Raw genomic sequence first — 144,179 nt, 5'->3', positions numbered from 1 at the left:
GCTCTATACCTTTCTATAATCCCTGCTTCTTAGAGGCTAAGGCTGGTAGACCATTAGAGCTGGGGCTTTTTCAGATGCAGAAGATGGTTGATGTCTACACTAAATAAAGTGTGCCCTTGGAAGAAAGGGAACAGTTAGATGACTGAGGGGATAGAGCAGTAGACCTGGAATCAGGAAGACCTGAGTTCAAATCTGATTTCTGGCTAAATCTGTTTGACCCCGGCTAAAACCTGTTTACCTCAGTATTTTCAACTGTAAAATGAAGTGGTTAAAAAAAACCAAACTATTCTAGTATCTTTGTCCCCCTCCAAAAAAAAAAGAAATCTACATGGACAGTATTGCCCATGGGGTCCCCAAAAGTCTGACTCAATGGAACAACAGCTGGAAATGAGGAGTCATCATGTACTTAACAGCCCACGTTGGAAATATAGAGGGTCAAAGCTGGAGCAATCAAGGGTGGGACTGGGATTGTCAGTGGCTTCTGTACTTCCAGCCTAGATGAGATAGGAAGACCTTCTCTCAAAACAAATTCATACATTCATATGTAAAGTATCTATATAACTTTGTGACATTGTTAGAAAATTTATTTTTACAAATTTTGAAGAACTGAAATTTCTGTGTCAAATTCACATAAAGGCTATATTTGGAATAATTGCACTGATTCTATGGAAAAATCCTTTACAGGTGGCTAGAGAATAGGAAATTAAATGCTTTTTTTTCCCAATTAACTATTAGCAAATTACTCAGGTTTTATTTTTATTAATTTTTTTAAACAGAAATCCAAAATATTTCTCTTTAGCCATGACTATGGTATTGCTATTATTTCTTTTTTTTTTTTCAGAGAAAGGACTTGGAATCAATACTACTTTTTTTGTATCACTGAAGATTTGAAGAACAATTTTTTTTTTCAGTTTCTTTGGGGCAAAAGTCCTTAGGGTATGTTTTGGGAACCTGAGATCTTTTTAGGGGATCTACAAGGTCAAAACTATTTTCATTACAATACCAAGATGTTCTTTACCTAATAAAATGCATCTTCCCCTTTCAATTAAACAACTGTGTGAAGTTGGATTTTTTCATATATTTCAATCAAAACAATATCATAACAATGAATTCAGGAGGATATATGAGAATCCAGCTGTCTTCTGTTAAGCCAAATGTTAAGAGATTGGCAAAAATATTTTAAACAATGTCACTCTACTCACTAAAATTTTTCGAGAAAATAGTATTATTTTATATAAAATGCTATTTGTGTTTATAGTGTTATTTTAGGTGAATAAACAAATACATTTAAAAATTTTAAATCAATTTTAATATGCAATATGGTGAATATTTATAGGTATAACTCACTCAAAATCTCTTTAGGGTTCTCAATAATTTTTGAGACTACAGAGTTAGGTCCTCAATAATTCTTGAGTGTAAAAAAGTACTGAGACCAACAAGTTTTAGAACTGCTTCTTTAGGGACAGGAGTGGGAATGAGGTGGGTGGGGGTGGTGAAAAATCATGTGAAGACAGACCTTTGATGTGTTTATTTTTGCTGGCAGTGGGAGCTACTATAATTGACAGGCAGAATCACTTGCTTTGCAGATGGTGCATGCAGAAGAGTTGGTGAACACACACAGGCACATATATATCCTCTTGCCTCATACTAACACGTTTGTACATACAAACTCCCATGCATTATTCATGTGTAAAATCTTTCTTATATGTTTATGCATATCATAATCCTGGCAGTCCTGTCCTTTGTGTTTGAAGATGATACCACATATGTTGAGTATTACTCATATCTGTCAGTCTGATTGAAAAGACCCTTCCCCCCAAACCACGTTCATATCCTACCTCCTTAACTACTGCATTGCATTATATTTAAACCAAATGGCAGAACCCATTATTTATAAAGACCACATTATATCTGGAAGACCATTTTCCATTTGTTATCTTTCAGTAAATGAATTGTTTAATATATTCACTGAAGGGGACCTTGGGGTGATTTAGACTAACCAATAATTGAATCAGAATAAGCACTACAATGTCACTGACAAATGGTCATGAAATCAATGCTCAGTGAGAGGGATGAAAATATCTACTAAAGAAGATTATTCTACTGATAATGAGCTAACTGTGATTTTCATGAACTTTCCCCTTTATATTCAGTCTTTATATGTTTCTATATATAGCTTATATTTATTGTTTCTCTCTCTGCTCTTTGAGACTAAGCAGAAAAATATCTAGTCCCACTTCTACATGATGGTCCTTAAATACTTGAAGACAGCTATCATGCTCCCCTGAAGTCTTCTGTTCTTCATTTCCTTCTTTTAATCCTCTTTTAATCCTTCATCATACTGGACTTTCCTCCTCTTGAGATTCTTCAGATTGCCAATATAATTTTCAAAATGCGTCATCCATAATTGACAATATTTTAGATATAACATGACTAGGTAGAGTACAAAGATATGCTCGTTTGCATTTTTCCACACAATATAGCTCTCTTAATGTACCCTAATATTGGGTGAGTTTTTCTTGGTTTTCACATTATACTATTGGACTCATTTTGATCTTCAAGATCAATGTAACTCAGATTATTTTCTATATGAAGCTATAGCAGTTTAAAAGAAGCTAATAAGACCCCAGACTATATTTAGAATAGGGTAATGCACATATTAAGGGACATAATAGTTCTACTGCTCTTTCCCTTTATCATATCACATTGAATACCATGTTCAGTTTATGATGTCACATTTTTAGAAGGGCATTACTAAGCTCAAAGGAGGTTGATCAGTGTGCAGGTCCTAGAGATCATGTCTTACAAATATAAATTGAAAAACATGGGATGTTTTGGGGGATGCTTAGTTCTTTGTCTTCTTAAATGTGTGAGGAGGAATGGATTTATTTTATGGATAGGGGTTAAGTTGTAAAGAGGCTGAGTTTGACTTGATGTTGCTTCAAACTTCCTAACAATTAGGCCTAGAGAAAAATAGAATAGCCTGCCTCAGAAAAGGATGGGTTTTACTTCACTGGAGGTCTTAACCAAAGCTTAGCTGATTCAGCTAGTTGCTGGGAATGTTCTTTTCTGTACTAATTAGGTGGTTCAGTGGCTATAGTGCTGGGTTTTGATTTAAGAAGACCTGAGTTTGATCTCAAACACTTACCAGCTAAATGGGTAAATTATTTATCCTCTGTTTGTCTTAATTCACTAGAAAAGGAAATGACAAACCACTCTAGTACTTTGTCAAGAAAACTTTGTGCACAGTATTGAAGCTTTATGGTTGATGGGGTCATAAAGAATCAAAATACAACTAAATAACAACAACAATTACCAGCTGCTGTGTTAATTGCTGAGGATACAAAAGAACCCCCCCCCCCAATACTTGCTCTCAAGGAACTTACAGTCTAAGGCAGAAGGATTCTTGTTTTGTTTAGGTACAGATTGGAATAGATGGTATATGTGATTTTTTGCTGTTCAGTCATACTTCTCCTGCCCTGTACTTGAAATCTTGATTTTTTTTCAAATCTCCTTCTAGAACTTTACTTGCAACCCTTTATATTTCATCATATTAGGTAAGTCCCAGCATTCAAGATGACAAGTCAGTCATATAACATATTAGTTATTCATTCCAGTTATGGCTTCTTTAAATTTGATAAGTATTCTATGTATGCTTTTGTTCAAGTGACTGATAAAAATATTGAATAGCACAAGGTCAATGACAGAATCCCATAGTATGGCCACTACAGACCCCCCTCCAATCTGACAATCCGTCAATAACATATCATTAGGCCTAATCATTTTTACCATTACTAAGTCTACATGATGGAATTATCATTGAATATAGAAGTCTCTGACCTATGAATATTGGTCTTCTGGGGACCTCATCTATAGAATTTTTTTAGAAAGATTTTATTTAGTTTGCATTTTACAATTTCCTCCCCATTCTTGCTGCCCCCCCCAGAAGGCATTCTGTTAGTCTTTACGTTGTTTCCATGGTTTACATTGATCTCAGTTGAATGTGATGAGAGAGAAATCATATCCTTAAGGAAGAAAAATAAAATATAAGAGATGGCAAAATTACATAACAAGATAACTCTTTTTTTTCTAAATTGAAGGTAATAGTCTTTGGTCTTTGTTCAAACCCCACAATTCTTTCTCAGGATACAGATGGTATTCTCCATTACAGATAGTCCAAAATTGTCCTTGGTTGTGGCATTGATGGAATGAGCCAGTCCATCAAGGTAGATCATCACCCCCGTATTGCTGTTAGGTGTACAAGGTTTTTCTGGTTCTGCTCATCTCACTCAGCATCAGTTCATGTCATCCATAGACTTTTGCAAAAAATTAATGTATTTTATCAATTTTCAGATATAAATAATATAAATAGTTATGTGTGGATTCTTTAAAATTTTTTAATATTAGAAATAGATCATTGCTTAAATTGAAAAGTTAGGAGTCACTGATTTAGACTACATTTCTCTGACTTGTTCATAAGCAATGTGAGAGTGTTCAGATGAATAATTAATGGAGTGAATAGGGTCTTGCCCCAGAGTGTCTAAATCCAAACCCTGGGAAAAGGTGAATTTATTCCTCATGATATTCTTTCCAGTCTAAAGATTATTCTTCTCATAAAAGAAAAGAGAAACAAAATAAAATTTTAATGGCAAGAATTTAAGACTGATGACATAAACTTGAATTTTCTTCATAGGGGTCATAAATGGAAATTGTGGAGTAGATATATACCAAAGATGTATAGAGATAATAGTAGAAGACTAAGGATAAAGTCTTTGAGAATTTCAACTAAGCAAAATTGGTAAGGGCACTATGAAGAAATACAAGCCAGTAAAACAAAACAGAGGTGCTTTAGACACATTAGCTATGTTATTTCTGTGTAAGTAGCTTTTTAAGATTCATTAGCTATCAGTATCCTCATTTGCAAAGTGGAGATAATTATAGTTATTAACTCACAGACTTTTTAGGAAAATGATATAGGATAATATATATAAAACTGTTACATAAATATTATTACTACTTGTATTATTTTTATGTTTCTGAATCATATTTTTGCAACACCATTTCTTAAGAATTGGTGGTAACATTGGGTACATTGTAACAAGACTGAAAAAGTAAATGCATTGAAGGATTAAATGCAATTCAATTAGAATTTAATATAATAATTATATCGTGTTGAAGTTAACTAAATGAGTATAATGATTTAAAAAAGGTGGTCAAACCAGGCTGAACTGATCCTCAGATGGGGTAGTAGTGTATAGAAGTCAGGATTTAAAGTCAGGAAGACACCAAGTTTGAATACTTCTTCACTCTTCCTATCTCTGTTACTCTAGGCAAATCATATAATCTCTTTGAGTTATACTTTCATCAGATGTAAAATGATGATTATCACAGTACCAACCTCACAGGGTTGCTATGACTGTTAAATCTTAAACCTTAACTTGCTCCATTACTTATCCCTCATAGAATGGACGACCCTTAAAGGCAAGGTCTATGTGCTTTTTGTGTTTGTACTATTGTAATAAATGTCTTTTCACCTTTACTTCATTTTAACACAATCAATTCTTATTGAATTGAATTCATCATACTATTGTAATACTTATTGAATTAAGTTACATTGAAGATTCTTTTTTTATTTTTTATTTTTTGGCAGGGCAATGGGATTAAGTGACTTGCACACAGCCAGGCAATTATTAAGTGCCTGAGGCTGGATTTGAACTCAGGTACTCCTGACTCCAGGGCTGGGCTCTATCCACTGAACTACCTAGCTGCCCCCCACCCCGAGAATTTTTTGCCTTTTTTTAGAGTTAACTTTATAGTTACTTTATGGTCTACAAGCTCAATATAAATCTACATGTATACATATGATTATTATAGAATACAGTTGACTGAATTCTTTTAAATGGACATCTAATAAATATAATAGTTTCCTCCCACATTGGATTCTTTTTTCTTTTTTTTAATAGGTCTAAAATGAAAAATGAATAGGATTGTTCATTTACATTGAAAATTCCTTTGTTGAATGTCCCACTGAGGAGGATGCACAAATATAAATACATGTGGTTTACAGGGCATAAAGAACAATGAAGGGAGGCTTTTACACAATCATTTCCCTCTCTCCACCCAGGCCTCCCTTCTCACACTGACCTTCCTTCCTTCAACTTGTCCCCAGGATCAGTTGCTGATAATGATATTTCTACAAGTGGTCTGAAAATATCTGTGGAATGGGAGTGCCTGCCATTGATCAAAGCTACATTATACAGGCCACAGTTCAAAGATTTCTGACTTCCTCTCTTATCTTTTGAATCCTTTCCTTGCTCTTTCTATATATTCCTTTCTCTCAGCCCCCTTTTTAGTAGTAATCCCATTTCTTTTCTGATTACGTGATGTGAGACTCTCTAACTGTGATGACATATTGGAAGTCTTTGACACCCCCCCCCCCCCAAGAACTCCTAAGATCATTGCTTCTCTCTCAATCTCATTTTGATCATGAGCACACTTTGCATTTTTTGGCAGCACTTTCTACTCTTGCTTACCCTTGCCCTTTCATGTGCATTTGTGTGTATCTTCTTTCATAACTATATTGCAAGCTATTGTACTCTTGTTTTGGCTGAGAACAATAAAGGGCTTCAAATTGAAAAGGGTAGAACAAATTTAATAAAGAGGGAACTGGAGTTCAAAAATAGGATTTCAAGTAATATCCTTGTTGACACATTGGAGAAACATAGGCTATGTATCATTGAATGATAAATAGGTGAATTCCTAGACCAGGGAGTTTTGATTCAATGTCAACTAACTTCTTACAAGGGAGCTGGGAAGAGAGAAGTCTTCTGATGTGTCCAAAGGGATTTTTTCCTCTCAGCTTTAGCCAACATTTTCATCACTGACTTGGATAAAGACAAAATAAGGCAAAACATATTTGCCTTAAACACAAAATTGGGAAGATATTTAATATTTTGGATAAGAGAATCGAAATCTAGAAAGACCTTGAGAAACTGGAACGATGGACAGAATCTTATGGTCTATAAGTGTTAAATAGTAATGTCTACAATCTAGTATTTTTTACTAAAGAAATTGTTAATTTTATTGGAAAAGAAATGGTGAACAGAGATTCTACCTTAATTTTAGCAATGATAGTAACTTGTTTTGAGTCTGAACAACAAATTTATCAATACCTGTTCAGCCTTGTAGTGTATCAGTCAAAGGGGAACTCTTTTATCTGTAATAACTGCCTACAGATGTTTAGGTTGTGCACCCAAGGACAGCATTAATAAAAATGTGATTCTAATTGACTGCATTAAAGCTTCCATTATGATCAAGGCAGTGCTGCTGGAAAGTTCCTGTAACCTGGAGTTCTTTACCAAAGCTTCTCTCTGTTGCAGTAAACAAGAGTTTATCCCCATTCAGTTAAATTTCTTTTTGCTTTCAGATTATGCTTTTTGCTGCTCTGGTACTCTTATGATTCAAAGTCAGATCTTCTGAAGTCTATTACTCCCCAATTTTCATAAAATAAAACAAATATTGTAACTTATCTTGTATTTTACTTAAGCAAGATTAAGTATTAATTATACTTTTATAGCTCACAGATCTTAGTCATATAATAAACAATACCAATTCTATTTATTCATAATTTTCATATTTATAACTTATAAAGCAAAACTATAATAACAATTCTTACTTCTTACATCCGACTTCCTGACATATAATCTTTGATCCAATCTTATTGAACTCCTGATTGTTTCATGAACAAGATACTCTATTGCTTTGCACCAGACATTTTCTTTGGCTGCTTCCCATTCTGGAATGCTCTCCTCCCTCATCTCTTACTACTGACTTTTCTGGCCTACATTAAGTACCAACTAAAAACCTGTCTTCTACAGGCAGCCTTCCCCAATTCCTACTAATTCCAGTGCCTTCCTGCTATTTATCATTTCCTACTTATCCTGTATATTTGTCTATCTATCTCAAGGAGGTGATGCCATGACAAACACATGAATTGGATTGAGTGAGGGGGAATATTGACTTTGGAGTCAGGAGGACAGGAGTTTGAATGTGATTTCAGACATTTGATTCTTACTAGCTGTGTGACATTGGGCAAGTCACTTAACCTTGATTGCCTCCCATCCAGGGCCAACTCCATTTGTCCTGATTCATATCCAGTTGATTCTAGAGGAGAAAGTGAGGCTGATGACTTAGTATAGCACCCCCCCACTCAAAACCACTTCATATGCTTGTCACAGTATCACCTCACTGATGTCATGGTCTTCTTCAAAAATGAAAGACAAGCATTATTATTTATCTGTCTGTCTGCCTGTCTCTTACTACCACCTCTCTCTCTCTCTCTCTCCCCCCATCTATGTCTCTATCTATTTCTCTGTCTCTCTTAACGATCTGTCTGTAAGTCTGCCTGCCTACATACTAATCCATCCATCCATCTATCTATCTATCTATCTATCTATCTATCTATCTACATGTTGTCTCCCTCATTTTCCTGAAAACTCCTTGAGAACAGGATTGTAATTTGCCTCTTTTTGTACCACCAATGCATAGTGGCTGGCATATACATAAATTTTTATTGATTAACTGATTGAATGATAACAATGTTATGATAGTGATAGACAGGCTTGATTTTGGGTGCAAAATTTCTCAAAATTTGGCATTGTTGATGATCTTGCTATTTAATTATTATTTTTTATTTAAGGCAATGGGGTTAAGTGACTTGCCCAAGGTCATACAGCTAGGCAATTATTAAGTGTCTGAAGCTAGATTTTAACTCAGGTACTCCTGACTTCAGGGTTGGTGCTCTATCCACTGTGCCACCTAGCTGGCCCTCTATTTAATTATTTTTAATTACGATTTGAGATTGATATTTTGCCTTATAAATGTTACAATGTTAAACTTTATTTCAAACAAATAAGAAATTGTGAATAATAATATAATTTGAATTGCCTTATTTAATAGATACCAAGGGTAGCTGTGTCTTCATTCCTCTCTACTTTGTACTACTGAGTCTCCTCGATTTTTGCTACAGTGCTCCAGAAACCTCTTAACTATGGAAGCTGATTCCACCATTTGATTTCACATACTAGAAGTACTCTTGAATTCTTCTACTTTTCCATTTCATTGATTGTTTCCTCCCAGAACCTCCATTTTAGGGTTGATGCCTAGGTGAGTCATATCATTATTCCTTTCCAGGCCACACTGATGATTACTTTGGACTTTGTCTACAATGCCCCAAGTTTGCATCTTTACTTTTCATTTAAGCTTTTCAGTTTCCTTTATGTTTTATCTTTGTGTTTTTTAGAATGAAAGATCCTTGACGTCTTATGTTTGCATTCCCAGAATAGAGCATTTTTCCCAGGACATATCATGTAATTAATAAATGATTTTTGACTTAAACCAGAGAACTCTGCAATCAAAAGTGAACAAGATCTTTGTTTCCATATACTATCACAAGATAACTTTTAACTATTATTGCTCAGATGGAATGAGACCAAATAGATCCTATTTGCCCATAGCAAATGGGTTCCTAACCCATTAACATTTAGAAATATGGAGTTTAAAATTAAACAGTCATTACTTCTATAGACCAGAAAATGTTTAATAAGTAAGTCTTTACTTTTTTAATTTCAGATGCATGGCAGGTATTTTTCATATTAAGAAACATATAAATGTTATTTTAAGAACTTTATTATTCATAACTTTATGTTTTATATCACTAAGTATTTAGATGATGTATTGGATAGTGCATAGGACTAAGTTAGGTGGACTGAGTTTAAATCCAGTTTCAGATTCTTTGTGATCTCAGGCAAGTTAACTTAACCTCTGGAAGTCTCAGTTTCTTCAACTGTAAAATGGGGATAATAGCATTTACTTTTTTGTGTAGTTATCCAGATAAAATGAGGTAATAATTATAAAGATACAATAGCAGGTATATAGTAAACAATATAATTGCTTATTAATGATGATGATGATGATAAAAATATCTAATTTTATCTGGAAAAATTACTTTTGTCTTACCAATAGAATCTGAATATTCACTTTCAAAATATTTTATTAGGTTTCATGCTATTGACAGACAAAAACATTTGTATAAAATATATATCAAAGTCTTTTCTTCAAAAACAATAATTGTGAATGCCAATGCTAAATATAATGGATGTTATTTTCTGGATTTGGACTTTGACTTTGTTTCTCTATACATTTGTTATTAAACTAGTTTCAGTGATACAGTGAAATTTAAAGTAACTTTCACTTAAAAATGTCCTTTCATTACTAACTTATTTATCTTGAAAAAAGGAAAGAAGGGAATTAACTCTTCCCCAGCAAAGAGGTGGGGCTTGCCTTTGCTTGGCAAAAATTTAACTTGAGGACTGAGGAGGAGTCCAGCTTCCTCCAGGACAGTCCTCTGAGAGAAGTTTGTTTGAGAGGAAGTTCTGGTGATTGGAGGCAATAGATTGGGTTCCATCTGGGTTGCCAAATGTCTCAATAAAAATCTGCCATGAAGAGAAACTGATTGCCAGTAAGTGAAATCCTGAGCCCCTCAGTGGCCAGGGATGCATTAGAGCAGACAAGAGGAGTCTTTTATACATTTGGTAAAGGTATAGGGTATATTTACATTTGGCCTAATTTACAGGAGGGGGATTTCTAGGACCCATGATAGAAGGAAAAATTCAAAGTTAATCATCATTCTCTGGAAAGTCCAGTGTTAAGCAACTCATGACTTATGGCCAGGCAGACCATCTTATGACTTCAGCTATTCACTCCCATTTGGGGTGAGTCCAAACTGTAGCCCAGAAAAATAGGGGAGTTACTCTTAAAAAGAAATCAGACCTTCTAATTTTAAGTAGTCAGATTATCTTTTAAATCAGTCTGATTTCAGGGTTAACAAATTATACAGAATAAAGAGGTGTCTCAATTTTCAATTTCACAATACTAGTGTGTTGTGTCTTCAAAATGGTTTTGTATTTATTCATTATAAAGATGTACTTAAAAAATTTAGAGACAGTTACAACTTGCCATTTAAATTTAATTGTTGAAAATTTCAAACTGATACTTATAAACATTCTCAAGTTATTTCTACTCTTAAAAAGTTTTTTTGAAACAGCTTCCTATAGTGTACTTTACAAATTAAATACTTAGAAATATATCAGATACTTTGGTACTTTAAAGATTATTTTACTTTGGGTTTATATATTTCACACACAAATGTGAATGCCTCAGGCAGTGTCATAAGACAACTCATCTGGTTTATGAACCTAAGCCAAGAATCCTTCTTTGATGTGTTTATTGATATTTTAGTAACAATAAGAGTTCATATGTGTGGTGCTTTAAAGTTTGCAAGCTGTTTTATAGGTTATTTCATTTGATACTCTTGACCATTCTGTGACACACACACACCACACACACACACACACACAGACAAACACACACACACACACACACACACACACACACACATATATGTATTTATATATTGCTATTATTACCCCCAAACTAAGGGTGAGAAAGTCACCCAACTAGTAATTGTGGCAGAATTTTAATTCAGATCCTGCCTTCACATTCACCATCCATGGGTAGGGTAACATGAATTCATCAAAAGTTAATACATATTCTCTTTCAATAAGTGTTTCTATTATCAGATCTTCTCTGTGATAGTCATAATAAAACTTCCCTTTTGAAGGATAAAATTATCATTAATCTAATTCAAGAGGTTATTTGTCATTCTGCTTGGAAGAGAAAATTTCAGCTGATATTTGCATAATTGAAGTCCCCCATCACCAAATATATTATATCTCTATTTCAGGTTGTGATCTGTTTTCCAGTCTATCTCTTTTTTTTTGACCAGGTAGTTCATAGTACACTCTGATACAAAGCTGTTTCTATTTGTTGCTCTACTGATTACCACCCCAAAGCTCTCCACTCTTCTTCCCATCTAGTTTTTGTATTTTTTCACATGACTATACCTTTTTAATATATAATACTGCCTTATATTTGTGAAAAGACATTTGAGGTTGCTTCAGTTATGATTCTAAGCTGTCTAGCTAGGTGTGTGTGTGTGTGTGTGTGTGTGTGTGTGTGTGTGTGTGTAAGATCCTATTTGGAATACTAATAATAAGCAACAACACTTTCAAGCTTTGCAAAACCCTTTACTTGATATGAGTATCAAGTGGGATAGTATCTAAAGTACTTTGCAAATCTTAAATCATCATATAAATGTTACTCAACCCCCCCAACCACTCTCTGAAGTAGGCACTGTTGTTATCTTCATTTTATATATGAGGCTGAGAAAAGTTAAGTGACCTACCAGGGTCATGCAGCTAATAAGTGTCTGTGGAAGACTTTATACTCAGATGTTCTTGATTCCATGTCCAACATTCTCTGTACAGTGAGCAATTAACAGAGGCTTATTGAATTAACTATTTTCCAAGTTTGCTCTTCCAGTTGATACAGAACAAAACTATAAAAGTGTAGCAGCTTCCTGGTCACCTCTTGGTGTTTTCATAGATTTCTTTTGAGTGAATACATAAGGGTGCCAGAAACCAATGGAGATGTTTTGAAATGGTTTTTATGATTCATAAAATCTTTCATTATCTGAACTCTTTGAAGGTGAATTATTTTCATTTGATTCCTTTTCAAGAAATTATCAGCTCATTTTTTTGGGATTTCTGATTTTCCAATGAGGAGTGAGAGAATAATGCTATATCTGTCAGTATTCAAGTTTTGGGTCTGTGGCCCCTGAGATTATCTTCTTTGTCCACATTCTAAGTTCTCAATCTTTCATTTGTCTCATTCTCTTCCTTCCCAGAGGAATAATTTTGTTCTAGAAAGAGATTAGGGGCCAAGTTGTCAAGTTTCAAATAATTATAAAATTCTTGGGTGGATCCACTTAGCATAGATCTCTATTGCCTCTGCCTCCGAACTTACTGTGGGGTCACAAAGAAGAGATAATGGAAAGAAGTCAATGAGGAATGAAAAGACTGAATTTGGATACAATTTATGACTGTGGTTGGCTCCTTTCCCTGACCAAGCTGCTCTTCCACAAATCAGTGAACCAATCACTCTGTGAAAGGGTCTCACACAATAGACCCTCTTAATTTGAAATAGTTGGGAGATGAATCATTAATTGTTGGTAGGAAGGGTGTTGGTCAAGTACAGAGATACTTAAGTCTGGTAAGAAGAGTTGGATTTTCATGTCAAGCCAAATATCAGGAGAGATTATAAATGAAACATTGACTATAAAATTCCATGAAGCTGATGACCCCATCACAGAAACAAGGACGGGACAAAGAGGGGATTGCTAATTAAACTTCTGCTGTCTTTATCCAAGGAACTCTATTGAGAGATAATTCTAGGGAAAATATATAATTGTCACTGCCCAGGAGGTAGATTGGGGCAGATACTTTCTGCCTCTGACCAGTTTCTTTCAGATTCTCCATTAACTGCTCTAAAGCTCAAGTAAGTATGTCCAATATGGAACATTCCAATCAAAGAATAGACCCTTTCCATTTTCCTCTCCAACCCAGGAAAGGTCATTTTCCATTAATTTAATTCAGCTATATTTTCTCAGTTTACCACTCCATGTACTTGTGTGGATAGAAGGATAACCCCCCCCCCCCCCCCCCCGAGAGAAGTAAAGGTCTAATAGAAAGTGCTGACTTTGGAAATTGGAAGATCACTCAGAGGTCCCCTGGTCCACCCCTCCTCTGAAGTCCAAGGGAGTCTAACTGACTTACGCAAAGACGTATAACTACTAAGCATAAAAAGAAGGATTTGAACTCAAGTTACAAGGATTATGGAACTATAGGTGAAGGAATCTTAAAGGTCACTTATTCCAGGAGTTCTTAATATTTTTTTCTTTCGTGAATCCATTTGATAGTTTGGAAAAGACCTTAGACCACTTATCAAGATGACATTTTTAAAGAAAAAGGGAAATTCTAAATTTCAGCTAGAGGTTAGTGAAAACAAAGATGATTTTTTTCCCCTTCCAAGTTCATGGACCACTTGAAATCATTCCATTGATATAGGTTAAGAAAATTTGATTTACTCTAATCTCATTTTAAGCTTGAAGAAATTGGGGCTTAGAGAATTTAAATGACATCTCCAAAGTGACAAAAGGTAGTACATAATCAGAGGAAGGATTTGAACCCAGGATCTCTGACTCCACTTCTTGTTGAATTTTGAATTCACTTCTTTTACTTAATTCTCCATATGATCTTAGGTACATGATTTCATAAAAAGGCTATGCTGGATAATTGAGGCAAACGTTTTGATCTGTAAATCCTATGAATCTGTGGTTGTGGGGCCAAACTTCCTCCTACATCATTGGGAGATTTGCCTAGTAATTTATGGGTTCACTCATGCTTTATGTGCTTTTCCAAAAGAAGAAGAAGGGAAAATGCCAGTGGTTGTCCTGCCATCCATTCAGTGGGAGCATATATGGTATAATATGGATGGTCTGGTGAAGAAATTTCAAATTCCTTTGTTTGTCATTCAAAGACCTCTATATCTAACCATACCTTCCCACATACCTCCCTCAGTTCATGTTATAAACTACAACCCAACTGGGTGCTTTCACATTTCCTCTTATTTCATGTCTGGAATGCATTCCCTCCCACTCTTTAGCCATTTTTAGGATATCCAGGGAAGTACTAGAGTCAACTCCAAGAATAGTTGATTGTTAAATTGTCAATGTGAGCATTTAAACCTCAGAAAACTGCAAATGCTACAAATCAGAGAGCCAGTTGTTAAACATCTAACAAAGCCATCTAACAAAGCAATCCCTGGATTTATAAGTAGAAGAGGCCAAAGAAATCAATTAGTCTAATTCCTTCATTTTATAGAAGAAACTAAGACTCAGAGAGATCAATTACATTTCCTAATATCACACAGCTGGTTAATAGTAGATCTGAGATTTTCAGTGAAGGTCAACCTCCTTCCAGGGAGGAATGCTTCTTGTATGTTGCTGACATTTTTATTATGGGCAAGTTGGGTGATGGTGGACAGGCAGTACAGCTTGAGTTCAAATTCTTCCTCACACACTCCCTGTGTGTCCCTGGACAAATCATGAGACCTTCCTGGGCCTCAGTTTCTTCATTTGTAAAATGGGGATTATAATAAAAACTTAAGCCTAGGCTTATGAGAATTACATGAGAAAAATACAAATAAAACTATATATATATATATATATATATATATATGAATGCTAACTCATATAGATACAGATATCAAAGAAAGATTCCTTAATCAAAACTTTGAATGAATCCCACCTTGAGGTCTGATCATTTATTCTCACCACCAATCTTCTTGATTGCTGGTGTGTTCTGAATAAAGCACCACCAGGGTGTATGATTTTCATTCCAGAGAGTCCAATTAAGGATAAAAAGTCTAGGACTGGTTCATTAAAGGTGACATCTCTGTTGGAATGATTGCATGGTGCTATACCAAGAAATGAATTGAAAAAAAGGCTTGCACCTCTTCCAACAATAATCAAATAACTCTGGAGAGAGCTGTTATTTCTCACTTTTTATAACAAGCAATCATTTAGTAGTGATTGCTTTCAGGTCCAACCCAGTTATTTCAGTAGAGACATTTTCATTTTCCACTGTCTCTCTGATTCATTTAATTGTCTTTGGATTGGAAAAGATATTTGAACAAAAGAATTGTAGTCCAATCCTCATTCTGATAGCACCCAGACAAGAATGCCATATAAAGAATGACCTCAATGGAGGAAGGATAAAGAACTGAGCCCAAAGTGGAATGGGTACCATTGAGAAGCAGGAACTGGGTTAAAGGTATTTGTCCTTAACTGAAATATTTCTTGGTTATTTAGTGTATGGCATAGGATGTGGCACATGATATGTTTTTAATAAATATTTGTTGATTAAAAGTATTAAAATATGAATGAAAATATGAAATTTCTCCAGTTAAACAGATTGAAGATGCCAGCTGATTATTAAATTTTCATTGTAATCAGTTACTCCACAGAAATCATCAAATGCTCCAAAGCAATATTTGATTTGTTGTTTTTTTTTATGTCTAGACTTAAGAAAGTGATGGAGATCAATTGGGGAGTGGCTGAACAAATGAATGTTATGGAATACTATTGTTCTATAAGAATCCATTAGTGGTTGGATATTATAGAAGCATGAAAAGAGCTTCATGAACTAATGCAGATCAAAGGGAGCAGAACCAAGAAAATATTGCACACATTAACAACAACATTGTGAGATGATCAAATATGATGGATGAAGCTCCTCTCAGCAGTTCAGAGATCAAGGACAACCCTGAGAAACCAGCTATGGACAACACCTTTAAATATCCAGAGGAAAAAAATACCAGAATCTGAATAAATACTGTGTTCACTTTTTTTTTTTTTAGGTTTTTGCAAGGCAAATGGGGTTAAGTGGCTTGCCCAAGGTCACACAGCTAGGTAATTATTAAGTATCTGACACCGGATTTGAACCCAAGTACTCCTGACTCCAGGGCCGGTGCTTTATCCACTGCGCCACCTAGCCGCCCCTACTGTGTTCACTTTTTAAAAACTTCAGCTATATTTTTCCTTCCTATCTCATTTTTTTCCTTTCCTTTGGTTTAATTTCTCTTAAAGAAAACAACTAATATACAATTATGTTAAATACAAATGTACATGTACAACTTTTATCAGCCTCATCACTGCCATGGAGAGTGAGGAGGGAAGGGAAGGTGGTAGAAAATTGTGTAATGCATAAATCTGCAAAAGGATGAATGTTGCAAAATTACCATTTCATGTAATTGGAAAAATAAATTAAAATTTAGATAAAAAAGAAAGTGAAGGAAAAAAATTAATAATATGAAACTTAAAAATATATTCTGTATACATTTTCCCCCAAGGGATTTGATTATTAAACATTTACCAGTCCACCCCAGTGTGAACTCTACAAGAACTTGTGGCATTGGAGTCACAGACTTTTCAATACTTGTCCCATGAAACCTCAGGTTGTGACAGATTACAGAAACAAAAAAGAACTAGTATCATTGTCATTTCTGGAAAGGTTTGTTTTTCCAGTTAATTACAAACCATACTTAATTCTAAGTGAACCTCTGGCAAGTGACAAAGAATGATCCTTAGCTTCATAGTAGGCAGTAGGAGAATTAAGTGGGTGGGAATTGACTCTTTAGATTCACAAGGAAAAATAGAAAACTTTATTCTCTAGAAATTTCTTATCAGATGCAGAGACAAATGGTGTGTTGGAGGTATCCTGATAAAGCAAATAAAAGTTAAACATCCGCTAAATTATATACTCCCATGGGAAAAATACCCTTGAGAACTAAGCCTTTTTATTTGCTTTGAGAACCTGAATAGTCAAATTATACAATTCCTGGAAACATTTTGACAGCAAGAATTGATTATGAAGACTGAGTAAGTAGTAGTCAAGTTCCGGTGAATTAGGTCATCTTAATTTTGCTTTCTTAAAAAAATGTAATTGGTTTATTTGCTAAAAAGATGGCAGTATGAAAGAAACATCATTTCCTTCCCAGTTCTGCTGTAATGAGTTGCACTCATTATATTCAAACATTTTGCAGAAGATGGCAAAACATATGTCCCCAAGTCACAATGGAATTTAGCCTTCAGAGTATTCACATGGTTTTGGCACCTTTATGAGCTTACAAATACATTCATACATACATATATCTATGTATATATCTAGCATATGATCATGAACATGAGGATCCTGGGAATAATTGTTATGGAGAAATGGAAAGAATATGAAATAGCAACTAGGATTGGGTTTTTATTTCCTTAACCACTTACTAGGTGTTTTCTCATTAATATCAAAGATAGGTGGTACATTGAATAGAACAGTTGTATTTAGAGTAAGAAAGACCTAAGGTTTTCATTTGGCTTCAGATTCTAGCCTGGGCAAATTGCTTAGCCTTTGTCTGCCTCAGTTTCCTCAACTATAAAATGGGGTGAATTGCAATATCTACTTTGGTAAATATAGGGTTGTTATGAGGATAAATGAGATCATATTTGTGTAAAGTGCTTAGCATAGTGCCTAATAAGTGCTTATTTCATTCCTTCCAATAAAATAGGAACTTAAAAGGTTGTTGTAGGATCCCAGGAGACTATATGTGTGATAGTTCTTGGAAAAATGTAATGTGTTTTTTGAAGTAGAATATGTTATCATTAAGAAAAATAGTAAGTCAGCAACATATACAGATGGTTCCATGTGCAGTTCTATGTCTTAGGGACAGTGGGAAGAAGTTGTGAAAAGAGGAGTAAAAAAAAAAAAAAGGAATTTTCCCCCTGAACTACAAAGCAACAAATATATGGCAGAGAACTGTGTTAAGCTCTGGAGGACATGTAAAATTTAGATGAAATATAGTCACTGCCCTCAAGGGCTTTACAATCTAATAAGATGCTTATAATCTGGGAACCAGCTGTTTTACCACATGGAGTTCAGAGTCTAGTGTAAAAATAGAGAACCCACACAAATACATAAAATGACCAAATACACAGGAAAATTTAACTATGCATATACAGGCATACATACACACATTTTCTTTTTCTTTCTTTCTTTCTTTCTTTCTCTCTCTTTCTTTTTTCTTTTTCTTTCTCTCTCTCTCTTTCTTTTTTCTTTCTCTTTCTCTCTTTCTTTCTTTTTTCTTTCTCTTTCTTTCTCTCTTTCTTTTTTCTTTCTCTTTCTTTCTCTCTTTCTTTCTTTCTTTCTCTCTTTCTCTCTTTCTCTTTCTTTCTCTCTTTCTCTCTCTCTCTTTCTTTCTCTCTTTTTCTTTCTTTCTCTCTTTTTCTCTTTCTCTTTCTTTCTCTCTCTTTTTCTTTCTCTCTTTCTTTCTCTCTTTCTCTCTTTCTCTCTCTCTTTCTCTCTCTCTCTCTCTCTCCCTCCCTCCCTCCCTTCCTTCCTTCCTTCCTTCCTTCCTTCCTTCCTTCCTTCCTTCCTTCCTTCCTTCCTTCCATTCTATTATCTATCTGTCGATCTAATCAAATTAGACCTGAATCAGGGCTATGTATGTTCATTAATGGTCATTAAAATAATAATGATGATGATGATGATGATAGGAAGCATTAATATACTGTAGTACTTTATTGTTTGCAAAGTGCTTTACACCTATTATTCCATTTGAGCCTCACAACTACCCTGAAAGTTATACTCTTATTATTATTGTCCCCAATTTACATATGAGGAAATGTAGGCAAAAAGAGGTTAAATGACTTGCCTGGAATCATATAACCAGTATTGGGGGGCAGGATTTTAACTCCAAGCTCAATGCTCTATATATTGTGTCACCTAGCTGCCTTCTTTATGGAGATATTCAAATAAGCTGATTTCCTATATACAGTGAGGTCTTTCAGAAGGTCCTGTTTCTGGATGCTATATTTATCATATCAAGCCTTTGAACCTTGAAGATCCTGTTAATCAAAAAAAAATTTGACCTATCTAGGAAAAATAGAAATAAATGAAAATTGTCTTATTGTTCAGAATATCATATGCAGCCATTGAGTTGGTCCGTCAGTATATACATCTTTGACATATGTACTGAAGATAGATGCTGACCTACTTTCAGAGTTGACAGAAGAGTGACCTGATTAGGAGCACACAGTCATCAAGTATCAACATTCTGAGGCCAGATTTGAACTCAGTGTGTCTTGACTCTAGGACTGGTACTGAATCCACTGACTGCCCCTTTTTCTTTTCTAATGACAATATTCTCCTGGTGATGATGCATGACCATGAGTCTTAGATTAATGTTCTTCAAGGAACTGAGCTTGGGGATCACCCAAGGACAACAAAAAGTCTTCAAAATATATCAAATGGAGAATTGTGTAGGAATGGAGAGGAACATAATAGTCAAAGATCTTAAAGGATTTTTATAAGTTGTCTAATCTCTTTTTATAAATGAGGAAACTAAGGCACAATGAGTTTCCCAAAGTCACAAAGGAATCTAGTGGCAAAGCTCCATGTGAATCCAGATCCTTAGACCATAGATTCAAGATTCTAATAACATCATGATTGTCATCATAGAGGCATATTTGAAAGAAATAAACCAGGGGACTGGTCATGTAGACAGAGTGAAGTATAACCAGTGGAGAGTCAGCCTACATATCACATAATGTCAATGGGATTTAAAGTAAAGATCCTTAGCAGGTTTAGCACATTTCCTGTGAATGATTTGTGGGAGAACATTGCACAGAATGGACAGTAGTAGGTAAGTGTGATCTGTACACAGATAAGACTACCCACAATGATGAGATCAGGGACCTAACAAAGAATTAAAATGTATGAGCATGTATGTGTGTACGTGTGTGAGTGTGTTTGTGTTTGCCCACCGGAGTTAACACCCCGGATAAAGGTCTCTAATTCGTTAGTCTCAGAATATAGTAAGACTAGGTAAGACTAGTTTCTTTCCTTCTACCCCCAATATAGGCAACCTCTATGTAAAAGAAGATAAGCCTCCTTATCATTTAAGACTATAATAAATTCCAGCATTTGGAGTCTTTTCCCCTTGGACTTGGTGAATTTCTGAGAACCACTTGGATTACCATGTCCTCCACTTTGATGACCAGACAAGCTTCCATATGGCCTTGCAGGGGCCCTTGTTCAGAGGAGCTAATTGATACTATATACTTCTTACATATCTCTGCTGGGTTAGGGCAAATTATATCATTTCTCCCCAACCTGGAATGTGGACCAAAGTGTTAGCTGCCTTTGCTACAATGAGTCACCTGAATTCTATCAATGACCTGGAAGTCAGATGTCAATCATTAGGGAATAAGAGTGAGAAAAGTGGGGGTTGGGGGTAGGGTGTGTGTGTGTGTGTGTGTAAATTCTTGCTGATAATAATATGGGGATACTCTCATGGTTCCAGACTTCAGAGTCTCTAGATCAAAGAGGATCTAGATATTAGACTAAGGTCATAGATGATGGTAGCAACTTCACCATAAAAGGGAGATTCATCTATTGCCACAAGATGAAGTTATTATTTTAGGTGAACCAACCAGGATTTGTCCTGTATGAGAGTATGAGTCAAGTATGAGAGAATTTCTGGGACTCCAGAGAGATTTTTCTCTTTTTTCAGGGTTGCATGCATCAAATACTGCTTCCCTTGGTTCCTGCCAAATGAACTTTTGTGAGGGAATCAATCATTAGTTCTTGGTTGGTCTAAAGCCCAGAAGAAAGATTCATCTTGAATTTGGTGTTGCACATGGAGAAAGGGGGCACTTCCTTTAAGGGCTGGGCTCACCGAATGGGCGCTAAACGATAGAGGAGGCAAATAGGAAAGACATATCCCTATCATGCTGGACTTCATTGGCTAGAAATATAGAACTGATCTAACTGACTAATCAAAGCTGGATTAGCGAACTTCGAAGGCAAGACTTGGAATAAGAGACTGAGTCAGAGGAGAAACAGAGGATGGACAGTTGAGCATTATAGCCACAATTGACTGATAAGTCCTCAACAAATTTCCTTCCTTTGTTGAGATAAATTTCCCTGTAGAACCTAATATGAAATCTTCAAACTGTCTCTAAAAGAATTATAAGTTTTCCCCCCTAGGGAGTAGGGCATGAAATAAAAGAAAATGCTGAGTAGAGCTCACTGGAAATCATTCCTCTGACTTGGGTCAAAATTCTTGCTCTAGCAATTAATACATTTGAGGTCTCAAGTGAGCTATGATCCCTCTTGGCCCAAACTATTTGACAGGGTGGGTAGAGCACTGAGTCAGAAAGACCTGAGTTCACATCTAGCCTTAGCTACTTACTAATGTTGGGATTCTGGACAAGTCATATCTAACTTGTCAGCTTCATTTTCTTCAACTGCAAAATGAGGATGATAATCGCATTTATTTCTAAGGGCTGTTGTGAGAACTGTATGAGATAATATTTGCAAAGTATTTAATATAGTTTCTGACACATGGTCAGCATATTTTATAAATTCTTCCTTTTCCCCTCCTTTTCTCTCTTCCCTCTTTTTTCTTCCTTTCCTTGCCTCCCTTCCTCCCTTCCTTCTTTCCTTCCTTCCTTCCTTCCTTCCTTCCTTCCTTCCTTCCTTCCTTCCTTCCTTCCTTCATCTATGAATTTATCCTCCTCTAGTTTAGATTAATTTTGATAAAATTAAAATTTAATAAAAACTCAATCCCTAGAGTGGAATTACTGACAGAGAGAAAAGGGTAAGAGGCACAAATCAGCCAAGTCTTGAGGGGTTTGCTAATAGGGGGAAAAATGCAGTTTTAGTGACCAGTAGATCTTGGTATTACACAGGAAATTTTACATTTTAATAGAGTTCAAAGTCTTAAGTTAAAGGAATGAAATTCTAAGGGTGAAATGTTAAGCAACAACCAGTCAATGGGAAAGGTAATGGGTGGTGGAGGATTCATATAGCCTATCAGTGCCCCAGAAGTCACACTATGTCCTTCCTGCTAGTTTCACCTAGGTAAAATCTGCCTTGTTATGAAACTGGTCAAGGCTTCCCCCTTCCTCCATTTTTCTCCTTGCTTTAGATGCCCTAATTATAGGCTTCAATGATTCAATTTCTACTTTTTTGTATGACTTTTCCATTAGGGCTTTGTATGCTTCCTAATGGGCCAAATTGGCCTCATCATTTTCCCCCAGTCCTTCTACCATTCTAGTCTATCCAGTCATGGCTTTAACAATCTTCTGGTTTGAAGGGCGTTCTGTTCTCTGGGAGTCCTTTGTCTCTGCTATGATCTGCCTTATGGGACAATAATGATATTGGAAAAATCCAGTTCTTTTCATTTTATTTTTTTCCAAAATAGGAAATGATCTAATTTTGGTTGGGCTGTGGGTTACCTGTTAAAATATTTCCACATTTCTTGGGTGACAGTGGAGGGCAGAAAAAGAATTCAAAATGACCCAAGAGGGAAAGTTGTCAGCACTTAACTTGGCTATTATCACCTCTCAATGCACAAAGCCTCAGGCCAAAATGAGAGAAAGTGGCCCTCTAAGTAAATGGAACAAATAAAGGAGAGAAGGAAAAAAATGAGATCAGTGAAAATGAATACAGCCTACAGCTCCAAGTGATACAACTCTCTGAAAAGGAGAGTGATGATAGGTACAGGCAGTGCTGTGGTTGCTGTGATTTTCTGAACCCCAAACAAGGGATTTGGAAAGCTCAAAGGGAAATCTGTCTCTTAAGCTTTCTGAGGGAAGTGGTGCCAAGTGGGCTCCTATCTGCAGCTATTTTGGGAAGGTCACCTTTTAAAAATGAACCTTGTGGGCTGATTTCATAAGGAGCTTGCATGCAAGGTCAGTGATGATTATGAGTCAAAGGCAGTGAGCTTCCAAAATGGAGAGTGACTACAGCCAGTTGGACCCTGGTTGAATTTCTTCAGGAATCTAAAAAGGTCCTTTATCCTTCCAACTTTAGTAGATATAAGCAAACCCTCCAAAGGATCTCTCTGACCTACAAACAACTGATTTTAAAATGAGCCATAAAGCCAATTTGTCTGTGCTGGTTGGGGCAGGACTGCCCTGTAATGGAGGGTGGGGCAGGGAAGAGGAGAAGGAAGGGAACAAGCATTTATTATTTATTGTGCCAGGCAATGTGTAAATAGCTTTCCAAATATTTTCTCATTTTATCCTTACAACTATCTTGAGAAATTTACAGTTAAGGAAACTGTGGCAAGAAGAGGTAGGGTCATACAGCTAGCCTGGATAGGGAATGAATTTGGCTTTTCCTGTCTGCAGGTCTAGTGTTTTGTCCATTGGACTATCTAGATGGCTTTATCCAAAGTTCCACATGCACACCTCCAAGCCTAGGTCTCTAGTAACTTCAGTTCCTAAATACCTTCCCTTACCTCTTCAGAACTTTCAACTCTTCGGACCCTTTAATGCTTTCATTGGGTAAGCAGGAGAGGGGTTAGAGAAAGTAGCAAGGGTCTGTTACTGGATTTTCATTTCTTTATTGCCACACACCAAAGATGATCCTTTCTCATAGGAACAATATTGTAAATATTGGTTAGCTTCCCAGGCTAGCCCAACAAAACCTCTTAGTCCATACTTTAATTTCATACTTCGAGGAATCATGATTGCATCATTTCTATGATCTCTTGGGCAAATTGGATGAGTGTAATAGTGGGATTTCAGATGATGTGACAAATTGGAGGAGAACCTAGTTCAGTGCAAGTGAATCTGCGGGAATCACTCAGGCTGGAGGGAAGAGGAAGGTGGGGGAAAAGAGAGGGGAAAAGTAAAGGGAGATGAGAAAAAAGACAAATGCAAATACTAATGCTAGATGGACTTGGACTTCCAAATAAGAAGAGGCATGGCATAGATGTGCTGAATAAGAAACAACGATAAGCAGAGTGAACTTAGCTTTCAGGTTGCCAAACCAGTTCTTTTTAAGTGATAGCTCAGTAGTATTCAATTCAATAGACACTTCTTAAATGCCTAGATGGCACAGTGGCTGGAGTGCCAGGTCTGGAGTGAAGAAGACTTACCTTTCTGAGTCTTGGCCTAAGGCATTTACTAGTTGGGTGACCCTGGGCTAGTTAGTTAATTCTATTTGTCTCAGTTTCCTCATCTATAAAATGAACTGGAAAAGGAAATGGCAAACATCTTTGCCAAGAAAACCCCAAATGGGGTCATGAAATATCAGATACAACTGAAAGAACAATAGTTTTGAAAACAGAATGAAAAACAATCTCTACCCTCAAAGAACTTAAGAATTGCTTTCTTTGTTTAAAAAAATCCACCACCTAGCTATTAATACTTTTTTTATTGACTAATTCAGTCTACTAATTGAATACAAACTGATAAGTAAATAATTTTTCTGCCATACAAAGACTTGTGCCACCCCTTTTTAGGAATAACGGAAATCAATAAATCAATCACCAAACATTTATTATTAAGTGTTTATGATGTGCCAGATACCGGGCTTAATCCTGGAGCATACAGAAAAATATTGAAAACACTCCCTGCCCTCAAGGACTATGAGGAAAGAAAAGGAACATAATAGGCATAGACAATATACATATAGAGTAGATACAGGGAAATGAGTACTCTAACAGCTGGGGGGCTAGAAGAGGCATTGTGCAGAAGGTGGCATCTGGGCAAGCTTGAAGGATGCCAGATATTTGAACAGATGGAGTTGAGGAGGGCAATTTCCCCAAAGAAGATTTCCTTTGTATCCTATAGGGTAAGCTCTGCTTTATGAACTTTTCCAGTGAAAGAAGAGGCAGTGGATCAACCATTCAGATATACCTAGCACCTGTATGGTGTCCTATTGCCCAATTAGTCATTGTGAAAGTACAGAGATGGGAGATGGAGGGCTGTGTGGGAAGGATGGTAAGTTATAGAGTATGGTGGGATCCTACAGTTACAGAAGAAGAAGAATAGGGTATAAGAAGACAAGAAAGACAGAAGGACTAGGAAAGGAAGGGTTGTGGAGATTAGATAGTAAACAAAACTTCCTTTTTATCATTTAAAGGAACCCAAAATGTTGATAGGGTTTCCCCCCCGCCTCCAATCTTGATTCAGGTAGATTTTGTTTTAATGAGGAAAATTCTAATACCCTTGATAGAAAGTAGGTAGTGTCTGAGTATATTTCAGTGTGACAGTCTTGGAATGTAGCTCAGGTTTTTTTTTTTTTTAAATAAGACTTTTAGTTATTGCTGTCTTCATTGTTGTTCAGTTATGTTTGACTCTTCATGGTCCCTTTTGGTGGTTTTCTAGGCCAAAGATACTGGAGTCTACCATTTCCTTTTTCAGTTCATTTTACAGATAAGAAAACTGGGGAAACAGAGTGAAGTGACTTGCTCAAGTTAACACAGCAGTTAAAAAGCATCTGAGATCACCTGATTCCAGGTCCCACATTCTATCCTTCAAGTCCTTGTTCCTATGATAAGGGAAAATCAATCCTTTTTTTTAAAGGTTTTTGCAAGGCAAATGGGGTTAAGTGGCTTGCCCAAGCCCACACAGCTAGGTAATTATTAAGTGTCTGAGACCGGATTTGAACCCAGGTACTCCTGACTCCAGGGCCGGTGCTCTATTCACTGCGCCACCTGCACCACCTACACCACCTATTCTTTCACAAACATGGAAACATCCTCAAACTATTGAGCATGTCTTTTGTATAGGAGACGTTTTATGGTGATTTGAACTACAGAGAAGACTAGAGGCTTCCGGAAGGCAGGGAAATATTTCTTTCTCTCCCAGTGGTCCAACACAAAAGACACACAGTGGATGTTTTTTGAATTGAATGGAATTGAGCTGTGCTTAGTTTTCAAAATTGATTTTGTTTTCAGTCAGACTTAAGAAGCAGGCTCACTAATAGCTTGCAGAGGTCTCCAGTGTTGCTGAAAGCTGCAAGTGGATGGCTACAAGCTTTCTGGAGGTGCATGGAATATAGAATATCCTTTCCCCCTCCTCTTCAATCACTTTTTAAAAATTTATCTTTTGTGTCCTGCATACTATGAATACCTCAAGTCATACTTAACTTGCTTAACAGTAATTTGGGAAAGTCTGGCATTATTTTCTTTAATTATTCTACACAACAATTCAGTGCACTTGAGTAAGAGTATTAAGCAGACATGCTTACAGTTTTACCCTTTCTATATTGTCTCATTTGATCAAATGAGATAATAGATTCTGCAAATCTTAAAGAACTTTATGTAAAATAATTTCATAGAATGATTATTTAACATTTTCCAGGCATTTATCTGTTATTAAAATCCTTGTCTGTCGTGTATTTTTTGAAAATTTAAATATTTGTTTTTTAGGATGGGTAGGAGAGTACTTCTAGATCTTTGGAAGGCTATGGAGGGTGTTAACTCCTTCTACTTATATAATCTAGAGTCTTAGAAAATTGCTGGGGCCATTAAGAGGTTAAGTGACTCACTTGTCTATGGCCACACAGCTAATATATGCCAAGGCATGACTTGAATCCAATTTTTTCCTGGCTTTTCAAGGCCAACCCCCCCCCCCCCATCTACTATGCCAAGGTCCCTCCCTAAGTATTCCTTGCTGGGTGGGACTCTAACAGTCAAAGAGAAATCATAGGCAATTTAAGAAAGAAAATTCAAGAAAGAAGTTTAATGTACTTAGAGATACTCATGATATCACTCTCATTTTTGAGAACAGTATTATGGATCATAATCCTCATTTGCATACTGACTCTTGGTAATTCCATCAGAGACAGAATATTAGTTAGAATGGATCATTGATTTACCTCAGCTAGGCACTTCTTGTATTCTTAAATTAAGCTGAATTGAAATTACTGTTTTGGTTTATTAGTGTCATTGCTCCTACTCTAGGTAAATGCCTAATGACAACATCTTGTGCATATAATTTCTCGTTGTTATTTCTTTTAGACTTTCCCAAGATCACCCAGGGTCTATGGACATCTGGATATGAGCTGTAGAATGACCACTCAGGCAGCAAGAAACAATAATGGTATTGGAAAAGACCTTTTGCTCTTAGACCATTCTCTAGTAGCACAGGCCTTCTTCCTTTTAAGCCCCTAATTAGAGTCAGGATGGCCTGTCGGGTCTTATAAATATTCCTCCCCTGGGAGTGTGGAAACATGAATTGCTGAGTATCGTTCGACTGTGGGGGTTCCTCCTTACCTCCTGCAGTGAGAGGGCAGCAGTGGCTGCCCACTCCATGGGAGGCTTGATTAAATTACAGCCTTATTTCCAGAGGCCTTCCTTCCTTCCTTCCCCACAGCAGTACTTGGCAGGACAGCCACATGCAACTGCTAAACTGGTCCGCTCTTTTCAGCCAACTCAACAGCTTACAGCCACCAGAGTACTTTTCAGGGGGAAAAAACACTTTAAAGAGTTATCAGTTGGACTTCCTTCTTCACTTCTTCACCTGCTCAGAGTTTTGAGTCTTCCCCAGTGTACTGGAAGTGATGATTAGGAATTGAATGATAGTGCTAGATCCTGTAGCTTTAGCTCTCTTCAGGTTTAACATTTCCATTCCATCAGCAGACTTCATTGGGCGTGTCTATAATGTCAGTATAAGCACCAATTAGGAATGATGTGGTCAATCACATCAGGAGATACTTTCCCTAATTTCCTTACACAAAATGACACAAATAATCATTATTGGAAGACTTTGTTAGGTATGTATATATTTCAAAGAGTTTCAAATAATACTATAGTATAACTAATGATAAATATAGCATCAATAACAATAGCTAGCAGTCATAGAAATGATTTAAGATTTGTGAAGTTCTTGGCACATGTCAGCTCATTTAATTTTTATTAACCACTCTATGAGGTATATCCTATTATTATTGCTATTTTATAAATGAGGAAACTGAGGCAAAGAGAGGTTAAGTGACTTGACTAAGGTCACACATTTAATAAGCATAATTTTCTTTATATTTTTAAAAAATAACACATGGATTAAAAGTTAGACAGCATTATTAATAATTATACCTTTTAGGTCTGTCCCTTTTTGAGGAGCATTATCTAATGAAAATACTTTGGAAAATGGATTTATACAAGTTCTTTATCTTAATTCTGGGAGGGAACTTTGAGATCATTTACTTTAGAGCCCTATTTTACAGATAACGAAGAGATCTGAGATCAAGTGAACTGGAAATGATTTATCCAAAGTCACATATGAAGTAATGAAGCAGAGGAGAGATTTAAACCTAAGCCTGCCTCTAATTCTGCTGATTCTCTTATTCCACTCCTATACTTCCTCCTTGATATTTGATCACACATAATTACTTATTTTAATATTTTCCCTCTACCTGGAAGATTTCAGACAGTTTTACCAGGTTTATTTTTCTTGCCATTCCAGAACTGTTGTTCAGTCATTCAGTTATGTCAGAGTCTTGTGACTTCATGTACCATAATAGCATGTCAATACTATCTGTGGGGTTTCCTGGCAAAGATACTGGAGTAGTTTGCCATTTCTTTCTCTGGTGAATTAAGGCAAAAAAAGATTGTTATTCCCAGGATCACTCAACTAATAAGTGTCAGAGGGCCAATTTGAACTCAGGTTTTCCTGATTCTAGAACCAGAGTTTTATCACGGAGCTGCCTGTCTCTGTCCAGAGGTTTATTCTGTTCACCACCACCTCACCAATAATCTAAGACTGTCTAAAAGGTATATTATCAATTCTATCTTCTAACAAAGGTAGGCACTTCACCACTACATGATTCAGGGTTGGAAATAAAGAGGCTTCACTATCACCTGGAGAAGAGGTGACTGATACCCATATGACAAGTACTGATTGCTATGGAAATGCAGTGATAGAACAGCTCCCCAGAGTTACCTGAAACTGTCTTCTAAATAATGGTTCCCTTCTCTCTTTCTCTCTCACAAAATAATTATCTAACATCTATTTGTAATCTATCAGGCATCTTTTTCTTCATCTATCTATTTAAGCTATCAATTATCTATCTCTACTATCATGAGCAATTTTTTGCTACTTTATTAGCTATCATCCCTTTCAGCTATTAATTGTCTATCCTCTGCTGATAACCTTTCAATGATCCTCTATGTATATCTTATCTCATCTATCTATATATCTACCTATCTATCCATATCTATCTATCCAACTAACTAATTTTCAGCTCTGGAAACAGTTCCACCAGATTGACTTTCCAAACCATACTTGTTGGGCAGTCCTTAGAAGAATGAATGGGGTTAGAGAAGAACTTAGAGATGTTCTTCTCTTTCCCAGAGAATTCTAGAATGTCCCTAACTGGTGATGATAAAATGAGGGAAGATTTCTTCTGCAATGAACTAGAACTGATAGAAGAAGTCAGTTTCAAAGTTACCTCCAAATTAAATTTCTTTGACCTTTTAGGTCAAATAGCCATCAAATTAAACTTCATTGCCCCAAGAAATTCTTAGAGCAAAATCTCAAGTGAATTTTTTGAGATTTGTGCAATGGGGCTGCCCAGAGTCATCAACTTATAGATAGGGCAATATTTAGCTGAGTTCTTTTGTAATTGGTCAGTACTTTTATGATGGTCACTAGCTTCTCCATGGGCATGTGAGGGCCTGAAGTGTGTAAGACTTAACTCCTGGACACATTTGCTCTGTTTTCAGGATAGGCTTCAGAATCAAAGAGTTTGTTCTGGCATTCTCAACTACCCCTTTCTCTCGCTCTTTTTCTCTCTTTTTAAAACCCACATCAAAAGCATTCCTAGCATTTTCCCTAAGAGGTTACAACTATTTCAATCATAACTTGAACCAAAAATGTTGGCAATTGTCAGTGCATTTATAAAATCTTCACCTGGAATCTCTCTGTTCTTGCTAATGAAAAACACCTGACTTTGAGAGCATTAATTGCCATAAAAAAGTCTTGGCAGCAAAAAGCCCAATAGACTATTGGATACTTACAATGCAATTTACAAGGTTGCCATACTTTACTTTCTTGATATTTATCATTTTAAATGCTAGGGCTTTTGCTTTGTCATGAGAAGCAGCATGTTTTAGTGGAAAGAGCTCTGAAATGGGAGCCAGGAGACCTGAGTTGGAATCCCTGTATGATCCTGGGCAAACCACCAAATCTCTCTGAGCCTCAGTTTTTTTATCAGTATAATAGAGTTAAAAAAATAACAAACTACCTACCTTACAGGGTTGCTAAAATCCTAAGCTTCTCTACATACCTTATGGGGGAGGGAGGCACCTATATCCATGATTTAACATTGTTGGGAACTCTTTGATAAGGAAACTCCTACCACTCTATATCTATAACTGGTCTACAACTTACAGTTGTAGACCAGGGGTTATTAATCGTTTATTTTTATGAAATTGATCCTTTTGTTAATGATGAATCCTACTAATCCTTTATTAAGAATTATATTTTTAAATACTCCATCCTTTCTCTTTTCTAGTTGATGTTACATATTTGATTTGATTGATTAGTTTGATCAAAAGTCATAACCAGAGCCTACTGGTTCTAATACAGGAAGTGAAGATAAAGTCAAAATTACTCTCTGAATCACAAAATCAGAATATTGGAGCTGGAGTGGGGTGTAAAAAAATTTCATCTTATACCCCATTTCATTTATGAAAATAGTGACACTGAGAGAAATGAATTGACTTTCCTCAGGCCAAATGCACGCACTAGTAGTAGGCTTTGGTAAATCATTAGATACTTAGTAGAATGTAAGCTCATTTGAGGACAAATACTAGTTCACCTTTGTTTCTATTCCCTTGGTACTTAGCATAGTGTCTTCAGTAGATAATATTTAATAAGACATGTTGAATCAAACTGATGACACATGAACTCTTTAAGATTACTGGGGAGTCACTTGGGAATATTGGAGGGAGTGTGGTAAAGTCAAGAAGTTCAGTCATTTTTAGTCATATTCAACTCTTTGTGACCCCATTTCAGATTTTTTTGTTTATTCATTTTATTTTTGTTTACTTATTTTATATTATTACAATAATCTTGTTGTGAGAGAGATCACAAGCCCCCCACCCCCAAGAAAGATGAGAAACCTCAAGAATAGTGAGAGAGAAAAAAATGTACTTTAGTCTGTGCTCAGGTTCCAATGGCTCTGTCTCTGGGATGAGTTGCCTTCCCTATCATAGCCACCAGAGAAGTTATTTCAGTATTTTTCCCACAGTTGCTATCACTAGCTTTATTTTCCTCCACTCTATTCCTCCCCACTCTCGTCTATTCCATTCTCTATCTCTCTCTCTTCTTTCATCCTGTCCCTGTTCAGAAGTGTGTTGTATCTGAGTACTCTCTCCCAAGATCTTCCCTCTCTTCTATCACCTATTCCCCTTTTCCTCCCCCCATTCCCCTTTTTATACCTTATTAAGAGTGTATGTTATTTCCTCTCTGAGCCATTTCTGACGAGAATTAAGGTTCACTTATTCCCCCTTACCTTCCCCTATTCCACTCCATTGTAAAAGCTTTTTCTTGAATCTTATGTGAAATATCTTAACCCCTTCTTCCTCTCCTTTCCCTTCCTCCCAGTACTTTCCTTTATCATTCATTGACTCCATCTTTTTATTATATTATACCATTATATTCAGTTCCCTCTTGTGCCTTGTGTCTACATATGCTCCTTCTAACTGCTCTTATAAATGAGAAAGTTCATATGGGTTATTATTATCTTCATCCCAGGCAGGCAAACAAATAATTTAACATCATTAAGTTCCTCATAATTAGTCCTTGCTCACCCATCTATGGTTCACCTGAGTCCTGTACTTGGAGATCAAACTTTCTGTTCATCTATGGTTGTTTCAATAGGACAATTTGAAAGTCCCCTGTTTCATTGAAAGCCCATCTTTTCCCTCGAAAGAGGATGTTAATTTGTGCTGGGTAGTTGATTCTTAGTTGTAAACCAAATTCTTTTGCATTCTGGAATATCATATTCTAATCCCTATGAGCCCTTAGTGTAGATGCTGTCAGATCCTGTGTAATCCTGACTATAGAGCCATGGTAGTTGAATTGCTTGTTTCTGGCAGCTTTTAGTATTTTCTCTTTGCTTGGGAGTTTTGGAATTTGGCTATAATATGCCTGGAAGTTTTTCTTTTGGGATCTCTTTCAGGAGGTGATCGGTGAATTCCCTCAATTTCTATTTTTACCCTCTGCTTCTAGAATCTCAGGGCAATTTTCCTGTATTATTTCTTGAAAAATGAAGTCTAGGCTCTTTTCCCAGTCATGAGTTTCAGATAACCCAATAATTTTTAAATTATCTCTTCTGGATCTATTTTCAAGGTAAGTTATTTTTACAATGAGATATTTCACATTTTCTTCTAATTTTTTTTGTTATAGTTTCATTTATTCCTGAGTTCTTGCAAAGTCATCAGTTTCCTTTATTTCTATTCTGCATTTGAAGGGATCTTTTCTGACTCCAGGGCCAGTGCTTTATCCACTACGTCACATAGCTGCCCCCTGAAGGGATCATTTTCTTCAGAGAACTTGTTTATCTCCTTTTCCAACGGGCCAATTCTGCTTTTTAAGGCATTCTTCTCCTCATTTGCCTTTTGTGTTGCTTTTCTCATTTGTCCTAAGCTGGTTTTATTTTTTTTAATTTTTTACTTTTTAGGTATTTTTGTAGGGCAATGTGGTTAAGTGGCTTGCCCAAGGCCACACAGCTAGGTAATTATTAAGTGTCTGAGGCCAGATTTAAACTCAGGTACTCCTGACTCCAGGGATGGTGCTCTATCCTAGTGCCTATCCTGTGCCACCTAGCTGCTGCCCCTAAACTTGCTTTTAATATGTTATTTTCTTCAATATTTTTTGTGTTTCTTTCACCAAGTTGCTGACTTGGTTTTCACGTTTTATCTGTATCGCTCTCATTTCTCCTCCCATTTTTCCTCTACCTCCCTTAATTTCTTTTCAAAGTCTTTTTTGAGCTCATCCATAGCCTAAGCCCATTTTCTATTTCTCTTTGAGGTTTTGGATATAGAAGCTTTGACTATGTCATCTTCTGAGTATGTATTTTGATCTTTCATGGGACCAAAGTAATTTTCTATGGATGGATTCTTCTTTTTCTGTTGTTTGCTCATTTCCTCAGTCTATGACTGATTTACTGAACTTCCAAGGCTTTGGGAAATTTTTGGGACAACCCACAGGGACCTTAATTCCAACAAGGTCTTATGAGAGGCTCTTACTGCTCTCTTGCCTGTGTTCAGGCCCTCCCCTCTGCCCTGGAGCTGTGAGGAGGATCTCTGCTCAACTATGGCAGTGTTTTGGGGGGCCCAGACTGCAACCTAGATTTGAGTGTGGGCAAACAGCTGAGTCCTGCCCCAGGGAGAGCAGAGAGACCTCTGCCATCTCCCCTGCCCCCTTTACCATCTATGGACTAAGAGCTCTGAACATGCTGGGTGACTCTGCTGTCTCCTGCTACAGGTTCTCACCTTAGGGCTGCTCTGAGGCTGGAGCTCTGCTTCTCACTCTCTCTCTCTCTCTCTCTGGTGCATCAGAGTATTCTCACCACTGCTTCTGGCTGTCCTGGATGATCCCTGGGTCAAGAGGTCTGGAAACTGCCCCCTCTGCCACAGACTCAGGGACCTGACCTGGCTGTGCTGCTCAGTGGCTGTGACTGCAGCTTTTTCCAACCCCTGGTCCTGGTGGAATAGACCTTTCCTGCAGAACTTCCAAGTTGTTTTGGACTGGGAAATTGTATCACTCAGTCTTTCTGTGAGTTCTGCCCCTCTAAATTTTGACTAGAGTCACAATTTGACGGCTTTTGGAGTTCTTTGGGGAATGAGTTTCTGGAAATTCCTGCCTTCACGCTGCCATCTTGGCTCACCAGCCCACCCCCCCCCCCCCTTTGGATTTCTTTTTCAATGATACTGGAGTGGTTTGCAGTTTATTTTTTCTAGGTCATTTTACAGATGAGAAAACTGGGGCAAAAAAGGGTTGCATGACTTGCCCAGAGTCACACAGCTAATAAGTGTGAGAGGCTTGATTTGAACCGTCCCGACTCCACATTGACTCTTTGTCATCTGGGCCCTCTATCTGTCCAGAATCAAGAAGATTTGATTTCAAGTCTTCCCTGAGACACCTAGGAGCTGATCTTGAATAAGTCACTTTCATCCTTTCGAGATTAGGCTCCTCATTTGTAAAAAAGGAGATAACAATGGCACTGACCTTGTAAATTTATTGTGAGGATCAAATGATTAGATAATATGTTTAAGCATTTTGTAACCCCTAAATAATAAATCCTATAGTTATTTCATATTATATCTTAAGTATATTTTAAAAATTTGTATTTTTTCATTGTTGATTTCTTAATGCTCACATTTTGAGAATGATATCAGTATTATTTTATATACTTATAGGTCCCTGTTCAATCATTTATCACTTGTATACTGGTTGTTTTTACTTTTTTTCTTTACAATATATAAGTTAAATGGAGCAGTTAGGTAGTCAGTGAATAGAGTGCTGGATCTGAAATAAAAAATATTCATCATCCTGAGTTCAAATCTGGCCTCAGACACTTACTAGCTGTGTGATCCTGGGCAAGTCATTTAACTCTGCCTCAGTTTCCTCATCTGTAAAATGAACTGGAGAATGAAATGGCAAATCATTTTTTTTCTGCCAAGAAAGCCACAACAAAAAAGTTGTATACAACTGAAACATAATTGACTGTGCCCACTCATGGGAATTGGGTCACAAAACAATATAAACTAATATTTATATATGTACATATATATATATATATACTCATATAATATAATTGGAGAATAGCTTTAAAGTTTTCAATGCAGTTTTCATGCACACATGATATCATTTGATCTATACAATCCTGTGAAATAGATTCTACCACCATTTTATAAGAAGAAAATGAAGGTTCAGAGGTTAAGTATCTTTCCTATAGCTATATATTGGGGAAGGATGCCCAGGCCTTAGTAACTCTAAACCCAGGACTATTTCCATTATACCAAAGTTCCTCTACTCCATATTTCAAACAACCCCCTGCTAAAATCTCACTGACCTAGAGAGATGTCTCTATCCTTTGAACACTTAACACTTTTTTTAAGGTTTTGCAAGACAAATGGGTTTAAGTGGCTTGTCCAAGGCTGCACAGCTAGGTAATTATTAAATGTCTGAGGCTAGATTTGAACTCAGGTACTCCTGACTCCAGGGCCAGTGCTTTATCCACTGTGCTACCTAGCCGCCCCCATTTAACACTTTTTATAGAGCTTAGAATTGCATTATTATGTAGAGGTTTATAATATTCATAGTTTGTTAAACATATTTGAACATGAAAATCTCAGCAATTTGACAACAGAAAAATCACTTAAATTGTATCTTCACTTCTTTCTCCATAAAGTGGCTTACTAGCATTCTCTATTTTATAGGGTTGTTTTATAGAAAGAACTTTGTAAACTAGAAATGTGATTTATTTTTAGTTTATTATTAATAACAGCCCTGAAAAGCCAATATTATCTTCTTTTTTACATATAGGGAAACTTCAAATCAGTGAAATAACTTGCTTGAGTTCACACAGATATTAATGGTAGAGTGAGAGTAGAACCCAGGTATTCTGATTTCTTTTCTTTTTTTTTAAGGTTTGTGCAAGGCAAATGGGATTAAGTGACTTGCTCAAGGCCACACAGCTAGGTAATTATTAAGTGTCTGAGGATAGATTTGAACTCAGGTGCTTCCGACTCCAGGATTGGTGCTTTATCCACTGCACTGCCTAGCCATCCTGTTTTCTGATTTCTTATCCTGCATTCTTTCCACTATATTTTCCATTGTGCTCTTTCCACTACTCAAAAAGAAATGATTCTTTTTGGCAACCAAGTAATCCTTCTGAAACTGCTTGTCAGATGATAGATTAATTATAAAGGAATCTAGAACAGATGGACTTAATCTTTCCTGAGATAAACATAAAAAAAAAAAACCTTGGACTTCCACTGGGTTCAATAGCTTGAACATCTTTTTGATTAAAACTCTAAAGGCAAAGCAATTGAGGGAATTTTATATATGTATAGACCATGACCCAAGGCTTTTTAATGGAACTTAACACATGTGAGGGGAGGGGATAGGGTGGGTTGATCACTCTGTTGGAATATAGCATTCCTGGAACCATGATGATATTTGTCCTTTGTTCTCAAGAAAGACTATGACATCAGAGAGGTGATACCATGCTATGCACATGAATTGAATTTGAGTGGGGGGGTGGGGTGCTGTGCTAAGTCCCCAGTCTCACTTTCTTCTCCAGAGTCAGCTGGGTCCAGTGGCCAGATATGGATCTAGGATGACAATAGTCATTTTTAGAGCTAGTGGGAACATGTGAGAGCCTCTCTAGTCCAATATTCTTATGAGCTTCACATCTATCCAATTGTCCACCCCTTTTGTTTTTTTGTCATCCACTCTGCTAAAGCATTCTTCAGACCACCGGACTTCCAGAGATAGTATTGGATGGGGCTAGGGGGAGGGTTGGCAGTTGTCCTATTTGGTGAATGAATGTGAACTCATGTAACCCACTCTATCTAATTTGACCCAGACCAGACCATATATCCCATTCAGTTATCCATCTAGGCCATCTTCTTACTTCCTTTCCTCTCCTTTTTATCCTTGTAGAGACCTCTCTAGTGGAAGCTTCTCTCTCCAGAATGGCTCAAAGACAGATCTATAAGAAATATAGGGAGGAGCCTGTGGCACTAAGAGTGATTTGAAAACAACAAAGTCTAGGTTCTTCTGATCCCAAGGCTCATATTCTGTTATTACTATTGCATGAAAAAGGAAATAGGACTAAAGTGGTGATTTCATTGTCACAGAGAACTTTTCAGTGAGGAGATCCTCTCTACTAATATGAATATGCATCTTATCTATACATAGGGTCATTTTTGTTATGTCATCAGAATTTCATTCTTGAGAACATTACTTACCTCTTGAATCTATGTTTTCTGGAAAATCTTAGGTTATGAGATCTTATTTTCTCTGGGCTCTTAGAAATCTATTTTACCCAAATTTAAGGTATCTATCAAACCATGCTCAGTAATTTTTATATTTCTTTATCATGAATTGTAAGAGGAGATGGTGCTATCCTTCCATTTCTATTCATTTCTACTTTGACAGCTAGTTAGTAATAGCTGTTATTTATATAGTTCTTTTAAGTTTGCAAAATACTTTCCATGGATTACCTCATCTGAGTCTTATATCAATTTACTGAGGTAGGTAATGTCACCAACTCATCTTAGAGTTGAGGAAACTGTAGCTGAGAGAGGTCAAATTAGGCTTGGCCAAGGCTGTATGACTAATGAGTGTTTGGGGTAGGATTTGAACCAAGGCTTTCCTGTCTCCTAAGTATCACCTTAGCCACTATACTACACTGTCTCAAAATTACTCCTTGGTGGTCAAAATAATGGTCCAGAAAAATGGTTTATCTACATTTCCTGAAGTGTATAATTATCATTAAGGTAAGTAAAGAATTTTCCAGCTGCTCTGCCTTTAGCTGAGACAGACATAAGTACGTCCCCAATTGCTATTATATTATGCCTTTGTGCTAGCTTTGTTCTTTACTTCTGGAACTCATTATTCAATTCCTCCTTCTGGATATGCATTCAGTAATATACTACTACAACATTATTTCTTCTCTTTCTCTGTTATTGATCTTCATCTAAATGTTCTCCCCCATGCTAATTCCCCTCTGGTTCATGGATTTTCATCTAGGCACATATCTTCTCATTTGTTTTATTGTTTTTACACAGCATTCACTCTTCCCTCTGAACTTGGCATCAGGGAGTCATCAACCACTAAAATTTGCCTTTTGTTTCTATGTGGTACAGTTGAATTCATGTTTCACAGTCAGAACTGAACATGATGTTGATCTCTAACAACCAAATTTAATGAAATCGATTTCCCACAAGTGCCTTTCCTTGGAGTTCCTGGGTAGTCTCATCATCATGTACAATACAAGAACTTGCTTTGTCCTCATCACTCTATGGGAAGAATTTGGAAGCTACTATATTTGGAAAGTGAGGTGGCACAATGGACAGAGCATTGGAATTAGAGTCATAAAGACCTGAGTGCAAATCCTTCTTCATATACCTCTAATTACATGACCCTGGGCAAGTCATAACTTCTGTTTGTCCCCAGTTTCCTTATCCACAAAAATGGATCTAATAATAGCACCTCCTTTTCAGGATTGTTGTGGGCATCAAATGAGATAACATTTATAAACCTTAAGTCACTATATAAAAGGTAGATATTATTCTACAGTGACATTTTCAGGGTTCCTTCTTCCTTTGCTTCTCTGTCACATTCCTCTTTCCCATGATGAAGATTTGGATTCTACTCCCAATAGTGTTTTTTTTGTCTTCTCCTCCCACTATGGTGTTTTCCCCATTCTTTCAAGTAATATTTCATTCTCCCAGACAAGTAGGGGGAAAAGACATTTCTTCAGTCTTTCACCTCCTCTTTCAGAGAGACCAACCAATATTTTGCATACATATAGTCATTAATTGGCTCTGGAAAAGCAGTCTCTAAAAGCCACTGAAACATTTCCCTTGTCTTCCATACTGAGTTTTCCAGTTCTCCGGGGGTTATTGTTGCTCAACTCTCCTAATCACTGGGGTCAGCTAACTGTTTGCTTTGTTAGGGGTCTGACATGGGAGCTTCTGTGAAAAGATTTTCTTTAGACTGCTTTCTTGTTTCTTCTATTGCTATCCAACTGCTGCTTATCCAGGTGCATTTGATCTTCTCTAAGCAGACTCTTGCTAATGTGCTAATGCAAACAGTGATTTCTGCCTTCCACAGTGACCTAGGAGAAGGTAATCTCGCAGAAATCTGGCTTCTAGTTTCATCTTTTTCTATTTTTTTCATCTCACAGATAGACCTTTCTTCTTTGCTTCTGTCCTATTCCTCAATGCCATTCTCTCTGCCTTCCAGGGATACTGAGAGTCAACAAGTATTTATTAATGCTTATTATGAGTCAGAAACTATGCTAAATATTGTAGATACAAAAAGAGGCAAAACCCCAATTCCTGTCTTCAAGAGAATCATAGTGTAATGGGGGGGGGGAGACAACTTGTAGACAATAGGTCCTTGCAAGATACAGAATGAAAATGTGAAAGTAATCTGAAAAGGGAAATCATTAGTAACTGAAGGGAAAAGAAAGGAAGATTTGAACTTAGTCCTGAAGAGAAAGTAAGAAATAGAGATAATGTGGATAGACTAAGACAGGTGATGGGAAATGGGGTGTTCAGTGGAGGAATTAATTATAGACCAATGTACCTACATAGAATTGGTGGAGGGGAGTAAAGTGTAAGAAGAATGAGAAGATAGGAAGGGACCAGATTCTAAAAATCTTTAAAAGTCAATCAGGGGCAGCTAGGTGTGCGGTGGATAGAGCACAAGCCCTGGAGTCAGGAGGACCTGAGTTCAAATGTGACCCCAGACATGTAATAATTACCTAGCTGTGTGACCTTGGGCAAGTCACCTAACCCCCACTGTCCTGCAAAAAACCAAAAAAAAGTCAATGAGAAACTTTCTATTTGATAAACTAGATTGCACTTATATTTCAATAGCTTAGTTTATTATCCTCTCCAAACTTTAATACTAGAGCAGTTTGCCATTTCCTTCTTCAGCTCACTTTACAGATGAGGAAACTGAGGCAAAAGGACTAAGTGATTTGACCAGGGTCACACAGCTAGAAAGTGTCTCAGACAAGTTTTGAACTCATGAAGATGAGTCTTCCTGATTCCAAGTCAGTGTTTTATAGAGCACTGGCTATGGAAAGTATAGGAGTTCAAATCCAACTTCAGACACTTGCCACTTTCTAGCTGTGAGATCTTGAGCAAGTCACTTAATCCCCATTGTCTGACATCTAGGGCCATCTGCAGTGAACCTGATTCATATCTGTCCACTGGACCCAGATGGTTCTGGAGGAGAAAGTGAGGCTAGTGACTTAGCACAGCATTCCCCTCACTCAAATCCAATTCATATTCTTGTCATGGCATCATCCCCCTGATGTCATGATCTTCAAAAATGAAGGACAAAATTTATTATTACACTAGTTTGTTCTAGTCTGCTGAAACTGCACTTTGGGACTCTGAGGTTTTCACAGAAGAGGAAGGTTAGCCAATGACATTAAAGACAGTGTGCCCTTATTGGCCCCATTATAGCTCACAAGATGGAAGCCTTAGGGTCTAAGGAATATGGGGAATGGGGTATGGGAAGAAAGCTTTGGGGCAGAAGATAGCTCTATACCCTGAGATGATTTTTTTGCTTTTTTAAAAAAAATTATAACTAAGTAAATAGCTTTGTAATCTTGGTACTATATTGTAAACATTTAAAAACAGTACTTTGAGATTGTCAAAGAATTCACGATTCCCCCTCCTCCCCAAATGACTAAGAATCCCTGAGCTCATCATGGTTACCAGAGATTCAAAGGTATAATCAGATATAGGCATGGGATATAGATAAGGGATGTGATTATATGCACATTTTTTTTCTCATCCAGTGAAGGGAAATGGGGTGATTTTCAGATCATAACAGGAGTAAAGGAATTGATGCTCCTAAGAGAAGCATTCTCATGGCCTGGGACTCAGGTAATTCTTTTTTTTTAACTTTTTTTTTGGTTGGACAATGAATGAGGTTAAGTGATTTGCCCAAGGTTACACAGCTAGTAAGTATCAAGTATCTGAGGTTGGATTTGAACTCAAGTCCTTCTGACTCCAGGGCTGGTGCCTGGATCATTCTTGTGGTCTTCTGATCTGCTAATATATATATATATATATATATATATATATATATATATATATATATATATATATATTCAAATTAATTAGTTGGCTATGTGACCATGGCTAAATCTTTGGACATCTCAGTGCTCCAGACCACATTTAAAGACTACCAGTTATCCATGATTAGCTGATCTGTATTTGAAAAGGGAGTTTTCATATCAGGTAATTTACTATCAGACAACATCAAAACCCTGGAGCTATAAAAACTAGCCTTAGATTCAGGAAGACTGGAGTTCAAGCCCTAGTTATATTCAAATTATGACATTTATTAGTTGTGTTTTCCTGGACAAGTCCCTTAACCTCTTAGTATCCAACATCACTCTCTAAGACTCTTTCCCACTGCATCTGGCACAGTGACCTTGGAGTCAGGAGGACAGGAGTTTTGAATCTGGCCTCAGACACTTGTTTCTAACTAGTTGTGTGACCCTGGGCAAGTCACTTAACCCTGGTTGCCTTGCATCCAGGGCCATCTCCAGTCATCTTGATTCATATCTGACCATTGAAAAGTGAAGAAAGTGAGGTTGGTGACTTAGCACAGCCTCCCCTCATTCAAATATGATTTATGTGCATCACCTTCCTGATGTCATGGTTGTCTTCGAGAATGAAGAATAAACATTACTAAGACTGTTATGTTGCAAAGTAGGTCTAATTTATTGGTAGAGAGTTTGTTACCTACAGATCTTTAGACTAAAGAATTTATAGCTCTAGATCATATATCTATATCAAATATCTTGATCTTGATATCATCTATATCTAGATATATGTTTGCATATATATATGTATAGATATATAAAGCAAAATGCTTATGTGTGTCTCTTTATATACACACACATGCACGCACACACACACACACACACACACACATATATATATACACACACATTGTGCTGTTTGTCCTTCTTTCACAGAGGACCAATAATATCATGAGGTGGTCTTAACTTGCATGTGAATTGGATTTAAGTGAAGCAGAGTTGCACAAAGTCATCAGTCTCTCTCTCTCTTCCACAATCATCAAAGTCCAATGGTAAGACAAAAGTCAAGATGACTGGTGATGGCTTGGGTTGCAATGGATGATCTTAGTTCTTTGATCTCTGCCCAAACTGTAAGTGCTCTGCAGTGTCTGCTTCAGTTATCTTCATGGCTATTGGAACAAGTTGTTCTCTTCCATCTTTTCCTCTAGGAGGTCTTCACATGCTTGGGGTGGACATTCTTCTAACTTGTCAATCACCCTAAACCTGGTTTAGTCCATTTGCTGAGATGGTCTCCTGGAGTGTGGCACAGCATCTTGGAGCCACAGGTGAGAGTTAAGAGCCTAGTAAATACTAAAGTGAATGAGCAGCCCCCCAAAAGGTTTGACAAGTTGTATTAGAAGTACTCATACTCTTTAAATACCCTATAAACTCACATACACACAATTATAGATGTGAGATGAACCTACCATTTTTATAAAATATGTATACATGTGTATACACATTTTTAAAAAATCTAGCACCTAGTTGGTATGAGGAAATTTCCATTGTGATCTATCCTGATTTTAGGGTACCATGCAACTCTCAATATCAATGTTTCTTACAAACTTCAGCTAAAAATCATCAGTGCCTATTAAAGGAAGCACATTTCATCTAATGTGTAGCACCTCTGCATTTGATGGCTTTCTCTGCAAAATTTCAGTCTTGAAATGATGATGCAACTTCTTATAGATGAGCAGAAAATATCAGTAAGCTTTGGAACTGCTGAAAGGATGCCTTGTTTTACCTAAGATCTCTGTATCCCTGTGTATAGATTTATGTAATCTTAGTTCATCCACTTCATAATGGAAGAGACCAGGCTTTGTTTTTGGGGCTCATTATTTCCTTGGCAAAGTCTATGTTTTGACCTGCCAAATAGCTCATTGCTGTGGTTCAATCAACTCTTTATTGGTTGTGGCTGGGGATTTCCACTTCTGTGCAATTGCTTTATTTTTTCTTAAAATGTTGTACTCAGCAATCATTCTATTCTCTCTTATCATTATCCAACTTCATGGATATGGAAAATTTTCCTCATAAGCTCTGGGATGAAGGAGGGAACAAGGAGAATAAGACTCACACATTAGATGGATTCTGTCGAAAGAGGAAATTTCTCCAGGAATTTCAATTCACAGAAAGAAAACTCCATCATTCAGTCAATCAATTAACCAACAACTGTTTATAAAGTTTCTATTATGTGCCTGCCATCATGCTAGGCAAGGCGGAGACATGAATGAAATGAAAAAGCAATTGTTTAGCATGGTATGGAGTCCTGGGTATAAGCATATAAAAACAAAACCGGTTCTTACTTTCAAGGAACTTGAATTCTACCTGAGGCATTGGAGTTGAGAACAAGGTCTAAAGGAGATTTCAGTTTCCATATCTCTGCACTCCAGAAACTTGCAGGGAAATGTCTTTCTGGAAGTTAAAATCAAAATATAAAAAATAATTTCAGAACAATTGGAGAATGTGTTTCTCTTTGCCCTTCTAGGGGAGTTTGCTCATTTGGGCAAACATTTGTGTCTAAGTAAAAAAATTCTTATTTATCTTTTGGTACAGATCTGTTTCCATTCATGTTGAAAAACCCAGAGTACGTTGAGATTAAGTGACTTGCCCATCTCTATACAACTAGAATTGTGCCAGATGCAGGAATTGAATCCTTCCTGGTTTTGAAGTTGGGGAGCCCTCTGACTACTATGTCATCCTGCTTCTCACACTCTTGGATAATTTAGAAAAAAATCCTTACTTCCCTTAGGTTAATTGTATTACCTAGGAATGACTATTCTCTAAGGGGAAAACCCTACAATTATATGTGATTAAAGGAAATAAAAGGCAATTTCAAATAGCCATAAATATTGAAAAATGTTGAATTTGTATGATTTAAACTCTAGATAGCTAACTCAGGTATCTTGATGAATTAATAGCTCTATTAGTTGATACATAAATTGTGTACTTCAAATAATCTTACAATTAAGTTATGATACCCAGACTATGTTTTGTTGTGGGGATGTTAGGTGGCACAGTAGATAGAACATTGGTTTTGAAGTCAGGAGGATGGGAGTTCGAATCCAGTCAGACTATAAGGAAAACTGAGCCCTACAAAATCAATATTTACAAGCGGTGTGACCTTGGGCAAATCACTTAACCCTGATTGCCTTGCATCCAGGGCTATCTCCAGGTATCTTGATACACATATCTGGCAATTGGACCTAGATAGTTCTGGAGGAGAAAGTGAGGTTGGTGACTTAGCACAGCACTCCCTTACTCAATTCCAATTCACATGGTTGTCATAGCATCACCTCCCTAATATCATAGTCCTCATGTTCATTGTTTCCCTGATACTATCTATCTATTGCATCCTTTTCCTTTTGCCTTCAATCTCTGCCCACATCAGGGTCTTTTCCAGTGAGTCCTGTCTTCTCATTATGTGACCAAAGTATTTAAACTTCAGCTTCAGTATCTGACCTTCCAGTGAATAATGATCTGACCTCCTTGCTCTCTAAGGGACTCTGAAAAGTCTTCTTCAGTATCACAGTTTGAAAGTATTGATTCCGTAGGGCTCAGTTTTCCTTATAGTCTGACTCTTACAATCATATATTGTTATTGGAAAAAGCTGTAAATTTGACCATACTGACTTAGTTGGCAAGGTGATAGCTCTGGTTTTCAGTATGTTGACCAGATTTGCAAAGTCTATAAAACACTATTTGAAAGTGAAAAATTCAAATCGAGTTTAAACATAGAAATAAATTTGGAAAAAATAACAATATTATCATTGGTTCAACAACTGACTGTTAAGAGACTTTGTTCAAGGTCATCAAACAGCTAGTAAGGGTCCTGGTCATTGTTCTGACCTTGTGTGTTCAGTCTTAGTTATCCTTAGTCAGGGGCATTTTTCCACTGACTCAGTCATGGTTATTAGGAATTTAGTAAAACAAACAAACAAAAACCCCAAACAAAAACTAGCCAATAGCAAATTGTCAATCAAATAATAATTCAGTGGAATACTTGAAAGTAAGAGCTTGGCTCTGTATTAAGGCTACATAGTCCTTATGCAGGGTCAAGGAGTCTGGATAAATCCAAGGGAACTTGATGCCCCCCAACTCAAGAGTAAAAGGAGCAAGAAGCCATGGTCAGTGTGTGTGTGTGTGTGTGTGTGTGTGTGTGTGTATGCATATGTGACTAGTGTGTGTGTAAGAAGTCATTTCTGGGAGGGAAGAACAGGTAGGAAATATGCTTCTAATGTGGGTGGGATATACTTAGAAGATCATCTTGGACACAGATCAGGAGCATTCTGTTAGTATAGTTAGATAAACTGAATTGGGTGTGGGACGGTGAGGAAGAAATGAGATGACATGTAAAGCATGTTGCAAACCTTCCTAGCTATTATTAACGTTTCAGGATACAGGAACCTAGGTGTGGAGCTTGAAAAGCAGAGGCAGGGATCAAGATGGAGAGACTATATCAAACAGATTATGACCTTGGGAAACCATTTACCTGGGTAGGAGTAAAATGAGCTCCAAAGTTTAATACTGACAAATACAGTTTGGTGATAAGAATAGTGTAGTGACCATTGATCTTGATGTGAGGCATGCAAGTGTATCCTGGTTTCAGCTTCCTCATTTATAAAATGAAGGAGTTGCATTAGGATTAGAGAAGGAAAGGTCAGTAGATATCATCAAGTTCAATCCCCTTTTAAATGAGGAAACTGAGACCCAGGAAGTTAAGTGACTTGCTTAGAGTCACACAGGTTGGACATGTCTGAGTCTAGATTCAAACTCAGACCTTCTTGATCCCAAGTCTTATGTTCTACATATTATTCCACTCTTTATCATACCTAGATGATCCCTAAAATCCCTTCCAACCGTCAATCTTCTGGTTCTATGATTTTATTTTGTAGAAGACCTGTCAATCAGAGCAAAACTCTGCAAGTGTCTGTTGCTTTAGAAATATAAGACTAGATATATGGGATCACCCTGGGGGTGGAATGGGTAGAAGTAGTTCAAGAAGCCAGGAATTATGTGAGATATAGAAATATAAACAACATTTTCTCAACTTGCTTACCATCTTCTTGGAATGATAAGCTTTAATACAATGAAAAATGAATGATTATTATTATTAATTTTTGTCATTTCAGTTGTATCCGACTCTTAGTGATCCCACTTGGGATTTTCTTGCAAAGATACTGGAGTGGTTTGTCATTTCTCCAGTTCATTTTACAGATGAGGAAACTGAGGAAAACAGGGTTAAATGATTTACCCAGGGTCACACAGCTAGTAAATATTTGAGGCTGGATTAGAATTTATGGAGAAAAATCCTTTCTCCCTGACTCCCCTCAATGGAATACTTCTGTAAGACATAAATACATATATATGTATATATATGCAACATATTTTATACACTCGTATATTCATATATTTGTGTGTGTATGTGGATTCTGTAAGAATTCTGAGAAGATCAATGAAACCTGGAATACTTATAGAAGATTTCATGGAAGGTGTAGGATTGGAGGTGGACTTTGAAGAATGGAAAAGATGAAATGGAAAGGTTTTCAGAATGACATTTTGCTTTACTGAAATGAACCCATTTTATAAAATTTTCTCTGTATGTTCCAGATATAGTCATTATTACAACCAACTCATTGTTTTGCACCTGGGGTTGCCACTGTTTACTAATAAATATATGATTTTGTCTATATGCATATGACAGTAATAATTACAACATAGTTATGTAGCAATTTAAATGTTGTAAGATATTCAATGAATGAATCCTGTGCATTGAAATCTTCAGAACAATGGTAAATAAAATGAGAATTTTTTATTTTTTTCAGATGAAAAAATTTTGGAAAACTTAAATGATTAAGCTCATTGTTTCATTACCCATGATACAAATGTAGATTCCTTCAGATTCTATCTCCAGTCCTCTTAACTAACTATACCAAGTCATGCCTTGGACTTAGACCCATTAGACCCATGTTAATGAACTTTGATTTTAACCAATCAGCTATAGTCTATTTATTATAATGATCCAACTGGCAGTGAGCTGCTTATATTAGCTGCTCAGATCATATTGCCATCTAGGAAGAATGGCCAGGATCAGTTTCTTTGAAAGCTAAGCAAATTCTTGGAACACATATGTTCAGCCAAAGTGAGGATCACTTATAATAACTCTATGTAGCAAATAACCATATGAGCCCATGCCACCTTCTTTTGTATCTGCAGAAGGGAAGAAAAGCTCACTAAAAATGTGGTTGCCTGTAGCTATAGAATACACAATCAAACACCTGCTTTCTTGTCTTGCTGGCTCCTGGCCATTTTTCCATATGCACAACAAACCACATGCTGGTTGTTTGATCTCAGATGAGGGATGTTGCAGAAGAGGTTTACAGGAAAATTAAGAAACAATTTTTCCTGGCTGCCTACATTTTCCCTCTTGCTCTCAAATGCATTTAGTATTTTAACAATGTTTGCCCAAGGCATTGCCCTGGAAGGAATTTGGGGGGGGGAGTAGTTTTCCTTTTCAGATGACATTGATCTTATTTTACAGTCGAATTCTTCCCAATTCACTTAAATTGAATTTGATATTGAGAGCAGTGATGTTTTTCTTAATTAAAACTCATTGCTGGGAACAGGGCAAGGAGAAAATCTTGGTGAATCATATTGCTTTAGTTTACAGGTGTTCTTTCTTTTCCCACTTTTAGTTTTCATTAGTTCTTGAAAATTTTTCAAGAGATTTAAATTGCTTCTCTATTGAGAATTCATTGGGGAAAAACCCAAACAATTCAAAATATTGTCACTTCCATCTTAGTTACAAACGGGTTTGAAGTTTTCTTAGGGTCCTTATTTATTATGCCAGATTTTTGAATCCTTTAAAGGGATTAAAAAACAAATGTCACTTAACTAAGAATCACAAGATAAATAGATTCAGGGACTTGGACCTGTGATTTTTATTGGAAGAGAAAAAGTCTCAAGGAGGAAGTCCCTCTCTCAGTACAAGTTAGTACTAATCTCTAGAATTTATAGTCTTAGTTTGGAGAAGCTAAGGGATTTTACTAGGATAACACAGCCATTATATGTCAGAATCAAAACTTGAACCTGTTCTTACTGACTTTGAGGCCAGCTCATTAGCCACAAGGTCAGGCTGCTTATCTTATCAAGGCAATTAGTAAGTAACCAAATCAGGTGCTCAATATTGCAGTTACTTATACACAGATGACTGTCATCTTCCACAGCTCCAGGGACTCACTAATCAATCTTCTGATTAATTCCTCTATCTCAGAACTGGAGTGTGATTATTGACATGATTAACATTCTTGAAACTGAGAGTTCAAAATGCATCTCACTAACAACTTGCCTTGCATTACTTACGCTGGCTAGCCTGAGAACCCTGATGTCTAAGGAACCCTCCTACTAAAGCTCTTGTGGCCAACCAGAATTCAGGTTGGCAGAGCCATATGATTTTTTGTGAATGTGACTGTTCTTTATTGTTTTCTTGTTTATATGCTCAGGTAAGCTATGTAGGTAAACATAGGTTGTCTAATTGAGGCCTATGGGCACATAGATGAATGTCTTCTTAGACCTGGACCACTTCTGAGGATTGCCTCACAATCAATATGCTGAGCAAAGGGCTAAGAAGGGATACAGATTTAAGACTTGGTGTTTTTTTTTTCCCCTCCTGTCTCCAAGAGGGATATCAGACAAGAATTATCTCTGTCTGCCTTTCTAAGGATTGCCTGTCTGGGGTATGATTTTAAGAGATTCTTCTCTCTTTGCTAGACCTTAGTTTGCCAGTTTTAATTTCTATTTACTACTGAATGTTAGTTACACTGAAGACCATCACAAATAACAAACAAGGATCAGAAACATTTATCTAAATAATCAGAGAATAGGAGGAGGTGAACAGATTAGCATATCCCTGAAATACATAAGAGCAAGAGATCATTAGATGAAAACAAGATAAAAATATGAGCTTAGATTAAGCTCTAATCTTACCCAATGGAAAGCTCTCCAAAGTTTCTAGGGAGAAAAGTTGGAAATCTAGGAAGTTTTGAGAATCTGACTTCGCCCATGTATCTGCAGCTTTGAATGTCATTTTTCTCCTCTTTCCTGAAAAATGTGTAGAACTGCACATTCCTCTTCCCTAAAAGCTCTTAAAATATCTTTTTAAAATTTTTATTTTTAAAATTTTGAAAGATTTTATTTATTTTGAATTTTACAATTTTCCCCTAATCTTTCTTCCCTCCCCCACCCCCCACAGAAGGCAATTTGCCAGTCTTTACATTGTTTCCATGGTATACATTGATCTAAGTTGAATGTGATGAGAGAGAAATCATATCCTTAAGGAAGAAACGTCAAGTATCTCTCAAAATATCTTTGCCCCTCATTCCAGTCCTCAACATCGACTTGGCATTTTCTCTATTAATTAGAAGCCATATCTACCACAGTACTTACCTGGCAGCTTTGGGTAGAAGCAGATTACAAGCCTTATGACCCTGGGAAAGTCACTCAACTTGTTTACCTCAGTTTCATCATCTGTCAAATGGGGATAATAATAGCATCTACCTCCCAGCTTTGTTGTAAGGATCAAATGAGATGATTGTAAAGGACTTAGCATGTGTCTGTATGATTCTTCCCTTCCTCCTTCCCTTCCCCATCTTGCGGTGCTTTAAAAAAATTATCTCCTATGCTACAGAATCAGTGATGTCCCCAAGCTGACAACTCACACAGAGATTTCTGGGAGATATAATGCACAACAGCCTGATTCTCTTCTACTCTCCAATCATCCTCCCCCATGAATGAGGTTCTCTCCCTCAAGAACTGTGGAAAAATGGAATTTACAGACACATCCTTTTACATCAAGGAATAAGAAAAAGCATTCAAACCAGAACTCATTCCCTATATCTTTTTACTCCTATAGGTTTTTACTGTTAACAGCTGTAATCTAGTGATCCTGAGGTTTTGGTCCCAAGTGGTTATTGAATGAAGAAAAAAAAATCACACTAAAAGAAAAATCTAGAGAATCAAGGAGAACATTGTACACATTATCAGCAACATAGTGTGATGAACAACTATGACAGACTTAGCTCATCTCAGCAATAGAATTCAAAGATAATTCTAAAGGATTTATAATGGAAAATACTATCCACATCCAGAGAAAGAACTATGGAATCTGAATGTAGATCAAAGGATACTATTTTCAGTTTTTTATGGTTTAATGTTTCTGGTTTCTGTTTTTAGTTTTATATTTTATGGTTTCTTCCCCTTTTGTTCTGATTCTTTTTTCACAATGTGACTAATATGGAAATATGTTTCACATAGATGTACATGTATATGTATTACCTATATCAGATTACTTAAGTAGCTAGGTAGCACAATGGATAGAGCACTGGTCTTGGAAGTCAGAAACATGGGAGTCTGAATCCAGCCTCAGACACTAGACACTTAGGCAACCTTAGACAAGTCACTTAACTTTGATTGCCTTGCATCCGGGGCAACTTCAGTCATCCCAATTCATGTCTGGTCACTGGACCCAGTGGAAGAGAAAGTGAGCCTGGTGACTTAGCACAGCATATCCCCCGCCCCCACTCATTCATTTCATATGCTTGTCCATGTCATGGCATCAGATTATTTGCTGTCAAGGTGAGAGGGGGAGTAAAGGAAGGCAGGGAGAAAAATGTGGAACTCGAATCTTACCCCAAGATGAATGTTGAAAACTATCTATGCATGTAGTTGTACAAACAAATAGTGGCCCAGAGCCATTCCTAGAGAGTTGTGACTCTCCTTTCTCATCTACCAAAGTCTCCAAAAATATTTTATGGAGATGAAAAATACTGCCTTTAAGAAGAAAAAAAAAGTCAGAGTAAAGATAACCTGAGGGGGAAGAGTTTCAGACAAGCCTTCCTTCCCTCTTTGCTTTTAGTGACTTTTCAGGGATTGATAGAATGATTGTACACAAATGAGCCTCAGCTCCTTTTATTTATTCATTTCTGTTTCTTCTCTCTCTCTCTCTCTCTCTCTCTCTCTCTCTCTCTCTCTCTCTCTCTCTCTCTCTCTCTCTCTCTCTCTCCCCCCTCCTCACTCCCTGTCTTCTACTGACTGGCATTACGATTTCTTGCCCTATCTGCTGCCTTTTTGAATTACCACCTAATGGGAAGATTGCTTGAGGTGGTTGCTCCATTTACTACATTTTGGGTATGCATGGCTCTGCCAGTACTAATATTAATTTTTGCATTTTTTGACTAATTTTATACATGAAGAGACTCAATCACTTGGAAGATACCTCTGTAGTCATCTGAAAAGGAACTCCACTGAAAGTGGTCACTCAACCTCTGATGTCAGACCTCCAAAGACTGGAACCTGCCATATCCCAAGTCAACCCATTCCCTTTAGGAGTACTTGAGTTATTAGGGTACATTTTGAGACAATAAATCTAAATTTTCCCTTTTGCAGCTTCTTCCCACCAGGGTGCACCTGTTATTGAGATGTTAGAGTATCATTTTATACAGAAAGATCTTCTCAAACCTCCTCCCTAATTACCTATATATACCTATATATATACCTATATATATTGTCATAGTTGTATGACAAGAATGACCTCTGAGGTCCCTTCCAGTTCTAAGGTGGTAGTAGTGGTGGTAGTAGTAGTAGTAGTAGTAGTAGTAGTAGTAGTAGTAGTAGTAGTAATAAGCATTTATATTCTTTTCACTGTGGTAGGCACTGTGTTACTTTGCAAATATTCTCTCATTTGATTCTTACTACACCCCTGGGAGGTAGTTATCATTATTAAACTTAGTCTAAATGATTTGCCCAGGAAAACAAAGCTAAAATCTGAGGCCAGATTTCAACTAGGATCTTCCTGACTCCAGGTCCAATGCTCTATCTAAAGTGCTTTGATACCCTGTATTTCTAGGATTGTGAATGATATGGATGTACCAATTTTGGCTTGCACCTGTCATATGTCTTCTAAGTGAAAGGACAGTAATTTTGTGGGATATGTGAAATTTAGATTGCTTTTGAAAGACTTAGGAATGTCATTTTGCAATGGTAATTAATGAAATCCATTTAACTGAAGTTAGAATAAGGTATTAATAACTTAAAATTGGGCCCATTTTTTAAAATTTTGGTAGTGGCAGGCTGGTTACAAACTTCAAACTTGTTCAAATGAATGAGACATAATCATATTAATTATGTAACATATTCAGATTGTGATGATGGACTGGTCTCTCCAGTCAGGGCTGTTTGTACTTTGGTTTCTTCACACAGGGCTGATGTTTCTTTATATACAAGGCTGTATATATGCATATATATATATATATATACATATATATATATATATATATGTGCATTCAGAGCTACTGATATTTCTCTTTATACCAAGAAGGACATCACATTTGGTGGTGCAATGGATAGATGGTTATTATTTGTGTTATTATTTGTGAAATTCATTTTAATTTCATGTTCAATTCAGAGTTCCAGAAAAGATTAATTTTACTCACTTTGAGATTTAATCAAAATATCATTTGGAGGGGGCAGCTAGGTGATGCAGTGGATAGAGCATTGGCCCTGGAGTCAGGAGGTCCCGAGTTCAAATTGATCTCAGACATATAATAATTACCTAGCTGTGTGACCTTGGGCAAGTCACTTAACCCCACTGCCTTGCAAAAAAAAATCATTTAGATGAATGATCAACTATTTGTAACTACTGAACTTAAAAAACTGACCCTTAATTTGTAACCTAGATACTTTTTAGGAAAATTGGCTACTATACTTCCACATAGAGTTTGTTTTTTGCCTTGGTTTAGGAGATAGCCTTCTAAGTAAATCTGTGTACACTCTACTTTTAGACATTAATTTCCATCCAAGCTAGAAACCTAAACATCTCCAGCAATCTTTATCACCTTTAAGTATTCTGTCCCATTGTATTATTATCTGGAGATGAAAGATGGTGTTTTGTTTCTTCATGTGATATTTCTTTTATGAAATTTAAGCCCTTTTTCTCTTAGAGATAACAATTATAATAGTGCATATATTATATATATATATGTATGTGTGTGTGTGTGTATGTATAGATATATTGCTTACTATTTGCTTGGCATTTGATCTTCACAACAATCCTGGGAGTTAGGTATTATTACCATTCCCATTAAACAGATGAAGAAACTGAGGTTAAATGCCTTTCCTAACATCACATAAGTAGTAAGCAGTAGAAGCTGAATTTGAACTTAGTTCTTCCTGATTCCAGGTCAGTTTAATTGCCCCTGTATGGGGAAATATCATCTGCAATTCTCTTGATATAAGAGAACAAAAACATTTTTTCTCTATCTTAGACAAAAGATGTCAAAATACATCTTCTAATAGCCAGGTCTACCTCCTTTAAAAGGTACTTTCATACTATTGTGCTTTAAGAAATGATGAACAGACAGATTTCAGAAAAAACTGGAAAAATTTTGATGCTGAATGAAGTGAGCAGAATCAGGAAAACGTTACACATTAATAGTAACCCTATGCAATGATCTACTATGATAGACTTGGTTCTCAGCAATACAACTTTTTTTTTGGGGGGGGAGGAAATTTAATTTACTCTTTTACTAGCTTTTTTAAGTTGGATGCCCAAGTCATTGACCTACTCTTTCTCTATTTTATTCATATAAGTATTTAGAGATAAAATTTCCCCTAAAAACTGCTTTGATGCATCCCCTAAATTTTAGTATGATGTCTCATTGTTATCATTGTCTTGGATGAAATTGTTGATTATTCCTATGATTTGTTGTTTGATCCACTCATTCTTTTTTTTAATTGATATTTTATTTTTCCAAACACATATTATGGGAGTTTTTCCAACATTCATTCATTTGCATATCTATAAATTACACATTTTTCTATCACCCTTCCTTCCCACACCCCTCCCCTCAGCATGAGCAGTCTGGTTAAAGTTGTACATGTACCTTTGTGAGTAAAATAGTTATATATCAGTCATTTTGTGTATGAGGAATTAGGACTAAGGGAAAAGAAAGAAAATCATGGGATAAGAAGAAAAAATATAAGAGAAGTTTTAAAAAAGTGAACATAATATCTATTCAGATTCTGTATTTTTTCTCCCCTCTGGATATGGATGGCAGGGTTGTCCTAGGTCTCTGAACTGTTGAGAGAAGCTGCATCCATCATAGTTGATGGAAAATGCTATCCACATCCAAAGAAAGAACAAATAGAGTCTGAAAGCAGACCGAATCATACTATTTTTACTTTTATTATAGTTATTTTCCTTTAGATGTTTCTTCTTTTACAACATGATTAATGTGGAAATATGTCTTACATGATTGAACATGTAATAAGCAATATCAGATTGCTTGCTGTCTTGGGGAAGGGGTTAGAAGTGACAAAGGGAAAATATTTGTAACTCAATATCTTTCAAAAATGAATGTTGAAAATTGAAATTAAATTGAAAATTAAGTTAAAGAAAGGATTTTCCAATATTGTGTGAGAACACAGATAATCCTTTGCCATTCTCACTCCACAACAATAAAATTCTTAAATCATTTCAGCATTCCTGGAAAAAGTACTTTGATGACTTCCAAGTTTTCCTTCCTATTAATTTAAGTTTGATTTTTTTAAGGAACAAGTAATAGGTATATAGGTACTATAGTAGGTAGAGGATTGTACTTGAAGTCAGAAAGACCTAAGTTTAAATCCTTTGTCAGATACTGATTAGTTCTGTGACCCTTAAGTCACTTAATTGCTCTTATCTTCCCATTCCTATTCTGTTAAAGGGGGAAATAAAAAGACCCCTACCTCTTTTTTTCAGATTGTTGAGATCAAATTAGATTATACATATAAAACTCTTTGCAAATCTTAAACTGCTTCATAAATGTTATGATTGTTATTATCATTATTTAGATAATGAATCTGAAGGGAACCTTCATATAAATAATGTTTTATTAAAGGATCAAAGTGGTTGAGAAAATGTCTAAGATATTCAACTAGAAGGTAGAATTTTCAAGGGGAATGTATCTCCCTGCTGTTCTTTTCCCCGACAGTCTCATAGAAAGTCTAGTTGAGATTTACTGAGGCAGGGCCAGCATTATGAATTGGTGGAGGAGGTACTCTTTTAGTGAAAACATTTTCCTTCCCATGACACTTGATATATTTGGGTCACTTTGTAGAATGGGCTCAGTTGGGTGATAGTTGAATGACAGGCCCAGGTCCACTGGGTCAAGCTTAGTGAAGCTTTTTCAAGGACTGCTTATGAAAGTGACTTATACCTTCCTTATTTATGAGTCTCTTGGTGAAGGTCAAAAACTTTATAACAGTAAACAAAAATCAAAAGTTTTCCTGGAGCAGAATGGTGGGTTCAGCAGGGGCACCTAATTTCAAAGTTAAATCAAGTACATTTATATAGCAAAACTAGAGGGAAGGAATTATAGTGTAATGGAAAGAGTACTGGACCAGGTGTCAGGAGACCTATTTTTCTTCTGTACTACTGTACTACTGACTAACCATATGATCTTGAGAAATCACTTCTTTTGGTCTCAATCTTTATGCCTGAAAAATGTAGAGGTTAGACTAGATTACAGGTTTCCAGGGTCATGAATTTAGATTTGGAAAAGGCCTCAGAATTCATCTAGGTCAACTTTTTTTTTTTTTTTTTTTAACAGATGAGGAAACTGAAGCCTGGAAAAGCAAAGTAACTTGGGTAAGGTCATAGAAGCAGTAAGTAACAGTACTGGAATCGCTAAGATCTCTTCTGACTCTAAAATTCCATGATTCTGTCAGTTAATATTCAGTAATTTTTGAGTAATCATGAAACTGAAAATCTTTTAATTCATGGAAAACATAAAAATATACACTCAAAGAATATGCTAGGGTGATTCAGTCTCAGGACATTTAGGTAGCTCAATGGATACATTGCAAGGTCTAGAGTCAGGAAAGCTCATTTTTCTGAATTCAAAACTGATCCTCAGATACTGTATGATCCTGGGCAAGTCACTTAAACCTGTTTATCTCAGTTTCCTCATTTGTAAAATGAACTGGAGAAGGAGGTGGCAAACTGCTCCAGTAGTCACCAGGAGTTATAAATATAAAGGGAATGCAAACAAATACATGTCATCCTAAAAATCTTCATAGCATTTCAAGTTATAACTTAATACTGCTATTATAAAGCTAACCAGCATTAAGATGTCTGTGACACTCTGCAAATATTATATATACATATGTGTACATATATATTATATATATAAAATATATATATATATATATATATAATTAGTTAAATACAAGATAATTTGGAAAGGAGGGCACTAGAACTTAGGAAGGGATCTGGAAAGGTATAATGCAGAAGATGATGCTTAAGAAGTATCTTTGGGGCAGTTAGGTGGTGCAGTGGATAGACACCAGTCCTGGAATTGGGAAGACCTGAGTTCAAGTGTGACCTCAGACAATTAATAATTACATAATTGTGTGACCTTGGGCAAGTCACTTAATATCATTGCCTTGCAAAAACCAAAAAAGAAAGTACCTTAAAGGAAGCTGGGACTCTTTGTGGTGAACATAAGGTGTTCCAAGATGGAGAGGGAAGAATGATCAGTTTTATTTATTTTATTCCTATTCACTAAATATAAAAAATTACAAAGATGCAATTTGTTATTATTAGTGATTTCATTTGGCATCTTCCTAAAGAAAGTACATCTTGAGGCCCTACTCAATTTTGAATTCCTGAACTAAACAAAAGATAATAAGTCTGATTTTCATCAGTTCTTTCCTTGTTCTGATTTCTTTGTATATAGGTGGATGCTCACATTCAGGAGTCCTTATTTCTATGTATTCTATTTTTCTTCTAGTGTCTCTATTTCTTTTTATTTGGCATTTATCTGTAATTTTCTGTAGTAGGTCAAAAGGTTTGTGATTTCATTTATGGTTCCCTTGTAACACAGGGGATTGGTGAGGATGTGTAGTTTGCTTGACTGATATAATCCCCATGTAAACTTTGGACCATATGCAGATATCTTGTGTCTGATTATGGTCCATAAATCATGCAGTGAAGAAGACTCTTCTGATTGGCCCTGATGCCAGAACTGAAGTTCAAAAGACACTTGACCGGTCAAAGCCAAGACTCTTGTGGGAGAAGCTTCTGCAGCCTTCTTCTCTCTCCTTCTCTGACTCACTCTGTCTCTCTGTCTCTCTGTCTCTCTGTCTCTCTGTCTCTCTGTCTCTCTCTCTCTTCCAGAAGAAGCTGGTACTCATCAGCTGCTGGATGGAGTATGATGATGTTTTAAGCTTTGAAAAATCAGGGTGTAAAGTCACCATAGATTTGGAAGATGGAATCCATGATGGCCCGAGTCAAAAGTCAGTCAGTGAGGAGTGACATGGCAAGGAATCTGCCTGACCAGACCACTGGTAGCTGAGACACATGGCCCATGCATTTGAAAGTGAACTCAGATCAAGGTTATATGGAAACTGATCTAAGGTTGAGTCCACTATCCCCCTATTTGTATTTATGTAAATATACTTTTGTAAAAGCTAATTGATGTTAATTGTTAAATGGAATTGTGATACTAATCACTGGAAGTTAAAAGTAGTAGGAATACACCAGAATAGGGATTCAAGCCAGCAGCAATTAAAAAAGAATCCATCCCATTGCTCTTCAGAAGTCACTCTAGGGCCCTGAGGTGAGGAAGATATGAAAAATGAGTTCAGGCTCTAGCTACATAAACGTTCTATTTTATAGTTTCTACCTCTACCCACCACAAAACATCTCCCCTCTTCCATTCCCATGTCTTTTAAGTGATCTTAGTTGCTTGTGATCAAAAAAGACTTTGCAACCTGCTGCCTCACTTCTTTGGCAAGGTCTTCTCCAGTGATTGGCACTATTATAACCCCTGTTTAACCTATAGTTAAAGACTTAGAGAGTTTAAATGAATACCAAGCAGGTAATGGGTGCTTAAGAAATACTCAATTAAGGCAATCAATTGATTGATTGACTCTCTTGTAAGAATCTGAGGTAGAATCTGAACCCAGATCCTCTCAACTCTAAATTAATCTGTCTCATCGGGCATTTTCTCTCATTTGCTGAATGACTGACCCTTGGCAGAAATACTCTCCTAATCTAGTAATCTAAGCAGGACACATAGTTTATATGGTACAATGTAACTTTATGGGATGTTTGATGTTCACTTGATAAAAAAGGAGTCTGCTATCATGAACATGAAACACTATTATAAAAATTCATCAGTGAAATGTGAACTTTACATTTAGTTAAGCAGGTATCTTGGGGCAGTTAGGTGATGCAGTGGATAGAGTATGGGCCCTGGAGTTGGGGAGACCTGAGTTCAAATCTGTCATCTGACAATTAATAATTACCTAGCTGTGTGGCCTTGGGCAAGCCACTTAACCCCATTGTCTTGCAAAAATCAAAAGAGAAAGTACCTTAAAGGAAGCATGGGACTCTTTGTGGTGAACATAAGATGTTCCAAGATGGAAGAGGGAGGAATGATCAGTTTTATTTACTTTTCTTCCCATCCATTAAATATAAAAAATTGTAAAGATGCAATTTGTTATTGTTAGTGATTGTTGTTAGTGATTATTGTTAATGATAGGCCCACTTCACCCTATAAAATATATTTCAAATTTCTCTTTATTGAGGTTTATCAATTTACCTTGTCCCATACTATTTCCTTAGACATATCATTCAGGACTTAGAAGGGTGTTGAAATCCACCATCAAATGATCCCTAGCTACTCTAATTTCGAAATGTGTTAGAATTTGGCAATAAATTTACTTATTGATTTATTTTTTAGGAATCATTCAATAAAAGAGAATATTTCTTTGTTAAGAATTTCTCTCTCTCCACCCCCAAACAGAAAAATTCTTTATTAAATAGTAGGTTAATGGACACATTCTGTTTTTCATTTACCCTTAGGTCAATAAACCTCATTTACTGACAGCCCAGAGGCAACAGCTGTAGGGAATTATCACCTTTTCCCTCAATCTTCACAATCAATAAGCATCCTCCAGTAGTTCTAATGGCAGACTTGCTTGACTCAAACTGATCTTCCTAGGTGGTCTTGTAAATTGGGACTACACACTCAGGGTCAAGGATTTAGGTTAGTTTTTCTGCTAGGCTCTCCTTTTAACCCATCTTTCACCTCCTGATTATACCTTACTTTTCTCAGTTTCTTTCACTCTAATATGAAATCTATTGACATCAATCTTTTCTATATTACTTCCATATGAAGCCAGACATAACAAATAAGCGTTATACATTTTTTATATTGTGTTATTGAGTTTTAATTCAGTGAAGCTTACCAGCTTCATAGATTATCAACATGCTGCATTTGTGTAGATGTTTCCATTAATTTGGCAATAGAATTTGTGCTTGGGAGCAATTAAGAACACCTGGAATTAGGTGGACCAGAACCTAGTGTTTCATTCTATCAAACCTCTTAGTCCCTCCCTCATGATGAATTTAAGAAACCTAGTATAATTAACTTCCCAACAAGTAGGCAAAAATGGATACAAGATATGGCTTTCTATAACAGTTTTTTAAAAATAAATTTTTTATATCATTAAATTTTCCCCTATATGGTATGATCTTTAATATTGTATATCCAGTTTGAATTTATTAAGGAAAATTGTGTAAGATGTTGATTTTAGCCTAATTTCTGCCTGTTTTCTAGTTTTTGCCAGAAGATCTTTTCAAAATAAGGAAGTTCTTTTCCTGTAATTTGTATTGTGGGATTTATTGAATACTAGGCAATTGAGTTCCATTACTTCTTATTTCTTCCAGATTTATATACTACTTTATTCTAAAGAAGGTTGATGACAGCCATGATTTTCTTCCTTCTAATAGAAATAGCCTTCTGTAGGACTGTTAAGAATTAACCAGTGATATTGATTTAGCATCTCAGTGTGTCTTCTTGCAAATGTATTAGAAAGTTCTTCTGAAGTTAGTTCTGATGTGTAATTTTGAACAAATTAATTAACCTCCCTGAACCTCGGTTTCCTATCTAAAGAAGGAAAGCTTTGGATTAGATATTCTTTAGCATTTATTCTACTTCTGACATTGAATATATTATTTTCTGTCTTCTCCCTCTACAAAATATGTCTAAATTTTTTCTTGGAAACTTTAGGCATCCAAGATCAATACTCATTGGTCCTTTATCTATATCATTGGCAGACAGTAATCCTTCCTTTATTTGAACACCTCCAGAGATGGGAAACTCAGTTTTCTAGGTAGACTATTAGCAAGAGAAGCAGACTGCAGTGAAGGCTGTAGTTGAATATTCAGCCTCTAGGACAGCCTGCTTCTCTTGCTAACAGTAACATTTGTTGTTTTTGTTTGTTTGTTTGTTTGTTTTTTTTTGGCTGAGAGGTTTGACTTAACAATCAGTGACTGGAACTGCTTGACTTGTGTGTGAATGATACATAATTCTCAAGTGAATTTTTGCAAATTTGTATGTTCAGTGAATGGCTAGGGGAATTGACCATTTATGTTATATAAATATATTGGAAAATGAACATAGAACCAGAGATTTTGAACTGAAGGACTTGAAAAGAGTGGAAAAACTAGAAAGGACATCTCATTTTCTTTTTCCTTTGGTTTTTTTTAAAGTTTTTTTTGCTAGGCAATGGGATTATGTGACTTGCTCAAGGTCACACAGGTAATTAATAAGTGCCTGAGGTTGACTTTGAACTCAGGTACTCCTGACTCCAGGGCTGGTGCTCTATCTGCTGCCCCACCTAGCTGTCCATAACACCTCATTTTCATTCGATTTCTTCAATGATGAGGAATCTGAAATCCCTGGAAGCTGAGTGACTTGTCCCATGTCATATAGGTAGACATTGGGTAGGACCAGGATTTGTCCTCTGAGTTCAGATAGAGCATGCTACCTCTCAGTATTGCTATTATTCTACTATAACAAATGTGTGAAAAATTTAAATTTGGAAAATATTTTCTGAAGTAATATACAAAGAGCAATTATATACAATGATTAATCAAAAGAATACTAAGATGAAGTGGAACACTGTAATGACTAATCTTAGCTCTAGAAGAACGATGAGCAAATATAAATATACCTTCCTCTTTCACTTGGCAGGAAGAAGGGAACTATGGATACAGAAGGTTATGCCTGATGTAATATGGAAACTGTTTTTTCTTTGTTATGAGGGAAAACCCTTTATTGGAAAAAGACAGGAGATTGAAGTCAGGAAGACTTGGATTTATGTCTCTCCTCTGACACATATTGGATTCATGATCCTGTTTAAGTTACATGATTTCTTAGTGTCCCAAGAAGCTCTCAAGACTACAAACTGTAGAAAAGTTGCCAATTTGTATTGCTGGAGGGAAGTTTAATCACTGGGGGTTTCCTATGCCAATGAAATCATTTTTGTTGTTTAGTCATTTCAGTAATGTCCAACTCTTTGTGACTCCATTTGGGGTTTTCTTGGCAAAGATAATGGAGTGGTTTTAGTTTACCATTTCCTTTTCTAACTCATGAAAAAAAAAACCATGAGGCAAACAAGGTTAAGTGACCTACTCAGGGTCACATATCCAGTAAGTGTCTGAGGTTAGATTTTAAGTCAGGTATTCTGAGTCCAGGTCTGGTGCTCTATCTACAATACTACCTTTCTGCCCCCAATGAAACCATAGGTCCAGACAAAAGAAAGGCTCACTGTCTTTGTGTATGTACCTTAAAATAATTGTGATATTAAAAAAGGCAACAAAAATAACCTTAGAAAAAAATAAAATGGCTTCTTAAAAAGTGGATTTTATTTCCTATGTTCATTGACAGAATAAAGGAAATGAGTTTAAGGAGGATAGTTCAATGTTAAACAGAGAAAAGGAAAAGATTCCAAATAGCCCAGAATGTTTATACATTAAGAAAACAATGGTGGGTGATTCAGTAGTTAGAAAGAAGGCTAGACCATTTCATTTTTGCCTTGATCAAATCCAAGTCAGGGTTAGCATTTGTTGTTTTCTTCTTTGGCCAAGAGGCTTGACTTAACAGTCAGTGGCTGGAACTACTTGACAGGCAGGTGTGTGAATGATCCATAATCCTCAAGGGAATTTTTGCAAATTTGTAAGTTAAGTGAATAGCTAGGAGAATGCAGTTCTTGCTAAAATTTGAATATCTTCTGATTATTCCCCATCTTACTCTGAGGGTCACTGTGATGGGGCCATTCATGCCAAAGCTAGAATTAGAGAAAGAATATTTACATGGAATTCATTCTAACCTCCCACTAAAAACAAAGAATCCCTTTATCTATATCTCTGGCAGACAGTAGTCCTTCCTCTATTTGAACACCTCCAGAGAAGGGGAAACTCAGTTTTCCAGGTAGACTGTTAGAGAAGCAGACTGCAGTGGAGGCTGTAGTTGGATATTCAGCCTGCTTCTCTTGCTAACAGTCTGCCTAGGAAACTGAGTTTCCCAACTATAGTTGGAGATTCAAGTTTCAAATCTCATTCCTAATTTATTTTCTGGAGTCACTTAAACTCTATGGGCTTTGGTTTCCTTATCTGTAAAATGAAGGGTTGGATGAGATGATTTATAACATTATTTACTTTTCCAAATCTTTGACCCTATGACCCTTATAGTGAGGTCCAATTTATTTCCCTATAACTTTAACCCCTTGGTGGAAGTGTATTATCTGGAGAGATTTGGAGAAACCCTCCTCTACAAGTATTAGGAGATGAATAGAATGTTAGAATTGGAGTTAAGAAAACCTGAGTGGAACTCCTCCCTCAGAGTAGGATGCTGACAAGTCATTTAACTTTTCTTGAACTTGATTTCCTCATCCTTAAAATGGAAATAATAATATTTACCTCCCAAAGACATTAGTTAATTAATAATCATTTATTAGGGATATGTTCTGTGCTAAAAATTGTACCAAGTGTGAAGTTTTGTTGAAGATCAACAAATACAAAAAGTTTTGTCAATCGTTAAAGCTCCATATAAGTCAATGCTGGCTATGATGATGATAACCTCAAACTTTCTCTTCTAGAAGAAGCTAGGAAATTCAATAGGTTGAGCACTAGGCCTAAAGTTGGGAAGATCTGAGTTAAAGTATGGAGTCAAATATTTATTACCTGTGTCCTTGGCCATGTAGTTTTGCCTCTGTTTGCCTCAGTTTCATGAATTGTAAAATAGAGATGATAATAATACTAGCTACCATTTATGTAGCACCTACTATGTGCTTGGTACTGTGATAAACACTTTTTTTCTTTCCCCTAGACTGAACATTCCAGTTTCCTCAATATTTCTTCCAGGCCCATCCTAATTCTTCTTTTGGACAAAGTCAAAATTAGTGTCCTTAAAAGGTGGTGCCTGTTCTTAAATGAAAAAATTACTCCAGATGTGGTCAGTCCAGAGAACAGAGGAAATATTATCTCCCTTGATCTGGACACTTCTTTTTTTAGTGCAGCCAAAACTTACATTAACTTTTTTTAGCAGTCACATCATGCTGTTGGCTCCTACTGAACTTGTCATCAACTAATTGAGAGTCTTTTTCATATGAATTTCTATTAAGTTCTTTCCTTTGCTATCTTTGTTCAGTTGATTTTTTTCCCTCCTTAGAAGCAGGATTTTATGTTAATCCTTGCTAAATTTACTTTTACTAGTCCTGACTCATTGAGTCCATCGTGATGTGTTTTAATCTTCATTTGGATATTAAACATGCATATTACCTGCACATTGGTGAAACATGGCTTCTATATGAAGCATAAGTAAAATTACTGCTCAGAGTAGTGGCAAGTACTGGTTGTATGACCCTGACCTTAGTTGTTCATTTGTGTCTGACTTTACCTTAGTGTTTATTGTGGCAAAGCTACTGGAGTCCTTTGCTCTTTCTTTCTCCATTGTGTCCCCCATTTTGCAAAGGAAGAACTGAGACATATAGGGTGAAATGACTTACCTATGGTCATATAGCTAGTCAAGTTTCTTGAGGTTGAATTTGAACTCAGATCTTTCTGACTCCAGGTCCAGTGCTCTAGCCACTGTCCTATTTGGTGTCCCTAAACCTACCCCATGCCTCCTTTGGAATGGGCATTTAGCCACTGATCAAAAACCTTCTCAATATGGTAGTTCAGTCAACTATAATTCAATTTGTACTTAGTCAACCATAGACTCCTTCTCCATTGGATATTATAAAAGATTGCTAATCTTGTTACAAAGGAAGATATACTTTGCCCACAGCAATCTTGTGTCACTTAGTACTCTATTTGACATATATATATGTATATATATATATATATATATATATATATATATATATACATATATATATGTATATATATATATATGGAAAAAGGGGGAAAAAATGGAGTTTGTCATGACATCTTGGGAACTCATGCTTTCTTTTAGTGATCATTTTTTCCCCAAATATCTACCATCCACACACTTTTTCTTGATCATGGAATTACTTTGGGGGCACTGTTGCTTGGGTGACTATACAGTACCTTTTGTGATGCAGAATGGCTGTATGGCCCTGGGCAAATTGCTAAATTAATCAGGTCAAACCTCTGATCTAAGGGTCATCTACAGGATTGCTCCAAAGTGTGGAAAGAACCTTCCTATTAAAATGTAATTGGAAAATATTTAACAAAATAAATAAAAAATATCACAATATGTTATTTCTATTTAAGTTGGACACCAAACTCCAGGTAACTAGGACTGGGTTGTAGAGAAGGTGCTTACCAGTAGTTCTCGATATCAATGAAATCTAAGGTCTAGTCCCTAACCCTGTAATTAGGAACTCTTTTTTTAAATAGCAAAAGATTTTGTGTAGGCATAACTTTATTTACTTTTCCTTAGTCCTCAAATAACCAGTAAGAAATCAATTAATAAATATTTATTAAGGATCTGCCATTTGTCAATAGGGATACTAAACACTTGGGGATACAAAAAGAGACAAAGGAAGTCTCTGCCCTCAAGGTACTTATAATAGATGGGGGAACTTACAAAAGATGAGGGAAACAGCAAGCAAATCCATATATACAAATAAGCTATATGGAGGATAAACTGGAAATAATTAGCAGATGGAAGGTATTTTGGTTAAGAGAGATTGGGAATGGCTTCCAGGAAAAGATTGAATTTTAATTGGGACTTACAGTAAACCAGTTAAGTCACTTGCAGAGAAGGAAGAGCATTTCAAGCATGCCTAGAGAGAAGAGATTGGGTCTTTTGTTCATGGAACAACCAGGAGGCCAAGTAGATGAAAGAGTATGTGTTGGGGAGTAAAGTATAAGAGGACTGGAAGGGTAGGCAAGAGGTAGGTTTTGAAGGACTCTTTTTGGTTATCTTTGATCCTAGAGTTTATTGAGTTGTGATCAGAGCTGAGTTTTGGTGTCTTAATGGAGGATGGATTGTAGTGGGAAGAAATTTGAGGCAAGTAGACTTACTAGAAGGCAATTCCAATGGTCAAGGTTTGAGGTGATGAAGGCCTCCACTAGAGTGATGGCAGTGTCCCAGGAGAAAAGGGGGCGGTATTTTAGAGACATTGTACAGGTGACTCCCTCTACATGGGGAAGTCCTTTGAGGTAGATGAAAACCCCCATTTCACCCTGCCCTCAGGGTACATGTTGTACTTACCAGAAGATGGAAGGTTTAGGGACCTAGTCAAAGAAGCTGTTGATCCCTTAAGGGATATTGGTGGGAAGGTGGTAGCAGGAAATGGTATTAATTTATTATTTATTTTTTTATGTGTTTATCTATATCACATATCTGTAGATATGCACATACATGGACATATCTCTTTTTTTAGGATAGAATCTTTTTGAGAAAAAGGACTATTTTATTTTTGGCTTTATATCTCAGTGACTCGAACAACCTGGAACATAGGACAGGCTTAATGACTAAATATTTGTTGGCTAGATGATTATAAATTTTTACATCACATGTTTTCTTTTAAAAAAAGATTTTAATGATTATTTTGGGGGGGTATATGTGGGGACTTTCCCTTAGATGTTCTTCTCATGGGAACAAATGTCAGTTGTGATATTGCTGAATCAAAGAACATGAACAATTTAATCTTTTTTTTAAAGCATAGTTACAAATTATTTTTCAGAGTGTTGAGAACAATTCACAGATCCACTAGGAGGATATTATTAAGACTGTCTTCCCATAATCCCTCAAACATTGATGATTTTCATCTTTTCTCATCTTTGCCAACTTGCAGGTCATAAACTGAAATCTTAAAGTTGTGTTGATTTTCATTTCCCTATTTTTTCTCAATGATTTGTAGCATTTTTTTCATACTGTTGTCAAGTATGTATTTAATCTTCTGAAAACTGTTTACTTTCAGATGTTTAGCCTGAAGAAAAGACTCAGGGAGACTGGAATAACCAGCTGTTTTATAGTATTTAAAAGTCTTGCTGTGTGGAGGAAGGTTAGATTTATTCTTTTTGACCCAGGGGCAGAAGTAATAGTTGGAAATTGCCAAGTTAGGTTTGATATCAGGAAAAACATCCTAACAATTAGATATGTAGTTTAGTGCCTCAGGAGATGGTAGATTCCTTTTCCTTGGAAGTTATTAACAGGCTGTATGATCACTTGTCAGATATATTATAGTTGGAATTTCTTTTATATTTGGTTAGACTAAATGGTCTCTGAGAGTTCTTTTAACTTTCAAATGTTATATGCTTTTTTATTGGGAAACATCTCTTGGTATTACATATTTGAATCAATTATATATTATATGTATGTGTAAATATATGATATAGTTAATATATTATATGTGAGACCTTGAGGTATTCAACACATTTTTCTTAATTACTATTTCGCTTTCAATTTCATTGATTTTGTTATAAAAAGCTTTTTAGGTTTCATATAATCAAAACTATTCATTTATTTATTATTATTTCCCCTATTCTTGATTTGGTGATGAAATTTCTTTAAAACTATAAATATTAAAAATACCATCCTCTGAGGCAGCTAGGTGGCACCATGGATAAAGCCTCAGCCCTGGAGTCAGGAGGACCTGAGTTCAAATCCAGCCTCAGACACTTAATAATTGCTTAGCTGTGTGCCCTTGGTCAAGTCATTTAACCCCACTGCCTTGCAAAAACCAAAAAAAAAATACCACCTTCTGTTTTCCTCTAATTTATTCCCCCTCAACCCATCCACATGCAATGTTTTACATTAATTTGTCCATTTGGGTTTATTTAGGTATATGATATAAGGTGTCTGCTAACTAAGCCTAATTTCTACTAAAGGACTATTTGTTCCTTTAAATATGTTTTGTAATTTTTGTTTATTTCTATTGTATAACAGTAGCACTGCTTTACAGTAAATCCATAAAAATAATTTAGTGCCATCATTTTTATTATATAGGTCCAGTGCATCCTTGAATAATTAATATTTCTCCAATTATTTGTCTTCCTTTGTTTTTATAAAGAGTATTTTTTTAAAAATGCACTTATATAAGTCCCAAGTTCATCTCAGTAGGTTAACTCATCACATTTTTTTTCCTCAGTGAATGCATACTAATAAGATAACTTTTTTCATGGAAGGAATGGAATGGTGTGGGGTTGTGAAATTTGTTGTCACTACAAGACATCCTTGTAATAAAAAAAAATCTTAGGAACCACTGATTTAGTGCATTATCTTCCTCCATTTCTGAAAGAAGAGGCTTGGGGGGGATAAAACAGAACATTAAACCAAAAAAAAAAGGATATTTAATGGAAGAATACTATGTATTGGTGTGTACTAATAATGAATATATTTTGTCTTTGGGGAGCATTATTAATGCTTCTGAAATCATATCTACTCTGACATAGATGAAGCTGGTTTTTGAGCATGGAATCTATCAGTGGCAATTATTTTATTGAATCAGAAGTCATCATATATCTTTGTGGAATGTTTTGAATGGACTTTGTAAGAAAATGACACAGAAGTTAGTTGCATGAAAAACTCCATGCTACAAATTGTTGTTGGTACATATAGAGTATTTCTATATGTAGTGGGAATAATTATACTAATTTAGGATGAGTAATTTCATTTTGTTTACAGTCTCAATTTTGTGACAATAGTTGTTATATGTTTTCTTTTTCTATAACAAGATAAGAACTTATGAAAATGACATGTCTCCCAGATTTTATAAACAACTACTAATGATGTGTATCCCCTAAATTTGGTAAATTACTCATGACTTGCGTATCTTCCAAATCTGATAAACAATTGATAGACACATGTTAATGACATTTACCTTGACTGATAATTTTATCATAAGCTTAGGTAATCATCACCAATCAAAATTTAGACATAATTTGCAAATACCCTTCTAGAATCATAAAAAACAAATCCATCTATTATACCTGATTCTAGATTATGATTAGAATAGACTCCTGAGTTTACCTGCATTTGAGTGTGTGAGCATTTCCTGTTTGTTGATAAATAGAAATTTACCAAAATACCACCTTGGCAAGAGACATATGGACTCTGATTGGGCAAAGATAATGATCCCAGGGAAGAGAGCTCTTGATTACTCCTGGATAACACAGAGTGGTCAGCATAGAAACTGAGTAGTGTTTATTATTCTGAAATGTTAACATCGCACTATATTTTGACATAATACAATATTTTATTGGTCCATGATTCCTAAAATGTTCATCCCAAATTTTCTAGGGCTAGAAATTTGTCTGAGGATTGGCAATTTGGATGTTTCTCTATGCTAAGAATGCTTAAATTTAAGATTATTATTCTTACACTAAATACTTTTTTTCTGGTTAATTTATGCTTAAAAATCATAGTACAATATTAATATTTCTCCTCAACAATGTTTCACAACAATTCTAATGAAAATTTCACAAATACACATGCAACTCAGTTTCACATTGTTTATCTTTTCTTGCCTAATGTACCAACACAATAATTTGACTTTTTTAGATTAAGCCTCAAAATCAAGAGACTAACATAAAAGCCTTTGTTTTTTGAAATATTCACTCATTTTTCCTTGGAGTTGTCACAGTAAGTTTTAGTAGTTTTCCCTAGTTTAGTGCCAACCTAATTCATAAAAATAGTAATGTTATTAAAACATTTTATTCATATATAATAAACTAGTTTATATTGCTATTTTTATTATATCTTGCTATACCATAATTATTAATAAGATCAATTGATTCATAGTTGAGCAGTTTCAAGTAATTATAACTCAAATTTATATATCATTTAAGTTTTGTAAAGGGCTTTTTTGAACCAAGTTATAATGTCAATTTTTATGATTTTCTTGCAAAGTGGTAGTTTATCTGCTGATCCTGCAACCTGATCTACAACCATTCTCTAGTATTCTTCTTTAATAGATGGAGTGTTATACATATGGCATTACCTCATATAAATCATGAGATTGATATGTTCTATAGCCATTTGTGGAGTATTACAGCATCTTATTAGAAAGTTCCCCTCTTACTCTTGATCCTGAAAAATGACTTCTGAGTGAGGATTGTTTTCCTTTTTAAGCTGCAAAATATTCTGTTTATTAGCACAAAAGTTGGTGCCTGGGTGTCTCTATTTCACAAGAGGTGTTTTTGGCTCTTGCTCAGAACATAAATTAAACTGGGTTATTTTGTGGGTAAAGTGTTAGAAAATATCAGACTTAAGGTTTTAAGTCCTTATTTCTCCATGTCTTGCTCCTTAACCTAGAAATCCCATTAGTTTGGTTCTTCATTTATAAAATGTTAGTAAGAAAATGGGTTAATAATAGATCAAAGGAGCATAGATTTAGAGGTAGAAAGATATTTAGAGATCAACTAATCTAACACCCTCCTTTTATAGATGAATAAATGGAGACCCAGAGTTTGTAACTTGCTTAAGTTCACGAAGTAGGGTGTGATATAATTGTGATTACAGTTTGAATTGCTTGTCTTCAAACCCAACACTCCTATTCTATTACTTACAAAGTTAACAAATAGACTTTCTCAAGAACTTGCTCATTTTCTTTATCCCCCCCCATTTGCTTCATCTTTCTTCATTTTACTGTTCCTTGTACAGTCAAGAAATATTTACTTTGTACCTCCTTTGTTAAATCACTTAATCATGTGGAGCCTCAGTTTTACTGTGAGACACATGGGTAGTTTACATGATTGTGAGGTTCCTTTTCTTTCTCTAGAACTTGACAATAGTAAGATTCCATTATTATACTACATTTAATCCATTGAGGTAGATCATGGTGGTATTGGTGATGGTGATGGTGTGAGGTGAGATGAAGATCATGGTGGAATACAATGAACAAATGTAAGGCGGGATCATTATTTTCAAGGAATTTCAAATCTAGATGGGATAAGATAAAGATGAGTGGATAATTAAGGAAAGATAAGTAATTTAGGGGGTTCTTCAAGCAGAGGTTGATTTATCATGTTTTGGGTATATATCATAGAAAGGATTCTTTTTCAGGTTCTTATTGGACTAGATGGTCACTTAGTTCCCTTCTAACCCTAAAGTAGCAGGGTTATTATGATGATCAAATAAGACAATATTTGTAAAGTGCTTAACACAGTATCTGGCACATATTAGGTACTATATAACTGCTTGATGATGATGATGATGATGATGATGTTCATCATCATCATCATCATCAAACATTTAGCTTGGTCTCCCTAGGCCTCACTTTTACCAACTGTAAAATAAGAGACTATATGGTCTTTGAGGTCAATTTGAGCTGAAGATCTATGATCTTATTTATTGAATAGATCTGTAAATGTGGCATAGTCTTCAGGTCTGTTATCATTACGATTTCCCCATTCTGGACATGTTTTAACTTATCATTATCCTTAATAAATATGGGGCCAAAAATAACCACACCTTGTTTCACCTTGTTTATTCTGAACATAATACGCCTATTAACATAGTGTAAGATTCTATTAACGTTTTTGGTTACTGGCAACCAATTAATTTATAATGAATTTGTCCATTAGATCTCTAGATTTTTTTTTTACTTTACAAAAACTATTTTCTAGTACTGCTCCTCTTTATCTCAATCTCATATTTATAAAACTGACCTTTTCACCCAAATATGAGTTTACCTTTATCATTCTTAAATGTCTTTACCTTAGATTCAATGCTTTCTTCTAGTTTGTTACTGTTATAGTTTCTGATCCTGATTCTGTCATTCAATTATCTCTCTTACCTCTTAATTATCGGCCCAATAATTTAGTTTGAGATCACTTTTCTTTTTAAAAAACATATGGGGAGGGGGGCTGCTAGGTGGCGCAGTGGATAGAGCACCGCACTGGAGTCAGGATTATCTGAGTTCAAATCCGCCCCTCAGACACTTAATAATTATGTAGCTTGTGTGGCCTTGGGCAAGCCACTTAACCCCATTTGCTTTGCAAATCCTAAGAACAAAAACAAAAACAAAAACAAAAAAGTATTGGGATTATTTTTGCATAACTTCTGTCTTTCATTACCTCTCTCATTTGCCATGATTTTTCAAAGTTCACTTACAGTAGCTCAATAATTAGAATTCCAATTCTTTCATAAATCATAAAGATATACTTTATCTGGATCAAATAATTTGAACTTGAAATCATTAGTATCTCTTTTCTCACTTACCTTGTCCTTCGACTCTCTGAATTTTGTCCTTTTTATAATCCATAGATCATTCTTCTCAGTAGATAAAATGAAGCAGATTAATAGTTTTGAAGGTGGTACAGTGATTGAGAACTAGGCCTGGAGTCAGGAAGATCTGAGTCTATTTTTATTTTATTTTATATTTTATTTTAGGCTTTTTTTTTTTTGGGTAAGGCAAATGGGGTTAAGTGGCTTGCTCAAGGCCACACAGCTAGGTCATTATTAAGTGTCTGAGACTGGATTTGAACCCAGGTACTCCTGACTCTAGGGCCAGTGCTTTATCCACTGTGCCACCTAGCCGCCCCAGGATCTGAGTCTAAATCCAGCCTCAGACTCCTACTTACTTGTACTCTATTTTGTTGTCCAGCTTTTGTTCTTGAAGAGGATCAATGACATCACAAGAGTGCTGTCTTGACTTGAAGGAGTCTCCTGACTTTGTGCAGATTTGCCTCACCTAAAATCTAAGTGATCCTGGGCAAGTCACTTCACCCTGTTTATCTCACTTTCCTCATTTGAGTTGGAATGGGAGAAGGAAAAGGTAAGCCATTCTAGGATTTTTACCAAGAAAATCCCAAATAGAGTCATAAAGAGTTGGACGCAAAAAACAAAATTTTGCCTTCTCTGTGGGATCAGTTCTCAAGATCCCATCCATGCCCAATGGGCAGATACATTCTTTGTTATTTCTGTTGACCCTTGGACTTGATTTATGAAATAATACCATAGATGCTGCTAATTTTAAATTTCAGAGGTAGAATAGTACTACCTTTCCAATTACCCTTTCTGCTTGGTTTTTATTGGAAATGATTTAAAATTCAGGAGAAATAATGGAAACCAATAGTGGGTAAGCCCACAACCCCGACCAAACATTTGCTTTTGAACTTCCTGTGTCTGGGAAGAAAACCAGCCTTTGTTGAAATGGCTAAGGCAGAATCCTGAGCAGAGGGAAACATTAAAAGTTGGTCAAGTGAGAAAAACAAATAACTCTGAGGTGAGACTCCTTATAAACTCAAAACTCTGGATGGAGCTCACGCCAAAGTCATCATATTTCCTGGAACATGGGAAGTAGGAATCCAACAGTAATTTCTGAGCAGTACACATCCACATTCTAAAACCATCTCCTTGATAGCTATCCTGGCTTGGGAACTTCATCCTTTGAAAGTATGCAAATATTAAAATTATAGCCATGGCATAGTAGAATATCAATGGACTTGGCAGTCTTAGCCAGAAATTTATCATACATCCTTGAACAATCTATTTAACTTCCTTAACTTGCATTCTTTTTCTGCTATAATATAAGGGAGTTGGGCTAGAGACCATTCAAGGTTCCTTCAATGATTATGGAATCCAGTTCCTTTTTGATGGGGATTAGGGACTGGATAGGATGGATATAGTAAAATTGTAATATATAGATGTCTAAAAATAAAAGTGAAGAAGATGAGGGATAAAGTGTTTGACTATTTCCTATATAAAGTAATAATTTATCTTTGACCTAAATTAAGACAACAGTTAATCTTCAAGTACCAGAAAAAGAAAATGGCAGTAGAGAGTGACAGATAATTCAAAACACTGGATAATTAGAAAGTTGTTTCTATCTGAATCTTGTGGTTGTTGTTCAGTCATTTTTCAGTTGTGTTCAACTCTTTGTGATCCCAATTTTGAGTTTTCTTAACAAAGATACTTGAATGGTTTGCCATTTCCTTCTCTAACTCATTTTGTAGATGAGGAAACTGAGGCAAACAGGATTAAGTGATTTACCCAAGGTTACATAGTTCATGTCTAAAGCCAAATTTGAATTTATGAGATGAATCTTCTGAATTTCAGGTTCAGTGTTCTAACCACTACTAAATTATCTATCTAGCTGCCCTTATCTAATTCTAATCAATACTTCCAATGTATGCCAATTTTTATTTTCAAATGTTCTTATTTTGGGATTAATCAGTAAATTATTTTGGACTTCTTGAGCACAAAACTTGCTGGAAAGATGTGTCTAAGAATATGCTGAGGGAATAGAGGTTTATTCCAGATTATAAATTTACTTTGGATAATTCATAAAATGGATAATCAAAAACTTCCCCTTGGTGATCTGATAGCACCTAATGTAAAATACACATGCAGATATGTAGTGTAATATTTCAAAAGATGAAAAAATTTTATTATGGTCCATGTTTATTTCACCTGTGCAGATTGCATCTTTTCTATACCATGGTACAATTTTCCACCAAATTATATCCTATCACATAGAATGCAAGTCCTATTGGGAAGAGGAGCAAAATACCAAGCAAAATGATGAGATATCTTTCAACATAAATTCCTCAGAAATATAACCATTTTTTAAGAAAAAATAAGATTCAAGTCAACAAAAAGTATGATGCAATAAATTTTCTCCAAATGCCAATGAATGCAGTGAAGTAATTGCTTAATATACCATATGCAAATGAGGTCAAATTTGAGTTAGCACATGCTGAATCTTGGGTACAGCCTGCCATCTTCCCCTTCAGTGAGTACAGGATAGCAGACAGATGAATTGTACTTAGTGTGAAACTCATAGCATTTGAATTTGAAACCATGTAATGGTTTAAATCCTTGCTAATAAAAGTGCCATAATATATTATAACACAATAAGAATAATATGATAGATTGATTTCCAAAAAATGGCAACTTCAAAAAATAACAGTTCAAATTATTATAATCATTTAAGATCCTCAACAATCCACTAACTACACACCTGTATATTTTACATTTCTTGTCATAGAAATTATAATAAATTCATAATGTTATTTAATACATGAGCTTAGGAAATTGTTTGTATGGAATGTTTTATGAAAATTGTGTAAAACAAATACACAGCCCAGGAATCTAAATCAAATTATAATGTAATTAGCAAATATTTAATGATATAAAAATATAATAAAACATAGTGTTAGACATCACTGGTATAATACATCTATTTTCAACTTCCTAATTTTTCTTTCTCTTCTTTAGATATTAAATTCCTTGAGAGTAGATTTCTTTTTTTTGTCTATGATTCCCAATGCTTAGCCCAAAGACTAGCACATAGTAGGCACTTAGAATGACTGACTATACATTTATCTATCAATACATTGGTAACAAAGGGAAATGTCACATATACAGTTTGAAAATTACTATCTTACTAGCTAGCTTCATGAGTTATGATAACTTTTTAATGAAGAGTTTCTTTTTTTGGTCTGATTTTAGATATATTACTCCTTAAGTGGGGCAGCTAGGTAGCATGGTGGATAAAGTGCTGATCCTGAATCAGGATGACTCGTTTTCTTGAGTTGAAATCTGGCCTCAGACACTTACTAGCTCTGCAACTCTGGCCAAGTCACTAAACCTTATTTGCCTTAGTTTCCTTGTCTGTAAAATGACCTGGAAAAGGAAATGGCAAACTATTCCAGTATCTTTGCCAACAAAAATCCCCCCCAAACCCAAACCCCTATAGTTAGAGATACTGATCAGAAACAACAAAACACCTCAAGTGATATACCCTAAGTATTTTCATGTTTGTAATATGAGCTTTAACAATTTAGTGAAACTCAATAGAGTTTGAATTTCGCTGACAGTTTTTTTTTTTAAACCCAGGGTCAGGAGAAAAAGAATCAATATTAAAAACAAATGTAGTCAAACACTAGCCCAAGAATCTTAACTTTAATTTTGAATGAATAAACAATTCAATAAAAGAACATGACAGAATGGGTAAAAACCAAAATTGAACAATCTGTTGTATACATGAAAAACATCTAAATGAAAATGAAAAGCCAGAACAAAATTCCCTATCCATCAGGTGAATACCAGATGACGAAAAACAAAAACAATGCCCCCCCCAAAAAGTTGCAATCAGGGTACCAGACAAAGCCAAAAAAATTTTAACTATCCATAGAGATTAATCAGGAAATTATGATTTGTTTAAAGGGAAAATTATGTGCCCAAAAGTCATAATATCTAAAAGTATTATGTAAAATAAGTAAACTAAATTGTAAAAAGAGAGAGACAAAAACACAATAGTCATTTATCTGAATTTTCTTCTAGGTATTGGACAAATCTAACAGAAAGATAAAGGAAAATACATAATTGAACTCATCATTGAAGGATTTAGAGCTGAAAGCCTCTTGGTACCATTAATCAGTATATATAATTTTTAGCACCACATGATACCTTAACAAAAACATATATTGAGGGCCATGAAGAAAAAAAAGCATATTATGTCACAGAGAAATTATAAATAAATGTTAAAAGGGCAGGAAAAATTAGACTGTTCTTTAAAGTCCACAAAACAATAAAATTAGTAATTAATAAAGAAAAACCAAGCAAAAATACAGACCTAAATGGAAACAATAATGAAATGTTGACTAATAAGTAGGTTGCAGAAAAAAATAGAAATACTTAATTTTTTTTTCCTTTTTCTGAAAAAATTTTTGAATGTGAGTCTCCCCATCTTTCCCAGGCTAGAAATGCAGCAGATACTTATGGGTTCAATCCTCCTGGTTTTTTTTTTTTTTGGCATGGAAAGCCTTACCCCTATTCTGCTTCTGATTTGGGCTATTTCTTCCCATCCATAGGCAGCCCTGGTGACTTCTCACTTGCAGGGGGCCACAACCTTGTTGCCCAGTTTGAATGGGAGTGATACCAGAATGGTTTTACTTCCACCCACTGAGAAGTCACAAGCTGAAGAAATCCACTCAGTAGCAGAGCTTACCATTTTGCCTGGAAATTATTATTTTCATGAAAGAGAATGATGATGAGATAAAATATTAAGGTTTCTAGGACACAGAAAAAGAAGCCTTGAAAAAGAAAAACTGCATCACTGATAGGTACTATCAAAATATATAAAGAGAGGATTAGCAAACCTAATATACAAGTTAAATTAGCAAAAATGAGCACAAAAAGTAATTTGAGAAAAATTAAATGAGAAATTGAGAATTAGGAAAATAAAAATAAAAGAGAATTGGTAAAATTAAAATTTCAGTTTTTGAAAATATGAATGAGATCAGTAAACCATTAACTTGATTTTTTAAAAACAGGGAGAAAAATAAAATTAATACAATGAAACAGAAATATATCCTTGAGAACATTTAATAAATTAAAGTAACAGAATTATAAACCAGTGCCATTTTATTTAGAACTCAAAAATTTTAAATAAATTCTCATTGAAAGACTATAGCAACATATATGTAAAATCATTCTCTATAGCTAAGTTAAATTTAAACAAAGGAAGCAAGTATGACTCAGCATTAGGAAAAATATAACTGATCATATGAAAAAGAAAAGCATAAAAAACACATAATTATATCAATGGGTTCAGAAATAGCCTTTGACAAAGTCAAATACTCATTTCTAACAAAACCAAAAACCCAACAACTCTGAATCAAGGATATCTAAGAGCAAAAGAATGCCCCAGTGTATAAGTGGTCAGATATGAAAAAAAAGAGTTCTCAACAGTATTACAAAGCACTGACAACCATCTGAAGGATTGTTCTAAATTACTAATAAAAATAGAAATTCAAATCTAAATAACTCTGAGGTTTTGCCTCATATTCAGAAAATTAGTCCAAAATAACAAAAGACAAGTATAGTAATTTGAGGAAATAGTTGAAAGATGAGCATACTAATATACTTTTGGTGGAACTGTGAATTGGTCCAACCATTTTGGAAAGAAGTTTGGAATTATGCTGACAGAGAAATTACTTATTGCTAGTCATATGCCTTCAGCAGGTCTGATTAAAAATTACCCCATGAAAACAAAAATATTTATAGCAACACTTTTTGCAAAGATCCAGAAACAAAGAAGATACCCATGGATTGTTGATCAGTTAAGAGACTTGGAGCATATCAATATAACGGAGTATTATTGATTTTAAGAAATGATAAATATGATAAATACAGAGAAACACAAGGCATTTGAACTGATACAAAGTGACTTATGTAGAACCAGGATAAAACAATGTATGCAATGATTAGAGCAATGTAAATAGAGAGGGCAACAGCAACAATAACAACAAAACAATTAAATTTGAAATTATGATGACTCTTCCCATCAAATAAAACACCCAATTCACATAGCTCTCTTCTTTGCAGAGCAAGGGAATTGCTGGTATAGAACACTGCATTTAATGGCAGACTTGGTTGATATGTTGGTTAATTTTGTTGAACATTTTTCTTTCTTTTTTTTATTCTTTGTTTTAAGGCATGGCTTTTCGAGAGAAGGAGTTTGGGGAAGATTATAATGGGAAATTCAAGTGAAGTTAAAACAAAGAAATCAATATAAATTTTAAAAAGAACCCAAGTGCACCTTGATGCCATGACAAGATTTCAGAAGACATTTTAGTTGTCCTTCATAGTTGTGTGATGATTCATATATTTATATGTAAACATAAATATTATATTTATAGGAATACATTATGAAATTTCAATCAGCTGAACAATCAACATGCATTTATTGAGTACCTACTGTGAACTAGGTCCTTTGGAGAAATCTTTGTGTTTGGTCTGAGTTTGAATTTTGAATCTGAAATTAGCTACAAGACCCTATGGCCACATAACCTTTCTCATCTTTCTTTTTCTTTATCCATAAAAGGAAAATAATAAAACTTGTAGAGGATTATTATGAGGACTGCTTTACCAACCTTAAAACATGTACAAGTATAAATGAGTTATTATTGTGTAAAAACACATTGTGAATGTTGGTTTCAATTATCTTTCATTAACTGGGCTGCCTAGGCTGCCTTTCTTTAATCTGGCTGGTTTAAGGTAGTACCAAATCATCTGAGCTGGAAGACTGGGGCATTGCATGAGTTAAAGGGAATTAAATGTTGTAGTTTGTCTTGTCAACTTAATGGTTGTAATGAGCAGAACTTTTTGCTTTCAGTGTTAATTATTGCCTTCTCTTTGTTTTCAGTGTTTATTGAATTTCTTTGTGGGGGAGCCAGGTGGAGATGAATTTATTTTCCCTTTTATCCACTGTTTGACAATGTTCCAGGTTGGTTAGTTGTTTCTTCAAATATACCCTAAGGGAATCTGGCTTTTTGTGTATACTTAACAGTTATCTATTACACATTGAATTGCCAGCCCCTGTGGGCTCTGGGGTTGCATCTTTTGGCTAAAATCTCTCTTCTCTTTATTAACTCAGCAGAACCTCTAGCTGGCAATAAAAATACCCACATTTGTCTATTTAACTGATGTTTATTTAAGACTTTCAATAAAGGGACTTCTTTTGTTTCTATGAAAATGAAAGCTATATTTAGGGCCTACTGAATGTAATATAATCTATTTTATGTTTTAAATACAGCAATCCCTTTGGTCATTCCATTTTTGCCCTTTATTTGGGGTAACATGGAAATTGACTTTTAAAAAGCCAAATTGGTTTAAATAGAATATTCTCTTTATGGTTTTCAATTAGAACAAGTGAGGTGTAGTGGACAAGAGGACCTACTGGTCAAGTTGTTAAATTAACAAGCATTTTCTAAGAATCTTCTTTATGCAGACATAGTGCCAAGGGCTGGGGATGCAAAGAAAAGTCAAGTGATAATCCTTAGGGGCGGCTAGGTGGTGTAGTGGATAAAGCACCGGCCTTGGAGTCAGGAGTACCTGGGTTCAAATCCGGTCTCAGACACTTAAGAATTACCTAGCTGTGTGGCCTTGGGCAAGCCACTTAACCCCCTTTGCCTTGCAAAAACCTAAAAAAAAAAAAAGAAATAATCTTTATTGTCAAGGAGCTAACAGTCTAATGGGAGTAACAACATGCAAAAAACTGTGTCCAAATAAGTGTCCAATACATGCTGGATAAATTGGAGAGAATCAACATGGAGAACTAGCATTATGAGGGATCAGAAAAGGTTTCTTGCAGAAGGTGAACTTTTAGCTTAGATTTGAAATGAAACCAGAGAGAGAGAGATGAGGAGGGACAGAATTTTAGGAATGACGGATATACAGTGAAAATGTATGGAGTCTAGAGATGAGTATCTTCTGTTGGGAACCACAAGGATTCTACTGTCATGGAGGGGAATACGATGCAAGGAGAATGGAAATATAGTAAGGGGCTAGGTCATAAAGGACTTTATGAGTCAAATAGAAGATTTTGTAGTTGATATTAGAGGTAATAAGGATGATTAAATGGTTAAATATGAGGGTTGACATGGCCAGACTGGCAAGACATAGGAAGATTCATTTGATTCTGGAGGAGTGGAGAAAAAGAAGTAGGAGGATCAAAGTACAAGCTATGTTGCAATAGAGCCTTTTCTAGAGTGGTGATGTGTGTGTGTTTGTGTGTGTGTGTGTGTGTGTGTGTATGAATTGTAGCAGAGATGATACTAGTATAGTTTTTAGTGACAGATTGGAAGGAAATGGGAAAGTGAGAGAGTGTGGAGTCAAGGAGAAAACCATTAGGTTGTAAACCTGCTTAATCTGTAAATTACCAAGTCAAATCAGTAATCCTTTATTCAGCACTTTGTGTTGAGTACTTTGCCATGTTGTCTTTTATGAGTTCTTGAAGTCCTAGTGAACTTTGAATTTGTTCTTATTGTTGAGTTGTTTTTAGCCACAATCAACTCTTCATGACCCCATTGGGAGGTTTTTGAGTTTTAGGGTTTGTTGTTTTTGTTTTTTGCGGGGTTAAGACCCTGTCATTTCTGTCTCCAGCTCGTTTTACAGATGAGAAAACCCAGGCCAATAGAGGTTAAGTCACTTGCCCAGGCTCACACTGTTAGTAAGTTTCTGAGACTGAATTTGAATACAGGTTTTCCTGATTGAAGGCTCAATGCTCTGCCCTTTGAGTCACCTATTTACCTTGAATTAATAACTCCTTATTTACAAGACAAGTGTATTAATATTCTTGCAACTGCCTTGATTATATATATATATATATATATATGTGTATATATAATATGTACACCATTAACAAGAGAGTCACTGAAATGCTTTCAAAAACTTTTTAAAAAATTTATCTAAATCTTGACTTAACTAATCCTGCCCTCCTTTCTTTTGGATGGAGAAAATGAGTTAAAATATTTTCAAGTCCTTCAAATTATTAGTGTTAGGACCATAATAAGAATCTAAGTAAACAACATGGAGAAAAGTTTCAGAGTATATATATGTATGTGTGTGTGTGTGTGTGTGTGTGTGTGTGTGTGTGTGTGTGTGTTGTTATCTTTGGTTCTAAAATGTTTAAAATGTGTTTTTCAGTAACTTTAATGAAGGCATTTTTGGCATGCTTATCAAATTCGCAAATGATGTGAATCTGGTGGAGAACAGACATACTGAATGAAGAATCAAAATGATATGTCTAGAATGAAGGGCTGAAAATTAGATGAAATTTAACAGAAATAAATATCAAGAAGCAGCTAGGTGGCACAGTGGATAGTGTGGATAGACCCTGGAGTTTTAAAGCCAACTTTAGACAATTAATAATTACCTAGCCCTGTGACATTGGGCAAGTCATTTAACCTCATTATCTTGCAAAGAAACTTAAAACAAAGAAAAGAAATAAATATAAAGGAAATCCATCAATTCTTTAACAAGCAATAGGCCCTGTCCTAGGGACTGGGGTTACAAAAATAAAATTGAAATAGTCTCTGACTTCAAGGAGTTTATATTCTATGGACATGGGGGCAGTATATACATATCTAAGAAAGTTAATTTAAATACAAGTCAGTTTCTGGTAGGGAGGTTCCGACAGGGACTGTTTTAGGAAAGATTTCATGTAGAAAGTGGCATTTAGATGAGGTTTGAAGAAAAATGATGAAAAAACTTATTAAGTACCTACTAAGGGGCAAGGACAGCTATGTTATTCAGTGGGTCTGGAATCAGAAAAACTTAACTTGCTGAGTTCAAATCTGACCTTTGATATTTACTAGCTTTGTGGTCTCCAGCAAATTGATTACCGTTTGCCTTTTTTTTCCTTATCTGTAACAAGATGAGCGGGAGAAGGAAATGGCAAACTTCTCCAGTATCTTTAACAAGAAAGCTCCAAATGGGACATGAAGAATCAGACATCATTGAAAAAAATACTGAACAGTAAACAGGGCAAAGGCAGAGAGGGGCAGGGACCAGCAACAATGTTGAGTTTAGGTTGGTTGTTTTAATTATGGAGGATGCTTACCACTCAAGAGTCCTGGGTGTCAGGGCATAGCTGGAAGTGAAAGCTGAAGCAAATCAGGTTAATAAACATTTGTTAAATGTTTACTATGTACAGGTATTGCCTAAACTAGGAAAAAGAAAGACAGGAAGACAACTCACAAAAGGAGACTGAAGATATCTGTTTAGGGACATGGAAGAGAAGGTTCAAACTGTCAGGACTGGAGAAAGCAACCAAGACATGACTGGCTTAGTTGTTTTAAAATGGGGGTTCTGAGAGAAGTCAGCTAATTAGAAGAAGCTATTCAAAAGTAGAACAAATTTCTGGTGTTTGAAGAACTTCCAAGATAAGATAAAAATTTTTGTTCTTCATTTTTTTTTTTAGGTTTTTGCTAGGCAATGGGGTTAAGTAGCTTGCCCAAGGCCACACAGCTAGGTAATTATTAAGTGTCTGAGACAGGATTTGAACCCAGGTACTCCTGACTCCAGGGCCGGTGCTTTAGCTGCCCCTGTTCTTCATTTTCTAAGAAGCCCACAACATCAGGGAGGTGATGCCATGACAAGCATGTTCATTGAATTTGAGTGAGAGGGGGGCTGTGCTAAGTCACCAGCCTCACTTTCTCCTTCAGAAGACTTCTGTGGCTTGGTAGAGGAAGTCTAGAGCAAATATATTGGGTATGATGGTGTCAGGGAGCTCTGCCACTAAATACCTGTGTGATTTTAGATTACCTTAATGAAGACTGGGCTTCAGGCTTCATCTTTAAAATGAAAGAGTTGGATTAGATAACTCTCCCCCCAACCCAATTTCCTTCCAACTCTAGATCTCATGATTCTTTTACTTTGTCTCCATGATGTAGAAAAACTTAACTCTATTTAGCCATTTCATTGAATCAACCAGTTAAATCAGTTGTTCTGGCATCCAATAGAGCAAACAACTGTCTGATTGCCTGCAGCTGTGTTTGCACAACACCTAAACATCTGTTCCTATCTGTCAGAAATTCAGTCAGACTTGTCATTTGGCACAAGGGAAGACCAAATATTTGGATGATTGGCTGAGTTTTTTGGGGGGGCACATGACCACATGTTTTGGCATTCCATGGGTGCAGCCTTTGTGTTTTACCTCCTAACTGGTTCTTTGGGTGTCATGTAGACACAACTGCCTTCTAAAAGAAGGCTACAGTTTTTTGGCTCAATTTCCTTAATTTCCACCTGGGGGGGGCCAGCATTCCCTTGGAGGGACCTTGATGGCTTTTCCATGCACCCTTTGTTTGCCCCTCAGCACCTGCACACTTGCATGCATAGAGCTCTCAAGTCTTGGGTAAGAGCCATTTTTTTCCCTTTCTCACAAGCATTTTCCCTTTGGCAACTTGATTTTCATCAGTGATTGTATTGTATTGGGGGCTATATTGACATCCCTGGCTACTGCAGCCAGTAATTGATTATATTTTTTGGTTAAGTTGATGGCACCAGGGGCTGTCTGGTGAGTACAATTTTTTTTAGGTTTTTGCAAGGCAAATGGGGTTAAGTGGCTTGCCCAAGGCCACACAGCTAGGTAATTATTAAGTGTCTGAGACTGGATTTGAACCCAGGTACTCCTGACTCCAAGGCTGGTGCTTTATCCACTACTCTACCTAGCCACCCCATGGTGAGTACAATTTTAAGATATTGAATGAATTTTTTAAAATGGAGAAATTAGATAAATACCCTATGAACTATCAAAAGTACATGTCAGACAGTCAACAAGCATTTATTAGGCACTTAATATGTATCCTGTGAAGAGGGTAATGAGGCACCAGAGTTCTCTGTACTTTTTAAAATCTTTGATTATGGTGGTGAAGTGACCCATTTCAACCCCAACTTGGGCTTCAGAAACTTGGAACTTTCATCAAAAGGATTGTCTTTTATCTAGAGCAATGGATTATTTTCAAACTAATTGATCCTTGTTTTTCTTCGAAGTCAAAATTGTGGTGGGAGATTATTAAAAAAAACAAAACCTCAAAGCTCTTCACTTCACTTCTCATAGTCCCCTTACTCTCCCTGTACCTCCTCTAGGTTTAGCTTGTACCAATGTGCTTTGTTTAAAAAGACAGAAATGAATGCTATGTATTTAAAATCTATTCTGTAAATATATACTAACATGACCCTAAAAGAAGAGTTGAAGAAATACTCCTTGCTATTTTTTTTTTTTTTTGCTGGGCTGGTGAACTATTGGTACAGTCTCAGGAAATGTGCTATTTATTCATTTTTTGTGAACTATTTTTTCTCTGCTTAATTTTTTTTCCATAGTGGATAACTCTCTGGGTAGAAGAGGAGAAGAGGCTATATTTAGAAATGAAGGCCATATAAAAGAAGATATCAATAAAAATTTTAAAAGCTCACAATGTTATTTAAAAGAAATGATTTTTTGACTGTTCTCATTTTTGAATAGGTTGGCAGAATTTCTGATGCTTCAGGGCAGTCTGAATCACACCTGAAGCTGACAGTTACTGAGATGAGGTGCTTTAATAGGGAAAGGAGAGCATCTGGAAATCAGGGCTGAGTCTTTCAGGGTCTTGGATGAGGTTTCTTAGTGGATTTTTTTCTTCCCCCAAAGATCATGTTTATCTCTTCCACCAAATAAACTGAAATAACATGAATACCCCGCCTGAACTTGGTTAAGCTGTTGGGTCAGAAGCCACTTGTTTTCTCTAGCTAGGATTTTAGGCAATACTTGAAAGAGTTGAAGTGGGATCTGGTCATGAAAACAGCTGTTTGAAGGGCAAATGGCTTCTCTGTTTATCACAACAGAACAACTCCCAAGGCTGATTTTCACTAAATCCAGAGGAAAGTAGTTAAGGCCAAATGAGCCAAATTTAACTCAGAAGTTACAATGAAGCAAGCATTTTTTTTTTTTTTTTACGGTTTTGCAAGGCAATGGGGTTAAGTGGATTGTCCAAGGCCACACAGCTAGGTAATTATTAAGTGTCTGAGGCTGGATTTGAACTCAGGTACTCCTGACTCCATGGCTCTATCCATTGTGCCACCTAGCTGCCACAGAAGCAAACATTATTTTGAGGTAGAGCTTGTAAATTAATAATTATTTATAAGGAAGTAAGAGATATTTCTCTTAGAAAAATGAATGCTACTTTTGAAGTTTCAGTTATGTTCACTCCTGTTTTAGTCATTCTTCTTGTTGTTGGGTTAGTTTTTCATTTGTGTCTTTTTGTGACGCCAATTGGGGTTTTCTTGGATACGGGAGAGATTGCTATTTCCTTCTCCAGGCCATTTTCCAGATGAGGAAAATAAAGCAAACAGGATAAAGGATCACACAGTAAGTGTCTGAGGTCAGATTTGAATTCAAGAAGATGAGTCTTCTCACTCTATTTACTGTGTCACTTTAACTGCCCCATCCTAGGAACTTTTAAACCCAGTAGCAGTTAATATGGGGCTCTATTAACCTATAGGATCTGTGAATTCCTTGGAGTAGGGAATTCTAAAACTAGGAAAGTTAATTAGATGATGATTCCACAATTCAAAGGTTAATAGAGGGTTCAGTGGATTGAGGGTCTGAAGTCAGGGAGACTCATCTTCTGAAGCTCAAATCTGGTCTCAGACACCTACTAGTTGTGTGGCCTTGGATAAGTTACTTAATCTTACTGGCCTCTTTTTCTTCATCTGTAAAATAAGCTAGAGAAGGAAACAGCAAATCACTCCAGTATCTTTGTTGTGAAAATCCCAAATGGAGTCACAAAGAATTAGAGTCAAAGAAAAACAAGGAGATTAAATTGGTGAATCCGCAAATTTCAACACTTTCCAAACAATGAATTTGACTTTTTTAGTTACTGAATTATTTATTTCATTTTGTCAGTGTACTGTAGGACTTAAATATGGTTAAGTCCCAGACCATGGGGCAACGTTCTTGAGGTTTCAATGCACTGAGACAACACTTCTCTATATAATTAAGACTACAGGTTGGACTGATATAGGAAATTTACTCACTGAGAAAGTCCCTATACCAAGGAAATCACAGCTTTGGTACCTATTCCCTCATTCTTATGAGATTAAGTACAAGGGTATCCTTCTGGGCCACAAAAAGCCCCCCATCCCTTTGTATGAAGAAAAGTTCTTTATTGCAGGACTCTGTTTGGGGGGATGATTTTGACAATTGGATGGAAATGAATCATTCTAGTTTCCCACCTTCAGGCAGGCAAATATATACATTGTTTTAGACCTAGGTGTTTGTGATATGTAGAGACACCTCTTACTTTAAATCTTTCTATTGGCAATCAGGGTATATACTCAAAGGCAAACAAGTTGTAAATTAGAACATCAAAATGAAGATGCTAAAACTATGATCCTAACTATTAAAAATTGTCTACCAAAGATTTGGAAATTGAGGGAATGTCCATCAATTGGGGAATGACTGAACAAGTTATAATATATAAATGTTATGGAGTACTATTGGTCTATAAAAAATCATGAATGGTCAGACTCCAGAGAAGCTTGGAACTGATGATGAACGAAGGAAGCAGAACCAAGAGAACATTGTTTACATCAACAACAACAAGCAATTCAGAAAGTCAGAACAATTCTGGGAAACCCGCTATTCACATCCAATGAAGAAACCAAACCAAAACAAAAAACAAACTATAGAATCTGAATGAACATTATGTTCACTTTTAAAAAATTTCTCTTATATTTTCCTTCTGATCCCATAGTCTTCTTTCTTTTTTCCTTTAGTCCCTAATTCCTCATACAGAAAATGACTAATATGTAAATATGTTGAACAAAAGTATATGTGTAATGTTCACTAGACTGCTGCTGAGGGAAAGGGGGTGTGAAGGGAGGGTGAAGGAAAATTTTTACTTATATATATGCATGTGTATGAATGTTGAAAAACTTTCATAACATAATTGGAAAAATAAAATATCAATAAGAAAAAAATAATGTCTGCAAACTGTGAATAGATCAAACATTAAAGGTCAAATTTTCCTAGTCTAATGGTGGATTCAATTTGCCCTAAGAACATAGAGTTTAGAGATGGAAGAGACTGTGAACATCTAGGGCAATCTTCCCTCATTTTGCAGAGGAGAAGCTTAGGCCAAGTTATATGAGATGGTTTGTTTAAATGATTCAGTAGTAAGGGGCTGCACTGAATTAGGCATGTCTTGCTTTTCTCTTGAGCATGACAGATCTTAGAGGAGCCAATGTTTCCCTTGGTTTCATAAAACAGCAAGAGAGGTGGCATCACAGTTCATAGAGAAGCCAGTCCTGAAGCCAGGAAGACAGTGGTTCAAGTCTTGTCTCTGACACATACTGGCCATGTGAGTTCATGAAACTTTCCAAGGCTACTCATTTTAGAGGTAAAGTGATGGACTTTCTTCACCCCTGATGTTCTTATGTCAATGAAATTATAGGCATAATCCTATCTTTTCAACTTTAAAGCTTCTTCCCTTTCTTCTTTTCTTCCTTTATTTCTACTTTCTTCCTTTCTCCCTTCTTTCCTCTCTCCCTTTCTTACTCTTTCTCTTCCTTCCTCTCTTTATCCCTCTCTGTTTTTCTTTCTTACTCCTTTTCATCCTTCCTTTCTCTTTTTGTCTCTTTCTTCCCTTTCTCCTCATTTTTTTCCTCCCCTGTCTTTCTTCTTTTCTTTCCCCATTTACTTAAAAAGGATCAATGTGCCAGGGTACTGTATTAGTTAGTATTGAGGACAGAATGCAAAAATGAAATCTCTGTTGTCATTGAACTTACACTCTAGTAGTCCAGCCTCTTATCCAGGTACTGGGAATTCAAATACAAGCAAAAAAAGTTCCTGACTTCAAGGAGCTTACTTTCTAATAGGGAAAGACAATATATAATTTAGAAGGAGGCTCAAAAAGCAGGGGAGGGGATCCCTCCTAAGAGGCATGATACAGAAATCCATTAGCACAGCCTCTCTAAGCTTGTATCCTACTTAAGATGGCAATTCTAAGAGGAAACACTCCATCAGAACAAGAGGCTGTAGAAAGTGGGATGCTTCCAGTGCAAGAAAGAGGAAAAGTGCACTTCCAGGATAAAGAGATTTCTGTGGCAAGACAGAGAAATTTGGAGAGTCTGGTGGTTTCAGCCTGGAGTGGTTTCATCACATCACCATAGTCAACCTGAATTTCCTCACTCCTCTCCGTAAGTTTGTGATGAGAATGGAAAATAGAGAGCTAGGAGGTGGTGAGTGTAAGAGGGCAATGTAGTGACCTCCATGGAGAGAGGAGAGAGGGCAGCTTGTTTGTGTTTGTAAGGGGGTGGCTAGAGGGGAGGAGAGAGAGAGAGAGAGTGAGAAAGAGCTAGATTTAAGCATATGTAGTCATGGGTGTGTTTTTTCTTCTCTCTTGTTCACCATCTGTGTCACACCTGTAGAATCTCAAAGTTTCCCAGAAATTTCAGTGATTCATACAATTATTTTCTTACAATATCTAACCTTCAGAAGAAGGAGGAGTAGAGGAGAAAGGTCATTTGCAAAAACCAGTCATCAATTAAGCCTTAATTTACTGGACTGGAGCAATTCAATCTGCTAATTGATTGCCTCATATTCGGCTCACTGAGAGCTGGTATTCACCCACATGGATTCCATGCAATTCTGGCTCAGAGTATGTCTCCTTATTTCAGTTCGCACAGATCAGATGTTTTGGGGTGTAAAGTTAAAAATCTGGCAGGCTGTCCTTAAATGTAATGGAGATGCTGTTATGGAAAATGAATAACTTTCCTCCCAATTAGAGAGGATTGGCAAATTGTTTACCCTCTGGTTATTACAAGTTTGTCCTCTTAAGTAACTTTCCTGCTGCCATGAGAAAATATAGGACATAGGCCATGTTAAATGAAAACAAACACACACACACACACACACACATATTTGAAAAAAATTTAGGTTTTAAAATGGCTTGTAGTGTTTTGCTTGAAGTGAAAGTAGCTTTAAAAACACTTATTTCTAGGTCATTTCTATAGGAAAATATGTGACTCACATCAGTCCTCTACACGAGTCTTACCCATTCTCTTACCTAATCAAGCAACTCACCGGGAACATTCTCCACTAAGGCATAAAGAAATTGTAAACTGCATCAGCACCAGGAATATTTATATCAGTCAATATATGAAGCCTTCAATGTATGAAAAAGATATTGTCAACCAAATGTCTGACTGTGGTAGGCAATGGGGTTAAGGTCACAGAGCTAGTATCAAGTGTCTGCATCCAAATTTGAACTCAGGTCTTCCTGATTCCAGGACTGTTGCTATATCCACTACATCACTTAATTGACCCTAATCAATTCTTTCTTAATGGATTGTTTGCATGTGTAAGGATACATCTATAGTCCTGAAAGAGGGGGCAAAGATTCAGTTGTATTTTAAACTTTCTCATTAAAACCCAGCTGCCATGTAGGTAAGGTTTAAGAAAATTCACTTCATAGGAAAGAGAAGTGCTTATTTTAGTGAATCAGTTTGACACAGTGGGTTATAGGGTGTGTTCAAGGAATACTTGTACCATTGGTGGTGGTGGTGGGGTTGCTGCCTAGCCAGGTTTTGGGCTGCTTTCCTCTGTTGTACACCTCAGCCAACTAATTCTCACATTGTAGCATGCACAGTGGTCACACTGTGGTAAACCACTTGGGCAGACTGGCTAAACAAGTGGAGGGTAATAGAAGAGTCTCAAATCCATCAGTGAGTTGGGGGAGGGGATTGTCTATTCCAAGCATGTGAAAACTCCTCCTGGTGGAATGGGTGGATGAGAATAATTTATTCCATTTACCAAGACAGCTGAAGCATGTGTTGGGGAGCACTTTGAGCTTGGTTAGACATTCAAGTCCTTGTGTGGAATGAAGTTGGAAACAACAACAGCAATGGTCACTACTGAAGACTTGTGCATCTTCTCATCATGAACACTGTCTTTTGTTTACCTATACAATAAAACTTCCTGGATGTATCCTTTCAGCAAATATTGGTATTTAGTACACTATGTGAATGTAAGGAGAGGAGACAGGATGTGAGAGTGTGTGGTGCAGAGTGCTGGACTGATCACAGTCTCATCCTCCCTCTCCAAAATAAATATTCACATTCAACCGAAGTGGTGGCTCCAAGGCAAAATGACTACAAGAAGAATTACTGCCAAGGGATCAGAATACTCCTCTGAGCAGGAACAGTTTGTTGCTAACTTGGAGGGAAAAGTTGAGCAAACACACAGTTGGCAATAGTGGAGCAGAAAAAGGAGTGGGCAGTTTTTAGAGATTTGGTGTATATCACTGCATTTGCTCCTCTGGGTCAGAATACCCAAAAGTATCAAGACTGGTTTAAGTGAAAATGATGGGGAAATAGAGGCTGCTAAATGAAAAATGAGAACCCCACAGGATAGGTCATACATTTCAAAGAAGTCAGCATTTAATTTCATTAAAAGTAAAGTACTAGAGAAGCTTAGAGAGATGTAAGACTCTTGGCTTACTGAGAAGGCAGATGAAATTCAGTTTTATGTAAATAGTAACAATTCAAAGTGTTTTTATGAGACCCTGAAGGCTATTTATAGACCAAAGATACATGGTGCACCTAAACTACAGAGTGCCAAAGGATTCATATTGATTAGTAATAGTGTTTTTTTAATAGACTATCATCAATATATGCAGACATTATTGACTGTTTACCTCAAGTTGAAGTCAATCCACCCCTAGCTGAAGAGACTCATTTGTCAAAGGAAACTGATGCTAATTCTATTCCAGCTGGGATTTACAAGAAAGGGGGTCCAATGCTCATATAAGAGCTGACTGAAATTTTCCAGATTATATGACATGAGATTATTCCCTAGGAGTTCAAGGATACTTTCATCATCCACCTATATAAAGGTAGAGGGAATAGATTGTTCTGTGACAATCAGGGGTATTTCTCTTTTAGTTATTGATGGAAAGATTCTTGATAGAGTCTTCCTCAATAGCCTGATCCTTCACCTGGAAGATGGTCACCTTTCTGAGAGCCAATGTGACTTCAGAAAGGGCCAAAGAACAGTCCATATGATATTTGCTGTCTGACAACTCCAGGTAAAATGCTAGAAGTAGATAGAGGTCCATATACAATGTTTGTAGAATAACCATTGGTCATGAGGGTTTATGGAAAATTATGTCAAAATTTGTTTGCCTGGAGAAGTTCATCTGTCTTGTAAATCAGTTTCATGCTTGCATGGGAGTTTTGGATAGTGAATGCTGCTCTTGTAATATTCTCACCAATGGAGTGAAACAAGGCTGTGTCTTTGCTCCCATGCTTTTTAGCATGATGTTTTCAGCCATGTTCACTAATGTTGAACATAACATCAAGGTCAGCTACCAAACTGATGGTAAATTCTTCAACTTGTAAGTCAAGACCAAAGTAGAGGTGCATGTTTTCTGATTATTTTGCACTCAATGTAGCCTCTGAAGCTGAGATGAAGTATGGATCTATGCCTTGCTGCTTATGCTAATGTTGATCTAATAATCAACACCAAGAAAATACATGTGCTCCAGCAGCCATCACCATAACATCCATAAGTAGACCAATTGATTACATCAAGTGGAGAAGTTTTGAATACTGTGTATAATTTCACTTATCTTGGTAGTATGTTTTCCAGGGAAGTACAAATTAATAATAAGGTTGACACATGAATTTTCAGAGCTAGTTGTGTTTGGGGAGGCTCTGAATTAAAGTGTGGGAGAAAAAAGGTGTTAGACTGACTACCAAACTGAAGGTCTAGAGAATCATTGTGCTGACCTCATTGCTGAATACCTGTGAAACCTGAACAGTTTACCAGTGTCAAGTCAGGAGACTGGATTACTTTCATTTAAATTGTCTTAGGAAGATTCTGAAGATCACCTGGCAGGATAAAATACAGATAATGAGGTCCTTGAGCAAAATTTCCAAGCATTGAAATGTTCCTTTAGAGAGTGCAACTATGATGGACTAGCCACTTTGTTCAAATGCCACATATATGCTTGCCAAAAAGACTATTATATGGCAGGGACTCACTGGGGAGAAGGGGTCTGAAAAAGTGATTCAAGGATATTCTTTTGTCTTTCTTAAAAGAGCCTCTTAAGAACTTTGGAATTGATTGTGATTTTAAATGCCATCCTTCATAATTAGAATGGATTCCTTAATGACCATGATATTGTTTAAGATTATCTTGGGGGTGGGGTGGGGGCAGCTAGGTGTTACAGTAGATAGTATACCAGCCCTGGAGTCAGGAGGACCTGAGTTCAAATACAGCCTTAAACACTTAATAATTACCTAACTATGTGACCTTGGGCAAGTCACTTAACCCCATTGCCTTGCAAAAATGCAAAAAACAAAACAAAAGCATTATCTTGGAAGAAAGTCTCTGGTAGGGTAAAGATAACCTTTGTAAAATTCTTTTCTTTTTTTAAGTTCCAGCTCAGATGACACCTCTTCCATGAAGACTAATAACTTAGAATTCTGCTACTTCTAAATCTATGGTCCTGTATTTCTATTGTCTCCCAATCATAAGTGTGCCTCCTTCACCAGTTTATCATTCATTCATTTATTCAATAAGCATTTATTAGGCACTTCTTATATATCAAGTACAGTCTTTTCTTTTGGACTTCTCTTAAGCACTTATATTATCTCGTATTATATTTGATCATGTATATATTTTGACAACTAGTTTATAAAATCCTTGAAAGTAGGGATGACGTAGCTTTTCATTTTTGTATCATGTAAGTATATAATGCAGATTGTAATACATGTTTACTAAATTGAGTTAAGGTTAATTGAATTAATGATAGGCTACTGCAATAATTCAAACATGTGATGATAAGGTTCTGCACCAAAATAATGCCCCTATGAGAGGAGAGAAGAGGATGTATTTGAGAGTTGTTGCAAAGGTGAAATTTACAGACCTTGACAATGATTTGTAAATGGGGTATAAGAGATAATGAGAAGTCCAGGATAATTCTAGATCCTAAGCCGAAGGGACTAGGAGGATGTTGCCCCTGACAGTAACAGGGAAGAAAGGAGGTTGATCATGTTTGGGCAAAAGACAATGAGTTCATTTTTGGACAAATTGAATTTAAAATGTATGTTGGAATCCAATTTGAAGTTTCTGAGAGATAGTAAGAGATGCAAGAAATCAGTAGAGGCAGGATAGGTAGCTTTGAGATCATCAGCATAGAGATGGTAATGAAATCCATGAAAACTAATAAGATCATCAAGTGCAATAGTACAGAGGGAGAAGAGGGCACAGGATATAACTTTGTGGGATGCCTGTGGTTGGAGGGAATGATCTGGATGAGGATCCAGTAAAGGAGACCAAGAAAAGGTTTTCTGATAGGTAGCAAGTGAATCAGGAGAGAATGGCATTCCAAAACCTAGAGAAAAGAGGGCATCAGGAAGGTGATCATCAGTGTTCAAAGTTGCAAAGAGGCCAATAAGAATGAGAATTGAGAAAAGGTCATTGGATTTTTTTTTGGATAATAATAACAGTCATATAGCAAATTAAGGTTTGCCAGTGTTTTTACAAAAAAAGTCATTTTTGTCCTCACAGAAATATTGGGAGATGAGGAATTGAGACAGACTTTAAATGACTTGCCAAGATTCTCCAGTTAGTAAATATCTCTGACTGAATTTGAATTTGGGTCTTCCCAAATTAAAATCTAGAACTCTGTCTATTGTGCCACATAACTGCTTCAGTGACTTTCTTTCAACATAATTGGTTTCATTTGAAATTCTATTGTTTTTTAAAACATTATCTTGAGAAATGTCAATGTTCTATGGCATAAACAATATTAAAAATCTTTTTACCACTTTGTCATCATCATTGAAAAAGTAAGAGGGGGCTGTACAGTAGTATAATCTATATTTAATTTGCTGTTTTTCCTGGTTGCCATGAACAAATGATTCACTAATAAATGGTCATTCTACTGGTGATGAGCATCATAGTATTTAACTAAGTCATTCCTTGGAAAGTGGACTTAATCAAAAAGTAGGACTGTCCATGGAAACCTTTCTTTTTTCAGTAGAATCTGTCAGAATTTGTACCCCACTGACAGCTTTCAAGAATCCGTGGTTTTGATGCATCATGAGGCATGTATGAAGGGTCTGGAACATAGAAGGCATTTAATAATTATCTGCCTTTTGAATGAATAAATGAATCACATGGCATGAATGGGGTTGGGCTTTTCCCTGAAAGTTGCAAAACTTTATGTCTGTTCACTCTTGCTTTAGAGAATTGCAGTTCCTCTTAAAGCTGCTTTGTCTTTAAACGTGCTTCTATTCAGCCTGGCATCATGTCTGTATATTTTACTAAGAAGTTGGTGGGCTTATTTGATTTAGTTCACTTTAGAAGTTTAATTGTTTTTTTTTAAAAAGTAGAGTTAAACCTCTCCAGTAGAGTAAAGCTTTGTGCAAGCATCTCCTCTCACTGCTTATGCACATGGAGCTCAAGCTGCAGATGGCTATTTTCCTGAGCTTCCCCCAACAGACCATGTGTTTCACATCAAATGAGCAAATACCTTTTTCAGCTACAAAAATTTCAGCATCCTCAAATTTCCAGAGCAGACTTTACCTCTGAGTCCCATGTGGATCCAGTCTTACTTCATTTGGATTCACCCATATGATTGGCATCATAGATGCTGATTCATGAAAATGAGTTCCAAAAGCTTGCTTGCTATTATGCCGAGGAATTTTATACCCACCATTATTTCTCTATGTCCTCAGTCAGGTATTGGAAAGCTCCATGCATACCTGTGAACTAATAGTAATGGTTCTGAGAGTTGCCAGCTTTGCCTTTCTCTCCATAGTTGTTGGGGTTTTTTAAAGTAGTTTATGGATGCCAAGAATTTTATAGTTAGAAGGGTCCTCGGCAACCATGTAGCTAACTCCCTTTAATCTATATTTGAGAAAATTGAAGCCCAAGAAAGATGAAGTGACCAGCCCACATTCATGCAGTGAGCCATAGTGCCTAATTCTGATCTCTTTGTCTTCCTGATTCTCATGACAAGCTCCATATTTTTGTTGGAAAACAGGTTTTTCCCCTCGCTGGTCAAAATACAAAACTAGAGCCTGAGAGTTTTGTTATTAACAGATGTAGGGACTCCAACCTCACACTTCCAACTTAGGTTGGAGACATGACCCTCCCCACCCATCAGGGATATCCATGAGATATTAGGGGCATCTCTTCTGGAAAGTCATTGGCTTTGAGCCCCACTTCTGTTATGTTTCCCTCCAAAGTTGACTGCTATTGATCAATGTTCAATTTAAGCAATTAACTAATTAATTTTTACAAAGATATATTTACTTTAAAGATTTAGCAAGAATGGAAGTACAAAAATTTCCCTCCAATACCAAGAGACATACTCTCCTTTTTGACCACTTTGATCCCTGGCCAGATATATGTTCAAACTTAACACAATTTCTACAAAGCAGTTATCTTCTCAAGTTCACTTCAAAATGAGGCATAGATACTGGATGAGTCATTGCTTTAGTACTCTCTTCTTGAGATTTGATGTTGTGTGGGCTGCCCAAAGAACCCAGCATGGACTTTACTTTTGGATTTCTTTATGGCTCATTCTCTTAATCTATGGAAGTTCACAAGGTCAGAGCCATCTCCATTATCCTTCACCAAGAGCTAGAAAAAATAGATGTAAGAGACAAAGAGTAATGGCAGGTCTATGCATTTGTGATCTATAACATGGTGGTCCCAGTGAGGAGATAAAAACTTGTGAATGCTTCCTGCACTAAGAACTTCGTCTACACCTCCTCACTTGAACATGCCAGACAGGGAAAAAAACAACTGATTGAAAGACTTGACTGACAAGTGTCTTTTGAATGTATCCCAGTTTCATTTTCATAGGCTAAAAGAATATCAGCATATACATCAAAGTCTGCATGAAATTGCAGGAATAAAGCACTTGACAATCCTCTTGAGGGTTAGGACTTGGTGCTATCTCCTATTGTACAGATATACACAATAGAAACAGAAATGTGGTAAAGCATAATGACAATCACTTTATTGGCAAATCAGAGAGGATCTTTGGACTTTCTAAAAGGAAGACAGATTTTTAGGACAAAGGATTATCATTCATACTGAAACACAAAAAATTAGGAGAAAATACAATCATTGCCTGGAGATAGTTTTATTCATTTTATAGCTAAGTATTGTTTTCTATAGACTTACAAATTGTTAGCCTACTCTTTTCAGGGAGGAGCTTTCTAGTCACTGTAATCTAGTTGCTAAAGTCTATCAGATGTTTAGTAGATGACTTTGAAGAGAATGCACCCAGAATTTTACAGAGAAGAGCTCAGTGAAGTCATGCCAAGCAAAGAAGATGTGTTCAGCGAAGAGCAGAGATACCTAAAAGAGAATTGCACACAGATGAATGATTAGTAGTCCTATAGCATCAGACACACATTTCCTTGGCTATATATATATATATATATATATATATAAACTCTAAGTGCTATTTAAATGCTAGATATTATTTGGGCCTCCCACACATATCCTCTATGAATGTGCCATATATATATATATATATATATATATATATATATATATATATATGTATATGTATGTATATATATTGGTTTCTTTGTCTTTTCGCAATGTTCCCTGGTTATATATGTTCTATCTAGGAATTCTTTCCTTTGGTGGTCGCTAGTCATGTGAATTCTTTATTTATGTTTTTGAATATTTTCTTATAAATTTATTGGCTGTGTTGTTTGATTAAATGTCTTTTTAAAAATGCATTTTGGCTAGTTGGTAAAAGTTAATACATTATTGAGGGATGAGTATAATCTTTTTTTTTTAAAGTAAAACAAATGCTTTTATTGCACATTTATAAAATCTGCATAGTTGTATCAAGTGTTCTTCCCTCCCATCTCTTAGTCATTTATCCTTACAATTTGGTTAAAACACAATACCCAAACAGGGGACTTTTAAAAAATGGTCAACTAAGATTTTTTTCTTCCACAATCCTGGATGAGTATAATCTTGAGAGGAGGAAGATCCAAGAAAGTCTTGAATGTGGAATAACTTTAATGGGATCAATAACATTGTTGTTGCTCATCAGAGATTTTCAAATATTTACTAAATTCATGGAACTATGCTAGGTGTGTATCTTCATCTTTGTTCTTGAGCTGCCTAGATAGTTACTAATTAGGGATAATTTTTTAAATAGATTTTTTTCCCTAACAAAAAATACCAAATCTTTTATGTCAAATTTGATGGAAGAGTTTTATGAAATAAATATGAAAAGCTTATGAAATATTTAGAACATGAAGTATTGGCAGGCACAAGTAGTACCAAAGTCAGAATTCCTGATGGGAAAGAGGCCAGTGTGAGACACTGAATATATATGTTACAAATATTTCCACATTAGTACTATGAGGTTTTTCCCCAGTTAGACTATTTATAGTTGTAAAAATCTCAAGGATTAGAGATATGTATTTTTGAGTAGTCAATCCTGTGAGAAAGTATTGCTCAAATTTAATCTAAATATATTATTTTCTTTTAACATGGCTTTTCAGAAAACCATTTTCAGCTCTGATATATCTCTTTCTTTTCAAATGCAGAGAACTCTGCATTTGGACCTACAGATTGGTAATGCCAATTTTAGAATAAAACTCTGTTCCCTTTTGTATATATATATATCAAATTTTAGAAATATTCATGAAATTTTGAAAAAATTAAATATTTTTTCCTACTAGAAATTAGTCATGAAAAATGTACTTGCTTCTAAATTTGTTCTTTTTCATCTTAGTAAATAGAATAGAATATGGTCAGAACTGGACTTGGGCAGTGGTATCTAGCTTTAGATCATATAATTCTAGAGAAAGTCATATACAGAGGGCTACCTAAAGGCTAGATGTTAGAATATGGACGCAAGATTGGAGTTGGTTTCTAAAATGGTAATCTCATAGATGTGATTCTGAAGGTAGATCTGAAAATGGAAGATCAGTATTGGGGGGGGGACTTATGGAGTACAAATACTAAGGGACCAAACTGAGTCATGATCCAAAGTATGTATCCAACTAAGGAAAGGCAAAATATAAATTGAAGTAACACAATCAGCACAGTCAATAGAAATTTAGGAAATTCTGTGTTGGTAACTGAGAAGTCTGGAAGCTGAATTGGGAATTAAATAATAGGGAAATTAGGATTTAGAAACTAGAAATCTAACTCCTAAGAAAACTATGACAAAAGACAGGGACAGAGGAAAAGGAAGAAAATTAAGTAGAGGGGGAAAAATAGGATGGGGGGAAAAGCTTGCTCATTGGAGAAAAGTAAGAGACACATTTACTGTGAATTTGGATGAAGGTCCGAATGGGACCAATATCAATATTGAACCAGTCGGTACAACTGACTTGGGCATCTATATATTGTTTCCTTCAAGAGGAAGGATTGGTATTAGATTGTGGGGTTGGGATAGAATTTGCAAGTAGAAATTAAATGGATCTAGTAGTCAATGTTAATGAAAAGACAAGGGTGCTAATTAGGTCACTTTCAATTCTGAAATTAAGTAACTTTTAGACCTTTGCACCAGCATCACTATCATTGTTATCATAGCTCTCATTATTGTTGTCACTCATCAGATATTTTCAACTATCTACTAAGTTCATGGACCTGTGCTTCTTCATGTTTGATCTTGAGTTGCCTAGGTATGGACTTTTTTTGCCTATCAAAAATGACCAAATCTTTAGAAATGAACTTCTTTGATCTTTGACAGATTCTCATAAAAACAGATACTCCATTTAACTCTCATTTGACTTTTATCTTTTTTTGTTAAAGAGAATTACCTTTATACTGAAGAACATAGAGTAAGAGTAGTTAAGAGGGAATGACAATTAAGTAAAATGAGGAACTAGTGAGAAAGCACCTGTTTTAAAGAAATTTAAGTCACCTGGCCCTGAATTAATAGTGTCCAGAACAAGGGAGGTGATAATCCCAGTAGTTAGGTCACACCTGGAATGCCGTGGTTAGTTCTGGGTGCCACATTTTTGGAGGCTAATAAATGCCAAAAAGAATTTGCAGATGTGGTAGTTTCTGGCTACTTGAAATAGCAGCTGTGGCTCATCATGCTTAGTAGGGGAGATAGAGTTAGTCTCCCAAGGTTTGCAGCTCAATTGGGTGACTGAACTTGCCTGGAGTTCTTATGGGATCTCATACATGTGTGAAAAGCTTTGTAAAGTTAAAACCCCGTATCAATACCTGCATAAGAATGCCCCCCCCCCAGTAAATTTCCCTAAGAGGTGGTCATCCTGTCTTCTTTTGAAGACCTTCAATGTTGGAGAACCCATTATTTCCCAATGCAATTAATTTCTCTTTTGGACAGCTTTAAGTACTTAAAAAAGCTCCCTGCTCTTTACCTTTAATCCTTTGCTTCTAGCTCTGTCTCTGAAGTCAAGCAGAACTAGCCAAATCCCTCTTCCACAGATGCTTAAAAGATAACTATTATGTGCTACTAAATCTTTTCTCCAGGATAAATATCCTCGATCCTTTAACTAATTCTCATATGACATATTATCCAACTTTCTGAATATCTTGATTGTGTCCCATTGAAAGCACTCCTATTTGTCAAAATCCTTAGAAAATTGTGTTACCCACAACTTAACATGGTCTGATCAGGGTAGAATTGTCATTGTAGGTAGGCAATGGTTCTATGAAGATTGAATTCGAATAGTTGCTTCCACTAATTAGACAACAGACTATATAGTTTGTTCAGTTTAAGGCACCATATTTTTGATTATATCTAGTTAGCAATCTACAAACCTCTAGATGATGAAACCCACCCCACCCCTACCATCCTAAACATCTAAACTGTATTTTCGAACCCAAGTATAGGAATTTGTTTATTCCAAAGAACTTTTATCTCATTCTAGTCTGCCGATTTCTTTTTGGATCTTGTCTCTTTTATCCAATATGCAAATTTTCTTTTTCAGCTTTGATTTATCTGTAGATTTGATAAGCATACTCGCTATGCTTTCATTAAAGTCATAGATAAAAATAACATAGGAACAGGAATAAATTTCAAGGCTTCTTGACTCAGAAAATTCTGCCTTTGATCCTGTTCTATATACATCATCCAATTCCTGACCTTTGACTTTACACTCCAAACCAGATTTTCAATTAATAAGCTCAAATGGAACTCCTAATGTCATTGTTTATTTTGATCAATGACTCCATATTGACCAATGTTCTGGCCCTGTTTGGTTGGAACTATTGCAATATTCTAAATATTACTGCCTTAACCTGAAGAAACTTATCTTATGAGAGCTACATATCTTATGAGAGATACATACCACCCAGGTTTTCTATCCCACAGACCCTGTCCATCCTTCCACCCTGATGAAATCTGGTTTCTACTTTGTAGAATTTGCTATTTCCTCTTTCTGAAATTGGAGTACTTTTCTGTATCCTGTCTTTTAGCACCTCTTCCATTCTACATTGCTCCTCAGAAATCACTGACAACAGCTCATTAATCACTGCCGTGGCCTTCATCCTCATGCAACATGCATTAAATCTATATATCTGCCTCTAATTTCATTCCTTAATTCAGATGGTAAACCATTGACAGTCTATTGGACATCTCCATCCAGTTTCTTACAATTTATCTCAAATCCAAGATACCCAAGATAGAACCAATTATTTTTGCCCCTGGAGTCACCTTTTATTCAAACTTTCCTATGTATGTTGAGGATAAAACCACTTTGCCAGTCATTCAGGTTGACAAATGTTGAATACTCTTTAGCTTTTTTCCTCTTTTATGTACCACTTACCTTGCTCAAAAATCTTCAGTGGTTCCCAATTACCTTCAAGATAAAATATAATTCTGGAAAAGTATTTTGTAATCTCATTCTAGTCTATCAAAATTATCTCATATTATTCTCTTTTATATACTCAAAATTTCAACTAAATTGACCTACTTGCAACTCTTTGAATTTGGCATTGAATTTTCTTCTGGCACTGGTCCTGAGCTGTCCTGGAATGAACCCTCTTTCCACCTTCACTTCTTAGAATACTTAATTTCTTTCAAGATTCATCTCTAGTGTGGCATCCTTTTTCTTTCCTGATATCCCTAGTTTTGAGTACAAGCTCCTTCCTCAATTCAGCATTTTCATTCAATAAATAGTTATTTGTTGTTTTCAATGTGCAAGGTCCTGGGTTTACAAAAACAAAAACAAAAACAAAAACAAAACAATTCCTTTCCTCCAAGACTATACAATTATATTAGGGATTACAGGATGGAGAAAGGCAATGAAATTTATGTAGATAATTAAATTGAAGTTTAAAATAGTTCATTTATTTGTCCAAGTTATTTTAAAGTCATTATTCAAGTCCAGGTCTTCTGACTCCAAAATCCTTATTTTCCACACTCTCTTGCTTTATATACAACATAAGATATGGCAGAATTCAAATTCATATCTTCCTGATATAATTCCAATATTGCACTAAGAGAAAAAAAGTATTTCTAGATGTCAGTAAAGTATTTGAAAAATATTTCATGAAAGACTTACGCATAAGGTATGTAGATGTAGGCTAGATATTAGAGAAATTAATTTGCAACAAGTTGAATAACCATACTCAAAGAATTTTGATTCTACTCCAGTAGAATGGCAGAGGGTTCTCTCCTTTTTCATCCTGTTTAGCAACTTTCTTGATGATTTGTATGAGGATATAACTGACATTATGATCACATTTTTAATTCTATAAACATTTTAAAATATCTATTATGTTCAAGATATTATGGAGAGTTCTATGGGTTTGAAAGATGAGACAAATCTATTAAATGACATTGATTAAAGATAAATATAAAGTGTTAAACTTAGCTTCAAAAAAACCAACTGCACCAGGACAAGATAGGAGGGGAGCTTCTTTAAAAGCAGTCCATATAAAAAAGTGAACCTGAATCCCAATATAAATTAGAAGTGCTATGTATCCTCCAAAAAAAGTTTCTTCCACTAATTACACAACATTTATTGTTCAGTTTAAGGCACCACATTTTAGGAGAAATATTGGCAAGATGAATGGATTCAGATGAAGTCATATAGGGTGGTAGAAAGATTTTAAGCCATGTTCCATGAACAATCATTAATAGAACTAGACAAAAAGAGAAGGCATAGCAATTGGAAGAGAAATCTGAACAAAGGACAGTTACTCTTTCCAGTTATTTACAAGACTGTCACTTGGAAGAGGAATTCTACCTATCCCCAGGAAGCAGAATCAATACTGAAGAATCAATGACTATAAAGATAGGGAAGAAGGACCTTAGAAATTATCTGAGGTCAAAGTTCAGAACTTAAATTATAAATTAGATTATAAATATAAATTAGAAATTAAATTATAAAAATGAGGAAACAATTGCCTAGACAAATCCATGGATTATTTGGATATAATTACTATATGAACACCTTTCACACAAATAAAGACAGTTCTAAACTATTGAAGAAATATTAATTTCTCATAAGTAGACTGGAACAATATAATAAAAATGACAATTCTACCTGTTAATTTAATTATTTAGTGCCAAAAATTACTTCAGAGTCAGAAAAAATAACAAAATCTACATAGAAGAACAAAATGTCAAGGGAACCAATGGAAAAATGTGAAGGAAAGTGGCATAGCAGTATCAGATTTCAAACTATATTTTAAACTGATAATCATGAAATTAATCTGGTGCTGGTAAGAAATAGAAAAGTGCATTAGTGGGATAGATAGGTACTCAATAAGCAGTAGTAATTTTAGTAATCTACTATTTGATACTTTTAGTAGTAATTTTAGTAAGTTAGTGTTTGATACTTTTGAGGTATTTGATAGCTTTGGGGGGGAAAATTCACCATTTGACAAAAATTGCTGAGAAAAATGGAAAGAAGTTTGGAAGAAGCTAGATATAGATCAACATCTTATACCATTTACCAAGATAAGATCAAAATGCATAAATGATTTAGACATAAGAGATGCAATCATAAGTAAATTAGAGGAACATGGGGACAAATTATCAGATCTATAGAAAAGGGAAGAGTTTATGACCAAAGAGGAGATCAAGGGAACTAAAATGGATAATACTGATTACATGAAATTAAAAAGGTTTTGCACAAACAAAATCAGTTAAAATTAGAAGGAAGGCAGGAAATTGAAATTTTTTACAGAAAATATCTCTGATAAAGTCCTTATTTCTCAAATATATTAGAAACTGAGTCAAATTTATGAAAGTACAAGCCATTTCCCAGTTGATAAATGGCCAAAAAATATGAACAAGGAGTTTTCAGAAGAAGAAATCAAAGTTAGCAATAGTTACTATTGATTAGGTAATTGCAAATAAGTACAACTCTGAGATAGTACCTCACACCTATCAGATTGATTAATGTGACAGAAAAGGAAAATGACAAATGTTGGAAGGGATGTGAGAAAAGTGGGACTCTAATACTTCATTGATAAAATTATAAACTGATCCAGCTATGCTTAAAGGGATATAAAACTGTACATATTCTGACTTAGCATTATCATTACTATCCAAAAAAATCAAAGAAAATGGAAAAAGATCTATTTGTGCAAAGATGTCTAAAGCAGCTCTTTTTATGACAGCAAAGAAATGGAAATTGAGGGGATGGATGCTCATAATTGAGGAATAACTAAACAAGTTGTGGTCCATGATTGTGATGGAATACTATTATGTTATAAGAAATGACTGGCAAGATGCTTTCAGAAAGTGATCTGGATGACATGAACTCATGTAGAATGAAGTGAGCAGAACCAGGAGAACATTGTACATGGCAACAGCAATAGTGTAAGGATGATCACTTGTGAAAGACTTAGCAACTCTGATCAAGACAATGATCCAAGACAACTCCAAAGGACCCAGGATGAAAAATACTATCCCTCTTTAGAGAAAAAATGAATGAAATCTGAGTGCCAAATGAAGCATACTTTTTAAACTTTATTATTCTTATTTTGGTGTGTATTTCTTTGCAATGAGGCTAATATGGAAATAAGTTTTGCATGTCTTCACATATATAATCAATGCATTGCTTACCTTCTCAAGGGGTGAGGAAGGATGTGAGGGAGAGATTTTGAGACTCAATATTTCAAAATATGAATGCTAAATTTTTCTACATATAATTGGAAAAATTAGTGAAAGAAATAAAATATATTAGTAAAATAAAAATGAGGAAACTAAGGCTCAGAGGCATTTAGTTTCTTGCAAAAGGTCACATTGTTGGTTGGTGCTAGAATCAGGATTAAAACTAAAACTGATTCTTAGTCAAGGCACTTTCTAGCATAACTTGATCAATTATTAGACTTTACTGGAAGGATTTGATCTTGATTTCATGTGGAAAAAGAATTCTCTAATGAGCAGAATTGTCAAAAATTGAAGGGGCTACTTTGGAAGGTAGGAAAATTCCAATATACTTAAACAAAGACAGGTAATTTCCTGCCAGGGTTGTTGTAGAAGGAAGTCATGAGTCAGATAGGTGGGTAGGATTAGATACTATCTAGCATCTCCCTAATTAAAATATTCCATGCTTCAGACTTTGAGATTTTTTTTTTTTTGAAGAATAACTGGCTAATACAGCTATTTTATGGGGGGGGCATGAATCTGGTGGCAATTTTACCCATGCAGATGGAGTGAGTAAATTTTTGTTGATTGAACGATTAAATATCAAATCTGGGAAGGAAGCCCAGGTGTCCTGAATTGTAGTTCATTAGTGTTCTGACTTTTATTTGTCCCAGTTAGAAAGACCTGGATAACATGACCCATGTAACCATCTTCCATTGTCCAGAAGTGATAAAGCAGGTAAGAGACATCTGGAGGAGTTTCCATGCCATGGCTTGCTGCCATGGAACACGTGCACATTCATCTGTACATCAGGATCTGCATATTCACATTTATTAAAATCAACTGCCTGAAATGTAAAAGTCATGCAAACAGGAGCCAAATACCTACTCCTTTATTGACAGGCAGCCAAGACCTGTACAATGATCACACCCGGAAAATCATTGTTGAGCAACGATTCCACTGGGGTAGGAAAGGAAAGACTTCCAATCATTACTATCTGACATATTGGTTTTTCTCTTTCCCTTGTGAAGAGTTTACAGAAATATGCTTGGCAATAGTTGAACAAGCTTCTCTGGGTAGAGAGAGAGAGAAAGCATTACTACCAGTTAAGGGTGTTGAGTGACTGGTGCAAGACTCTAAATTGAGAGATGAATGGAATATAGTTTGTGGCTCTGAAATTTGGGGGATGAAAAACCCTGAGGAGAAATATTGAGCCAGCCAGTCTGTTGGAAAACAATACCCTTTCCCCTCAACAACTCCAAACCAAACCACTTATGTCTTATTCAGTTTGAAAAGTTGACCTATGTCCTCGTGCCATTATGTATTAATAAGGCTGTTGTACTTCTTGGCAGGAGAATTGGAAAGCGAACCACTGAAATATCCCAACTGAAAAAAAATCATATATAATATCTTGAGGAACTTTTACTTTCTGAGATATCTACGGTCACCTTTCAGGCTTAGTAGAATCCAAGAATTCTTGATGCTTCATTTAGGGACTATGCCCAGAGACCTAAGAAATATATCTTACCACTAAAGATAGCAGACATGTTGAGATGACTTCTTTGCCTTGGCAAATGATTTCTATTCTTCCCATCCTGTACCACTGAGCCTTGCTTCCAAACTTTCTTTGCCAATTTGGTTCAAGCTCCAGATGACCAGGGAGCTGGATACCCCTTGAACTGCAAGCATGTGGAATAAGTTATTTGCAAGCCAGCAACACTGTGTGAGGTACTGGGGTAAACATTTCTGGTAACAGTTTGCTTTTGAATATGACATTTGTCTGGATTGTCTAGCCAGTAGCAAATTGAGAACTGTGACTGCCCTAACCCTCACCCTCAAACTGGGACAGTTTAGATCTGTACTCTTTCAACGTGTTCTGTTTTATGTCTGTAGTTTTGAAGAAAACTTTTCTCAGAAAGTCTGGATTGGACTCAGGAAGGTCTGGGTGCAAATCCTGCCTTAGATTCTATTAATTGTATATTCCTGGGTGAGTTGTCTTAACTTTTTTGGGTCTCAGTCTCCTCATTTGTAAAATGAGTAGATTGGATTTAAGACCTGTGTAGTCCCTTCTAACTCAAGATCTATGATTCTATGACTTTTCATTTAACAAGGTATGCAGAATGAGTAAGATGCTGCAAAACTCATCTATAAATTTATCTTCATTAGGGTAATCAAGGCTATATACACCATGTATGTGTCTGTGTATGTGTGACAAATAAAAATTTCAGACACTATTCCCACATTCATATAACATCAAATAATTATCTTCTATGTATTGTGATTTGTAGCTTGAAAAGGTTTTTTCCCCTCACAATTAGACTGGGAAATATTTAATAATAGACTCTTAATAAATGCTTCTTGATTGACTTACCGAGGTCGGTGGTACAAACATTATTGCTCCCATTATAAGGATAAAAAATGACATATATTGATTCATTTTGTCAAAATCAGGAACTCTTGATGTGATAACTCCCTCCTCCAGTGAGGAACTTGAGTATCATGATTACTAGATAAATTCCATAGAGGGGAGTCAACTTGCTTCAGATACTATCTGTCAGAATTTATGGTCTTATCTTCTTGATTATAAACCCAGGACTCACCTCCACTACATCCTTTTTTTTTTTTTTTTTTTGCTGCTGAGGAAATAAGGGAGAGTAAGAATTGACATTTAGATGTAAGTTAGTACATTATGCATATATTAGTAACTGGAGTCTCACGATAACTCAGTGGGATACAGATATTATTTGTCCCATTTGGAAGATGACGAAACTGTCCAAGTGTTGGAAGTGGGATTTTTTTTAGAAGGCAGGACTTCTCAATCCTAACTCCAACACCCTACCCAATAAACAACTGCCCTTAGTCACTGGGTAATCAAGTGGCCTGGTTGGATTTTCTGATACAGGGTCCACAATTCTTTCCTTTGCATTATATAGTCAAATTTTCCAAAATTTTCCTCTCTTTGTCACCAAACTTTTGTTTCTATAGTCAATTATATTTTTAAAAAATAAGACAATAACTTGAGTATAATGTCTACCTGAAAAGCATTGTGGTGTAACGAATGAAAAGCAAGCTGTAAAAAACTATTAAAATTTGGATTCAAGTCTTGCTGATGTTTGGTAGGAGCATGACCTTGGAAAAATCACTTAATCTTTGAGACGGAGGCAATTTTACTCCTATAAATTGCCTAGGAGGCGTCACCAGAATTGGTAGAAGGTGTTTTCTCACCTAGAAGTTCCTTTTATTGGTGAAAGTACAGTTCTAGTACATTGTTCACAAATTCTAATCCCAACTCTGTAATAAACTTGCTGAATGATCTTGAGTAAGATTTAACTTCTTCTATAGGTGGTGTTTCTACCTATGAAGCAAGGCTATTTATCTCTATTCTTATAATATTTTAAAAACATATTCAACAAAAATGTGTTGTTTTGATGGGAGTCACTGACATCTCTCTTTGTCTCTCTTTCTCTGTCCCCCTTTCTCATCTGCCTCTCTATCTATATCATATCTATTTCTATATAGGAAATTTAAGCACTTAAGACATATTTGAAAGGATGAAAAATCTCTTTATAAGCTATTACTTTCTAAAAAATTTTTTTGCAAAGTTGATTCAGCTACATCTTTACCTAAAATTTTAGTTATCCTGTAATAAGGGAGAAAAGCAGCATTATTTAAATTCATACAGATAAACTATTACCAGGACTCCCATGAGTACTACAACCACTCCAATGATGACAAGGATGATGACAACAACAGCAACTACTACTAGCTAGCTAGTGAATGAATATTTACCTGATACTTTCATGCTTTTCAAATATTATCTCACAACAATAAAGACGTAGATGCTATTATTGTTCTCATTTTATGGATGAAGAAAAAGAGACAGACCATAAGTGATGCTTAGGGTCTTACAGCTTGTAAGTGTCTGAAGTTGGATTTGAACTCAGATCTAAGTAAAGTCTAGTGTTCCATCCATTGTGCTGACTACCTGTCCATCATTCCATGAAGAATACACCCAATTGCAGCTAGACCATAAATTTTTAAAATGTGATCTAGAAGTTAGTGGGAGTTCCCATGGATACCATAGATGTACCATAAGTTGATCTCTTGTGATATTAATATTTATAGCATCACAAGATCAGGAAGATGCTTCCCATCAAGAGAAGCATCAATCTTTTACTGAGGGGGTTTTTCTTTTGCAAAAGCAAGTTTAAACATGTAGAGTGGGGTGGTTTATGGCTTCTCAAGACCCAACTGATCAGACTGAAGAATCTCAAATTCAGAAGAGTTTTTACAGAGGTCATTGTGTCCATCCTATGTCTGAACAACAGTCCTTTCTACTATAATCTCAGCAAGTGTCCTCCTTTCAGCTCTTGAAGACTTCCAGTAATGGGTAACTCACTGTTTGCTGAGGCAGCCTAATCCATTTTAGAGCAGCTCTTATTTGCTAGGTTTTCCTTTGCATTTGGTTGAAATTTGTTTTTCTCTAGCTTCAAACTCATTTTCAATTGTTCTTTTCTTCCTTATGCATGCATGTATCCATTCATTCATTTATATTTCAATGACATGCAAGGAGTTTTCAGCATTCACCCTTTTGCAAACTTTTGAGTTCCACACTTTCCCACCCACCCCTCTATCCACAGCCCTCCACATGTCAGCAAACAATCTGATATAGGTTGTATGTGTAAAATCATGTTTAGGCTATTTCTATATTAGTCACATTAGACTATTCCCTAACTGGTTTATGGCATCACCCTAAATTTTGTGTACATTTTGACCTTATCTTGGTATAGGGTGTAAGATGTTGGTCTATGCCTAGTTTTTGGTCATATTATTTTTCAGTTTTCCCAGTAGCTTTTGTCAAATGGTGAATTCTTGTCCTAGAAGCTGAAGTCTTTGGATTTATCAAGCAGTAGATTACTACAGTCATTAATTATTCTTTTGTAGCTAAGGAATTCCATTGATCCACTTTATTTCTTATACAGGATCAGATGGTTTTAATGATTATCACTTTATAATAAAGTTTTAGATATGGTACAGTTAGGTCACCTTTCTTATGTTTCTTTTTTATCAACTCCCTTGAAATTCTTGACCTTTTGTTCCTCCAGATGAATTCTGTTACTATTTTTTTAGCTCTGTAAAATAGTTTTTTTGGTACTTTGGTATGGCACTGATTAAGTAATTTAATTTAGGTAGAATTGTCATTTTTATTATATAAGCTTGGGCTACTCATGAGTAAATGACATTTTTTTCCAGTTATTTAGATCTGACTTTCTTTGTGTGAAAAGTGTTTTGTAATTGTGTTCATATAGTTTCTGGGTTTGTCTTAGGAAGTGAATTCCAAAGTATTTTATTCTTTACAGTTATTTTAAATGGAATATCTTTTGCTCTCTCTCTCTCTCTCTGTTTGGTTTTGTTTGTCATATATACATGCTAATGATTTATTTGGTCTTATTTTATAACCTACTACTTTGCCAAAATTAATTGTTTCACATAGCTTTTTAGTTAATTTTTTTAGAGTTCTCTAAATATACAATCAAGTTATCTGCAAAGAGGTTTTACTCATTGCCTATTCTAATTCCTTCAATTTCTTTTTCTTCTCTTACTGCTAAATCTAACATTTATAACATGATATTGAATAATAGTGGTAATAATGGACATCCTTGTTTCATCCCTGATCTTGCTAGGAATGCTTCCTGTTTATCCCCATTACATATAAAACTGATGGTTCTAGATACATAGTGTTTGTAATTTTAAGGAAAACTCCCTTTATACCTGTGATCTCTAGTTTTTTTTTTAATAAGAATGTGTACTGTATTTTGTTAGAGGCTTTTTCAGCATCTATTGAGATAATCATATGACTTCTGTTAATTTTGGTAATGATTTGGTCAATTGTATTGATTGTTTTCCTAATATGAACAATCCATGCATAACTAGTACAAATCTTACTTGATTATCCTAGTGATAACTTGCTGCAATCTCAATATTTTATTTAAACTTTTTGCATCAATATTACTTAAGGAGATTGGTATATAATTTTCTTTGTTTTGGCTCTTCCTGGTTTATGTATTGGTTTCATGCTGATTTCATGAAAGGAATTTGGCAAAAATCCTTTGCTTACTTTTTCAAACAGTTTATATAGAATTGGAATTAATCATTTTTAATTTGGTAGAATTAATCATTCTTAATTTGGTAGAATTCACTTGTAAATCCATTTGGCTCTGGAGATTTTTTTCTTAAGGAATTCATTGATGGCTTGTTCAATTTCTTTTCTGAAATGGGGTTAAGTATTTTATTTCCTCTTCTGTTATTCTGGGCAGTTTACATTTTTGTAAATATTTATCTGTTTCACTTATATTGCCAAATTTGTTGGCATTAAGTTGGGCAAAATATCCCTGAATTAATTAATTTCTCCTCCTTGGTAGTGAGTACACTCTTTTCTTTTTTGATACAAGGGAACTTGGCTTTCTTCTTTAAAAAAATCAGATTAACCAAAGGTTTATTTTATTGGTGTTTTCATAAAATCAATTCAGTTTTATTTATTAGTTCCATAATTTTCTTACTTTCAATTTTATTAGTTTCCCCTTTTATTTCAGAATTTCTAATTTGGTATTTAATTGGGGATTTAAATTTATTCTTTTTCTAGATTTTGTTAGTTATATGCCCAATTCATTAATCTGTTCTTTCACTAATTTAATCACAAAATCATTTAGAGATACATAATTTCCCCTAATAACTTCTTTGGCTACATCTCTGAGTCCAAGAAAAATAAGGATATGTGCTCTTTAGTATGATAGCTTTTTGAAGATTTTTAATAACCAGGGAAATATAGAAACAGATCAGTAGAGGAAACACTTATTATCAAATGCCCAACACTGTGCTAATTACTGAAAATACAAATATAAGCAAATAAAATCATTTCTACCCTCAAGGAGCTTATATTCTTTTATTTAATAATATTTTATTTTTACTTTTGAATTATCTAAATTTCACCCCATATACCTTCCCTCCTTTCACCAAGAAAGTCATTTCATATAACAAAAAAATATCTAAAAGAAAAAAAAAGCAGAGAGAAACAAAACCAGCAAATGGATCAATATATTGGGGGGAAAACCCTGACAAAATTTTTCATTACAATAGAACTGCTTCCTCAAATTCAACTTTTGCAAATAAATATGGAGGGGTTATATTCTTATATCTTTTTTTAAGGTCATTTGCTTATTGTAATTTTGCAACATTCATTTTTGATTGTTTTATTGTTGTTCCATTTATATTATTATTATTATAGTCATTGTCCATATTGTTTTCCTGTATCTGCTTACTTCACTTTGCATCAATTCATTTAAGTCTTTTTCATGCTATTCTCTATTCATCATATTTGTCATTTCTTATAGCACAGTGAAAGTTCATTTTGTTTCATATCACAATTTGTTAGCCATTCCTTAGTTGATGGGAATCTATTTTGTTATCTTTTCTTTTCTACCACAGTGCTGATAACAATATTTCCATGGTTATAGAGCCTTTTTTTCTCCCCCTTTCCCTCCCTCCCTCCCTCCCTCCCTTCCTTCCTTCCTTCCTTCCTTCCTTCCTTCCTTCCTTCCTTCCTTCCTTCCTTCCTTCCTTCCTCTGAATCCTATGCCCAGCACTAGAATCTGTGGTATTGACATTTTAATCATTTCATTTGCAGAATTCCTAATTGCTTTTCAAAATAATAATACCAAATCACACTCCACTTACATGAATTATTTTGCCTATTTTCCCTACCTACATCAACTATTTCTATGGTTAGTCACTTTTCCATTTTGCTTCATGTGAGATTGCTCTTATTATTAGAATAATATATTAAAACAAGAAAACAATGCATAAGGGGAGCTGGAAAATAGGGAAGACATTCTTGGGGCATGTTGTCAGCAAAATAAGACTTATGTATCTTATGTGTCAAACTTATGTATCAAAGTTGAGTGACCCAGGATTAGAGTCGAGGTTGTTTGGTGGAGAAGAATTAGAGTTGATGGTCTGAGCAGAGCATGTATGTATAGTAGAGTAGAGCATATATACTGAGTAAAGCAGTGTAGTATGGAAATAACTAGGAAGTGATTATCTCTTTTATATTTTGCTTTATGGTTTACAAAACACTTTATGCATATTAAAAACTGATCCATTGTAACAATCCTGTGATTAAAGAACTACTTCCATTTTATGGATAACTAAACAGGGTGAGAGTGTTTCCAGGGTTACGTAGCTAGCTGTTCAGTTTCTCAAACAGGAATCAAATCCAAATTTTCATGACTCTGAGTATTATATTGTATTCTACATAACATTGACTCTGAAGACATGATTAAATCCTATTTAAATCACTCTCTTTCCAATCTAAAAATCCTTGATTCCTTCAACTCACATCATATGGCAGGGTCACCAGGATCCTTGTCATTCTTTTTTGATGCTCTCCAGCTTCTCCATGTCCTTTCTAAAATATGACACCCAGAACTGAACAAGTTCCAGATGTGCTCTTCCCGGAGAAGAGGACAGTTACACTACTATCTTCCTTGTTCTGGATACTAATCACAAAAAAGAAATAAAGGGCTTCACAAAATTTAAGACCCTTTATGAATGCCAGCTATTATTGTTATTAATAATGTTGCATCAAATTACATTAGATTTTTTGGATTCCATGCCACATTAGTGACTCATATTTTGTTTCCAGTGCTTTGCAACCCCTCAGGTCTTTGCCACATGGCCTATTTGTTAACTATATTGGAATCCTTCAATACATTGACAAAATAACTTTGACAATCACTGGTTTATACTCTGTCTAAATGGGCATTCATTTGGATAACTAAGGCTGTATTAGTATGATAATGGTTGCTCCAAAAATTTCAGTAAACAAACTAATCTAACTGATTGTTAGAGCTCATGAGATAAAATGACTAGTTTCTTGAACTTTTCACTTTGAAGTCAGTTGTAGTGATGAAAAGACACAGTTTTTAAAGGGTTGTTGATTCACTAATTGATATTCTTCCCTTATGTCAGATACCATGAGGAATTCTGATTATACCCTTGGAAGAGCTGCCTGCCATTGGGGGCTGTCAGCACTCTACTAGGATATGGAGAAAGGATGTGTCATTTCCTCATTTTTAGGCATCTTTAAAAAGTGGGAAGAGTCTCATGTTTTGAATATTCTTATTATGGTACCCCTTAAATGCTGAGGAATGGATTATTAGGAAATATAGGCAAGGTAACACAGATGGTCAGAGTAAACAGACTTTATCACTTATCTAGACAAATCTCTTATTGTGCATAGAAGGAAATGTTACTACCTTCTGTTAAGTTGTATGATCTAAAGCAACCTCTTGGAATACTTAGGCACATATCCTGGTCATTTCATGATAATCTCTAATCCTTGGCACCATTAAAATAACAAATCTAAATGAGGCTGGACGCACCAGTCTTGTCTCTTTTCTGACTGGAAATTTAATGACATGAAACTTTAAATGAATTTTCAGATTTTTTATTTTTATTTTTCAAAGATAAAAGATCCATTCACATTAACTTACAAAATGTGAATTTGAGAAATAAGGAGGTTCTGAGTGGAATCTAGTTCTATTATATTCCATAAAGATTCTCTGAATCTCAGGGTTGTTTTAGTCACTTTATTTTCAAAATAAACACTTCAAAATAAAGACCACCTAATTCCTTACCTTTTTATTTAACACAATAAGAGAATTTCAGTGTTGTAATAGTCTTCAGAGGCCATATATTTTAACTTGAAAAAGTAGATCATAACATAAATAGCCACTCAACATTTATTTGAAGACTTCTTTCCTCTCCCCTTTATTACTCCCCTTCTCCCGTTCTACTAGGAAGAGCTCTAATTTTAGGGAAGTTTTTCCTTATAGAAAGTCTAAATTCACCTCTTAGGAACATCTATGCATTGATCCTGGTTTATTCCTTTCCTTGTGACCATAAAGCAAGGATAATTCTTTTTTCTACATAGTATTTGAAGATGACTACCATGTTTCTCTTGAGTTCTTTTCTCTTGGCAAAACATCCTAAGTTCGTCTAAATTATACTTATGTCATGAACTCAAGATCCCCCTACTATCCTGGTTGCCTTTCCTTCCATCAATATCCTTCTTAAAATGTAGTGCACATAACTGAAAACAATGCTTCATATGGGATCTGATATCACCTTTTCTTAACTCATATTGAATTCATTGAAACTACCAGGTCACAAACAGATAAATTGCTGTCTAATTGTGCCTCCCCTATTTTATACTTATGGTTGATTTTTTTTTTGAATCACAGTATTAGACTTGATAATTATTCCTGTTAAATTTCATCCTGCTCATTTTGGTCCAATGTTCTAATTAATCAATATCTTTTTGTAATCTAAATCTGTCATTTGGTATATGTAATCTTTTCTTCCAAACTAATGTGTTTAGAAGTCATTTATCTCATTGTCAGTCTTCGGCAAATTTTCTTTTAATAAGCCTTTAGTCAATAACAGATCTCTAGTTGGGGTGTGGGGGGAGGAAGCACTTGATTAGAATTCCTTCCAAGGTAACCTTAGACCATTAATGGCTATTCTTTTGGTTTTAGCCATTCAGTGATGACTCTTTATATGATAGCTAACATCTCTTGATCTTTTCCATAATAGACAATCAGCTTACATTTATTAAATACCTAGTTCATGATTTCTAAGCATTGTAGTACTGCTATTGTTGGGTATAAGAAGGAAGGGGGAAAAAAAGAAAATAGCTGGTCCTCACTCTGAAAGAGCTCACAGTCTAATGGAGAAGACAACATGCAATCAACTATATAAAGCAAAATATAGATAGGACAGATTGGGTGTGGTCTCAGGGGAAGACTCTAAGATTAATGAATCTTTCCATGTCCTTTTGGGAAACTAGCCCTAATGTCATGTAATTATCTGAAGCTGAGAAGGTATGGGTTGCACTAGCTAATGCTAGAAGTAAAAACATCCCTCAAAAATAAAAAAGAAAAAGTTAGTCCCCATTCTGAAGGAACTCACAGTTTAATTATATGCAAATGACTATATAAAACAAGATATATATATATATATATATATATATATATATATATATATACATATACATATAGGACAAATTAGGTGTAGACTCAGAGAGAGGGTTCCTTCTCATTCTGAAATTTTAGTATTCCAAACTTTGGATAAAATAGGAGCTGCAAAAATTCCCACTGACTTATTGATAGGATCCTCCCAGAGGCAGTTAAGCTAGATAAGCTTTTGTAGTTAAGTGGATATTGTTTACTTTTGTTCTATTCATCAGAAACTGTGTTGTTCAAAGACAAAAACAAGATATTCAAATCAAATTCACATCAGTCCACATTGCTTTTGGGAGATGATGACAGAGAATACACAGCATCACACATGTTTCTGACAGCTTTTGCTGCTCCAAGTCTATTGTAACACTTTTCAGTGATAACGAACAATATAAAAAATACAACATTCCTTGGACCTAGCTATTAAAGGATGACAGATGCCAAAATAGTACAAAAGTGGATTCTCAGCAATGCACAAACTCTCTCTTTTGCTCTTCTAACCAGTTTATGCTAGTGTGCTTCAAAACACATCGTGGGATCTTTGGAATGTCATTGCCAGCCTTGTTTTCCTTAGGTAGTGTCAGCAAGAGGTTGTATCAATAAATGTAAAAGATCACTAGGCCTAAAGATCTCTCTATAATAGTGATGATACTTGAAGTTTATAGGTCTTATTTTTGTATTTATGAGCAGGAGACTAAGGAGTTGCTAATGAAGATAGTGCTTTAAATGTGTAACAAACTCATGTTTTAGATGCTGCTGTAATTAGCCCTTAGGATTAACTAGAAACCAATACTGCTTTTTTTTTTCAAAAGGAAAATTTAAAAAAAGAGGCAAAGTTGAAAAATCATCTGGAGAAACTTTCTTATAACATGATTTTTTTTGCATATTCTAGTAGTTATATAGTAGTTATAGTGTGAATGAATACATGTTTCTATCCTGGAATACAGAGACTAGCTGTCTTCTGCAAGGCTCTCTTTCTCTTGTGATTGGCAATGCTTTCTGTCCCACTCCCATTAGTGAAGAAATGCTGTTCAGATTTTGACATGAGATATTTCCATTGGAATAAACAGTGTCGTTTCTCATGACAAAGTGTATGTTTAAGATTAAGGGTTTATTTAATTACACTGGTGAGCTGCATTCTGAATGAATTAAGAGTCAGCTCCTTCAACAGGAAGCTGTTTCATTGGCTATATTTTCTTATTCCCAGAATCCCAGAATGTTAGCTCTGGAAGGGACCTTAGAGACAATTATTTAATTCTACTCTCTTCATTTTCCATATGAGGGATGGGGAATTGGGACTGGGAAAGGGAATCTTGAAAGGTGAAGTCACATAGCTAATTAATGGCAGAGTCTGAACTGTAGCCCACGTTTCTTGACTCCCAATTGAGACTTGAATGATATAGTGGAAAGAAAATTGGACTTTAAGTTAGGTAAGCTGAGTATGAGTCCTGGTTCACACACTTTATAGATGTGTGACCTTGGACAAGTCATTTCATTATTCTTAGACCCAAGTTTGGGATGACAGAATGAAATATTACCGGCTCTAGAGTTGGGGAACCTGGGTTCAAACCTTGACTGTCCCATTTACCGCTTTAAGTGCATGGTCTTGGGCAAGTTTCTTAATTGGTATAAATATTAGTTCCTTTGGTGATAAAATAAAGTATTAGGTTAGGTAGATTATCTCTAAGGTAATTCTTAGATCTTGATCTCTAAGTTTAAGATTTGAGATTTAACAGTTGATGTATATTTAGTGTTCTTTCCGTTATTTCTTCACTGGTTTAACCTGCTGACCCATGGGAAATCATCATTACTGTGGTGATATCAATAAACTTTCTAGGTGGGTGAAGAAGCATGGTATAATTTATGGAGCATTGGCTCTGTCTTGATACTTATTTATTGAGTGACCTTGGGCAAATTCTTAAATGTCCCCTTCAATAAAGTCAAGGCTTTGGATTAGATGGTCACAGCTCAAGTTTGTTCATTTAGATGGGTGACATCTTTGTACATTCTCTGTTGCCGTTTTGAGATATGGACATTAGGGGGAGCTCTTAGATTAACAAGAAAACTGAACTGTAGGCCACACAGTGGGAAAAGAAAGGCTTCTGGAAAAAGTCAAGGCAGCTTACTTACTTACTGTCCCCCCTTCCTTTTCTTTTTTAAATTCAGGGAAGGAAAAAAAGAAAAGGATTGGTAGCCAGATCCTAAAAGGAGCCAGAAAACTAAATACAGGCAGCTGAGGGACTTGAACAATTGAGGGGAAGAAGGGAAAAGGGGCCAGGGAGGGATTAACTCAGTCGACTTCCTTTTCTGACACATCCTTTTTCATTTGCCCAAAGACTCCTAGATCAGGAGCTGGAAGGGCTCTCAGAGGCCATCCAGATCAAGTCCTTCATTTTACAAGCAAAGCGAAGGAGGTTAGGGGAGATGAGCCCTTTGTCCAAGATTATACAGGTGATAAACCTCCAGGTGGGGAGTGGGAGGGATTTAAATCCACATCCTCTGACTCCAGAGTCTACTATAGGACATGAGAGGTTAAGTCACTGGTTATGAGACAGGACGTGGCTGAGGTGGGCTATGAACTTAGGTGGGTCAGAGGCCAGTTTTCTAACTGAATGTTGACCCTCTTACCTCTTTGCAATGGTAAAAACAGCCTTTTTCCCCAACAAGAGCCTAATATAACACAAGTTACAACTGCATTTATTTAGCTTCAATGTTAAAATAGGTGTGGACCTATATTAAATGAACTGTTCTCCTCAAATTCCTCCCTACCCTTTAAAATCCACTTGAAGTACTTGTACTGTGCCTTTGGTGGGTAAGTGCTCGTTCCTCTCTTGCATGTACACATCCCATAAAGCACTATTTTATTCCTCTTTTTATACTACATAGAAACTCATGACTGCATGAAGTTAGAGAGACCTCTTTATTATCTGAACTATGCCCCTCTAAATCTGCAAACAGTAGGAGATTAATAAATGTTCATGAATTTGAAGCAAACTAAAAAGATTTTGCTTCTTTTTTCTTGGATCTTTACAACCAAAAGTTATGTTTATGCATAAACAGAAAGAAGTGAGAAACTGAGGCATCTATATAAATAGTTCAAATTCTTAAAAACTTTTTGGTCTGAAATATCTAAGTTACTGAGCAGCTTTCTCTGTTCTTAGCAGCAATATGATTAGCAAACTGGACTAGTGTTGACATTTCTTGTCTCACTGATAGTTTATTTAAATGAGGTCAGCTTTCTCATGGGGGCTATAAAACATACCAAAATTCTGCTTGGCAGAGTAACAGATTTAATTTTTGTTTCTAAGGCTCATATTGTGTTTTGGTTGTTGTTGCTGTTTTTTTAAATCACTCTTTGATATTCTAAGAGTCTTCACTGGGGACTAAACAATCTGTTAGAGTGAGAATAAAAGTACCAACAGATGATATGGGCTACCACATTCAATTTTCAGAACTCTGTAAATGTGGTGTTGCATTTGGCTCTATGGGTAGATAGACAAAACCCAACAGAGACAATAGTGTGGACAAAGATATTATGTGTAAGAATGAAATTAATGTAATTTAATTGAAGACTTACATTTTATTAAAAACAAAGAAGCAAAAAAACTGTTAGTAGGACAAGGTGACAAAAGAGATTAGAAAGGGCTTCCTTAGTAAGTGAATGGCCAGTTGGTGGAGATCAAGGACTTTGTTATGGACTTCCTGCCATTCTTAGTACTCAGTACAGTTCTAAAAAAGCAAGTCAATAAGTAATGATGTCAATAAACACAGGATGATTAGTGATTGAATGATAGCAATAATAATCATCAATATTATTATTAGAGAAACATAAAGAAAAGGAATGCTTTAGAAGACAGACTTTATTTCTTAATGGAAAAGGATCTTCTTTTTCCTGAATACCCTACTTTCTGTGTCTTCTCTCTCAATTCAGTGTTAATCTTCACCCCCCAAAAAAAGTTATGTGTAGTCTAACTTGATCCCCATTAATGAATTACCACAGCTATCAAAATAAAAAATAACCTTGCATGAGATGAAGTCATGATTTGGCTTATACTAGATAATGATTCTACCTTTGACTTTGAGGCTCAAGCGTTGACATTTATTTTTCTAACTGCAAATAGACTTGATGAGGGGGTTGGGGGGGGAATAGAAGTTCCACTTAGGAACAGAGGGTAACCCAAAATAGTGTTATTAAGCATGACAAGTGCTAACCACTTACAATCAGTTGCAGAGTAAACCTTTGGCCTTCCCCCCCAGTTTTGGCCTTTCTGAGGTTTAGAAAAGTTGCTTAATCCCATTTCCCATTTGGGTGGCTGATTTTGACTTTGGTGCTGGGAGAATGGTGTACATTATCGTGTCAATCATTCATTTCATCCTCTTAGCAGCCATCTGGCAGATTAATACATATCTTCAAGATTTGGTAGAATTCTCTTCACTGTGAGAGACAATTGGTTATTATGAAAAGGATACTAGATTTGGCACCAGAAAATGTGGGATCGAGTCCTATCTTACTAGTCAATTGATCTTGGATAATTCATTTAATTTCTCTGAACTTCAGTTTCCTTGACTCTAAAATGGAAGCAATTTTAATTCTTGTTATTTTGTGTTTCATAACATGAAGTGAAGAACATGTTCAAAACCGATTCTTTTGCGAAGAATGTATTTTTTTATTCTGGAGGGTCAGATCTAATGTAAAGGTGAAAGAAAGGCTTTACGTGTAAAGCTCAAATTATTTGGACTTCTGTGTCTTAAAACTTCTGTCACCTGACAAAAATGTTCAGAATCCATTTTACCCTTCCTTTGAATGAAGGAATTGAAACTCCAGGAGTTTCTACTATATTCAAATGCTACTGAGAGGAATAATATTCATTTAGGACTAAACTTTCATTTAGAAACAGCCAGGTAACTGAGTGGATGGAGCACTGGGACTGGAGTCAGAAGACCTGAATTCAAATGTAACCTCAGACAGGAACTGTGTGACCCTGGATAATTTACTTAACTCTGTTTTCCTCATCTGTAAAATGATCTGGAGAAGGAAGCACTCTAATGTGTTTTCCAAGAAAAAACCTAAAGGGGTCATGAAAGGTTGGATACATTTGAAATGACTCAAAAACAACTTCATTTTAAAAAGTGAAGTGTCCTTTGTGGGTTACTTCATCTGATCTATTCTTTATCCTTCAGTGACATTCACTCTATTTGAGTTGTTCAAGTTTTCTCCCTATTCACCCTTCAAAAATTGCTCTTGAAACCCTTATTCACTCTAAGGTGTAAATGACTTATAATAGCTTAGTTTTAGATTTCTTAGCGGCAATTCCATTCAACCAAGAAATCTCAGCTTAAAGGAATGAAGCTTCACTTTTAATTATTAGCCATTGTAAATATGCCCCAGAATACCCAAAATCATACATGTAGGCAGCTTTCTATGTTCCTTTTATTCAAAAAATGAGATTTTCTTAAAGCCACTGTCACCTTAGCATGAATTAGCCAGTTGATCAACAAGTAACATAAAGTATGCTGTTTCTTTAAGATAAATAAAGCTGTTTAGTCCTAAAGGGTCAGAAAGCATTTTTTTTGCTAAAAGATTTATATTTTATAAAATATATATCATATTTTCAGATATTAGAATATATTTATATTCCAAAAGAATATATTTAACAAAGGATGTAAGATATTGCTATTATTATAGATAAATATTTTAAAACTTGAAAATAGTAGGAAAAAACTGAGTTTTAATAAAAATCTGTGAATGTTTAGGGAGGAATCAATGTTGCTATCAGATAGTATTTGAGTAGTTTTGGACAAAAATGAACTGTGATATAAATTCGAAGATTTATATCACCTTTTAAATAATGTAGAATGATGATTCACTTGTCTATGAACATTTTGATATTTTAAAGGAGCAGACAAAGAAGTTCTGAGTGCTAAAAGCTGAAGAAACATGAATAAAGAGAAACACAGTTTCAGAGATACCAAAGGAACTGTTGGACGATGTTGAAGACTTTAGAACTACAGGAGATTATAAAACCCTAATTCATTTGCACATAATTGTATTATAATGAAAAAAGGATAAAACTAGAGAAATGAGAATTCATATAAAAATCTGGTTTGGAGGTATGGATAAATAGGAATCTCAATTTGTTGGGAGAAATTTGGTGAGTTGTAACTGAAAGTATAGGAACCAGCTACAGAAACCTGAGAACAGAATGTGACAAAGGAATCTGAAGAGAAGTATTAAAGACACAGAAGTTGGGTTAAAGAACTGTTCTGTCAGAGATGAGGCAATTAGAAGTAGTCAGGGAACAGAAAGCTTCAGCTAAAGTGATTGATTCTTTAGCTTTGCCTAGACTTGAAGATGAAACTTGTTATAAGTGTGTGTGTGTGTGTGTGTGTGTGTGTGTGTGTGTGTGTGTGTGTGTGTGTGTGTGTATGTGTGTGTGTGTGACAGAGACAGAGAATATGAGAGAGAGAGACAGAAATTGGGGGTGAGGGTGGATTTTTGCTACCTTGTATCCTGGCGTACCATCTAATTTTATTTATCTGTTATAAAGAATCAACCTGAGTTATGTTGGAGTTCTATTGTGACTCCACAATATGGCATCTAGATGAGTGAATGATAAAAATGTTTCATACTTTGCATTTCAGTCCTGAACACCTAACCTACTATGTATGTAGGTACATGATTAATGTTTGTAAATTGATTAAGGAAATATTTTCAACCATACCTATTGGGTCTATTATTCTTAAAGATTTCTGTAGTTATTGGGCTTTTACGAATGAGATTAGATCTGAGAATATAATCCAATTGAAGTAGTCTGAGTATTTTTTTGTTTATTTTGCAGTTAAAAAAACTGCTTTAAAGTAATAACAAAAAGATTTTGGTGGAGAACTGGGGGGGGGGTGGACTATATGACTCCTATTTGACCTCAAGTCTATGATGCTATTCTTTTTCAATACCTAGGAGAGCAGTTGGAAAGGCTTTCATTTCCACCTTCAAGTCTTCCCTTATGCTAATTGCAGGAAGCCTACAAAGTCCTCTATTAAGAACAGTGAAGAAATCTAATCCAAAACATGAAATACTATACCATGCCTATGTAAAATTGAGTTACAGGAGAAGTGGATTTTAGATTTTATTCTGTTGTCTACCATACTATTGTGGATTAACTGTTCTAAAATGCCATTTAAAAAGGAGAGGGGCCATAGATTCTATAATCTTATTTTACTTAGTAACTATGCTTTGCTTAAAATATAGCTTGTGGATGAAATTCTTCATTGTTGGCACTGTGACTATATATGGTTTTGTATTAGAAAACCTCAACTCAAGAAAAACACTCAAAGGAACTCCAGCAAATGCCTGTTATTTAGACCACACTCCTCAGGGTCGGTCTCACCCTGTTACTTTCCGGAACAATAAGAAGCAGTGAATGGGAAGAGGAAACAGAAAAACCCCATGGAACATAAGAACTCAAAGCATCCCAGGACAGAATTCACTGCTACTTTGGGAAATCTACATCTTAAAGAAATGAACCTTCTTACTACATCCTGGGAAGAAACATCTAATTTATTTTAACTCAGTAATTGAATACTTCAATAGAAGTATTGAGGTGATTGGAGTGGGGGTGTTTCTTAATGAAATGTTAGGTGTAGCTACCACTTGGGATTTACAGGAATGTAAACTGCTACTCTTATCCTGTGTATAGAGAAATATCTCATTGTGTATCATTCAGTTAATAATAATAATGATAATAAACAGTGTCTGGACACTGATAGAACAATGTATGGTACATTCTATGTGGATTGCAACCACAGGTATCCAGGGAAAAGAGTACTGGCAACTATATAAATAGAAAAGTTAGTTTTTAATAGGAGAGGGAGAAGCCATTACTAGATGTATAATTAATATGGAATGACTGGAGCTTTTCCCCACCATTGTAAGGGGAGGGATAGGAGAAAGCTTCCTTTAGAAGAGGATAAGGTATCTCTCCAAGGTAGATAACAGCTATATTCCTGCTCCTCTCATCAGTATTCTACTGGTCCATGTTACACTATTCCCAGGCTACCATTCTCAAAGAATCATTATTATGGCAGTCTTTGCTTGGCATCTATCTTTCCCCCTTAATCCATTGGGGATTATGATCTGGACCCCCTGGAGAACTGATTGTACCCAAATTTATTTGTTTCCTGTTAAAATCTTTCCTCACCTTTTTTTTTAGGTTTTTGCAAGGCAAATGGGGTTAAGTGGCTTGCCCAAGGCCACACAGCTCGGTAATTATTAAGTGTCTGAGTTCAGATTTGAACCCAGGTACTCCTGACTCCAGGGCCGGTGCTTTATCCACTGTGCCACCTAGCCGCCCCTTTCCTCACCCTTTTAATTGAATTTACTTCACATGAAAGAATTCCCAGCTATGGCTCTGGGACTTGACTGTAGTCTTATATGGTAGGGTCCTATTATACTGTTCAACATCCTTGGGTTCACATGAGCAGGAGGTGGCAGTCAAAAAAAATATTTTAATCTGACTCCTTCTCTTTGCAGATCCTCTTAGTGAATGAACATAATCAGAAAACAAGGCAGAAAATAAGTGTTGCATGAAAATTAGTCAGATGAGAATTGAATATGTAGAATTATAGGATGATAGAGCTGGACCAGACCTTAGAGATAATCTAATCCAATTTCCTCATTTTACAGATGAGAAAACTGAGTAATAGTGGATCTGGGACTTACATCCAGATCCCTTAGAAAGATTATCATAGTCATAAAAATAGCTTAGATCTTGAATATGTTTAAATTCCTTTGTCCTTAGTTGTAAAATAAGTAGATTTCTAGTGGAGAAATTTCTCCTTGTTCTATAGGCCCCTTGGTAATAGAAAGATGGGTCAGGAGATATTCACAATAGTGATTCACCTCATTTACAACCTAAAGTTCCCATTAATGCATATTTTTGTTTCTGTAGTTGGAATACCATTCCATTTCATTCCACTCAATTCAGCCATCATTTGTTAAGGTGCTATGTTATGTCCCACAAATAGAAATGTGTTCCGGACCTATGATTTCATTGGTATAAACAACTACTAGGAAGAAACAAACAAAAGCTCCATTTACAGATGTAGGACAGATCCTTATGCACAATTTAAAGTTTTATAGGGTTGCCTAGAACTTTGAAAAATTATGTGACTTGCCCAGCCAATGTGTATCTGAAACATGATTTGAATTCAAGTCTTCTTGGTTTCAAGACCTGTTCATGATCCACTGTGTCATTCTGACTTTTACCAGGTATTGTGAATATAAAGATAAATTGATAGTCCTTTCCTTCAAGGAGTTCACACACAATGACTTCTTCCAGAGAGTGAGATTAGGGGTACATAGGTAGAACATTTTTACAATGTAAGTAAATGTAAGTTAATTTGAAGAGGAAGAAAACAGTAACAACTTAACAATAAGCATCCTGATTTTATGTGAACTCATTAATATTAAATATTATTAAAATTAAATCATTAAATTATAGCTCTCAATTATAATTAAAATTTTAAATATTATTAAATTAAATATTAACATTTTCAAATTGATAATTGTTGATCCCTTTTACTCTCATCCTTTACTTTCTAATTGCTCCTTAATATAATTAATAAAAATAATAGTAATTCTTAATAAAATAGTATTAGGAATTTTTAATGCCTTTCTCCTTTGCTTCTAATCCTATGTAACCCTATTTTGATATTTTCCTGCCAAAGCTATAGGAGTGGTTTGACATTTTTTTCTCTAACTCTTTAAACTTTCTCTAAACCAAGACAAATAGAGTTTAGTGATTTGCCCAGGGTCCCACAGATAATTAGTGCTTAAGACTATATTTGAACTCAGGAAGATGAGTTTTCTTGATCCTTGACCCTGCACTCTGTCCACTGTGCCATGTAGTTACCTGTCTCTTGCCTCTCAAAATGATTCCATAGAAGGCAGCTATCACTTTTCTTATATGTCCTTTGCTACCAACACTAGAGATTATTTGCACCCTTTGTTTGACTTAGTGGAACAATTCTTATGTGGATTTTTTGAGGATCATAAAAATAGGATACCAAGGATATCCCCATTTTGCAGATAAGAAGACTGAGACCCCATGAAATAAAGGAGCTTGCCTAAGGTTGCAAAGGTTATAGGATCACAGATTTAGAGCTCTAAGGCACCTTAGATATCACCTATTCTAACCCTCTCATTTTATAGTGGTATATACATGGCAAGTCAGAACTGTATTCCCAGCCTTTTGACTCAAAATCCAGTGCTCTTTCCATCAAACCACAGTACTTTCCCCCCAAAAAGTAAGAAGTGGCATTTTGGGAATTCAAACACAGGTCTTTTGATGGCAGAGCCAGGCCTTTTCCCACTCTATTATGCTGTGATGATTCTTATTTTCTGAGGTGGTCAGTAGGATGAAACTTTTTACCATTAAAAAAAGTTATTTGGCTAAAAAAAAAAAGAAAAAAAAGGAAAAGAATGAAAATATGAACACCATACCCCCATTTTACTATGAATTACCTGGTTTCCAAAATCCTCCAAATATCACAAGAGGCAAAAGGAACTGGAGAAATGTGAGAATGAATAAAAATTCTCTTTCAAATGACACAGAACCCATAGTAGTCAGTTGTTTAAGGTCAAGGAAAGGTGGCGCCAATGGATTTTGTATAAAGGATAATTATTTAGTAGCTAACATTGTGGTTTTCTAAGCTAAGGAGCTCTTTCTGTCTCAGTCCACCTTGACCTTTTGTTTAAGTCAACAAAAGCAGGAATCTAGGCTAACAGGCTACATTTTTGGGTCCTTCTTTCTTTGAAACAGTCTTTCAGTGACTTAATATAGCAGGTGGGCTTTTGTAACTGCATACCCTGAAATAGGGAACAACACACTGTGGTCAGCGATAGTCCTGGTCGTTATTTGTCGTGGATCACAAAGGACACCATCTGTTTCTGTGGCTCTCTAAGCTAATATCTCATGTTCTCCTATTCATCATGCTGTCTCTGGAGGCCCATGGCAATCTTGTTCTCCAGTTTCTTCTGTACGTGTTATTACCTTTGTAATATTGAATTTATAAATTTATTTCCCTCTTTTTTTTTTTTTGCTTTTGCAATTCATTTTTTTTTAGTTTGTCAACAATATCTTCTCTTCTTCCTTCTTACTGTGTGGTTACATGAAAACTCCAGAAAAGAACCAATGTTGTTTTGGTGTTTCTGGGGAATTTCTTGGGAAATTCATTAAAATGAATTATAGTGAGTACCAAAACAATTTCAAGAGAATTGGAGAAGAGATGACAGAAAGAGAGGAGGGGGGGAGAAAAGGAGAGGGGAGGAGCAGGGAGGGAGGAGAGGGAGAGAAAAGGAGAGAATAAGGCAGGGGGAGAGAGGAGAAGAGGGGAAAGAGAGGAGAGGGGTAGGGGAGAAGAGAAGAGAGAGAAAATAAGAGAGAAGGAAAGAGAGGAGAGGAGAGAAGAGGGCAGAAAAAAGAGGAGAGGAGAGGGGAAGAAAGGAGAGAGGACTGTTTCCAGCATATCCGGGATAAGACACTTGCATTCTCAAGTCTTTAGGAAAAGGATATACAAAGAGATAAAATGCTTTATGTAAGATCACAAAGTTTGGCAGTGACTAAGGTCTTCAAAGTCTAGCCCTTTCAGTTCCACTATGAAATAAGAAAAATGAAATATTTAGAGGAAATTTTCCAGTGAAGGAACCATGTGTACTTTACATTAAATAATTACTATATTTACAAAACTGAGTGGGGGACAGTCATCTAAGTAACTAATTGGGCTCCATTCATGTCTTGTTCTCTCCTTTCATCCATCTCTGATTCTCTCCCATGCAGAGTTCTCCCATAGGTACAAGCTATTTTTTCCCCTTAACTTATCCAATTCCCTCCATCCCCCAAATCTTCAGCTCTAGTTCTAATAGTGTGTTTTCAGAAGACTCATATTCAATGAAAGAGTGAAGAATGTAAAGAGAAAACCTGTCCCTCCCTGATCTAGAGAGGCCTCTTCCCTAAGCATCTGGTAGTATGGGAAGGGTTAATAAGTTACCCATTTCCCTAGTCTTTGCTCAGTCTCCTGTGGTAACCTAAACTGAACGGAACCACGCAAATCTGAACTCAACTTTTCCATAGTTTATATTTCTGGTGCCTGAAACAATGTCCCTGAAATGAAAGGAGCATTCTTGGCAAAAACAGACACCCGCTGTTTGGGTGAACTTGAGAATCCTTTGGTTTTCTTTAACAAAATAAATATTGCTGGGAAGAGCGAATTCCAGGTCTGATAATTACCTAGGTAGGGCTGGCTCCATGGAGTGTTACGCAGAGGAGTGACCCATTGAGGAGGATGGAAATAGATGGACTAGGAACAGTTTTCTGTAGGAGGCAAATGAGAGGGGTGATTTGGATGAGCTCATCATTTAATGAGAACATGGGCAGGCCAAAGGAAGCAGGAGCTGTGGTCCCTGGATAGATATCAGAGTGGAACGAGTGGAGCTGTGGCTCAAGGCTCAGAAAACTTGCAATTCAGAGATGGAACTGGTTAAATTGCAGTCCCAGAAGAGGGAAAGGTATACCCATCATTTTTTAAAAGATTAAGAGGCTATCCATATACAGGTGAACTACCTTAACCAAAGTCATAATAAGGAAGTGTCCTGTGTAGGAGAGATATTGTTTCCATGTTTTGGCAGATATCCCACTGAAATAATCTTTTTAGTGGTCTGGATATGATGAACTCTCTACAATGAATAATCCTTAATCATTTAATATATATATATATATATATATATATATATATATATATATGTGTGTGTGTGTGTGTGTGTGTGTGTGTGTGTTTATACGTATACATATATATGTAAAAGTCACTCTGTAAAAAATGCTTGATGCATGTTCCAATCATCAACATTATTGGAATATATATTGTTTGTATTATCGCCATTGTGACCAAGAAGGGAGAAGCAGAGCTGACTCAACTTTTTAGAGTTCTTTTGTCCTTGCATCAAGTAACAATATTCTTCAGTTAATACTTGCCATAAAGCTATGCCAAACATCCCAGTCCATCTTGTTTACTTAGTAATTATGTGAGTTTTAGAACTGGAAGAGACTTGTAACAATTATCTAGTTTAGTTATCTTTTTATAGATGAGTACTTAAGAACCAAGAGAGGTTGTGTGTCATAAAGGTAGTAAATGGCAGGGCCAAAGTTTGAACTCAGGTCCAATGATTTCTAACATGGAATACTTTTAACTTACAAAAACTATAAGAGCTATAGAAAGTCTAGGGGCTCTGAAGTTTGTACACTGAAATTTCTCTGAGTCAGAGGAGTCTCTTTGCACTCTTTAGGTGGATACTATTCTCTTCTATGGGAAAGGGGTTGAAATAGGCACACTAACAGTCTTCCTTCTCATTCATTGTAGGATTAGGGGCTAGGTATTTAGAATAGGAAGGAATAATTTAATGCAATCTCTTCATTTTACCAAGAAGGATGCTAAGGCCTTAAAAGTGAAATAATTAATGAAATTAAAAGTATTTGAACCAGATTTTGATCCTATACTTCTTAAAGCAAAATCACCCCCCCCCCCCAATCTCTTTGTGTTCCAATCTTATTTGCTTGGCAATTATTACTGTTTTCTTCCCCTATGTCAGAAAATCATTTTTGAGCCAATGACTTCTACTAACACGGGACAAAGGGATGTTTACAGCAATGCCCCTTGGCTGAAAAAGTGCTTATGTGGTGGAAAAATTAAGAACAATCTTATATCATTCATTCCATGTCTCCTTCCTACTTTCTACTACCCAACGCTATGAAATATAGGAAATCAAACGGTCAGTCAACATGTGGCTCCATTTTGACTATTGTCTCTTTCCAGACTCATTATATCATTGGAAAGCAAGCAAATGCACAGAAACTATCCTTTTTAACCTCACATACTTGGAAATGGCTACTGAAGATGAGGCTATTGCTTTTCCAGACAAGAGAAACTTGTTTTTTGCAAAGAATATTCAGAATATCTGCCCAACACCCATCTACTAAATGCTCAAACTTTTTTATCTAGTTTTTTTTCTTAAACAAGGGAACTATTTTAATATACAAACCAGGCATTGATTGGCCACTCTTTCATGTTGCCTTTGCCAATGTGCTCTTTTTTTTTTTTTTTAAATACAATGTGTCAATGGGTTGAGCTTGCACTGGAACTTTTGTATTATGTGATTGAAATACTCCATCCCCTAAATTATAAAGCTTTGTGCTTTTCCTTCCCCTTGAAGATCTAGTTCAAGATTTTGATCTCATACATCTGACTCCCAATTTTTCATGGAAATCAATCCTTGAGATGAAAATTTACCAATGATATTTGATCAGTTGTTGGAATCATCTTCTATACAAAATGAATGACTTAATCATTGATAGTACCAGAGCCTTTGCTAGACACTATATACATACATACATATATATATGTATATATATATATATATAAATGTACATGTAAAATCATTTATACCTTATGATGTTTCTTTGAGGTAGTTATTACACGTATTATTTTCCCCATTTTACAGGTAGAAAAATGAAGTCCATAGTTCAGTGTGTTGCCTTACTCTATTTTCCTTAATTATAATGCCTTCCCTCTGAAATTTAATTTATCCTGTCTTTTTAATATAGTTATTGGCATAGTATCTCCTTCATTATTCTGTGAGCTTTTTGAAGGCAAGGATTCTGTTTTCTTTCTCTTTATATCCCTAGTCATTATTAGCATGGTGCTTGGTGTGCATAGTTGATGCTTAACAAATTTTTGTTAACTTGACTAATTCAGTGTTGTCAGTCAATGTCTGTAATGGGATTTGAACCCAAGTCTTATTGACTTGAAATATAGCATTCTGTCTACCATGCCATTCTGTTTTTTAATGATACCTACAAAGGCATCCCTTAATTCTTGCCATTCAGACTTCAGCCCTTAGTGGGATGTGACTGGGGTGGGGGTAGTCCTAAATAGTTATCTTATCCAGCTATACTTTGAATATGATTTTTTTCTCCATTTTCAAAAAAAGTACCCAAGTTCTCTTGTTGTTGTCCACAAAGGATAATGATAATGATAATAATAATAATAATAATAATTGCAAAGTGGTTGTTTGTTTTTGTCAGCTTCACAACATGATTTGACATCTGTTAGGATTGAGGAAGCTTCTGACCAGTGGTGAACATGGTATTACTGAGTTATTTTCCTGGTAGTGAGGAGAAAATGGTACCATTCCTTCTTTTAACAGTTTCCCGTTATTTTTAACCTTGTAATTAAGGGCACAGATTTGCAAGATGGATAATCAGAGTTTGGGAACATAGACAGTGTAAAAAAAATCACTGATGCTAAGTATTAAAACTAACAACTGCTCTATTAATGATGATTATGACATATTTATGTAATATTTTAATATTTTAATACAATATTTCTAAAAATAAACCTGTGAAGTAGTATAATTATTATTATATTCATCTTATACATGAAAAAACTGAGTTTCAGTGATGCTTAGTAAATCTATTTTAATTTAAAATTTTTAAAAAATTAAAATATTTCTTCAATTAGCAAAATAACTGCCTTTCCTCCCTCCTTCTTCCACTGAGAATGAAAGAAAAATGAAAAACCTGTCACACATATGTATTGTTAATCAAAACAGATTTATACTTTGGCCATAACTGCATTTATTCAGATTGTCACCATTCAAAGTAATAATTGCAAAAAATATGGCATTGATTGCAGTCCAATGGAAATGTGAATGTGAATTTGAATAATGTGACTATTTCAGGGGTTTCCTGATTTGCACTCATCTGAACCTAGCTGTATTTGCTATATGGGTTACCTTAGGGAAGTGACAGTATCAAAAGTTCAGTGGCTTAGAGATAATTTGTGATCTTCGAGGCTACTGAGTCCAATATCCTCATTTTACATTTGAGAAAATGGAGACATAGTTTACCTCTCTTAGTTTTTATTCCCTTATTAGAAAAATGAAGGATCTGGAAGAAAATGTATTCAGTTTCTTACAGCTCTAAACCCTACTTAAACTCATTGAGGTGACATTTATACTTAACTTCTTTGTTATAGGAATCTTAGAATTATAGATTCAGAGTTAGAAAGGACTTGAGAAGTTATCTGTTCCAACCATTTCACTTTGCTGGTGAGGAGCCTCAGGGTCTGAGAGATGAGAGTATTCAAGGGAACACAGCTACCAGTCGAAAGAACAGGGATCTCAGACTAACAAATCATTTATTAAACACATGTATTTTGCTAGGCACTTTATTAAATATTGAGGATTTCAAGAAAAGCGAAAACTGTTCCTGCCCTCCAAAAGCTCACAATATAATGACATGGGGAGTGGTGTGGGAGAAGACAACATGAGAATGAATCATGGATAAACAGTATGTACAAATGTTTAGCTAAAATAGCACTGCTGTGAATTCACATTATTAAAAAAAAGATAGTAACTTTGTGATTACTAGTGAATCATGAGACAAAACATTTACTTTCACATCCTCCCTTGAGGGATGGGAAAGTAGTAAGCACCTGCTTTTATTAGTTCTATATAATGGCTATGACCAGACCTAAAGATAGCACTGGGATTGATTGAACGCCACTCCACATAGAGTTGAGTACAATGTTGAACATGCAAGTGAGTTGAATTTATGCAAAGGAGAACTGTGCAAGGTCACTAGACTCACTTTCTCCTCCAGAGCCATCTGAGTGCAATGGCCATATATGAATCAGGATGACTAGTTGACCTTGGGTATCATGGGAGACATTGGACTTTTTAAACTCATGTCTTAGCCAGGTCTTGGTTTGACTGAGGCAACACCCATTCAGTGGTTAAGGCTAGATAAGAAAGGAGGCAGAGAATGAGGTTTTTTTTTTTAACCTAGCCAAAAAAATCATTCTGGAAGGGGTTTCTGGCTAAAACCAAATCACTCACTACTTTAATTCACTCAGTCAAATCAAAGACTATGTTGGGCTTGGCCTGGGATAGATTGCTGGCTAATTGATCAGAGCCAGAGTAAATCCCAAGATATCTTGCCAGGTTTCAGCAATGAAAATTTACCACCCTCATAGTATACAGTGTAGACAAATTCAGTGGAATGCAAACTCCTTGAGGGCAGGGACTGCTTTCATTTTTGTCTTTGTATTTCTAGTGACTAGCATGGTGGGTGGCACAGTAAATACTCAATACTTGCTGTTGTATTGAATTAAATCTAATGTAGATAGTCTCTGAGGCATCATAAGAAGAGGACTTGACTTTGAAAATTGCTGACCTAGATTTTCCAGTGGATTGTCATAGAACTTCTCAGTGGGTGACTTCACCTCTCTTCAAGCCTCAGGTTCTTCATCTGTAAATTGAGAAGAATAAAATTCTTATTATTAACATCAAAGGGGTGTTTTGAGGGATTAAAAGAAATGATGAATAAATTGGTAACTGTGAAATTATGAAGTGCTATAAAGGTGTAAGCTATTGGGATTAAGTTGTTATTTTTTTCCAGTACTTCTAATGAGAGATCTATGCTTTGGGTATATGACGTGCTTTAAATTCTGAAGATGAAGAATGTGGAATAATGAAGAGATTGATTAATGGGCTTGACTCAGAAGGATCTGGATAAAAATTCAGGTTTGACACTTTTTTTTGGCATTTTAACTATGGACAAATAACTTTATTTCTTTGAGATTCAGTTGTTTCATTTACCAAATGAGGACAGTGACATTATTGTGAGAGAGAAATAAGATTAAAGAATTTGCCAACCTTAGTGTTTTATAAATCTAATCTTATATTTTAATCAACTGTAAAAAATTATTTAAGCACTTACTGTCATTTAGTATACTTTTATCCCCTTTCTCATAGTTTTGCTTTCAGATGCCACCATGGTGAAATAGGGTGAGCCCTGGGAGAAAAACCAGAGCATGCATTGAGGTTTGGGGTCCAATTTCCTAATATCTGGCAGGAAGTTATATGCTCAGGGGAAGATTTACTTATTTTTAAAACGGACATAATAATCTTTGCCCTTCTTGTTTTAGTGTATGGTGGTGATAAAGTTGAAGCAACTCTGTGGAAGGAAAAGGAAAAAAAGAATAAAGGGGGAAGAAATAGTTGCTCAATAAGTGGTATGTTGGGAGTGTCAAGGTAATTTGTCTCTTTTCCATTGAGGCAGCTGCTAAGGTTGTGAGAGCCCAGAAAACTGCAACAAACTCCACTAACAATTTTCTTTCAATTCAGGTGTAATTCCAACTGTTGGGAATGAATCAAGTGCAATGGTGGCCATACAGGAAGAGTGCAGTCCTTCCTCTATTCTTGATGTGTGTTCCCTTTGAGTTCCTCCCTGGTGTAGCAAGAGGAGAAAAGAGGCTGCTTCACATACTTGTATATTGGCATATAAGCAAGACCACACAGTCTATTGTTTTAATATTTGTGGAATAGTGTAAGTGTCTTGTTCTGGTCCTCTGATGTGAGCTGCCAAACAGTGTGGAGCTGGTAATTGGTGCTTAGTGTATGGAACAAATTGAGGAAACATTATTCCTAGTAACAATGTACATTCAAAATTGATTTTCCTTTATGGTTGGCTATTTGGGGGTAAAAATAGAGCAACTCAGCTTTTCCATACATGCTGAGGCTTGGATCTAAAGACCCCTTCATTCCTGTGTATATTTACTTCTCCAACTGCCATTTTTCCATACCACTTCATTGGGACCTAGTGCTGAAAACACTAGTCCTTAGCTTCTTGTTGATAGCTAAAGTACAGGCTGCATATGCCCTAACATTCTTTTAGAACATGATAGTATAGTCAGGAATGGAATCATTGCTATCTTTAAAACAAAAAAAAGATTTGAAATAAGAAAATTTTATAACAAGAAAAAATTGAATCATTATTGCTTTGGTAATTAGAAAAAACAAGCCCTGACCACCCTCATGGTGGAAAATTACTTTCTGCAAGATATTTTCTGATCACTAACAACTGAATTGGTTTTATTATGATCAAATCTTTCTGAATCTTTCTACTTGTGGTTTCTGAGATGACTGGAAGAAGGACAAGTCCATAACCTGAATGTATGATTTCTATTAAAATGCAATAGCTTTCATTCTCCCCTCTCCCTCACCTTTCATGGCCAATTAGGTACCAAGTCCCAAGAATTTCCTCACCAAAGCATCTCTGATATGTCTCTGCCTCTTCCTTTGCAGTGCCACCACTCTGGGCAAGACTCTGACATAGGTTCACAGTTCTATGACTGGAAGTGGACTCAAAAGCCATTTAGTTTCACTTTGCTGATGAGAAAACTGGGTAAAATCACTTTCTCAAAGTCATATGAGGTATGTATTAGAAGCGGAATTTTTGAAACCAAACAACACTTTTCATTGTCTTATGCTATCCAGGGTCACACAGTCAGGAAATTACTGAGACTGGAGTTGACCTTAGGTCTTCTTCTTTTAAATTTTTTTTATCATTTAAATATTTTTATGTATTTGTTTCTCCAACAATATGCAATGGTAGTTTTCGATAATCTTTTTTTAAAGGTTTTGAGTTTTACATTTTTCTCATCTATATGTATAATTATGCTAAATATAGATCCATATTAATCATATTGTGAAAGAAGAATCAAATCCATTCAGAAGAAAAAACATTAGAGAGGGAAAAATGACATAATATATGACAACTTTTAAATATTGAAGATGGTATGATTTGGTCTGCATTTAAACCTCCTCTCTGGATATGGATGGTATTTTCCATCTCTGGTCCTTTAGAATTGTCTTTGATTATTGTACTGCTGAAATGAACAAGTCTGTTACAGTTGATCATCACCCATTGTTATTGATTCTGTTCATTTTACTTAGCATCACCAACTTAGATCTTTTTGACTCCAAGTCCAGGGTTTATCTGCTGTGCCATCTAGTTACCTTAAAATACTAGAAGAGAGTTATCTAAGCCTTTTCTTCTCCTGGGTCCAGTTGACCAGTTCAGCTATGGCATATTTAGCATCCTCATTATTATGGTTGTCTTCTTAGATGAATGCTTCAGATAGCTTATGTATATCTTTCCTAAAATGTGGTAAACAGAACTTAGCACAGTAGTAAAAACAAGGGACAACCAGGAGAAGAATTTAGCATAACTACCACTCTAGCTTCTAGGTCTCTGTTCATGTATACTGTAATAGCTATTTTTAAGGATGCTACTACATATTGCTACAGATTTATATTGAATTTATAGTGAACTGAAACCTATAGACTTTTTCCATGTGATCTTTTGTTGAGTAATGCTTTTCTGATACTATAATTGTGAAATTAATTTATTTGAACTTAAACATCGAATTTTACATTTATCCTGATTAAATGTCATTGTATTCAGTTAAGATCATCATTTTAGCCTGTTAAAGGATTTTAGGATCCAAATTTTAGTGTAGTTGCAAACTTATTCAGATCTTAATTCTAGCATATATTTTTTTGCATGACCATGGTAAATCACTTAACCTCATTTAGCCTTAGGTTCCTGATCTATAAAAAATGGAAAATTAGAAAAATATTGCTTATACAGCCTAAAACTCAGCATTTTTTGAAGCTCAGATGACATAGTGTATAGCATAACCTTATGTCAACAATTATTCTTATCTTATGTATTAACTATAGTTTATTATATTTCTCCAGCTTTTGAGTCTTCTGCAAATTTGGTAAGTACATTATCTATATCTTTATCCAATTCTTTGATTAAAAAAATTTGTATATCACAGAACTGAAGACAGATTTCTTGGTCTCTCTCCTAATGACTTCTAATCCAAGTTGAAAATGATCCATTAAAAACTCTTTGGCTCTAATCATTTAACTAGTTCCAAAAATACCCAAATGTATCATTACCTAGCCTATATCTTTCCATCTTATTCCTAACATAGCATGAAAGACTTCAACAGATACTTCACTGAAATATATGTATATAATTCCTAGTTTTTGTTAAAAAAAGGAAAGGAAGTTTTTTTTTTTTGGCATGGCCTTGTTTGAGGAGAGAGGGCTAACTTTTGAAAAAAAAATATGTTCATTGCTTCCCTAAGTATTCCTAAATGATTTCTTTTAATGTGTTCAAAAATTTTCTAAGAATGGGAATTAAAATCCTTGGTCTTTAGTTATAGATTCCATTTTTCCCCTTCTTTTCTTGAAAATCAATCAAGATAGCATTAGTCCTTTTCTAATCTTAGAGTAGCAACACTCTGTTCTCTAAGATATTTCAAAGATTACTGACAACATCTCATCAATTATATTAAAAAATTTCTTCGGTATTGGTAACTAGAATTCCTTAAGGGTAGTAAGATACTACTATTTGTCATGAATGCCAAGTCTCTTCTAACTATTTTCTTCCATTCTTCCTAACTTACTTACTGATCACAAAAATCTCAAGAATCTGAAGGGGACTCACTTTGGATGTTGAGATACAAAAAGATAGTAATTCCATATATATGCTGAATCTTGGATCTAAGGACCTTCTACATTCTAGGGATTGTACAAATTATATATTACAATATTCCTGATCAGGGACCATTAGGCTTTTACTTAGAAATCTATAGTGAGTGGGAATTCACTAACATCTTGAGGCATCCTATTCTATTTTTAGATAACTCTGTTAACAAACTTTTTCTCACCATCCAATGTAAATTTGTCTCTTCTCAACAGCTGCCCTTTGCTCCAAGGTTAACTTTCTGGAAGCAAACAGACTCAATTCAATTCCTCTAGATGACAGCTTTCTAAATAATTGAAGCTAGTCAGTCATCATGTTCCTTCTATGTCTTCCTCAGGATAAACATCCTCATAATTCATGACCTCAAAGGTTCTTCTTCATTCTTTGGATGCTGTTGAGATTTTTGAAGACTCTCTTGAATGTAATGTCCAGAATTAAATATAATATTCCAGATATGATCTGGTCAGGGGAGAGTGCAGCTGAACTATCATCTTGTCAGTGCTACATGCTATGCCTGCTCTAATGCACACCAGGGTCATGAAAATATTTTTTAACTTCCATTTAAAGAATTTCATTTTATTTAAATTTAAATATTATTTGTTTAATTTTTCTCAATTTAATGCAAAAATTTTTTTTAACATTTTTTTAAAAATTCAAGTTCCAAATTTTCTCCCTCTATTCCTCTCCTGGCCCTCCCTGAGAATTAAGTAATTTGATATAGATTATACATGTATAATCATGTAAAACATATTTTCATATGTCGCCCCCCCAAAAATCCCCCCACAAAAATATAGTGAAGAATAGTTTGCTTTGATCTGCATCCAGACTTCATCAATTCTTTCTTTGGAGCTTGTTAGCATTATTTATCATGAGTTCTTCAGAATTATCTTAGATTATTGTATTACTGAGTATAACTAATTCATTCACAGTTGAATATATTCTGGTTCTGTTCAGGTCATTTTGTACCAGTTCATTTAAGTCTTTCCAGGTTTTTCTGAAATCATCCTGCTTGTCATTTCTTATTTCACATTAGTATTCCATCAGCCATTCCCTCAATTTCAAATTCTTTACCACCACAAAAAGAGCTGCTATATTCTTCTTTTTTTCTTTTTTAGGTTTTTGCAAGGCAAACGGGGTTAAGTGGCTTGCCCAAGGCCACACAGCTAGGTAATTATTAAGTGTCTGAGACCGGATTTGAACCCAGGTAGTCCTGACTCCAGGGCTGGTGCTTTATCCACTATGCCACCTAGCCACCCCAAAATTAGAGAGAATTTTGGTTTTACATATGTTTGTGGATTTTTTTTTAATGCTTGCTTATTTATTTATTTATTTATTTATTTATTTAGATTTTTCAAGGCAATGGGGTTAAGTGGCTTGCCCAAGGCCACACGGCTATGTAATTATTAAGTGTCTGAGGTCGGATTTGAACTCAGGTACTCCTGACTCCAAGGCCGGTGCTCTATCCACTGCGCCACCTAGCCACCTATTCACTGCACCACCTAGCTGCCTGCTATATTCTTATATAAACAGGTTTTTCTACTCCTTTCCCTCTCCCCTTTTATTTCCATGAATATAAATATAGTAATATTGGGTCAATAATGGGTCAAAGAGTATGTATAGTTTCAATAGCTCTTTAGCATAGTTCCAAATTGCTCTCCTGAATGATTGGATCAGTTTACAACTCCATCAAAAGTACATTTTACATCTCATAATGCTCTCTATCTCTTGTTTGGTAATACATTCTTCCCTTATCCTTAGATCTGGAAGGCAAACCATTCCACACTGTCCTAATCTACCCATGATTTCACTCTTTATGTCTAAATCATGTACCTGTTTTGATCATATTTTGGAAAAGTATGAGATGCTGGTTTATCCTAGTTTCTGCTAAACTGCTTTCTAGTTTTCTCAAACTAACTTAGGTAGAATTATAGATTATATTGCCTTTGTCTACCCCTGAGCAATTAATATGTTTCTGAGTTTTTATTGGTATAAAAACTGTTTTCTGGGGGTGGCTAGGTGGCGCAGTGGATAGAGCACCGGCCTTGGAGTCAGGAGTACCTGAGTTCATACCCGGTCTCAGACACTTAATAATTACCTAGCCGTGTGGCCTTGGGCAAGTCACTTAACCCCATTGCCTTGCAAAAAAATAAAAAAACTAAAAAAAAAAAAAAACTGTTTTGTGATTGTAAGTTCATATAGTTTCTGAGTTTTTCTTGGCAGGTAGACTACTAAGTATTTTATATTGTCTACCATTATTTTTAGTGGAATGCCTCTTTCTATCTCTTGCTGCTAGCTTTATAAGGTAACATGTAGAAATGCTGATGCTTTATGTAAATTTATTTTGTATCCTTCAACTGTGCTAACATTGTTAATAATTTCAACTAGTTTTAGTTGCTTTTCTAGGATTTTCTAAATTGATATAATATTTCATATCATCAAGACTAGATTGATAGTTTTGCTTTCTCCTTACCTATTCTAATTCCTTCTAATTGCCTTTTCTTTTATTGCTAAAGTTAGCATTTCTAGTTCAATCTTGAAAATAAGCATTCTTTCTTCAGTCTAGATATTATTGGGAAGGCTTCTAGTTTGTTCTCATTACACATAATGTGTGTTGATGTTTTTGGATTGATACTACTTATTTTAAGGAAAGCTTCATTTACCCTTTGTGCCATTTTTGATTATTCTTCTTTGAAAAGATAAACTTGAGCCATCTTCATCATAGTTCATGATCATCATCTTATCAATCAGAAGTCACAATTATATCTCTTTGATTTTCTTCTTACTCTCAGTTTAACATAATGACAGCAGCATCAGTAACAACAAAAAAACAATCTTTTTTATCTTTTATTATTTATCACCAATCTTTACTTATTGTGATCTTTAGTGTTTCTAAAACAGTCTGTTTAAAAATTTTTAAATTTTTAAAATTTAAGACAGTGGAGTTAAGTAACTTACCCAAGGTCATACAACTAGGGGTATTGTGAAGTGTTTGAGTCTGGATTTGAACTCAGGTTCTCTGACTCCTGGGCTGGTACTCTATCCACTATGCCACCTAGCTGCCCCTCTAAAATAGTTTTTAAAGTATTCTACTATTATTTATTACTTGTCCAAATCTTTTTAGATAAAAATTGATGCCTTTTGTTTTTACATCACAGTCATTTCCAGATTCCTAGATTCTCTTCTCTTCTATGTCTATACTATTTTACTCGGTGATCTCATCAGTTCTATTTCATTACTATGTCTATGCTGAAGATTCTCAAATCACCTACCTTCTTCCTCTTCCTTCTCTTTTTCCCTTTCCTTCTCCTCTTCCTTCTCTTCCTCCTCCCTCTTCCTCTTCCTTTTTCTCCTTTTCTCCTTCCTTTCCTCCTTTTTTTCCTCTTCCTTTTTGTCCTTTTCTTCCTCTTTTTACTCCTCCTCTGCCTGCAATTCTCTGTGGTACCAGGTTGATGAAATTAATATGATCAGTTTTTTTTTCTCCCCTTTTCCTTTTTCAGTTGAAATCCCTTTTGATTTGGATCACAAGATTCCAAAACTGTTTCCTTTTCCTTGTCTTCATGAAGTATTTCTATATTTTAAGTCTCTCCCTTCTCCTCTTTGCCTGCTAAAATACTATCATTTAAAATTGATAACAATTTATCAATAATATACATAATACAGTATCAGGCACCCTATTAAATGCTGGGGATACAAAGATTTTAAAAAGACCAGACAGTCAAAAAATACTCCTCCTCCACAGTCTTCCCTCAGTTTCCCTAGTCAGCAATGTTCTTCCTTTTCTAGACCTGTCATAACTCTTTGTTGTGTGTACTTATTAAGTGCACTTTTAATGTAATAGTATGCTTTAGAAGGATCTATCTCATCTATCTATCTACTATCTCATACTATAAGTCTGTAAACTTCATAAGGGCAAGTATCATGTCCTTGGTCAGCTTAGTATCTGAATAGTGCATATCACAGTGATCTACAAAGAAGAAGTGTTTAATAAATATCTATTGATTTATCATCAAGAAAAGAAAATCCTCAGTGACCCTCCCTTTCATGATTAGATAGGAAGGCAATATAATATAGTAGAAAGAGTTCTGGAGCTGAAGCTAGGGAAGATCAAGTTTCAGATTCCAATAATAATACCCCATTTGTATGACCATAGGAAATTTCCCAGTTTCCTAATCTATAAAATAATGAGCTGTACTTTGAGATCCCTTGATTATTGATCTTATGATTCTTTGCAAATATTAAAGATATGATATCTATTATTATTATGGCTGTTATTTTATTATTGTTATTGTTATTATTATTATTATTATCATTATTATTATGATGATGATCTTCATCTTCCCTTCCAGTCCATGGCATCTGTACTCCATCACAAACTCTACCTCCAAATAGTTTGGTGCTCTCAGCCCACTCCTCGAAAACATCCTGGTATTTTGCATTGGCTCATCTACATGAATATAATTTCCCTTTTCCTAGTAGACTCAAAGCCCCTTAAGGAAAGGGACTATTTTAACTTTTGCCCTGGAATTCCCAGTTTCTACCAAGGTTTTTTTTCAGGTGATATGTAATCATTATTGAATATAATTGAATTATTTGAAGATGTTCTATTGTTTTGAGTAATTTCCTTAAGAGGCTAAAATTGGGAGTAGGAAAACAGGATCTTGATTTGGTAGAATGGGGGACTATGACTTTCTGAGTCTAATTCTCTTTTATCAAGAGCCAGTTCTTCACAGTTTTAGTAGAGGATCACTACTGTATAATTTTGAACCTTTCCCTGATCCCTGATATCTTCTTCCCAGAAACCTGCTTAAAGAGTTCTTGGGAGATCCAGTGGAAAGAAACAGATTCTTTTCTTTACATCCAAAGACATAAGCAATAAAATAAGATTTGGGGCAGGCATCAGCTTTTCCTATAAGATATATATGTACTTTAAATAACTAGTGGGAAGTTCTTAGGAAGGAGTGATGATATAGAGTACCCAAAGAAAGTATGCAGTGGTGGAGAAGGCTCTACCAAAACTTTATTATATGTGTGGAAGTAGTTGGGAGGAGAAGGAAGAAGATGAGGCAGTGGTGGAAAAGCCATTATTTATCTGCATGAAGATGACCAGATGTTTTGGTTGTTATATAGAGGTGAATCTTATATAAAGTTGCATCGAGGACCATCCTTATGCACCAGCATGTCCCTATGACCCAAACTCCAGTCTCTTTGACTGAAATTTTAGGAGGGATCAAGAGAAAGGGAGGAGAAGTAAGGAAGACTTTTGTTGTTGTTGTTCAATCATTTCAATTGTATCTGACTCTTCATGATTCCATTTAGGGGTTTCTTGACAAAGATACTAGATTGATTTGCCAATTCCTTCTGCAGCTCATTTTATAGATGAGAAACTGAGGCAAACAGTGTTAGATGATTTGTCCAGGTTATACATATAGCAAGTATCTGAGAGGCCAGATTGGAACTGAAAATGAGTCTTTTTGATCTATATTCAGAATGCCATCTAGCAACCCCAGAATTGCAATGCCCCAATGTTGCTGAACCTCTTTTGTTTCTCTATTTCCTGACATATCTTCTCAGCAACTTTCTTGCCACAGTGTCAGAGCCCATTTGCTAGAAATTTAAACCCTTTCATCCCTGGAACCCTACTTTCTTAATAGTTGATTGCCTGACTTTATCCACTATTTTTTTAAGGTTTTTGCAAGGCAAATGGGGGTTAAGTAGCTTGCCCAAGGCCACACAGCTAGATAATTATTAAATGTCTGAGACTGGATTTGAACCCAGGTACTCCTGACTCCAAGGCTGGTGATTTATCCACTATGCCACCTAGCCACCCCTAACCTACTATTTTTTTGTAGAAAAGGCCCTAACTTATTTAATTTCCTTACTCACCTCCCCTAACACTTTAGGAACTATGATAAAATAAATGAACCCTCCAGTTTTTCCTGGAAACAGAACATCAATCTATTCCCCGAATGCCTTGGTTACTACTATCCCTATAACTTTTCAGGCCAAAGTATCTTTCCTTGGCTACCACTCCCCTCTCTTATCTCCTCCATTAGAATGTAAACTTCTTGATGGCAGGAATTGTTTTAGATTTTGAATTTTAATCCCTTATCCTTAGCAAAGTGTTTGGCACAATATTTATTAATTTTTTCATTCATTCACTCATTTAAATTTGCTTAGCCAAAACTCGGGAGAGGATTCATGTTTGCCTTTGGCCTCAGAGGGGTAGAGTTCAAAACCCAACTGTCACTCAGTATCTCTTTGACCTTGGTTGGGGTTAACTGAACTATTTTTGACTTTGATTTTCCCAGTTTTAAAATGAGGGACTTGAATTCAATGGGCTTTAAACTTGCATTTATCTCTAATCTATGACACTAATGTATCTCACCCAGTTTACTAACCCTTGATTAAGGGGAGATTTAACTTTGTGGTGCCTCTGAGTAAATTTCAAAACCACAGGAAATATTTTCTTTTCTTTTCTTTGTTTCTCATGCATATCATATTCATACTTATGGTCTCTCCCTTCTACTTCCCCCACTCCTCTCCCCTCTCTCCAACATCTGGTCTCTGGAAATTTGATAGAAGTGAATTCTCTCTTCCTTTTCCTTAGCACTGATTATTAAAGAGTTTGAACCTTCCTCCACATGTGCCACATCTGAGCTATAAAAAGACAGAGTGGAAGGAAGGGGACTGTCTTTCCATCCTTAAGAAAAGGTACTCTCCCCCCCCCACAGTCTGCCTTAAAGTTAGATTATTGGGGCAGCTAGGTGGTACAGTGGATCGAGCACTGGCCCTTGGAGTCAAGAGGACCTGAGTTCAAATGAGGCCTCAGATAATAATTACCTAGCTTGTGTGACCTTGGGCAAGTCACTTAACCTCACTGCCTAGCCAAAAAAAAGTTGGATTATCAACTGACTGATTTAGGTACCAACAGGAGCTTGATGAAACTACACATGATTGAACCAACTAAGAATTTTTTGTTTTATTAATGAGTTCTTGCCTTTTCTTGTGGTTCTATAATGTGCCCAATATAAGATATTACTTTATGTGACAGTGATTTCTATAAGGGAAGAAACCAGATTATATCAAAATTTTCTGTCTTACCCAGAATCTATTCCAATGTTCTGCATACAGCTTAATACATATTTGTTGAATTGAGCAAAATGTATTGCAAGTTAGTCAGATATTGGAACCTAATCTACTTAATTCCTAGAACCAATATAAATATTTTTGAAATTATTTATAAGCTGAAGGATATGATGAGTTCATTTCTTTTCTTTACATCAAGGAGAGCTATAAACACGAGGAGAATCCTTACCTTCCCTCCTCTTAGACCAAACTATATTTGTTCTACACTGACTCCTGGACAGAGGGAAGATTATGTTGCTAGGATAGATTTATCTTCTTTTTCATACCAAAGATACTATAGAGCCAGAAATTTCCTTTATTTGAAAGGGTGATTTTCACCCTAACATAATATTAATTGTCACAGAATAATCACTTATATTTATAAGATACAGCCCAGAAATGGGAAAAAGATCATACAAGATAAAAGATTCTGGAAGACAGAAGAAATGAATAGAATAGAGTATAGGGTATTGGTTATTGCAAACTTACAAGTATCATTTGAGCAATTATAAATTGAATTTGAGAAAAAATGTGGGTTATGGAAAAGAAGTTATGATAATGAAAAAGTAATAATGATGATGATGATGATGATACTACTTGGGAATAGCTATGATTTTTTTTTTTAGTATGGATACTGCCTTTGCAGATATTAGCATTTTGTAGATGTTCTTCCTGAGTTTCCATGCACACGATAATTGATTTCCCAA

This window comes from Macrotis lagotis, chromosome 2 (genome assembly GCF_037893015.1).
Source record: "Macrotis lagotis isolate mMagLag1 chromosome 2, bilby.v1.9.chrom.fasta, whole genome shotgun sequence".
NCBI classification, from domain to species: domain Eukaryota; kingdom Metazoa; phylum Chordata; class Mammalia; order Peramelemorphia; family Peramelidae; genus Macrotis; species Macrotis lagotis.
The sequence above is the reverse complement of the archived record's forward strand: the minus strand, read 5'-3'. Positions refer to the sequence as shown.